Raw genomic sequence first — 103,268 nt, forward strand, 5'->3', positions numbered from 1 at the left:
AGAGAGAAAGAGAGAAAGAAAGAAAGAAAGAAAGAAAGAAAGAAAGAAAGAAAGAAAGAAAGAAAGAAAGAAAGAAAGAAGAGAGAAAGAAGAGGGAAGAGAGAAAGAAAAAGAAAGAAAGAGGGAAGGAAGAGAGAAAGAGAAAGAAAGAAAGGAAGAGAGAGAGAAAGAAAGAAGAAAGAAAAAGAAAAAGAAAGAAAGAAAGAAAGAAGGAAGGAAGAGAGAAAGAAAAAGAAAGGAAGGAAGAGAGAAAGGAAGAGAGTAAGAAAGAAAGTAAGAAAGAAGGAAAGAAAGAAAGAAAGAGAAAGAAAGAAAGGAAGGAAGGAAGGAAGGAAGGAAGGAAGGAAGGAAGGAAGGAAGAAAGAAAGAAAGAAAGAAAGAAAGAAAGAAAGAAAGAAAGAAAGAAAGAAAGAAAGAAAGAAAGAAAGAAAGAAAGAAAGAAAGAAAGAGACACAGAAAGAAAGAGAGGAAGAAAGAAAGAAAGAAAGAAAGAAAAAGAAAAAGAAAGAAAAACATACCAGGGAGGAGGAGGGAAATTACGGCTGCTGCAGGTAATGAGGCTCCTCTTTGAATCCTCAATCTTTTGAAAACATGGAAGATACAATCACCATCACAAACCATTCCTCTCTTGAGGGATTCTCAGTCAAATGGAAGACACAAGAACTTCCTTTCTGTTTTTGTTTTAATTTATTTTGTTTTGTTTCAAGATTTATTTTATTTATATCTGAGATAGTTACAAAGAGAGTAATGGATAAACTAAGGGAGACGAAGATCTTCCTTCTGCTGGATGGCCCACAGGATGACCACAATGGCCAACACTGAGCCAGTCCAAAGCCAGGAGTCAGGAGCTTCCTCTAGTTTTCCCACATAGGTGCACAGGCACAAGCACCTGGACCATCCTCCACCACCCTCCCAGGCACATCAGCAGGGTGCTGGTGTAGCACCCAGCACACAACTTGGCACCCACATGGGATGCTAGTGCTCTAGGCAGAAGCTTGTTACTCCACTGCACTGACCCCAGGAACTTCCTTTCTCAAGATCATTCTGATTTCCACAATATTCCTGAACCTGGTGGAGCTCTTCCTGATGCACACCAGCTACAGCTATATACTCTGTGGAACTTTCCCTGTAAGGCTAAAATTGCGTGTGTGTGTGTGTGTGTGTGTGTGTGTGTGTGTGTGTGTGTAATGATTCTTCTGTGTTTCTTCCCTTTTCTTATTGACTCTGATTCCTGACTTGCTTTTCCTGTAGTTTTTGTCCTAAATGTAAAACAAGAAGCACACTGATCATTTGTATCTGATGCTTATCTCAGGTCAACAGGGATGGTGAATGATTTTATGATCATACACAGGCCATACATTCCACCTGGTTTTCCCTTTGCCCTGGTGTAATGATTAACACTATCCCTCTTCCTTTCTCAAGTGTCCTCTTTAAATGATAAATTGCGTGACTTCGCAATCACAACAGCTGTTGGAAGTCAAAGGCTTTTGGAAATGTTCTACTTCAAGCCACTCTGATTGCTTTAAGGCTGAATTAAAGCAGTGCTTTGTAACCTGTACTCAACCAAACTGCTGCTCCCTAGAGACAGAATTTAACTTTTATTCAGGTCTCCTATGATCGACATGGCGATGTAAGAAATGGACATTTGAATGCCTTTAGGAGGGTGCTTGCCTCCCCACCACTCTATTACCCTGGGTCTCCCTGTCTGCAGGCATCTTCCTGTCTATGGCCCTGATTTACAGATTTCCTTTGAGTCTCTTCTGTGGGAAAATATCTCTACCCATCCTCAGGGAAACTAAGTACCATATGACCTGAAACCCTTGCTAAAGCTCAGATTGGTTGAGCCTCAGAGTCAGTGTGAAAATCTGATAATTACCTTCTAAATTCTTACTTATATTCTAGTTTTTCAGTAGAAAGGCAGGGAGAAAGCAAGAGTGAGAGCAAAAGAGAGAGAGACAGAGAGACAGAGACAGAGACAGAGAGAAACATACAGAGAGAAAATCTTCATCCTCTGGTTCACTCCCCAAGTGCCCACAATAGCCTCGCTGTTGAGCCAAGCTGGATCCAGGAACTAAGACCTCAGCACAGGACTCCCACATGGGTGACAGGACCCAAAATATTTGAGCATCACCAGCTCTCTTCCAGGTGTGCACATAAACAGGAAGCTGGATTGGAAATGGAAGGGCTGGGACTCCAAGTAGTGTGTCATACACAGATACAGGCATCTAGCAAGTGACTTCACCGCTGTCCCATAGACCCACTTCTCCAGGTGGCATACAAGCAGCTTGACTTGATTAGAAGAGAAGGGAGGACTGTGTCCTCAATCTTGAGCTCAAAGACTCCAGGCGCCAGAAAGCATAGACAGAACCTGCGGGCAATTATCTGCATTTGGACAACAGTCCAAGGCCACAGAACTGTGTGCATTAAGAGTAACTTAAGACAGCCGTGTGCTGGTATTTGTACTTGGTTCACTCTGTTTCCTGATGATAAATCATTAGCTGATGATAGTATGGGGTGTGACAGTCAAGGTCTGTGCCATGTCAATTTCTGTAATTTGACCCCCCCAAGTAATTCAATACAAAGCTGATACAGTGACCTAATAGGTTTCCATTCTCTTTTGAAGAAGGCATGCCTCTTCTAGCTTTACTGACAGTTTGTTTTTATTTGTTTATTTTCACTTTTTTTATTTTTTAAAGATTTATTTATTTTATCGGAAAGGCAGATGTAGATGTACGGACAGAAGGAAAGAAAGAGAGGAAGATCTTCCATCTGATGATTTACTCCCCAAGTGGCCGCAAAGGCCGGTGCTGCTCAACTCTGAAGCCAGGAGCCAGGAAAGTCTTTCTGGGTCTCTAACATGGGTGCAGGGTCCCAAGGCTTTGGGCCGTCCTTGACTGGTTTCCCAGGCCACAAGCAGGGAGCTAGATGGGAAGTGGATCTGCTGGGATTGGAACTGACACCCACATGGGATCCTGGCACGTTACTGGTTAAGGTGACCTTAATCATTACGCTATCATGCATGGCCCAATTTTTATTTATTTATTTTTAAAGATTTATTTTACAATTATTGGAATGTCAGATTTGCAGAGAGAACGAGAAACAGAGAAATGTTTAATTCGCTGGTTCAATCCTCAATGGTCACAATGGCCAGAACTGAGCCGTCCAAAATCAGGTACCAGGAGATTTTTCTAGATCCTCAAAGCCATGCAAGGTCCCAGTGCTTTGGGATGTCCTCTACTCCTTCTCAGACCACAAGCAATGAACAGGGTGGGAAGCAGGATTTCGGGATATGAACTGGCACACATATGGGATCCTGATGTATGCAAGACAGGGACTTTCACCACTAGGATATCGTTCCGGGTCCAACAGTTCATATATTTTTAAAAGATTTTTTTTTATTGCAAAGTCAGATATACAGAGAAGATAGGAGACAGAGAGGAAGATTTTCCATCCTAATGTTCACCCCGCAAGTGACCACAATGGCCACTGCTGAGCTGATCCAAAGCTTGGAGCCAATAGCCCTTAGGGTCTCCCATGCAGGAGCAGGATTCCAAGGCATCGGGCTGTCATTGACTACCTTCCCAGGCCACAAGCATGAAACTGGATTGGAAGCAGGACCAACAGGACAAGAACCAGCCCCCATATGGGATCCCGGCACATTCAAGTTGAGAACTTTAGCCACTAGGCCACCTTGCCAGAACAAATAATTCACATTTTAAACACTAGGAGATGGCAGTGCTGCCAATGGAAGCCTGCATGTTGAGAACCATTGGGTGTGTGATTGGTGGTGTTGTACAAGAGGTAAAGCAGTGATGCCAGGATCTCATGTGGGCACCAGTCCACTTCCCAGCTGCTCCACTTTCAATCCAGCTTCCTGCTAATGACCTGGAAAGAGTGGCAGAAGTCAGTTCAAATTTTGGGGCCCGCCGCCCTTGTGGGAGATCCAGAGGATGCTCTTGATTCTTGGCTTTAGCCTGGCCTAGCCCTGACCTTTGTGGCTATCCAAGGAATGAACCAGCAGATGAAGAGGGAAGATTGTGTGTGTGTGTGTGTGTGTGTGTGTGTGTCCTTTCTCTATTCCTTTCCCTATTCCTTTTCCTCCCACCTCTCTCTTCCTAAAACTCTGTTTTTTGAACAAATGAATCTTTTAACAGAGAGAGGAGAGAGAAAAAGAAAACATTTGTTTAGGAACACCCCTGATTGCTCCAGCCCATCCATCCAGTAAGTGACAGAGATAAGAGTCAGTCACAGGCTTCCCACCTTACTCTAGGCGCTCTTTTGGATCCCTGATACTCACATGGGGGACCAGAGGGGGAGACTCCTGTTTCCTGGGTTTGCACAGGCCTGACTGCAGCCATTGCAGCAGTTTGGGAGTGAACCAGAGGATGGTAGATCTCTCTCCTTTGCAAATAAATCTACAAATTTACGCTTTTATAAAAATATGTAAAAGGAATATGTATGTAAAATTGTCAAGAACAGTAGAGAGATGGGAGTCAAGATGACCTACCACAGCGGGGAAGATGGCCGACCTCGAGGAACTGGTATAGTGTGGAGAACAAAGAGTGGAGGACCGATCCAGCAGAGGAACAAACCAGGAGACACAGAATTGCAGGGAGAGGAGTGAGAAAGTCACTAGACTGCACTGAGGTAAGAAGATCAACATAGCCTGGAGGGACAGTCAGAAAAAGAAAGAAAGGAAAGACAGCATGCTGCGCAAGACTTGGTGAGTTGTGATCCCAGGCAGGGGGAAGGTCGGCGCAGTCTTGGCCAATCCAGGGAAGACAAGGGCTGCTATAAAAACAAGCTCCCACACCAGTGGGAGCCACAGACTACTGGAGTCCCTGAAACCCTAAGGGTGGCTACAAGTTTGAACATAGGGGCCATCAACCCCTGCAGAGGTTGAGGACAAGCATGGGAGGGGGTCCCAGCAGAATGCCTGCCAACAGCTAAGCACCAGTGAGAGAGTGCAGAAGGGGCTGGAGCCACTCTCCGGACTGGGTTACAGAAATTTGGCTCCAAACTCTGGATTAGCTGCGGGGTTTCCTGCTGTGTTCGGCCTGAGCCCCAGAAGGGGGGCACCGCACCTCAGAGTGGGCCAACCCAGACCGAGGTGCAGGCTAGCAGGGACACGGCTGAGCACCTTACAGCCGGGGAGCACAACTGAGGGAGTGCAGCACATCTGAAAGAGTGCAACAGGAAGCTTCACTAGGCCTGGACAACCCAAGCTTTTCTGACCCAGCTCTGTGCCGCGGATTCCAAGCTGCAGGCAACTGGAAACTCCAGCAGAGACCAGCTTTCCTAACCCAGCTTGGGGCTGCAAATTCCAAGCCGCAAGCAGGCAGCAGAAGGCTCGGGCAGAATCCCCTGCCATGCTCAGCCCCAACTCCAGAGGTGGGGTGGCACTGCTCCACACAGCTAGCTGACCCGGGCAAGGTCACAGGCTGGCAGGCTTGGAGGGAGATGACAGTGAGCCTCAAAGTGGGACAGCGCCTTTGAGAGAGTGCAACAGGTAGAGCAGCCTCGCACTAGGCGAGGCCCACAGAGCCTTCCAACACAACTCAGGGTCGGAAAGAGCAGCAGGTGGCTGGAGACTGGGGCAGAACACCCTGCTGTACTCAGCTCCAACCCCAGAGGCGGGGCACTGCTCAATAGAGTCTGCTGACCTGGGCGGAGGCACAGGCAAGGGGGCCACAGCAGCGTGTCTCCCAACAGGGGAGTACATTTGTGAGAGTGTAACAGGGTGTGGAACCACACACTCTATGTCAACCCAGAGCAAAGACAAGAAACCCAAGGCTACAAAGTCTCTCATCTACACTCTATCTCTGTTGGCACACACCAGACAATACCTAACCGAGGAAATAGAAGGAGGCTGACAGAGAAGGGCAGGCATAGAGGAGGACGTGTTAAAGAGGGATGAAAGATAGCTGAGGGAAGAACAGCAGACCAGAAACCTGCAGAGAAGAGTGCTTGTAGCATCCCTGAACATGGAGCAACCAAGAAGAATCACACAACTTGGAAAGAATCCAGAGAAAGTAAGCAGGGAACACAAAAACCTGCCCGCAACGTGGGAAAAATAACACAATGAGAAAAAGCATCAGAAAAAGCAACGACTCAGTTGAGAGAGCCAGCAAGCCACCAAAAGAGGGTCAAAAGCCATTACCAATATCAGAGATGCGAGATGAAGACATGGAAGATTTATCAGACAAGGAATTTTAAAAAATAATGCTAAAATTCGTCAGAGACCATGAGAAGAAGTGGGAAGACTTCAAGAACAACATAGTCACAGAAATACAACAAGTCAAAAACAAAACGGCTAACCTGGAATTCAAACTTGAAAGTCTGACCAACAGAATAATTACAGCAGAAGAAAGGATCTCAGAAACTGAAGACACACATAATGAAGATACCCAGCTCGTTAAACAGCTGGAGACAAGCCTCAACAAAGCTAATAAAATGATACAAGAAATAAAAGATCACCTCAGAAACTCGAATATTCGGATCATGGGCCTTCCCGAAGGAGTGGAAAGAGAATCAGGAATGCAGGTGGTGCTCAACAAAATTATACAGGAAAACTTCCCAAACACTTGCAACATGAATCCAGCCCACATACAGGATGGACAGAAAACTCCCAATAGACATGATCCAAAGAGATCTTCACCCAGACATACGGTGCTCAAGTTCTACTCCAAAAAAGACAAAGAAAGAATCCTGAGACAAGTACGAAGCAGAGAAAAAATTACACACAGGGGAAAACCAATCAGAATCACTGCTGACTTCTCTGAAGAGACCCTACAAGCAAGGAGAGAATGGACAAAGATCTTACAAGTCCTGAAACAAAACAACTGTCAACCAAGAATAATATACCCAGCAAAGATCTCATAGGTATATGAAAATGAAATCAGATACTTCCATAGCAAAGAAAAACTAGAAGAATATGCCAACACAAAACCAGCTCTGCAAAGTCTCCTTAGAAATGCGCTAATCCCAGAAAAAAAGGAGGCAAACCATAAACAAAGATGGCAAACAGGAAGGTCTCCAAACTAAAGCCCACACAAAGAAGGCAATTACACAGACAACAATACACACTCGCATGGCAGGGCAAAATTGCAACCTCTCAATTTTAACTCTTAACACAAATTGTCTAAATTCACCAATCAAAAGACAAAGATTAATGGAATGGATTATCAAACAAGACCCAACTAACTGTTGCCTTCAAGAAACACATTTGACCAAAAAAGATGCAAAGAAACTGAAAGTGAATGGATGAAAAAAGATATTTCATGCCAATGGAAGAGAAAAAAAGCTGGGACAGCTGTCCTAGTTTCAGACGAGACAGACCTCAATCTAACTAACATCAAAAGAGACAGGGAAGGCCATTTTATACTGGTGAAAGGAATGATCCATCAAGAGGCAATCACCATCATTAATGTTTATGCACCGAATCTTTAATGCACCTAGTTACGTAAAGCAATTACTTACAGACTTAAGGGGAGACATAGATACACACACAATATTTGTAGGTGACCTCAACACACCTTTAACATCAATGGACCAGTCTACGAAACAAAAACTCAACAAAGAGACAACAGAGCTCACACAAACAATAGAACAACTGGACTTAGTAGACATATATAGAACTTTTTATCCTAAGACCACAGACTATACATTTTTCTCAGCGGTGCATAGCACCTTCTCCAGAATCGACCATATGATAGGACACAAAGTAAATCTAAATAACTTCCAAAACATTAGAATCATACCATGTACCCTCTCAGACCACCATGGAATGAAACTGGAAATCAACAACTCAAAACTCCCCAGGAAATATAGACACTCTTGGAAACTGAACAATATACTATTAAATGAACAATGGGTCAGAGAAGAAATTAAAGATGAGATCAAAAAATTTATGGAAGCCAATGAAAACTCTAATACAACATTCCAAAACTTGTGGGACACCACCAAAGTAGTGCTACGAGGTAGATTCATCGCAATCGGAGCCCATGTCAAGGCCCAAGAAAGACGCCAAATACAGGAACTAACCACACACCTCCAGGATCTGGAAAAACAGCAGCAGAAGAGCCCCACTCACAATAGGAAACAAGAAATCATCAAAACAAGGGAGGAGATAAACCAAATAGAAATTAAAAAAAAAAAACTATACATAAAATCAACAAATCAAAAAGTTGGTTTTTTGAGAAAACAAACAAAATAGACACTCCACTGGCCCGACAGACCAAAAAAAAAAAAAAAAAAAACCAAGAGAAAGGGAGAATCAATAGCATTAAAGATGACAAAGGCATCATAACAACAGACACTGCAACCATTAAGAAAATAATTAGAAATTACTACAAAGAACAGTACTCCCACAAATTTGAGGATCACCAAGAAATAGAAAAGTACTTAGACTCCCACCACCTACCAAAACTTAGCCCAGAGGCAACTGAAGAATTAAATAAACCCATAACTGAGGCAGAGATTGAAGCAGTCATCAAGGATCTCCCAACAAAGAAAAGCCCAGGCCCAGACAGTTTCACTTCAGAATTCTACAAAACATTCTGAACAGAACTAACCCCAATCCTCTACAAACTCTTCAAAACAATAGAGAAGGAAGCAACCCTTCCAAACTCATTCTATGAAGCCAACATCACCTTAATCCCAAAACCAGATAGAGAACCATTAGAGAAGGAAAATTATAGACCTATCTCTCTGATGAACATTGATGCTAAAATTCTCAACAAAATCCTAGCCAATAGAATTCAAAAAATCATCAGACAGATCATTCATCTGGATCAAGTAGGATTCATCCCTGAAACGCAGGGATGGTTCAACATTCGGAAATCCATAAATGTAATACACCACATCCAAAAACTGCAAAACAAGAACCACATAATAGTATCAATAGACGCAGAAAAAGCTTTCGATAAAATCCAACACCTCTTCTTGCTAGAAACCCTAACCAAGGTAGGCATAGGAGGAAGAATCCACAACATAATCAAAGCAATTTATGGATCACCCAACGCCAGTATCATACATTCCCACTGAGATCTGGAACAAAACAAGGATGCCTGCTATCCCCACTGCTATTCAACATAGTCCTATAGGTACTTGCAGAGGTCATAAGACAAGAAAAAGAAATCAAAGGCATACGAAAAGGAAATGAAGAGGTCAAGCTTTCACTATATGCAGATGATATAATCTGTACATAGAAAAACCAGGAGACTCAATACAGAAACTGCTAGAACTTATACGAGAGTTTGGCAGAGTGGCAGGGTACAAAATTAATGAACAAAAATCAACAGCCATAGTGTACGCAAATAATACCAAGATGGAAGAAGATCTAACCAACAGGATACCATTCAAAACAACAGAGAAAAGTATGAAGTGTCTGGGATCCATCTAACCAAAAGCGTAGGAGACCTATTCGAAGAAAACTACAAACTATTCAAAAAAGAAATTGAACAAGACCTGAAAAGATGGAATAACATCCCATGCTCCTGGATAGGTAAAATCAATATCATTAAAATGTCTATACTACCACAAGCAATATATATTTTCAACGCAATTCCAATCAAATTGCCCAAAACATTCTTCACAGAACTGGATACAATGATTCAAAAGTTCATCTGGAAACACAAAAAGCCACGAATAGCTAGAACCATCCTAAAGAACAAGAAGTTAGCAGGGGGAATCACAGTTCCGGACCTCTGGACATACTATAGAGCAGTGGTTATCAAAACAGCCTGGTACTGGCACAAATATAGAGAGGAAGATCAGTGGAATAGAATAGAAACACCAAAAGGGAACCCACACAGATACAGCCAATTAATCTTTGACAAAAAGACCAAGGACAGTCCAAGCAAATGGGAAGGCCTCTTCAGTAAATGTTGTTGGGACAACTGGCTGATAGCCTGCAGAAACAAAAAGATAGACCCACATCTATCACCATACACTAAGATCCAATCTACATGGATAAAAGACCTAAACCTACATCCAGAAACCTTCAAACTCTTGCAAGAAAATGTAGGAAATACCCTGCAAGACCTAGGAGTAGGTCCTGACTTTCTAAGAAGGATGCCAAAAGCAATAGCAGTTAACAGAATAAACAAATGGGACCTCATCAAACTAAGAAGCTTCTTTCTGTACAGCAAGGGAAACAATCAGCAAAGTAAAAAAGCAACCCACAGAATGGGAGAAGATCTTTGCACACTACATAGGTGATGGGGGCTAATTTCCAGGATATACAAAGAACTCCAAAACAACCAAAAAACCAAAACAAACAAGCCACTCAAGAAATGGGCACGGGAAATGGGCAAACATTTCACAAAGGAACAAGTCCAAATGGCAAACAAACATATGAAAAAATGCTCCAGTTCCCTGGCAATAAGGGAAATCCAAATTAAGACATCGATGAGGTACCACCTAACACCAGTAAGATTGGCCCACATAAAAAACAACACCAACGACACTTGTTGGCGAGGATGCGGGGAAAAGGGAACCCTACTCCACTGCTGGTGGAGCTGCAAATTGGTACAGCCTTTATGGAAATCAGTCTGGAGAACACTCAAACAACTCAAAATCTGCATACCATATGACCCAGCAATAGCACTCCTAGGAATATATCCAAAGCACCTGTTTCACGACAAACCAACATGCATCCCTATGTTCATAGCAGCACAATCAGTAATTGCAAACACATGGAAGCAACCAAAATGCCCATCAGCAGAAGATTGGATAAGAAAGCTTTGGTTCATCTACTCCATGGAATACTACTCAGCTATGAAAAAAAAAAAAAAAACAAAATGCAGTTCTTTGTGGCTAAATGGGCCCAACTGGAAACTATAATGCTAAGGGAAATGAGCGAATCCCAAAAGGTTAGATACCACATGTTTGCTTTAATCTAACCTGTATAATTTTTCTTTTTTTTTTTTTTCTTCTTGTTTGTTTGTCTGTTAGTTTTTGAACCTGTCATTGATACTGTCTCAACCCAGGTGTTTTGAAAAATTGAACTTGCATTATTTCTAACATATTGTCTACTCAATACTATGTTAAATAATTCCATTGCACTGTATATTTTTGCTGATGTTTTGTTGGGGCTTTTAACTGACCGGAACTTTACTCTGTTAGCTCTACCCTCAGACCAGAGTGGGTCACCCCAAGAGGCTACTGAACTTATCTGGACAATAGGATGCTGGACTCTATGCTGGGTATATGCTTGCAACGAAGGAATCTCAACTTAACTTAAACTGTGGTTATGCAGCAAGATGGAGGAATCCACCATGGATGGAGGGTTGTGGGAGGGTTGGGGGGAATCCCAGTGCCTATAAAACTGTTTTACATAATACAATGTTACTAACAACAAATTAAAAAATAAATAAATAAACTTTTACTTATCGGCTAAGGTTTGCTCAGTCCTGTCCAGTATAACCTGTTCCATTACCAATTGGCACATTACCCAGCTGTTGGAACTACTTAGCCCAGTTTGTCTGACCTCCAGGACTGGACTACATTTTCACCAGCGGGAGCTGTGACTTGCCAGGGGAGTTTCCCAAGTTCGTCCACTTGATCCAATCCCAGACCCAGTTCTCATACATGCCATTGGGTTTAGGCCAGGTTCTGGCTAAGCCTGACCTTCCATTTGGCCTTGTATGAGCTGGTGAACATTGCAGCCCAGCCCTCCCCACACCCTATTCAGGATGGACATTTGGGTGCTGCTGCCTTGACCAGTCTAGATTGTTGCTATTGTTGCTATTTCCTTTACCTGTGACTCAGCTCTGAGTCACACCTAGCTTAGTCCATCACCACCCCAACTCTTGAGCTAACCAGTGGGGCTAAAATTTCCACAGGGTTTGGCCCACACATCCCCCACAGAATCTACCCCCGGATATGGTTCTTGATCGCTGGTTAATGTAATGGCCCTGCTTAATGTGACCCTTCTCCTGTTTCATCACCTTGTCAGCTAACAGGATGCGATCCTGCTAGACAAGCACTGAGCCTTAGCTTTTGCATGGACTGGTATTTGGCCATCAGCATTGTTCAGTGATTTTAAGTTTTTCAAAGGAAGAGTTACTGTCATTGGAAATCTTTATGATTACTTCATGTCCTAGAAGCACAGTGGGTTCAACCTGGAGTTACCTGAGTAGTGATTCAATGAACCAAAACCCTAGAGCTCCCTGGCCAGGCACACCAAATGGCACACTAGCTACCAGGGTACAGTTCACCACATGCACATGGTGGCTGTCATTTGAGATCCAGGCATGAGACACCCCGGCCTGAGACCCACCAGCAGCCAGCGGGCGGCAGGACGTTTACATTGTCAGGCCCAAGTGCACGCTCCTCCCTAATCCCATTCACTGCCCAATGAGAGCAACGGATGGGACCCGGACCTGCCCAGTCATGGAGACCTGCCCAATTAGTGCACTCACCCAGAAGGGAGCAGCCCCCAGAGCCCAGCCAGGCCCGGGGACAGCTCACCATGTGCACATGGTGGTTGTCATCTGGGATCCAGAAATGAGACGCCCCATACTGAGACTCACCTACTTTCTTCCTTTCTTTCAAATTTAGGGGCAGGACAGATGTCTGTATATCAGTAGACAGGGTCTTGACACCATGCATAAGCCTTCATGGACCCTGGGTAGGCAAGCAGGGCCTGAGGCTGGCACAGCATACCACCAGAGGGTGGGGTTTGGGATCTTTGTGCTAGTAGGCATCGGGAGCTCTTGATTCCTCAAGGAAATAGGTCTACAGATGTGTGGAAGGGAGGACTGCTGAGGGAGAACACAAAACATAATGAGTGACTTCTGGGGTCTTCCTCCAATATGGCTACTGAACTTCCAGGTAAACAAGGGGGCTGAGACCAGGTAGTTTCAGGGAAGGAACATGGGGAAATTTTTGAGGCTAAACCAAAGCACCTACTGACATTGGAGACCTTACCTGGGTATTGATATCAACCACTGCCTACTGGCACAAAACCAAGGTGGGGGCTTGCCTGGCAGGGCTCAACCACAGTATGTGCCAATGAGTGTCACTACAGAGTGTCGACAATGTTTGGCTAGGACATGTCACTAACCAGCTCACAAGAAAGCTGGGTCTGGAGCAGATTTTGTGTGAATAGCAGGATCACCACTGTGGGATTGCCATACCAGCTGGTTTGCTCAAGGGCTGGGATTCATGATGAGATAGACATGACCATGAAACTCAACAACATTCATGAGTATTGTGGTTCAGAACAGGATGGGCTGGTCCAGGCTGTAGCAACAGCTGGCACACCCAAGAACAGAATGTGGGGTATACCAGGCCACCACATCCACCAGCAAACACAAATGCTGGGGATGAACTGTCAGGAAAGGGCCTAGCACATGCTCAAGCAAGAGATCTGAGTCTGAGAGTGGACCTGGTGGGGGAACTTAAGGAACTACCCAGGTAGGCCATTGCTACTGCTGGTGAGCACAAGAGCCAGAACTGGATGTTGGTCAGGACAGGCATGGCTGCTTCACTTGTCAGCAGGTATGTGGGTTGGCTCTATAGAAGAAAGAATGGACAGGGCCAGGCCATACCATAGCACACTGACATGCACGGAAGCCAGGATGGCATGCAGGCCATGCTGAGCTAGGCTAGACTATCACATCTACTGGTTTGCATGATAGCCAGGGATGGGACAGAGTGGGTGTGCAGCACCCACCTGTGAGAATTGGGATGAGCGGGTCGGACAGGCCAGATCAATTTGCAGCATTTGATGGCAAAGGCCAAGTTAGGTTTTGGGTTATGCCAGGTTGGGTTGCAGAAACCACCATCATGCACAGGATCTGTGTCTGGGAACAAGCTTGGTTTGGTCAGGGTGCTAAGGGAATATCCCAGCTAGACTGTGGTTTCCGCTGGTGTATGTAATGGCTGAAAAGGGGAAGCTGAGCTGGACATGACTGCAGTATCCCTTGTCATGGATGTGGACTGGGCCTGGGTTGTGTCAGACTGGGCTAGACACCTGTTGGCCTGCATATACACTGCGTTAGGCTGTGAGCCAAGCTAGGCAAGGCAACCATATTCACTGATGCATGTTTGAAGCGCATGCTGGTTAAGCTTTGCCACAGCATCAGATGGCAAGTGCTGAGACAGGGGCAACTAATGTCAGACTGGACCATAGAACCACCTAGAAAGTGAAAGATTCACAACTGAGAGTAGGCCTAGCAGAGAAATTATGGACACCTCTCTTATGTACTGCAGCTCCCACTGGTGAGCATGAGAACCAGGAGTGGGGGCAGACCTGGCTAGACAGGTTAAGCAACCTGTGCATAACTTTGACAGACTGGGCAAGAAAATAAAAGTAAGGCACAAACATTGTTAGTATTTAAATATAAAATAAAACTTAGGAAATTAAAAATCACAGAACCCCTGCAATGTATAGCTTTATAGAAGTTAATTTGAAAATATATATGAAGAAAATATTTAACGGAACATATACAGGGCTTGGTATGTGATTAGTACCCTGCACCCCACTGACTGCTTTCAGATAGGGGGAGGGAATGCAGCTAAAAGGTAACAGGCAGCTAAAAGGTAACTTGGGAGGAGTTACCACCGGGGGACATTATGGATAAGGCCACCGTACATGTAGATGAGGAATGAATCTTGAGGGATCCCCAATGACAATTCCACTGTACTTGCAGGTAAGTGAGACTACTGAGACCAGGTGGTTTTTAGGGGAAAGAACGGAAGAACTTTATGGGTCAGAACAGTGCAACAGCCCACATGGAAGTTTTGACCTGGACTTGTTAGCATAAAACATTGCTATCACACACCAACCCTCATGAATCCTAAGGCTGGGGGCCACTATGGCAAGAATAGATCCCAGCACCTGATTGTGAGTGTCAGAACAGGGGATGGATCACATTAGGCAGGGCCATGGACTAAGCAGCATGCAACAGAACCAGGTCTGGGGGGTAGATTCTGTGGGAGGAAATGAAGGCACAACCTTGTGGAACAAGTCCCACTGGTTAGCCTGAGTTGGGATGGTGATGGACTGACTTAGGTGTGACCATTGAACCCACCAACTCTCACGGTTACTGAGAAAGAGAACAGGTTTTGTTGTTTTAGGCTGAAGCAATTACATGTGCATCCTAAAATAGGGCATTTGTCAGGGCCAGGTCACAACACCCACCAGTTCATACAAAGGCCAAGATGGAGAGGCAGGCTATACCAGGTAGGGACCTAGAACCTGCTGGTAAATGTGAGACCTGTGTCAGGGAGTGGGCTGAGTGAGAGAACTTGTCAACTCTCCTAATGGCTCATAGCTCCTGCTGGTGAGCACATGATTCAGGCCTGGGTGTTGGGCAGGCTGGACAAGGTAGCTCTATCCATTGGCAATTGTGAGGGTTGGTTTTGGAAGGCGTAGAATGGGGAGGGTTGAGCAAGCCTTACCTCACTGGCAAGAGCAGAAACCTGGTTGGAGTTTAGGTAATGTTGGGCTAGATGGTCACACCTACTGGCTTGCATGAGCCAGGAATGGGAGCACACTGAGCAGGACAAGATGGCAACACCCACTAGCAAGAGTTGGCACTACAGGCAGGCTGGGTCAGGCCAGGCTGCAGCATCCAAAGATAAAGGCCAAGACAGGAGAGGGGCTATGCCATGTTTTTTCAGAGCAACCACCGGCATGTGCAAGATTTGTGGCTGGGAACAGGCCTGGTGGGGAGGTAAGAGGACACCCTGCTTGGGTTGTGGTTCACACTAGTGAATATAAAGGCCAGAGTGGGGGCTGCTATCTGGCCTGGACATGGATACAGTGTCTGTAAGCACAGGTGTGGTCTGGATCTGGGGTGGGCCAGACTGGACTAGACTCCAGCACCCACTAGTGCACCTGAGGACCACAGTGACTAGGATCTGCTGGACTAGGCTTGTGCTCCTGCTGAGCCATGTGTGAGCTGTGTCTGGGTTGGGGCAGATTTGTCCAGACTGTAACACCCAACAGTAAGAACTGGAATGGGTGACAGCTGGTCAGGAAAGGCCACTGTACCTGCTAGTACAGGAGGTAGATTAAGTAGTGCTGGCCTATGGACCCACCACTATGCATGAGATCTTGCACTGGAGAAATTCTGATGGGAGAGATTGGGGAATTCCTCTATTGAGACAAAGTCCCTACAGGTGAGCTCAAAATCAAGACAGGGAGCAACCCAGATCAGGCCAGGTAATAGTACCCACTGGAATACATTTGGCTTATGTAGGGGGCAAAACAAGCTGGGCCAGTTCACATCACCTGCTGGCAAGTCTGAGTACCAGAATGGAATTTCTGTCATGCCAGTGTTGGCTGCAATACAACACTCTTCACCTTAGAGCCAGGACTGGTGGCTGATTGGGTTGGGTGGGGCTCTGCTGTAGCCCCCACCATCATGAGCTGGAACTGGGGGTGTGCCAGGCATGGCCAAACTCCAACACACACATAGGCAAATGCTGAGGTGAGGGAGGCCATGCCAGATTGGGCCACAGTGCCCAACCAGCACACGTGAGACCCAGGGGGAGTGGTGAACCCAGTAGGGGGCTACATAGGGCTCCCTTGCTGGACCATCACTCCCATTGGTGAGCGTGAGAGCTGGAAGGGGAGCAGTCCAGGTCAGGCAGAGCTAAGACACCTGTTGATCATAAGTGAGTTGGATCAAGGGAAAGCCAGGCTGGGATGACTGCTCTATTGGTGCATGCATTTGTCATAGTGGGTGTCACTTGATTGGGTTTTGCCACAGCATCAGCCGGCAAATACTGGCATGGGGGTGGGGAGGGCAAATTCTATCAAATTAAACTGCAGAACTACCTGGAGAGTGCAAGATCCAGGAGTGGGAGTAGGCTCATTAAGGAAACAGTGGGCACCTCCTTCCTAGGTTGCCACTATCACTGGTGATCATGAGAACCAGGACTAGGGACAGGCACTAGACAGAGTGTCATCTGGAAACAGCAGTGTGGACTGGATATTGGGGCTGGTTGGGTTGAATTCAGCTTCAATGCCCATTGAGAGGTGTGAGAGATGAATGGGATGTGGGACAGACTGGAGTAGTCTGCATATTGGCAAGCACCTGAACCAGGGCAGGGGGCAGGCCTGGGGTAGGGGGGAAGTTATTGCATATCACTCTGACTAGGCTGCAGTTCCCACTGATTTGCATGAGGTCTCAGTGTGTAGTGGGCAGGATCAGGATGGGCTTCAGTACCACTGGTTTGTGTAAATGACAAGGCTAGAGACAGAACTAACCCAGCAATTGCAACCACCAGCATGTGTATAAGCTGATCAAGGAAACAGACTGTGCTGGACCCTATATTGGCATGAGCACACAAGAATCAGGTCCAAGATCACCTCAGATGAAGTTTCTTTGGGGATCGCTCCAAATGAACTGTTGATCTCAGAGCCCTAACCATGAAGATAAGTGCAAGTTCCATGGTCTAAACATGAAGTGCATGTGTCAGAGCTGAGCCTCCTCAATGGCTTAGAGCAATGAACAGCATATCTAGGTGCACATGGAGGATATGGCAGTATATTGGAGCCTGCATAGGACACCTGGTACAACAACAGAGGACAGAGGACAGAAAAAATTTATCAACTACCTCATCCAAGTTTGGAAGTGAAAATCTTGGCAAACAGTGACTCTAATGTGAAATATGTCAACCAATTTATTCTGGAGAGATTTCATCATGCATGGAGTGGTGAGAGGGGCAGTAATTCAGAACTGTTGAACTATCAAAACTTCTTGAGTAGGTGCCTTGGAGTAGGCCCCATACTGAGAATTATGCATTGGCACTGAGTTGTTGTCCTCCATCCCAGGAAGTGGTATGGAAGTGGTTAGGAGGTTGGGTGTGGCTTCTCTCCTTATCTTCCCTCTTCCCCCAGATACAGAAAGGAAAAAAAGGAGAATGTGAAAATAATGGTCTCTTGGGCCCGGCGCGGTGGCGCAAGTGGTTAAGTCCTCGCCTTGCACGCCCAGGATCCCATATGGGCGCCGGTTCTAATCCCGGCAGCCCCGCTTCCCTTCCAGCTCCCTGCCTGTGGCCCAGGAAAGCAGTCGAGGACGGCCCAAGGCTTTGGGACCCTGCACCCGCGTGGGAGACCCGGAAGAGGCTCCTGGCTTCGGATCGGCATAGTATCGGCCGTTGCGGCTCACTTGGGGAGTGAATCATCGGACGAAAGATCTTCCTCTCTGTATCTCCTCTCTGTATATCTGCCTTTCCAATAAAAAAAAATAATAAAAAAAAAATAAATCTTTAGAAAATAATGGTCTCATCCACCTTCCCCTACACCCTAATCAACTATGTGAAAATCAACAAAAATAAAATGTGAAAAAGGAAAAAAGGAATATATACATGCTGAAAATTGGTTCAACAAAAGATAGTCTGAAGATGTTAATTCCATTTAAATAAATCTTTCTATAGTAAAAAAATTAAAATACCTGTGTCTCCTATTTAAAAAAAAAAAAGTTTCTGACAGTCACTAAACAAACAACATCTGGTCTATAGAACACATTTCTTACATAAACGAACTCAGAGACTTTAAAAAGGAACTGCTAGCCACTTCACTTCTTTCATCAAGAATAATGCAACAAACATTCCAAAACCAGTCTAGGGCAAGGCAAACAATAAAATCATGAACAAATTCAATTACCACTCCAGATGATGAAATCTTAAATTTCAGCCAATAGAATTGAAAGCACATGTTCCATTTTCTATAAGACTCTGAGTGTTTAATCCTACATTTTTGAAAACAAAAATATTATCTTACAATGTCTTAAAATCAATACTATTGACCATTGACCAACATACACATTCCTGAATAAATTTTCCTCCACTTCATGCAGCTTGTACCTTCAGTCCAGCTCCTCATTAATGAAGAATAAGTAGCTTTTATGAGTTTTTTCAGAAGAATCTTGGTAGGAAAACACCTTGGTCTTGTTATGTCTGAAGTGTGTGTGTGTGTCATAATCAAATAATGTTTATTTGTGGAAAATTAGGTTTGACAAAGCCTGAAAATTTGCTGACAAAAAAACAAATTAGGAATAAGAGCAGCTTCTAATTTAAATTATGACACACTTAATGATAAAAGCCTTAAGTAAAAATGAAGGAAACTGCCCCAACACTAAGGAATTTTCTACTGACAACATAAAAATTATACCTAGCCATTTAAGTTTAAATTCAGTAATGACTACTCTCATGATATTACTTAACTATTTGCTGTAGAGCTCAGCTTGGGTAAAGACAAAATGAAGTAAGAGTTTAAGGATTGTGATGTAAAAGATACATTTGTTACTGTTTACAAGCATTATAGGTTTTCCTTATAAGCAACTCAATTAAATTTTTAAAATATATATTTCATATAATCAAGAAGGTGGACTAGGGTAAGGACACATTTAAACAGATGGAGAAATATTAGCCAGTGTGAAACAGATAGGTCACATTCAAAGAAATAGGAGAGAACAACATAACAGCAGAGGGATATCCAGACACTGACAGACACAGGGAAGCAGCGGAAACTACTGTGTGGTGTTGCAGTGACTGATACCCCAGTGGCATTCAGCAAATGGCAGTCTGAACTCCACCAGCAGCCAGAACTACACAAGCAACAAAATGAGAAGGAACATTTACCAGGAGCTCCAGAGGTGAACCCAGACAAAGAAAGGTTCATTCAGCTGGTCTGTTTGATTTGACCAGAAGCAGGGACAGGCAGGTTGGCAGGTCCCAGATGGGCAGTGCGGGAACAGTTCAGTACACCTCCTAGAGCTGAATTAGTTGCCATTTTGTTTAATGAAGCAAGGGCTATGGGAATGTTTGTGCACCCACTGAGCTGTGAGTGAACTCTTTTATGGCCCAGTGAACTGCAACAACGTGGCATCCTACAGGTTCTACCCAAGACAGGTCCAGGCAGCCCTCAGATCTGATGGCCAGCAGATCAAGAACTCTAGTAGTGGCACATTAGGTGCCATTTCTTACAGTGTCACAAAGAGTTTAAGATTGCAGGGGAGAAAACAGTGAGCTGCACATGCGCTGTGCTTGGTGAGAACTTGCTGTGCTCATGACATTGCATGGAACCACAGGAAAATAATATCGACTATGGCATTATACGGGTCAAAACATGCCCATAAGCCCCTCAGACCAAATGTCCAACAGGTTCCTGTAAGATTACACCCAACAACAACCTAGCTATATAAGACACCTGGTGTCTCCTTAATCCTGAGAACAGCTCCAACTGGAAGTGAGAGAAAGGTTGTACAGAGAAAGGTTGTGCAGCCTCAGCTCAGTATCACAGAAGGTGCAGACTGGTGAGCCAGGAGCTGGGACTAGAGAGACCATGGTGGAAATCAAGCATAAGGACCTGGAAATGCTGGAGGGACTGCAAACAAAGAGCTGTTTACCAGCTGCAATAAGTAAAATTGAACTGTGGGTGACACAGCTTAGAAGCTTGCCCCAAGGAGAAGAATGTGATAACCAGAAGTACAATGACCAAGAGCAAGAGAAGAGACAGAGGCACAATGAATATTACTGAAGACTCCCCTGCAAAGGAGCAAAAATCCCTTTGTAACCTCAGAGCTAACTGAGGAAGACTTCAAGAAAATGGGGGATACAGAATTCAAAACACTTGTTACAAAACTTCTTATCAACAACGAGAAGAAGCACTTAAACCAGGCATTCAAGGCATTTAAGAAATATGTCACACTGGAAATTAATCAAATGAAAGATGACATATCACATGTGAAGAATACAGTGGAGCAAATTAAAAGTACATTGGAGAGGGCCCGGCGCGGTGGCACAATGGTTAAGGTCCTCGCCTTGCATGCCCAGGATCCCATATGGGCGCCGGTTCTAATCCCGGCAGCCCCACTTCCCTTCCAGCTCCCTGCCTGTGGCCCGGGAAAGCAGTCGAGGACGGCCCAAAGCTTTGGGACCCTGCACCCGCGTGGGAGACCAGGAAGAGGCTCCCGGCTTCGGATCGGCATAGCATCGGCCATTGTGCTCCTGTGGGGAGTGAATCATCGGATGGAAGATCTTCCTCTCTGTCTCTCCTCTCTCTGTATATCCGCCTTTCCAATCAAAATTTTTTAAAAAATAATAAATCTTGGGCCCGGCACGGTGGCGCAAGTGGTTAAGTCCTCGCCTTGCACGCCCGGGATCCCATATGGGCGCCGGTTCTAATCCCGGCAGCCCCGCTTCCCTTCCAGCTCCCTGCTTGTGGCCTGGGAAAGCAGTTGAGGACGGCCCAAAGCTTTGGGAACCTGCACCCGCGTGGGAGACCTGGAAGAGGCTCCTGGCTTCGGATCGGCATAGTATCGGCCCGTTGCGCTCACTTGGGGAGTGAATCATCGGATGGAAGATCTTCCTCTCTGTCTCTCCTCTCTGTATATCCGCCTTTCCAATGAAAAAATAATAAAAATAAATCTTTAAAAAAAAATAATAATAATAAATCTTAAAAAAAAAAAAGTACAGTGCAGAGTCTCCAAGATAGAATGAAGCAAGTAGAAGAAAGAATCTCAGATTTGGAAGATATTTTCTGTCACCAGGGGAAAGCAAACAAAAAGCTGGAAGCAGAGCTGGGTCAGGCCAAGACAAGTATTCAAGAATTGAAAGACACTATTAAGAGACCAAACTTAAGAGTTATGGGAGTCCCAGAAGGTGCAGAAGAGAAATTGGTTTTACAAATATATTTAGGGGCGCAGAGTGGTTTGGTCGTTGGTGCAGAGTGCGCCCGTGCTGTGGTCAGTGCTGTGCTCGGTGGTACTCGGCACTCAGTGCTCAGTGCTCAGCTCTGTGGCTCTCAGGGGACCAGTGGCTGCTGCGATCAGAGAAGTGGCCTGACGCTTTGCGGTTAGGTTCAAGACAATAGTCCTAACCAAAAAGACTGCAGGTAAGTCCACCAGAGGCAAAGCGTCCCCCCTCCCCCCCACTCTCACAAACAGCTGGCCACAAAGGCTGCCCGGAAAAGCGCCCCCTCTACCAGTGGGGTGAAGAAGCTGCATCGCTACCGGCCCAGCACCATGGCACTCCAGGAGATCCACCATTATCAGAAATTGAAGGAGCTGCTGATCCAGAAACTGCTGTTCCAGCGGCTGGTGCATGAGATCACGCAGGACTTCAAGATGGACTTGCGCTTCCAGAGCTTGGCCGTGATGGCGCTACAGGAGGCCAGCGAGGCCTACCTGGTTGGTCTGTTCCAGGACATGAACCTGTGCACCATCCACGCCAAGAGAGTAACCATCATGCCCAAAGACATCCTGCTGGCTGGCCAGATACAGGGACAGCAAGCTTGAGTGGAGGCGGTTTTTATGGCATTTTGTAGAAAATTCTGTAAATTCTTTGGTTTAATTTGTGACTTTTTTGTAAGAAATTATAATATGTTGCATTTGTACTTAAGTCATTCCATCTTTCATTCAGGATGAATGCAAGAAGTGACTGGGTCTCCGGCCTCAGTCACAGGCTGGAGTTGGGGGGACACGCTGCTTATGTGCAGAAGGGATGGGTGAACTTCCTGCTTTTCATGATGCATGTTTCTGTATGTTACTGACTTGTTAGGTAGCTATTAAGGTACTAGAAGTGATAAATATGTACAGTGTCATTTTGCAATAAACTGGTTATGACTTGATTCAAGTGTTTAACTGTTGGGGCTATTAAGTCTGACCATACATCACTGTGATAGAATGTGGGATTTTCCAAGGATGAAGATGTAAACCTTTTTTTTTTTCAAGATTTATTTTTTTATTTTGATTGGAAAGGCGGATATACAGAGAGAGGAGAGACAGAGAGGAAGATCTTCCATCCGATGATTCACTCCCCACAGGAGCACAATGGCTGATGCTATGCCGATCCGAAACCAGGAGCCTCTTCCGGGTCTCCCACGCGGGTGCAGGGTCCCAAAGCTTTGGGCCGTCCTCGACTGCTTTCCCGGGCCACAGGCAGGGAGCTGGATGAGAAGCGGGGCTGCCGGGATTAGAACCAGCGCCCATATGGGATCCCGGGCAAGGCGAGGACCTTAACCACTGCGCCACCCTGCCGGGCCCGAAGATGTAAGTTTTAACCACAGTGTAACTTAGTTTCCTCAAAGAAAAAAAAAAAAACCAAGAAGTAAACCTGGCAGCTATCAAATATACTATGTGCATTTATAATAGCTATTTTATATATTGGAGTGTCAACATTTTTAAATTAAATGTTGTGCATTCACAAGTGATGGGGAGTCTTGTCTTTAAGATGTGCTGTAATTAGAGTTTAGTCGGTCTTTCCCGACTAGACTGCACTTGTTTTCCCAGGAGTAAAATGTTTTGTGAATTATAACTTGCTTTAGTCCTCATTCTACTACGTGTTAACTAACCCTCTGATAATGCAAACACTAATGAGGAAGTTTTGTTTATCAGGACTCTAGAATAAAGTTACTCGCACCAACATCATCTGTTACTAATCTAAGTGCAGCTTTGTTTTGTGTTGTGGTCAGTCTCGTCATTAGGTTTCCTCTCCTTGGCCAAGAGGAAGTTATGTTGTGGAGTTTTCTATTCTAATCCCGTAGTGTATGCCTGTGTGGGGGCGGTGCCTCAGCGCCTGCTGATTGGACCTCTGCCAGTTAAGATGGTGTCTAATTAGGCTACATCTGGCTCCTGTCCTGCATGGGAAAATCACTTTCATAGAGATGGCCTTCCAAGTGGTTTTTAAATTTATCCTTCTATTGAAGTTTTTAGGTCAATTATGTATATTGACAAAATTTACAAATAAATTTGTTTATCACATATATATATATATATATATATATATATATCAGTGTCTCCCGTCCCGCAGAAGAAATCACCCAACACTTGAGAGAGTCTCTGAGGCACTTTATTCCAATCTTCCGTTAATACCATTACACTGAAGCCCCTCCCCCACCAAGCCCCCCACTTATATGTCAGTCCTGTCCAATCAGCTTAAAGATCACCAAGGCACACCAATCAGGGCAAAGGGCCAATCACAGGGCAGTATATATATATACTGAAATAATAAGGGAAAATTTACCTAATCTAAAGAAAGAATTGGAAACAACATCCAAGAAGGGCACAGAACTCCCAAAAGCCTTGATCAAACACAATCTTCACCAAGACACATGATCATCAAGCTCTCTTCAATTGAACATAAAGAAAAGATTCTTACATGTGCACGTGAAAAAAAATCAATTGACATATAAAGGAATGCCAATTAAACTTACAGCAGACCTCTCACAGGGAACTACAATCCAGAAGAGAATGGAGTGACATATTCCAGATTCTAAAAGAAAAACATTGTTGGCCCAAGATAACTTATCCAACAAAGCTTTCTTTTGTCTTTGAAAATGAAATAAAATTCTTCCACAGTAAAGAAAAGTTAAAAGAATATGCCTCATCCAAACCTGCTTTTCAAAGAATACTTCAAGATATTCTCTTGACAGAGAGAAGGAATAGCACCCACCAAAACCAAAGACAAATGTGAAGAACCTCCCAATAAAATGACTGAAGACTAAATCAAAGAACAACCTATTGCCAAAATGACACGACCAAATCACCACCCATTTGGATTAATCCAGAATGTAAATGGATTAACCTCATCAATCAAACATCTGATTAATTGACTGGATAAAAAACAAAACCCATCTATTTGCCTTCAAGAGACATATTTCACCAACAAAAATCAGTGGAAAATATATCTCTTGGATTTTGATCTTTTTTGTTAATTTCATCTCTTCAAAACATTTTCTTCTGATTAAATCATTCAATGACTATAGATCACAAAGAAGCATTATTTTCTTCAAGATGGTTCTTGATTTTCATTTCTTCAGCAACACATTGGTCCTCCGTAGCATGTTACTTAACTTCATGGTATTGTTCATTTCTTTTTTTTCTTCCTGTTGTTTATTTTTTTGGGTGGGTTTTCATTTAACTGGATGTATAGCAACTGTGTAATGGAAGCTATCATATTTAGCAGAATGTTATTTAACTTAATGGTGTTGTAAATTTGTATTTTTCTTCCTGTTGTTGATTTTGTGTTGTGGCTTTTCATATGAGGGGATGTACAGTAGCTGTGAAATGGAGACTAACTTTTCCAGATGTGAGGATACAAAGCAGTATGCATTTCTACTTCCAGCCAAAGATGGACTTACAATGAAATTGTTTACTATATCTTGTCAGTAGGATGCTGGACTCTGCTGTCCATGCCTGCAATGATGGACGTATGACTGTGTATGAAGAACTATACTTTAGTAATGATATAGAGGAACTAGGTGGGGGGGGGGGGAATTGGGGCTGGGGTATGGGAAATACCAGGAGCCTATGAAACTGTATCAAAAATAATAATATATAAATAATAATTTTTAAAAAGTAATGTATTTTAATGCAACAGAATTCGAAGGTCTTTTGAACTTTTTCCCCCATGTGTATTTTAAATGAACATTTAAACATGCCACATGTAATTTTACCTTTTGCATAGCTAGGACCAGTGTTGTAGCATTGTATATAAAGCTGACATCTTTAATGTCAACATACCATTTGCGTGCCTCCCTGTAGAAGGACAAAATTAGAGCTAGCTGCATTTCCTTCCTCCAGTAGGCACCAGGAGCAATTGATATTTAAATGAATGAATAGGAAATCTCATGCTTTACAGGTTTAGATATAAACAAACTTGTTTAGGAATCCTCTCTTGCTGTTAAAATATAATTGGCTTAAACACCTTTCCCTGGAAACTTACCCAACAACCTTCTTTTAAAATCCTGATGCTGTAAATAAACTTTGGCTATCTCACCAAGGTAGTCCATGTGTGTCATTAATCAGGCTCCAAGCACGAAGTCCATTGCTGCAGAACAGCCAGTAAGTGGTGCCTGTGAACATGAACTTGAAAGAAGAAAAAAAGTGCAACAGATGCCCCCACAGAAAGTGGTGACTGGGAATAATGTGCCAAAATCAGTGTAGAGTGCGGCCATTTATATCTCTTATGCATAACCTTTTAATGAAAAGTGGAGTAAGTGTTGATGGCTACTCAGGGCTCTGGAGGTGTGGTCTGCTCTGAACCTGGTATGTCTCCCAAGCTTCATCCTGGAACAGGAGAGGCCACAGGAGCCAGTTATGTCACCAACCTGGCAGAATTCCATTTGACCGAAGGCACACCTGAATGGACATTCCTTACATAGTTGGGGCACAGACAGCCCCTTTGCCTGCCCAGATGTCTAGAAGGGTATAAAACTCCTCCACACCTATCTCAGAGGCCCTTTTTGCCTCCATCTTCCTTCCACTCTGTGCGAAGAAGGCCCAGGAGCAGATTTGCCAATAAAGCTTCCATTACAACTTTGAACAACTTGCTGATATTATTCCATCAGTGTGTGTGTTGGGGAGGCAGTCAGTGGTCAACATCTGACAAGTGTAACTAGGCAGCAAGTGCATTCTTATTTAGAGTTTATTTGTAAATATAACCCTTGGTTCCCAGATGAAGGGACCCTAGAAACTGAAGTCTGGGATCTTGCCCAGAAATACGTAGAGCAGTCACGAATGACAGAAGATATTCCTGCTGACTTTTGGAATACATGGTCTTTAATTAAAGCAGTTATCACAATTATAGAAGAGGAAAATAGGGAAGAGAACCTCCAACAGGCTGTCATGGATTCCTTTTGTTGTAGGGTTTTTGACACTGAATTACAGCAACAACCTCAATTCTTGTCTCACAGGAAAGAAGAATTTTCATGTGGACACAGATTAGCTTTAAAGCAGTATTTTTTAGAAAACCTGAGAAAGGAGGCTCCCATCCATATTAATGATGGAGGAAGCATCTTTTAAAGCTTTACCATAAAGATGCTTCTCCATAAACAAAAGAGAATTCCTGGTTTCCATGGTACCTGGCCTTAAGACAAAAGGACAGAAAGGTGTCACTAGCCAACTTCCTTGGTCCATTTCTAATGATAAAGAGGCCAGTCTAAGACCATCTCCTTTGGCAATGGCCAAAGACAGAATTGGGCTGACACTTCGGGTGGGGAATTGATATGTTAATGTCATAAGAGTATCTTAAGGAAGGGTGTTCCTGATATGTTAAAATATAAACTTGTCTTGGGAGACACATGCTCTGGTGAATCCAAGACTTGGTGGGGGAAAACACCCCTTTATATTTGAGAAAAAATGATGATTTGGGGACCCAGAATGCCCTAACTGCCTGCTACCCAATCCCACTCCTCTCTCAGCTCAAGCTGCAATTTCTCATATGGAGGATGTAGCATTGTGGGCCTGGGAGAAAGTTGACACTGGGTCCAAATTTGCAGGCAGTTATACAAAATTGTCCAAGGAGCTAAAGAATCTTATGCTGACTTTATAGGATGGTTGACCGATTGCATACAAAAACAGGTCAGGGATGACAGTAGTGAAAAGCTACTACTCTGCCTGACCCGTGGGGTCTTCAACAGAGACCTGGGGAGAGAACCGACAATTGGGGGCAACAGGAGACACAAAGAATGGGAGCAAGACAATAGGTCTGATCAAGCTCCGAAAACTTTATTTTCTCAGGCAGTATTTAAGCAGCAGGTAAGGATTGGGGGGTTTTCTAGGGCAGGATGTGGGCCAGATAGGGTGGAGGTCACCATGACAACCATTATCTTGGGTGAACAATTACAGGTGAAAGGTTACCAGGAAACTAGGTGAAGGATAACTGGATCTTGCATTCCAAGACCATTACAAAGTGAGGAAATAACAAAATGGAGTCACTCCTGTTGTTCGGCAGTTCTCTGGTCCCTGACACTACTCCAACAACCAGCCTTTGATAATGTTAATGAGGACTGTCAGGCTGTTATTTGTCCTACAAAAGAGAGATCTTCTGGGTTATCTAAAAGCCTGCTGTAACATAGGGACTTTCAAACATTTTGTTCTTTGAGCAGTGATAGAAACCATGTGCTGTTCAGAAGCAAATGAAGGCTAAATAATTCAGTTGTGGCAACCAGGTCACTTTCATAAACAGTGGCAAGAACCTCCTTTAACTCAAAAAGTTGGTGCTGATACTAGTAACAGTAATTCCCCTGGCATATGCCCCAGGTGTTGTCAAGTAGGACACTGGGCAAGAGACTGTAAATCCAGAACAGATCACAATTTCCTGCAGTTGGGAAACTCCTAGAGGGGCCAACCCCTGGCCCTGAACAATCTGGGGTTTGCAGCACACCAATATCCTATTTGATTTGTGCCCACAGAACCATAATAGATTCAAAATCTGTGACTGCTATAAGTGCTGCATTATACATTGATATCTCCCAGAATTCGCTATTACACCCTCTCAGTTCCTTGTAAAGTGCCCACAGTAATTTTTGGATCTGTTCCTGAAGGGATGGTTGGCTTATTATTGACACATGGCAGTCTTACCTTGAAAAATGTTAAAGTACATTTAGTTATTGATTCTGATTATAAAAGAGAAATTTTTGTGATGATTACAACTCCATGCACCTGGACTTTTTTTTTAGTCAGTTTTTATTCAAAATATAAGTAAACATTCTTCAAGCATGCCTATATGTTAACAAAAGCTTTTCTACTTTAGATGCATTAATATTACATGAAATCTGTCACTTGAAGAAAGATTTTGCCCACAGCTTAATTGGCTCTCTTCCTGAGAACAACATTGTTATTAATAATGTATCTGATTTTTTTCTCTTTTTCTTATTTATTTTAATAATCTTAGTTGATTAGGGTACAAAGGGTCAAGGGCTACAGGGTGAAAGTGGGTAATACCATTGTTTCCACGCTAACATTATCATTTTTTCCTGTATCTAGGGTTAGGGGAGTAACAAAGGGAAAAGCCCCACCCAACATCCCACCCATCCCAGATCCCCGACAGGAGGTGCGCTCCAAGGGTCCTACTCAAACAGTTTTGATAGTTCATCAGTTCTGGATTGCTGCCAATCTCACAGTTTCAATCGCAATGAAACCTATTCAGAGTCCACTGGCTGACAGTCTCTGATGGTTGGGGTTCTAAGATCAGCAGTTCAGTTAGAGGGATCTCCAAAAAAACTTAATCTGAGATGAACCCAGATCTGATTCTTGAGTGAGTTTGCTAGTACAGACTCCAACACTGTCCATCACACCAATCAGCTTATACACATGCTGGTCGTTGCAATTGCTGGGTCTGTTCTGCATCCTGTCCTGTCTTCCTCATGAACCAAAGGGTGTTGTAGTCCAGCTCAATCCTACCCACTTGATACTTGGTCCTCATGCAAACCAGTTGGAGCTGCAGCCTAGTTGGGGCAACTCCCCAAAACCCCTACCAGTTCTGCCCCCTTCCCTGGTTCCCATGCTTGCCAGTATGTACCACAGGCTTGTTCAGTCTGTCCCACATCCCATTTGGCTTTCGCACATGTCAATGACATTGAAATGTAATTCAACCCAACCAACCTATTATCCAGCCCATATACCTACTGGCAGGTGCCTTTGTGTCTAGACACCCCTGCCCTTCTCCTGGTTTTTGTGCTGTCCAGTGAGAGTGGTAACCCAAGAGGGAGGAGCCCACTATTTCCCTCCCAGGCCTCTCCCACTCCCAGATTGTGCTCTCTCCAGGTTGTTCTGTGGTTTGACTTGACAGAATAGGCCCTAGTGCCAGCTTCTGCCAGCTGATGCTGTGGTTAAGCCCAAACAACCCTCACCCACTCTAATTTTGTTTGCACCAATAGAAATAATCACCCCAACCTTGCTTTCCCCTGATCTAGTCCACCTGAGGCACAGAGGTATTGTCGCCCTGCTTGGTCTGGTCTGTCCCCATACCAGCTCATGCTCTCCAGTGGGAGTAGCTGTCCAGCAAAGGAACCACTCCTTATTCCCCTGCCAGCTCCACACCCTCCTTTCCTGGTTCTCACGCTTGCTGGTTGGGTGCGGCAGTCACATCTGGTAGAGGCAACCTCACCTTTGCATTCCGTAATATGCACTGGTCTTGGTTGCAACCGAACCCAGCCCAACCCACACTGTTCTGGTTCTTGGATTTCCCAAAGGATGATGTGAACTGATTCAGCCTGGTCTGCCCCAAACCCATGCCATGTGTATGCCCATGGGTAACTTTGCATGGCCTGTTCTGGGTTGTTCCCTATTATGCTTCATGCACTTACCTCTAGGGACTGTGTCCTGCCAGAGGGAGTAGTCCAGGCTTTTCCATCAGAAACTTTCCCAGGCCAGATTTTGCGCTTACCAGTGTGTCCATGAGCCAGCCTACTCAGTTCACCTCCTGTCCTAGCAGGAACAGTGGCTTTTCCTGACTAGCCTTCAACCCAATCTTGTTCTTGCTATTGGATGTTTCAAACCAGCCATGGCTTGTCCATATCTGCATATGGCTCACACATGGTTCAGTAACAGCTGAGACATAGCCTAGTCCATCCCACATCTAACCTGGTCCTCCAGGACACCAGACAGTGTTGGGCTCTGGCCCAGCTCGGTGCATCCAATCCCAGTCCACACTTTTGCCAAGGGAGACTATAACTGTTTCCCATTCAGAATGCAGCTCCCATTCCAGATCACATACCGCTTGATGGTGAGAGAGGAGTTAGAGTGGGTGATCTCTTTATCATTGAAAGGAGAGCAGGAAGAAGTAATATACATCTGCCTAAGGCCTGGAATGTCCTGTGTCTGGTATCTCTGTGACCTTTTGTCCCAAGGCCAGGTACCATGGAAACTAGGAATTTTCTTTGTTTATGGAGAAACATCTTTGAGGGAAACCTTTAAAAGGTGCATTCCCCACCATTGATACAGGTTTAGCTTCTTGTCCTCCTGCCACTATGGCAGAGGACTAGGGTTCTTCTCTTTCTGCCACTATGGCAGAGCACTGGGGTTCTTTTCCTCCTGCCACTATGGCAGGGGGTAAGAGTCCTTTCTATCTCAAAACCCCCTCCTGTCACTAGGACAGGAGTCTTCTCTTCTCAGCTTTTCTAATAAATCTTGCGTTAAAACTAAACTGTGTCCGCACGAAAATTCTTCTTTCTTGCGAGACAAGAATTTGAGGTTGCTGCCGTACTCGGAGTCAAAAATCCTGCAACAATTTCAGGGGCTGGGGGGGCCAGCGGACAAAACCAGACCCTAATACAAAACAAAAGGAGTTCCAAACAAAAGTATAGAAACTGTTCATGGGTTTTAGTGATAAGCTCAATACTTCCTCCCTTATCCTATATGACCCTCAGTGTATAAAGTCTAATGCCACTAATAAACTTCAGCTTTTGACCATCAGTAAAAGTCCACACGTGTTATTATCAGCTCTGTGCACCAAGTCCATTGCTGCAGGACAGTGACAGATATGATTGCCTCTCTCATTATTCAGGGACTTCTGAGAGCCCTCTCCCTGACATGATATGATCCAGCTTCAATTGTATTGCCCTTTAGAACCAAGCAACTTCAACAGGTCATGACTCTTTCTACTTCATTACAAGTATCCGTGGCTGATTACTATGGACAAAGAGGAAACCACTATCCAGCCAGTAAGATTTAGAACTTTTTACAACAAACTCCTTTCATAATCTCCTCTATTATTCATTCTGAACCCATTCCTGGTGCTGATACATATTGTATTGATGGCTCTTCCTCCAGCTGGTGAGGAATTCATGGGCTTCATTTACATACTACAATACAAACTCCATTTTCCTCAGCGCAACAGGTAGAATTAGCAACCTTAGTACATCTCTTACAAATACATGACCAACCTCTTAATGTTGTTTCCAACTGGGTTTATGTAGTTGGTCTATTTCCAGCTATCATAACTGCTTTAATATCATATAATACAGCTATATCTGATTTACTTGTACATTTGCAACAAGTGCTACATCAGCACAACTTACTGCTCTTTATTACGCACATACTTTTGTGCCAAAAATGGCTCTAAGGCGTTAGGATGGGCCCTCAGTCCCACAGACTGTGGACACCACTGGCAGGCAAGCAGGTGAGCTGTGAGCAGGTGGAGCTCCTGGGACCGCAGCACAGCCAGGCACCACAGGCGGGCAACAAGCAGGCAAAGGCGGGGTCGGGGTCTCAGATTTTCAGGTCGCAATTGATCACAACCCTGGAAAGTGTTATAGTTCAGTGGGCACCAGCCGGTTGCCAGTCCAGTCCGCGTACAACTTTGCAGGCCTTTTGTCATCTCTGGGTCGGCGTTGCAGCTCTACAGCCAGAGATGACCAGTGCCCGTCGCAGCTTCGAGCAATAGCAAGCCTCCACTGCTGCGCTTACAAACACTGTCACTGCCGCTGCTGGCGGTTCTGCCGCTATTTCTGCTGCCACCATCTCCACCTCTGCTGCCCTCTTTGCCAGTGCTGCCACTGGGCTTTCCCCAAGAATCACCAGGAGTCAGATGTCGACACAAACGTCTTTTCAAGCATGCCCAGGTCTCTGAAGAAGAGGAAGACCCCGAGCCTCCAAATTTTAGGGGCTTTATACAAAAATCAGCCAATCAGAGGGTTAGTTTTCATTATTCTGCATCTACATGGAATCTTATCTTAAGGATACACTATTGGTTAATTGAAAAGGTAGGTGGAGGCTTTCTAGCAGGGTGATGGGGCAAGTGTCATGTAGGCAGGATGGTCCTGTCAGGGTGCCTGGGTAAATGTCCCCTAATTGTCAGGCCTGGGGTTCACACAATTTCTTAGCAGAGCAAGCAAAGTAGAAGTTACAGAAGCAGGAATATAGCAATTAGCACTGATAGGGGAAAATGGTTAAAATTTTGGACTGTAGGTTCCTCATTACAAGCTCATTCTTCTCTCCCTGAACCTATGACTCTTGACAATTCTTATACTGATAAACTGACTGCATCTATATTTCTTAGTGCCCAAGATGAACATCGTGTTTTACATACAAATGCTAATCATTTACACGTAAAATGTCATATTCCATTCTGAACTGTTTGTAACATCTTAGCCTACCATAACTGTGCCCTTTTTCAATGTACTTCTCACCCTGTAAATGCAAATCCTCGAGGGCTAAGTTCTAATCAATTATGACAAATGGAGGCTACTCATACACCATTTAAAAAATAAAACAACAACCATTCTTACAGATAGTTACAGACACTTTTTCTAAGTTCCTTTGGGCACACCCTTTGAGTTCTGAATCTACTTTAGCTGTTAAGTCCTTTTTGCTCACCTGTTTCTCAATTATAGGAATCCCCTCTTCTATCAAAACAGACAATGCACCTGCATATACAGCAAAAATTTCAAAACATTCTATTTAGAGTGGTCCATCCAATATGTTACAGGTATTCCCTATAATCTTCAAGATCAAGCTCTTATTGAACGTGCACACTACACCCTTAAAAGTCAATTATTAGAAAACAAAAAAGGGGGATGTCACACAGAAATATTCTGTCTCTAACACTTTTAATACTTAATATTTAAACTTACCTCAAAAAAAGAACATATCTTGTCCTGCAGCAGTCCCAGATAACAACAAGTCACAGGAAACATGAGCAATATTCCTCCTGGCACATGTTCTCTCTGACTTTATGTTTTCAGGAACACCAGAATATTCTAGGTCAGGTGGTGGTCCTAGAAGGAGGTGTGTCACAGGAAACAGAAGTGATTTTGCTCCTTGCACATGTTGTTTCTGACTTACATGGACCAGGTAGAGACCTAGGTCTAGCATGGCACAGGAGAATGGGAGCAAATTTTTCACTCCCGGCACATGGTATTCTAACCAAGATACCCTAAAAAGGCGTGGAAAGTTGAGCGGCTCTGAGTCGAGCATGCAGGCTTCACCCCGCTGTCCTCCCTTCTGCTGTGGTCTCTGGAGCACACCTGGACCCACAGGTGAGCAATGGGAGTTTAAGAGACATCTTAGGCTCAGGAGAGATAGAAACTAAAGGACACTTTTGTGTTTTATCCTCTCTTTTCAGATGGGAAACAAGCCATTCACCACCAAAAAAAAACAAAAACAAAAAACCACAAACCACCTTGGGGTTTAACCTCAAGTATTGGGATTCCTTTGATCACCAGAATCTAGACAAAATTGCCTGATCTTTTTCTGTACCACCACCTGGCGAGGCTACAAGCTAGAGGATGGAGAGGGCTGGCCTCCAGAGGGAAGTATAAACCTCAAAACCATCTTACAACTAGATAACTTCTGTCGGAAAACAGGGAAACAGGCAGAGATGCCTTATATTCAGATCTTTTATGAGTTGAGGGGTAGGAAACCATTTCAGGAGGTTTTCAAGGTTGACTCTGCTAGAGTGTCATCTTCACCTCTGTTAGGACCACAACAGTCCTTCCGGGATCTGCCTGTTCTTCAAGTCTGTCCTCCTTACTCAAAGGATATACCTCCCACAGGACCCCCTGTTAAGGTGCTGCTCCCTTCAGGAGATGCCTGGAGTACAAGGGCCAGTTCAGGTTCAAGTACCTTTTCCTTTGCAAGATCTTAGACAAATTAAGACAGAGCTAGAGAGATTTACAGATGATCCAGACAACTATATAGATGCTTTCCGGAGTTTAGCACAGATGTATGAATTAACCTGGAGAGATATAATGATGCTGTTTGACCAGACCTTGACGAGACAACAAGCGTTGCAGCTATTCAGGCAGCTGAAAAATATGAGAATAATGTATTTATGGCCCAAAGGAGGAATGCTAAAGTTCCGGTCCATGATAATGAAATACATTTCCCAAGAACAAACAGGCAGCTCCCCAAGATGAGCCTAATTGGGATCCTAAACCCTTTGGATGAATGGTGAAGGAAATACTTTGTCACCTGTGCTATCAGGGGCTTAAAGAATACAGGTTCCAAGCCTCTTAATTACTTTCAAGTTATTTCTAATTGATCAAGGACCACAGGAAAACATCTCAGCCTTTCTAGAAAGTTTAAAAGAGACTTTAAAGAAATACACTCCCCTTGATCCTGATTCTGTGGAAGGCAAAACGAATTAAGGGACAGATTTCTAGTCCAAACTGCTCCAGACATCAGGAGGAAACTTCGGAAGGTTGCAGTGGGGCCTGACAACTCACTGGATAACCTCTTAAAGGTAGCCACTAGGATCTTTTATAACAGAGAACCAGAAGGAACCCAAGGGCCCGAGAAAGAGACTCTCTCTTTTTTAAAGCTTTATTTATTTTTAAGAGGTTATCTTCTTTCAGAGATAATTTCAAGATTTGGACTCCCAAAGAGTATACAGAGAGATAATGGCCCTTCGTTCAAGGAGGCCGTTACACAGGGAGAGTCCAAGGCTTTGGGCATACAATACATCGCTCATCAAACCCAATGCACACTAGTGCTGATGGACACTGTAGCCATGTCCAGCCCAGCTTGCTCCCCTCAAACCTACTCTCATTCACACCAATGGGAACCCCAACCCAGCTGGCTCATCCCTACTTCCCCAACCAAGCCTTTTCCCATCAGTACTTCTTCAGCGAGGCAGCAGAGAGTGCAATTCCACAGGGGTGAGACCACATTTCCCCCACAGATCCTATCTGACCCACTTCTCTCACTCTTGTTCTCCCCTCCAAACCAATTTGGTGTCAGCTCTCTACTTATATACTATACTCATGTCATGGACTTATCTATGGAAGTCTCTCAGCTGTAATTTCTAACCTGAGATTAAAACCACAGGGCAGCACTCACTACCACCTGTGCAATCTCGTCATTCCCCTGTAAATCCAGATCCATTAAATTGTCAGGGCAGCTGCCAGGAAGCCCAATGGGCTTTGCCTATCACTTTTGGCACGTAGGACGCCTGGTCCCATAAGCAGAAACCATGCAGTCTGGCTACATGCACCCATGCAGATCAAAAACACTTCCAGGATGGGGTGGTCCCGGAAGCCTGCTGAGCATTCCTTCCCCCAGGACGGCAGTGTGCTCAGCTATGCATGTCTGTGCTGGTTAGAAAAGCCTCCAAGCTGGAGATCCTGAAGGCTTCCATAAACACCCCTCCTCTAAGGGAACAATGCAGCCCGGCTACATGCACTCTTGCAGGTTAAGAAAAAAGAAAGAAATTCATATTATTCTTGATCCTGGTGGAGCTCTTCCTGATGCACACCAGCTATAACTATGTGTACTCTGCAACCTCCTTTGTATGTCTTCCATTGTTTTTTCTTTGTGCTATGATTTCCTTTCTTCCTTCTCTATGATGATTCTAATTCCTGACTTGGTTTCCTCTATGGATTTTGTCATGAATAAAAACAACCAGCTTCATCATTTTTACTCTTTTCTGTAGCTCAATACATTTGTGTCTCAACATTTTGTTTTTCCACTTGTTTTAAGGGAGTTTTCCTCCCTATCTGTTGGAGTCCATGTCCACCTTCACCTCTCCTCTCTCCAGCATTTTCCAGTAGCCCAATCAAGAAGCACACTGATCCTTTCACTCTCTCTTTTTTAAAGCTTTATTTATTTTTATTGCAAAGTTAGATATACAGAGAGGAGGAGATACAGAGAGGAGGATCTTCCATCTGATGATTCATTCCCCAAGTGACTGCAATGGCCCTCGCTGCACCGACCTGAATGAAGCCAGGAACCAGGAACCTCCTCCAGGTCTCCCACACAGGTGCAGGATCCCAAGGCTTCGGGCCATCCTTGACTGCCTTCCCAGGCCACAAGCAGGGAGCTGGATGGGAAGCAGAGCTGCCAAAACCAGAACCAGGGCCCGTATGGGATCCCAGTGCATTCAAGGTGAGGGCTTTAGCTACCAGGCCACACCACTGAGCCTGGCCCTTCCTCTTTCGAAGAAGGCAAACCTCTGGCTGCCTGCTTTTATAATCTTTTACTTTTAGGCTCTGTTTTCTTATTTTGTATTCTCAATAGCTTGCCATCTCCCACCCCTACCTGCACTGCCACCCCAGCCCTATTCACATTGTGTGGGTCCACGTACCAACATAAAATATTCTCATTTTAACCATTAGGAGAAGGCAGTGCTGCTGAGGGAGTCTGCACATAGAGAACCATTGGTTGGGGATTGGTGCTGTGGTGCAGCAGGTGAAGCTGCCACTTGTGATGCCAGCCTCCCATGTGGCCACCACTTCATGTCCCATTGCTCTACTTCAAATTCAACGCCTTGATGATGACCTGGAAAAAGTGGCAGAAGAGAGCTCAAGTGTTTGGGTGCCTACTACATTTGTGAGAGACCCAGAAGAAGCTCTTGGCTCCTGGCTTTGGCTTGGCCTAGCCTGGCTCAGCCCTGTCCACTGTGGTGATCTGAGATGTGTACCAGCGCATGAAGATTCAAGATTCTTTCCTTCTTTCTCCCGACGCTGACTCTCCCATTCTTCCTCTTTTATCCCTCTGCTTCTTCCTTTCCCTCTCATCTCTTTTTGATACTCTGCTTTTCAAACCACTCAATAATACATACATTTTAAAAGTGGTTTAGGAGCACCCCTGATTACGCCAACCCATCCAACCAATAAGTGACAGAGCTGAGAGTCAGTCACAGGTTTCCCACCTCACATTAGCTGCTCTTCTGGATTGCTAATGCCAACATGGAAGACGAAGAGGAGGTTCTTGGCTCTGATTTTGACAGACCGAACTACACCTGCTGTAGCCTTTGGGGAGTGAACCAGAGGATAACAGATCTCTCTCTCTCTCTGCTCACACAATGTAGCCTCCAGCTCAGTCCAACTCCTCTTCAATGGAGAATAAATACCTTTTAGGAGATTTTTCAAAAGACTCTCTTGGTGGGAAATCACCTTGGTCTTTTTATGTCTTCAGGTGTGTGTGTCTGTGTGTGTAGGGGGGCAACTGAACAATGTTTATTTGGGGAATGTTAGGTTTAACAAAGACAGATAATTTGTCAGAAAATTATACCATAAGATTAGGTGCACCTTCTCCTTAAAGAGGTAGAATTTGACACACTTCATGATAAAAACTTCTAGAAAATAATTAAGAAGACTGCCTCAACACACTTTGGAAGCTTTCTACTGAATATATAATGCAAAAATTATACCTAACTGTAAAAGCTTAAAAATGAAACCCAGATGTAAGTCAGTAATGACCACTCTCATGATATTACTTAACTAGGTACCACAGATCTCACCTAGGATGATTAAAAAATGAAGTAAGAGTTTAAGACTAGAATGTAAAAGATGAATTTCTTTTTTTAAAATATATATTAAATTTTATTTGAAAGTCAGACATATATAGAGGAGGAGAGACAGAGAGGAAGAGTTTCCATCTGTTAATTCACTCCCCAAGCTGTTACAATGGCCAGAGTGAGCCAATACGGAGCCAGGAGCCCAAAAACTCTTCCAAGTCTCCCACAGGGATGCAGGGTCCCAAGGTTTTGGGCCATCCTTGACTGCTTTCCCAAGCCAAAGATAGAAAGCTGGATGGGAAGCAGAGCTGCTGGGATACAAACTGGTGCCATTTTGGGATCCCCGTGCGTTCGAGGTGAGGACTTTAGGTGCTAGGCTATTGCGCTGAGCCCTAAATTTCTTACTATTTGCAAGTATTACAGGTTTTCCTTATAATCAATTCAGCAAAAAGAATTAATACAAATTAACTATCCCTTCTTCTAACTCCTCTACTTGAACTGAGTTCTCCCATATCATTTCAACAGCATAGTTCCTCATAAACAGTCATAAGTCGATCATTGCAGGTATGACAATGGCAGAGTACAACATCCCATTGTCAATCCACATTTTACAGTTTCACTGGAAGTCCATCATCGATCAGGAAGTAGAGATGCACATTAGTCTGTATCCTAACATCTGGGTATGTCAGTCTCTACTACAACGTCACTATAACAACCCCCTTAGTTTAAAGCCACAAAAGAAAATCAACAACAGGAAAAAAACCAGAAATTTACAATGCATGAAGTTAGACAACAGGACACTGGATATCATGGTCTCCATTACACAGTTACTATACATCCTATTAAATGAAAAGCCACAAAACAAATTCAACAACAGGAAGAAAAAATAGTAACTTACAACTCCATGAAGTTAAATAACATGTTACTGAATGACTAATGTGTTGCTGAAGAAAGAAAAAGGAAATCAAGAACCTTCTTAAAGAAAATAACGCTACTGTATGATTTGAGTCATTAAATAATTTAATGAGAAAAAAGCATGTTTTGAAGAAGTGAAAATATCAAAATCCATTAGATATAGCCACTGGTCTTTGTTGAGATATGTCACCTGCAGGCAACAAATATATGTTTTTTTTTTAATCCAGACTACTAATCCATAACTTTTGATTAATGAGATTATGCCATTTACATTCAGGGTTAATATAAATAGGTGGTAATTTATCCCTGTCATTTAGCATTGGTTTATTTATTGATTTAGTCCTCTGATATTTTGATGGGATAGTCTTCACTTTTGCCTTTGGGCTTAATGGGTGCAATTCCTCTTCTCTGTCAAGAGAATGTCTTTTAAATAGCATTTGTAGGGAATGTTTGGAAGAGGCATATTCTTTGAACTTTTCTTTACTGTGGAAGAATTTCATTTCATTTTAAAAGACAAAATTAAGCTTTGCTGCATATGTTATCTGGGCTGACTACTTTTTCTTTTAGAATCTGGAATATGCTACTCCATTCTCTTCTGGCCTGTAGAGTTTCCTGTGAGAAATCAGCAGTGAATTTAGTTGCCATTCTTCAGTATGTAAATTGATTTTTTTTCGTGCACATTTAAGGATATGTTCCATATGTTCAATTGAAGAGAGTTTGATTATCATGTATTTGGTGAAGATCCCTTTTGATCAGGCCTGTTGGGAGTTCTGTGCCCCTCCTGGTTGTGGCTTCCCAATTCTTTCTTCAGATTAGGGAAATTTCCCCTTATTATTTCATTAAATACATCTTTAATCCCAGTATCTTTTTCTCCATGTTCTGAGACTCCCATAACACGTACATTGTTCCATTTAATAATGTCTTTCAATTCTTGAATACTTTTTTGGCCTAATCTAGATCTGCTTCCAGTTTTTTGTTTATTCCCCCTGGCGACAGGAAATATCTTCTAATCTTGAGATTGTTACATCTTTTTTGTTTTTTTAAGATTCAGTTATTTTTATTGGAAAGGAAGATATACAGAGAGGGAGAGAGACAGAGAGGAAGATCTTCAGTCCGATCATTAACTCCCCAAATGGTTGCAACATCTGGAGCTGACCCAGTCAGAAGCCAGGAGACAGGAGCTTCTTCCAGGTCTTCCACATGGGTACAGGGTCCCAAAGTTTTGGGCCATCCTCTACTGCTTTCCAGGCCACAGCAGGGAGCTGGATGGGAAGCAGTGCTACTGACACTGGTAGGCAGGTACTATGTCCTACCCCAGCCTGGCATTGCCCCTAGCTCCTGGTTTTATGATCACTGTGGGCTGTGGGTGCTACCATGTAGCCTAGCCCAGGTCTCCCACTTGGGTGGGTGCCTTGGCCTGACCCACACATGCCTTCCAATGTTCTCTGTTTAAATTAGTTTGTTCAACTCCTTTGCCTATCTGTGAGTGCAGTGGTTAAATCCATAGAAAACCCCAGAAATCATTCATTTAGTCAAACCTGTCCTCAGCTGCTCCTACTCCAATACATAGTCAGACACCTTCCTCGGGAAATCTACGACTCCCATGATACCACCACTTGGGGGCTAGGGTTGCATGTCCTGACAGAGTCCCAGAGTCCCATGTCTTCTCCTCTTCTCTTAAAAAATAGTAAATAGTAATAATAATAATAATAATAATAGTGCATAAGCAACTATGCTGGCATACTGGTATAGTTAACACAAGTTTGGCATTAACCAGGACCAGAATGTCTACTGGTTACTTGTTGCTTTTCTTACAGCTATGTAACACTTGCTTAAGTACAAGGAAACCTAGACAATTGCCTATAGCTGCATATTCTTTTTTTTTTTAAGACTTACTTTATGTATTTGAAAGGCAAAGCTACGGAGAAAGAGAAAAACACAGAGGGGTCTCCTGTCTGCTGGTTCACAGCCCTAAATGACTAAAACTTCAGAGCTGTGTTGGTCCAAAGCAGAAACCAGTAGCTTCCCATGGGTCTCCCACTGGGTGCAGGTGCCCAAGCACTAGAGCTATCATTTGCTGCTTCCCTAGGCTATAAGCCAGGAACTGGATTGCAAGTGGAGCAGCTGGAAATTGACCTAGTGCTTATTATGTGAATGTTTTACTGTGTTCCTGCACTGCAAGTGACAGCTTTGCCAGATGGACGACAGCACTGTTCCTTGATGTATCATTTCAGGATGATTTTGCATATGTTTTGGGTTAAAAGACTTTTATAAGAGCATCTATACCATAACCAGATGTGGAAATGCAAGGATGCCTATTAAAGAAGTTGTGATTAGTGAGCAAAATGATGTCTCTGAAATCATTCTACAAACTGTCAAACCTTTTTGTTTATTTGAAATGCAGCACTAGAGAAGAGAAGCAGAGAGGCAACCCTGCACCGGTCAGTTCACCTTCCCCATTGACTGCAACAGTCTAGGTTTTGCCAACAAGAAGCCAGGAACCTGGAACTCCATCTTGATTTCTGTGGTGATTGCCAGAGGCCCAGGTATGTGGGGCATCTTCTGCCTCTTTTCCATAGGGAATGCTAATGTTTAGCAGATCCTTAACTCAGTGCACCAAATACCATCACCAAGGGTAAGTTCTTACACAAATTGCTGTTAATATTTCCAGACCATGAGCACAAGAGAAAATATCTTGGACTAGGGAACGGAGAAGTAGGTCATCTAAGGGCTGAGTACCCCCTCAGTTTCCCTGCTGCATTCCTGAATAAATGGCTGAGACACATCTCCTGTGACTCATCTTTTGGAAGATTCTGACTGATGAGTCCCCTCTCTCCCCAGGATCCAGAATGTGTGGTTATAGTTCAAGGGTAATATCCATTTTTGTGGGCCACATCAAATATAAACCTTGCCACAAAGTCTGCTTTCATTCATCATAAACCAGGATCCTGACCACCCAAGGAACATGAGACAGTGAGGACAAGCTGAGAGGCCTCTGAGAGACAAGGACCATAGGTGGATATAGGTGATCTAGGGCCGATATATTGACCTGGAACAGGCACACTTCCCATAGGAGGACCTAGCATCCTCGCATGGGGACAACTTCTTGGGAGAGGTGAGCTGGAGCTGGTCTGTGAAAACCCAGTGGACCTTCCAAGACTGTCAAAAGGAATTAGAGGGTGGCTTCAAATAAGAGCAAAGTCATCAACTATGGTTCCGGGGTCTATACTGGAGAGCAAGAATCTGAGAGTTGGAGTAAGCAGGACCCCATCCTGGTAAGGAACATGCAACTTGAGGGACCAAGAAGGCTCAGTGTGAGAAGCCCATGGCCAGGGTGTTGCATAGGAAATTAGTAGAAGGAACTCTAAATGAGTGTCAGCAGGATGGTCCAAGGTCAGCCACCCTCAACAGACAGGTTGGGATTTCTGACCCACCCCTTTTCCACAAATTTTTAACATGTCATCTTATTGTCCAGACCAGTCACCCCCACTACCAACAAGTCTACCACAGTTCACTTTGCCCATATCACACTTTACGCTCTTTAAGTCTAACCTTAGTCCCCCTTCCCCCACCAACCTCCATATGGTAATGTGTCCTTTGATGGATGGCTCTAGCCATGTAATCTAGACTTATCCTCCCCTATCCTCCCACCCAAATTGCACAAATACCTTTTCCAAACCACCTTCAGTGGAATTACATCAAAATGGTGCTTGTACCCCTCCCCTGCCAATCAAAGCAAACCAACCCCTTCAACATGCTTTCTCATTCCCCCACCCACTCAATAACCCTGTATCCCCTACCCCACAACAACTCCACTCACCAACAAATAATTGTTTACCAGGTCACAATATACACCATACCCTCACACACCCCTTAACCCACCATTATTTGCTTCATCCGATCCTCCCCATCACTCCCACATATACCCCCCACCCCTATACAATTACTACGTTCAAAAGACCAACTGATATACCACCACATCTCAACCCCCCCCAACATACCCACCCCACAACCATCGAAGATCCATTCGTGATCCCTTTTGCCCCTCGGGTCTACATCCTCACTGAGGCTCTCACCATACCAATTACCGTTACACACACCCATCCTTACCCCTTATTTTCATCATCCATTTGCAAGACAAAGAGAGAGAAAAGACCAGACGAGTTCCCTTCCATCCCCTGCTTTACACCATTCTCAACCGCCTGTAACCCGGTAGGGCAGAGCCCAGGGCAAAATCAGGCGGCGCAAAGCCGGGTCTCATGGGACTTACAAGCCCCTGTGTCTCATAACATCTCTCGTCCTAGGAGCCACTAGGAGAGAGGCTGGAATCCGCCACTGATGTCAGGCCTCCCGCAATTGGATGCGGGATGCATGCATATAGGTGTCACACAGCTGCTGGCACTGAGCGCTCACCACAGATGTCTACTTTTAATCACCCCTGTCTGAGTGTAGCTGTCAACTCCACACACATACCATTTAGCCTGCATTGTGATGCATTTACTTGGTACTAAAGTAAAATGTACAAGCCAAAATATGTCCAGAAGGGCTGACTAGCATCCCTTCATCTGTCTTTTTCTTCCCTTCAGGGAACTGTTTACTAGTCTTTGCATTGTCCTTTCATCTAAAACAAATTTATAATAAATAAATACATATTTTCCTCCCTTCTTAGATAACATGTAATGTACTTTATGTATTATTCTCTACTTGACTTTTTTTCATTTAACAATTCATCTTAAAAATCATCCTATAGGGACAGTGTGGTAGCACAGAGAGCTAACCTTTCATCTGCTAGCATTGGCATTACTTAGGAGAGCCAGCTATGTGCCAGCTGCTCCATTTCCAATCCAGCTCCCTGCTTATGACCTGTGAAAGTAGCAGAGGATGAGCAAATGCTTAAGTTTCTGCACCCACATGGAAGATCCAGAAAAAACTCTGGGTTCCTTCTTTCACATTAGCTCGGCTCTGGCCATTGTGGTTTTTTTACTGGTACAACCAGGGGATGGAAGACCATTTTACATCTCTTCTTCTCTCTGTAAATCTATCTTTCATAGAAAAAATAATAAATTACTAAATTTCTTAGAAAGAAATCATCCTATAACAACAAGGAGATAACCTCATGTGCAAAATGCACAACAGGTATGACTATAGAGTGCTGAGACACAAGTCCAGGATTAGAGTTTTCAGATGTCAGGAAAGAATGATGTACAGAGCCAAGTTTAGGGTCATGTGGCCTTCAAGAGCTGGATAGTAGAGAGGAAAGGGCAGTGTGGGGTCAGTTGTCCAGTCTCCTGCAGCTGCACCTCAACCACAATGCAGCCAGAGGCTTCCTCGTCACAGTTTTCAACCATCACATACTGATGGTCATTTGAGTTGCTTCCTGTCTTGTCCTGTCACAGACAGTGCTGCCCCAGACAGCTGGGTATGCTTTATCTTCAGGCACACAGGGACAGATATGATAAAATGTTTCCCCACCCTGGTTGGAGGAATTATTCTAGAATCCCAGAAATTGGGTTCACCAAGTAGACATTCAGCAAGCCAGCTGCGCACATCATAGTGCTGCAAGACTGTGTGAATTTTGCCAGATGCAGAACAAAGAGGCAGGCAGCTACTGCTCACATTGTGATATTCCACAGAACTAAACAGGGCATGGTCATCTCCTGGGGCTGGTGCATGGGTGTCACTGGTTGGGCCCCAGTGACTCCTGGGTTTGGTGGACTACAGGAGGTCCGCATGCTCTGGAAATGTGAAAGCAAAGGCTTGGCTATAGAGGTCTACAGGTAGGCTGCTTGTTATTGAGGGCTTGTGCAAGGGCCTGTAAAAGATGTCAAAGTAGAACCTGGTGGGAGGAATTTAGCTCCAGCGCTGATGGCTGAATTCTTTTTTTGGCTTTTTAAAAATTTATTTATTTTATTGGAAAGGCAGATATACAGAGAGGAGGAGAGACAGAGAGGAAGATATTCCATCCAATGGGTCACTCCCCAATCAGCCACAATGACCAGAACTGAGCCAATCCGAAGCCAGGAGCCAGGAGCTCTTCCGAGTTTCCCATGCGGGTGCAGGGGCACAAGGCTTTGGGCTGTCATCTACTGCTTTCCCAGGCCACAAGCAGGGAGCTGGATAGGAAGCGGAGCCACTGGGATTAGAACCAGCATCCATATGGGATCCCGGCCTGTGCAAAGCGAGGACTTTAACCCCTAACTAAGATACCTGGCCATGATGGCTGAATTCTTATTCTTGCCATCCATTGTTCCATAGGCCTCCACTTAACGTGTCCATTTTTAATTCAGAGTGGGCTTGAGATAACTTTGGGGAAGACAGAGGAAGGTACTGATAGCTGAGACATAACGAGCCTAGAGCTGAGGAAAGTATATCGGATGGGGACCAGGATTCAGAGCTGCAACTGGGAGCACATCACTGGGGCTGAAGTAATGATTCAGTTGGATAATCCTCAGCATGCAACTGCCAGATTCACTTCAATCCACTGACTTGCTTATGGCCTATGAGAGCAGTGAATGGTGAACAAAGGCCTTTGAATTCTGTACACATATGGGAGACCTGGAACAAGCTTATGGCTCCTGGCTTTTCAGCTCAGCTCAATTGCCACCTGGGAATAAACCAGTGGATGGGAGAACTTTCTCTGGCTGTGCCTTCCTCTCTTTGTAAAATCTACCTTTCCAATAAATAATACCCTTTGAAATGATTCATTCATTTCTATTGGAAAAGCAAATTTTCAGAGAGAAGAAAAGACCAAGATCTTGCATCTGGTGGTTCACTCCCCATTTGGCTGCAATGGGTAGGAGCTGAGCCAATCTGAAGCCAGAAGCCAGCAGCTTCTTCCCGGTCTCCTATGTGTGTTCAGGGTACCAAGTGTTTGGGCCATTCTCTGCTGCTTTCCCAGGCCACCAAGCAGGCAGATGGATAAGAATACGTGCCCATATGGGATCTCAGGGGTTGCATCGCAAGGACTTAGCCACTAGGCTACCGGACCTGGTCCAAAAATAGCTAAATCTTAAAAACAAACAGACAAAAATAGAGTGGAGTCACTCACATCATACCTCAGTATTGTGGAAACCTGGTGTCAACCCTATCGCCCAGTGAGGTGGTGGCCCCAAGGAGTCGCAGAGGATGAATAAAGAGCACAGCTAGGGGTTCAGAGTGATCTGGGTGTCAGGGAACAACAGCCTGAAGAAAGGGAAGATCTTCCCCGGGAAGGAGGCCTGGAAAGTGTAGATGTGGTCTTTGGTGGCCGCGTCATAGAAGGTGACCTCCTTGCCCTCGAGATTCACGCTGACACCCACTCTTCTGGAGCAGATTGGGAGGTACTTCCATGAATCTCTCCCAGTGAGTGCCTGGCATTGGAATCTGGTGATGCGCAGCACCCAGAAGCCACTCGCGGGCTCCATGGTCAAGCTGCCCTGCCTTGGCACTTTTTCCCATGCCACGCCCACGAGACCGGCCCCATAACCCTCGGACCCACTGAGCTCCACCTCCCAGGTATGTCGACCAGTGGAGAAGCCTGGTGAGCCCAGAACGCAACGGAACGGGTAGAAGCGCTGCTGCTCTACTGGAAATATTGAGTGGGTCTGAGGGATCACATTCACCATTTTCAGATCCTGGGAAAAGCTGAGATCAGGGTGGGCCGAGTCAATGTCAAACATCACAGGAGCTGTAGGAATAGGAGGCAAAAGAGGGTCAGCCCCGGGTCAAGTCCCCATGGAGAAGATTTTATCATGCGCGTCAGGTCCATGGGGACGGGTTCTGTGATCTGTGACCAGGCAGGCCTTAACTCCTGTGTGGGCTTCCACTCTGGAGGAGGGAGGGGGAGTGGGCACAACCGCAGGGACCTCGTGTGTCCAATAAAGGGCATCACGGCTCATGTGAAGACCAGAAGGCCAGTGTGATTGTGGCGTCTCCTAAGAATGAGTCCTTCCCTCCTGGGAGTCATGGAAACCTCCACCACCACCCTAACACCCTATCCCAGGAGCCCAGACGTTTTGCACCTGACACTCACTCAACTCCCATTGGAGCTCAGCAGTGCTGTCGGGACGGCGGGGGCTCCTAGTGTCCCAGGTGTTAGGGACTCGGCTGTTCCCTGGAACACAGGCAGGAGAGGCTCTGCTTCCCGGCTTGTTCAGTTCTGGCCTATCGCTGTTCTTCTTGGGTTGGAATTGACCTGGGGTGTGGGGAGTTGAGGACCGCAGGTTGGATGTTGGGTCATCTTTGACAGAACCGGAAAAAATAGCCAGGTCAGTGGGAGCAAGAAGGCAGGAATCCCCCCACTTCCTGCACAACTTCAAGGAACTGATTCCCAGGCTACCAGCTCCCACAGTTAGTGCAAATGGACAGAAACAGAGGAGAGTTTGTCCTCCCCCAACACACACAGCACCTCACATCTGCACACACCACCCGTGACACCTGACACCTTTTCAAGGGCTGTGGAACCCACAGCATCCCCTCCTCCATGGGCCTCCTCTTTCTGCCTCTCTTCCCTGTTTTCTGCTCTTTCCCTTTGCTCTCCACCTCAAGTTGGCACTGAGAACAGTCTTTGGTCCCAACAGCTATGGTGAGGGAAGGCAAAATCACAGATCCGCAGCTTCCTCTGCTGGCTGTGTCCACCTCTGCCTACGCACTGGCTTTTAATCACCCTCCAGCGGCACAGGCAGTCTCCTGTTTTCAAAACCAGACTCCTATCTGGGGTCACCGCTGTCTCACACTATGAGCTTCTGCACAATCACTCACTCAACACCTGCTGGAGCTCAATATTGCTCACGTAACGTCGTAAGTTCCCGGTTTCCCAGGTGTCGATGACTTGTGCATTCCTGGGAACAATGGAAAGAGAGGCTCTTCTTCGAGGCAGGTTGAATTCAGGGTTGGTGCTGTTTATCTCGAATTTGGATGGAACTCGAGGTTGGCTTTGAGCTGGGGTGTGATGAGTTGAGGATGCTGGGTAGGCTGTTTTGTCACCTTTAACAGAAGCAAAGGAGAAGAGCCAGGTCTGTGGGAGCAAGAGAACAGGAATCCTCCACCACTCACAAAAGCTCAAGGAGCTCACTCTGGTGCTACCAGATCCTACAGTCAGTGGAAAATGGGCAGGAACAGAGAGGGGAATGCAGGCCCAAACCACCCACATTTCATACCACCTGTGGGACCTGACACTTCTTCAAGGCCTGTGGAGGATACAGCATCCTCTCGTCCGCCAGCCTCTTCCCTCCACCCCTCACCCCTGTTTTCTGTGTCCACCTGGAACACACACCAGCTTTGTATCCCTCTTCTAGCCCCACAGGCAGTCTCCTGTGTTCAAGACCAGACTCCTACCTGGAGAGGCTGGCTCAGGCTGTGAACGTCTATCTGCATTAGCATTATTTTTCTCAAGCAGGAACACTAGGAATAGGAAAAGGAAAGCTGACTTCCATGTCTAAACTCAGAGGCTGCAAGGTATGCTAACACAAAGCCCTGTCCCATCCCACCAATCAGGAATAACTGCTGCCAGGGATTTCCAGGGCGCACGCACAGAAGTGTGAAAACCTTTCAGTTAGCCTCAGGTTCTGTAGGAGAGGGTCACTGTTGGCCTGTGCCACTAGGACCTGGGAGTGGGAAATACTGAATAACCACTGGAGGTGGAGCACCTAGTCATTGTCCTTCCAAGGGAGATCTCTCCTGGGATCATGCAGCTAAGACAGCAGAGAAGACCCTGGGACCAGCACATCTAAACCCATTCTTGTCTTCCCTGACTCTGAGCAAGGAAGAAACTAGTTGATGATTTTTTATTACTTTGGAATATTTTTGAATGACTGTGTGTTTCCTGTGTTTAACAGTATAAAATATTCCTCTAGGCCTGTTCTTCTCCCTTTGTGGGAGAATTCTCCCCTCTTCCCCTTTATGAGTCTCACTCTCCCCCAGGGGCAGGAAGCAGCTCTGCACCCGCACTTACCACTCTGCCTCTGGGTTGCACTCTTGTCTTGGAGAGTTTTGCTTTGGTGTTTCTTCCTGTTAGCCTGGAGCAGCTCTGGGGGTGGAGAACAGAAGACATGAGAGGCTGTGGAAGCTGAGCAAAGAATCCAGGGTCGCATCACAAGGCCCTGATGTGAAACCCCTGGGAGCAGTGAGCTTGAGTTGTCTTTCACATTCTCAGTACATGTGAGTCTCCCAGCCTTGCCGCCTGGTTATCTTAAAGTATCCGCACAGCCCAGCACTGTCCAGTGGACATCTGATTTGACCTGGAAACAGGAGCCACCCATTTTGTGGAACTTAAAAATTCGTGGGGACCAACACCATGTTGTATCAGGCTAATCTGCCACATTGGGGTATCCCATATGGACACAGATTCAAATACCAGCTGCTCCACTTCTGATCCAGCTCCCTGTCTATGGCCTGGGAAAGCAGCAAAAGATGGCTGAATGCTTTGGAGCCCTGAACCCACACGGGAGACCCAACCCAAAAGAAGCTCCTGTCTCCTGGCTCCCACCAACCCAGCTCTAGCTTGTTGCCATTTGGGCAGTGAACCTGCAGATGGACGATCACTCTACTTGCCTCTCCTTCATTCTTTGTGATTCTACCTTTCAAAAAAGCAAAAACAAATCATTTTACAAAACCACAGAGAAATGATATTATAAGATAAATTTGAATGAGATTCAAGTGCAGTGTTAAACATGCTTCTAAGGACACTTGATGCCTAGCTCTGTTTCCAATTGCAGCTCCCACTAACGGACACCGTGGGAGGTGCAGGCGATTGCCCAAATGCTTAAGTCCTACCATCCACATGGGAGACACAGACTGAGTGCTTGACTTCTGGTTTTTCCCTGGGCCAGTCCTGAATGTTGTAGACATTTAGTGAAGTGAATGAGTGGATGGAAGATTGCTGCTGTTTTTTCTCCAATTCTCTGCCTTTTAAACAATTTTGTTAGGTTTATTTATTTTTGTTAGAAGAGCAGATTCAGAGAGAGGAGGAGACATGGAGAAAAAGATATTCCAACTGCTAGTACACATCCCAAATAACTAAAACAACCAGAGCTGAGCTGATCAGAAGCCCAGAGCCAGGAACCTCTTCTGGGTCTCCCACATCACTGCAGGGTTCCAAGGTTTTGTGTCTTCCTCTACTTCTTTCCCAGGCCACAGGTATTGAGCTGGATAGGAAGTGAAACAGCCAGGACACGAACTGGCACCCATATGGAATGCCAGTGCTTGCAGGCAAAGGACTAGTTAATGGAGCCATCACATTAGTTCCTTAGACAATTTTCAGGAAGTTCATTTTGGGTACCCCACACATTAGCCTAGTGGCTAAAATACTCTCTTTGCATGAGATCACATCCCATATGGGCGCCAGTTCGTCTTCTGTCTGCTCTACATCCCAACCCTGCTTGTGGTCTGGGAAACCAGAGGACAATGCGCAAGGCCTTGGGACCCTGCACCCATTTGGGAGACCCAGGGAAGCCCATGACTCCCGGCTTCGTATCAGCTCAACTCTGAACATTGTGGACACTTGGGGAATGAACCAACAGATGTAAGATCTTTCTCTTTGTCCCTCCTTCTCTCTGTAAGTCTTACTTTCCAATAAAAACAAATAAATCTTTAAATTTAAAACAATGTGACATTCCAATAAAAGTAAATCTTTTCTTTTAAAAAAATTCATTTTGGTTCAAACCATTTTGAAGTAGTTCTTCTCTCACACATTTTCCATGAACATTTAAACATGCCTCATATAATTTTATTAAGGAGTTTTGTTGTTGTTGTTGGAAAGGCAGATCAGATTTTACAGAGAAGAGAGACAGACAGAAAGGTCTTTCACCTACGGGTTCACTCCCCAAATAGCTGCAACAGCAGGAGCTGAGCCAAATTAAAGCTAAGAGCCAGGAGCCTCCTCTGGTTCTCCCACATTGGTTCAGGGTTGAAAGGCTTTGGCTCATCCTTTGCTGCCTTCCCAAGACATGAACCGCAAGCTGAATGGGAAGTGGAGCAGCCAGTACAGGAACCAGTGCCCATGTAGTATCCTAGCACCTGTAAAGTGAGGATTTAGCCTTTGAGTCATTGCACCACTGTAGGCCCCGGTCTCCCAAGGGTTAACTCCACAGTTTAGCTTGTTTCTCAAGGTGTAACAGGATGGGCAATCTTGGCCTGATACATTTAGCCCCTGGCTTGACAGCAAGTTCCCTCTTCCCTGCTTCCCCTTTTTAAGATGCCATCAGGGGAGCTTAGGTGTTGCTTGAGCATTGGGAAAGTACTGGGAGGAGCCAAGCAGACTATAAAAGATGCAGATTGACTTTGAATAAATTGCCATTCTCTTCACAAGAATGACCCACAGTGCGTTGTCTGTTTTGTAACCCTAGTCCCTGTGCTCAGCTCGGGGTATGCGGCAATGCGGGCATTGCCGACACACCAGTCCCATGCATCATGGACTTTTACATTTTGCAGTATTGGAACCAGCATTGTGACACAGTAAGTACAGCTGTCTCTTCTATCCTCTTCTATCCTCTTGATGCTCTGCTTTTCAAAACAATCAACCAATCATTGAAATCATCTGTAATAATTAAAAAAAAACAACAAAAAAAAAGAAAATGGAGATTCCTAGATAAGTGGGGAAGGGTTTTTATTTCTGGGAACATTACCCTCACCTTCCTTTTGCATTTAGTGCATGGGAGATTTGGAGAAGAGTGTGAGTATAGACAAGTACCATGGGGAACAGAGCATGGGAGAAATGCTTGAGGCAGGCATGGCCAGCTGCATAGGCCCTGATGGGGGAAGGATGCGGTGATAGCCACTGACAGGAGAGACACTTCCAGGTGGGGGAACAGAGGCCCTTTCAACCTCTTCCTTACCTCCACATTTCCTTAGGTTCTTAATCATGGAGTCATGTCTGGACTTTGCTTCATTAAATTGTTGATCCAGGTCCAGAGGAATTGGGGTTTTGCTGTGAAATTGAACCTGAAACTCTTCACTCCTAGGAGAACAAGGCAGAACTGGATGGGGAGTCTGGTCTTTTGGCCCAGCCTTGTGGGGATGGAATCACAGCAGTGGGAGGGGGAGTGGCAGTGGGCATCAAGGGCTAGGGAGCCTTGAGTCAAGAAGCCAGCACTGATGATAGGCTGATGTGAGAAGCTGCCCAAGGAGACTTGGAAGTGAAGAAGAGAGGGGAAAAGCAGTTGGGCAGGGAGAGGGAACCCAGAGGCATCCAGCTGAACTGGGGACCTGCTCACAGCAGGAGGCCCAGGGAGATGGGGAAAACAGCTCAGGCCTCTGGCAGCCAACTCATTTGCTCAGCTCAGATTCCCTCATGCAGCCTAAGCCTCTGAATGCAAAGTCCCAGGGTGTGGGTGTTGGTGAGCAGGGAACACTGAGTGTATCTGAAGTTATGTTGAGTATTGATCCTTGACTGATTCAGGGGGCAGCATGCATGTGGACTGGTTATCATACCTTTTCAAGGTGCCTTTGATATCCTGAAAGAGAAAGACAAATAGCATGGTCTCAGCACTTGGCTGACTCACAGGGCGAGGAAGCATCCAAGGACACAAGTGGATGTGGGCAGAGCCAGGGGAGTGAGAATATCTCTGAGACTTACTTTCTCTCTCTCTCTGTCTCTCACTCTCTACTGTTCTCATTCTCCAAGAAGTGTTAGTATGGCTCTAAGTGGAGACATGGTTAGGCATCAAGAAGAACCATTGATGATCAAAAAGAGAATAACATTTTGCAAATGAGTTTTGTGTGGTACTTAACTTAATAGGGAAGCCCTATACCCTGAGACAGGAAAAAGATAGGAGTAACTTTGCATGAAATTTCTTGAAAAAAAAAAAAGGAATGAACATTTCAACCAGCACAGTGGTTTACAAAACCCAGAAGAAGCTCCTGACTTTTGTCTGGCACAGTCCTGGCCATTGTGACCATTGGGAGAATGAATCAGTAATAGCAGGTCTCTCGTTTCCCTCTCTCTCTTGCCTTCTCTCTCTGTGTCTTTCCCTCTTTCTGTGTAACTCTGCCTTTCAAGGAAAAAAATAAGTACTTAAGAAAAGAATTTATTTTTTGCTAAATATTTTGAAGTCTCCTTATAATTTATTCATCGCATGGATTTTTCAAAATGGGTTATTTATTTATTTTTACTGGAAAGGCAGATTTACCAAGAGAAGAGCTATAAGGAAATACCATCCATCTGCTGGTTCATTCTCCAAGTGGTCACAACAGCCAGAGCTGAGCTAATCCAAAACCAAAATCCTTTTCTGCATCTCGCAGACCCAAGGCTTTGACGCATCCTCTGCTGCTTTCCCAAGCACATTAGCAGGGAACTGGACTAGATCTGAAGCAGCTGGGATATGAACCAGAGCTCATGTGGGATGCTAGAGGCAGTATCTTAACTCACTGAGTCACAAAATCAGTCACACAACATTTGAAAATAGTTTTCATCTATCTGAAAGGCAGAGATCCAGAGACAACTGAGAGATGTTCCATCTGCTGGTTTTCTCCCTGAATGCTCACACAGACAGTACTGAGCCAGGTAGCAGTCATGGGGGAACACAGTCCCGGTCTCCCTCACGGGTTGCTGGATCCTAGGACTAGCCACCTCACCTGCTTTTTTGCAGGGCCCACATTAGCAGGAAGCTGGGTGAGAAGTAGTGGTAGGGCTTTTACCAGGCACACCCACATAGAACGTGGATTCTTCAAGTGCATAATATCCACTGTACCAAACACCTACCCTTTAGCATGCTGAAGCTCTTCCTATGTGACTTGCAATATATTTCTAAATTATACATGTGGTTCATGTTACATTTCTAAATTATGCTGGGCAGTAACTGACAGTATATTTCTAAATTATTTATGTGGGTTGCCTATTCTAAATCACACATGTGGCTCATACTACTGTTCCAAATGACATATTACCATTTCAACTCTTTCTGCTGGATGGTGTGGCCCTAGAGGTAGTGTTGAGGATTCTGCCAGGCACAGGTGTGCTGGCCAGGCACAACCCTTGGGCTCTGTTTTGCAGTGATTCCACCCCTGAGAGACTCACCTGCAGCAACTGTCTGGGTGGCATCTGTTGCTTGGTCTTCAGGCAACCCATGAGATCTTTGAGAGAATTGAGCTGTGCCTGGATGGCAGTGTTGTAGCACTCACACTCTTTGACTCCATGCTGAGCCTGCTGCTCGATGTTGGACAGGAGGAAGTTCTTATTCTCCTCCAGCACCTGATGCAGGTGCTTGAATTCCGAGTGGATCTTTTGTTTCTCAACATCCACCTGGGCCTTGGTAGAATCACAGGGATACAGAGAAAAGAGATGCTCTCAACTGTCCTCCCACTGATGCTATTCCATTTTAATTTCTCTATTGATTATATTGAGTACCAATGTAGAACACAGTATAGACTTGAGAAGAGGTGAGAGCAAACTTTTTTATTAGTTTTGAATTTTATAGTACAATTCCATAGGGTCTGGGATTTCCCTGTCCCCTCCCCAAATTCTCACCCACAGACTGGTTTTCCTCATATTATTACAATAAGTCCTTCATAAGCAGTCATAATTCCATCAGTCTGTTATTTCAGTGTTCCATTACAGTGCTGGTAAAGATAATGTCAGAAAATCCAGCATCACATTATCTAGATATGTCTGAAAGTTTCATTGAGAGTCCATCATTGATTTGAAAGTAGAGATACATGCTGCACTGTATCTTTACATCTGGACATGATAGACCATTATGCCATCACTACACACTCCATTAAATGAGAAGCCACAAAACAAAGTCTACAACAATCACAAAGTTAAAACAAAAAATTTACAGCACCATGACGTTGAAAAATGCACCACTGAATAAGCAATGCATGGTGAAGATATGAAAAAGAAAATGCAAAGGCCTCTCGGGTAATATGACACCACTGTGTGATCCATGAGATAGCAATGAATTCAACAAGAGAAAAGAAACTGTTTGGAAGAAATGAAAATAAAACTAAAAACATCAAAATACATAGGGTGCAGCAAAAACAGTATGGAAAGGGTTACTGATCTTGCAGTTTACATAAAGGCTGCCTTATGTCAGAAAGAATATATGATATTTGTTCTTTCCGGATTGACATCTCACTGAGCATAATGGTCTCTAGTTGGGACCATCTAATTGCAAATGGTAAAATTTCTTTCTTTCTTTTTTTTTTTTAACTGATTGAGTAATACTCCCAGGAGTTGATATACTACAGTTTTATTAACCACTCCTCTTTGGACAGACATCTGGGTTGTTTCCATGTATTTGATATTGTAGATTTTACTGCTGTGAATATAGGATTAGAGATCCCCTTCTCATATGCGGATTTCATTTCCTGTGGGCATATTTTTAGGAGCAGGATAGCTGGGTCATATGGCAAGTTTATTTGTATTTCTCTAAGCATTCTCAATACTGATTTCCATAGTGGTTGTACTAGCCTACACTCCCACCATCAGTGAATGAGGGTACCTTTCTCCCACCATCAGTGCCAGCAGGTGTTGTTAGTAGAGTTCTGAATGTAGGCCAACTTCACTGGAGTTAGGTGGAACCTCAGTGTGGTTTTCATTTGTATATCCCAGACATCTAGGGAGCCTGAACATCTTTCATGTGTCTATTCATCATTTGAATTTGTTCTTTTGAAAAATGTCTGATCATTTCCTTCGCCCATTTCTCCACAGGGTTTTGCTTTTTGTTTTATATATTTTTTCTTTTTCTTTTTCTTGTTCTTCTTTTTTTTTTTTTAACTTTTCCTGGATTTCTGAAGCTCTTTGTAAATGCTGAATATTAGTCTCCTATCAGTTGTGTAGTGGGGAAAGATTTTTTTTTCCCATTCTGTTTGTTGCTTTTTGATGTTGTTAATTGCTTCATTTGTTGTACAGAATATTTTAATTTGATGCAGTTCTATTTGTTTATTTTGTCTTTGACTGCTTTTGGCATCTTTTCCAAGAAGTCTTTCCCCATTCCTATATCTTAGAGTGCTTCCTATGTTTCTCTTTAATAGGTTGATGATTTCTGGGTGTAGATTTGGGTTGTTGATTCATTTAGAGCTGATTTTCATATGATGTTACAGGTGCAGGTCTTGCTTCTTACTTCTGCAAGCTACTATCCATTTTTCCCCACAGCATTTGTTGAAGAGACCAGACTTTTTGTCTGGATTATTTTCAGTTTTCTTGCCAAAGATTAGTTGACTCTACATGTGTGGGCTGCCTTCTGGTGTTTCTATCCTGTTCCATTGATCTTCTTCTCTGTTTCTGCACCAGTACCAGACTGTTTTGATAACCACTGCTCTGTAGTATGTCTTGAGGTCAGGAATTGTGATTCCTCCAGCTTGATTATGGTTCTTCAGGATAGCTTTCGCTATCTGTGGTCTCTTGTGTTTCCAGATGAACTTTTGTGTCTTTTCTATATCTGAGAAGAACGTTGTTGGGGATTTTGATTGTGATTGCCTTGAATCTGTATATTACTTTTAGTAATATGGATATTTTGATGATATTGATCTAGCCAATCCTGGAGCATGTTAAGTTTTTCCATTTTTCAATGTCTTTTTCTTTTTTATTAATGTTTTATAGTTTTCATCATAGAGGTCTTCTACATAGTTAGTTAGTTTAATTCCTAGGTATTTAAGATTCCTCTCCAACATCTTGAACGGGACTGTGCTTACATATTTCTTCTCAGCCATGGAATTATTTGTGTACACTAGCACCACTGATTTATGTTTATTAATTTTGTATCCTGCTACCCTGCCAAAGTCTGTTATGATTTCCATTAGTCTTTTGACTGAGTCTTTTGGTTCTCCTAAGTAAAGAATCATGTCATCTGCAAATAGAGATAATTTCAATTCCTCATTTCTAATTGGGATTTCTTGAATTATTTTTCTTGCCTAATAGCTCAGTCAAAGACTTCCAATACTATACTGAAGAGTAGTGGTGACAGTGACATCCCTGTCTAGATCCAGATCTTAGTGGAAAAGCCTCCAATCTTTCCCCATTTAGTATGATGGAGTTTGGTTTTTTATACATTGCTTTGTGTTGTAGAGTGTTCCTTCTATGCTTATCTTATTTAGAGTTTTCAGCATGAAGTGGTGTTCAGTTTTTCAAATACCTTTGCTGCATCTATTGAGATGATCATATGGTTTTTATTTTTCAATTTGTTGATGTGATGTATCACATTTATTGATTTGTGGACGTTGAACCATCCCTACATGCCTGGGATGAATCCCATCTGGTTTGTGTGAATGATCTGCCTGATGTGCTGTTGCATCCTGTTGGCTAGTGTTTTGTTGAGGATCTTTGCATCTATGTTCATCGAGGGTATCAGTCTGTAATTCTCATTTTCTGTTGTTTCTCTGTCTGGCTTTGGCACTATGGTGATATTGTCATCACAGAAAGAGTTTGGAAGAATTGCCTCACTTTCTGTTTTTTGTTTTTGTTTTTTTTTTTTAAAGCTTGCTTCTTGATTCAATTTTGGTGGATTGAATGTGTCCAAAAAATCTATCCATCTCTTCTAGGTCTTCTGATTTGCTTACATGCTGTTACTTGTAATAGTTCCTAATAATTATCTCTATTTCTGAGATATCTGTATTATATTTCTTTTTTCATCTCTGATGTTATTGATGCACATCTTCTCCCTCCTTTTTTTGATAAGTTGGGATAGTGGGGATCTATTTTGATGATTTTTCTCAAAAACCCAGTGAACCAGCTCTTTGATTCATTGATTTTATTTACAGTTCTTTTGCTCTCTATTTGGTTTATTTCTTCCCTTACTTTTTTTCTTACTTGTCTTTGGATTGTTTTACTATTATGTTTCTAGTTCTTTCAACTGGAAGGTTAGCTTATTTACTTGGCCTTTTCTAGTTTCTTAAACGTAAGCATTGATTGAGATGGACTTTCCTCTTAATACTGCCTTGACTGTATCCCATAAGTTTTGATATATTGTGTTGATGCCTTCATTTATCTCAAGCAATTTTTAATTTCCCCTTTGATTTCTTCTCTAACTCATTGCTCATTTAGGTGCCTATTATTCAGTCTCCATGTATTTGCATGTCTTCCTTGGTCTTTTGACTTCATAGTCTCTGCTTTGACTCCATGGTGGTCTGAGAAGATGCATGATATGTTCTCAATATTTTAAAATCTGCTGAAGCTTTTTTTATGGCCTATAATATGGTCATTTCTGGAGAATGTTCCATGTACTGATGAAAAAAAGTGTATTCTCTGTAGGATGAAATGTTCAGTAGATATCAACTAAGTTCTTTTGTTTCATTTTTGAGTTTCTAAATCTCTATCTGTCTGATGTAAAGGGGGTTATTAAAGTCCCCTACTATGATAGTATTGGAGTCTATTTCTCCCTTTAAATTCATTAATATTTTTGTCACATAGCAAGATGCCTTGGCATTTGGCATATATACATTGATTATGGTGATATCTTATTGCTGAATGGATCCTTTGATCACTGTGTGGTGTTCTTCTTCATCTCTTTTAATCTTTTTCAGATCGAAGTCTACATCATCTGATATAAGAATGGCTATACCTATTCGTTTTTCCTTATCACTAGCTTGAAACATCTTTTCACATCCTTTCACTATAAGTTTCGACTTACCTTTGTTGGTGAGATGTGTCTCCTGTAGGCAACAAATAGAAGAGTTTTGGTTTTTGATACAGTCCTCTAATCTATGGCACTTGATTGATGAGTTTATGCCATTCACATTCAATGTTAATATGGACTGGTGGCCATTTGTTCCTGTCATTTTAGCAATGGGTTGTTCATTGATTTAGTTTTCTGTTGGCCTTTGACTGGGATGTTCTCCACATTTGCCTTTGGTTTGGGTAGGTGCTATTCCTTTTCTCTTTCAAGGGGACATCTCTGAACATCATTTGTAGGGCAGGTTTAGAAGAAGCAAATTCTGGGAGGTTTCCTTACTGTGGAAGAAATTTATTTCACTTACAATGACAAAGGAGAGCGTTTCAGGGTACGTTATTCTAGCGTGACAAATTTTTGCTTTTAGAATCTTGAACATGTCATTCCATTCTCTTCCAGACTGTAGCATTTACTCTGAGAGGTCAGGTGTGTGTTTGATTGGCATTCCTCTATAGGTCACTTGATTTTCTTCCGATGCAAATTTAAGGATATTTTCCTTATGTTTAACTGAAGGGAACTTAATTACCATGTGTCATAGTGAAGTCCACTTTTGATCAACTCTGTTGGGAGTTCTGTGTCCCTCATGGATGCTGTTTTTTAATTCTTTCTCCACATTAGGGACGTTTTTGTTTATTGTTTCATTGAATACATCTTTAGTCCTAGCTTCCCTTTCTGCACCTTCTGGAACTCCCATAACTCTTCTATTGGGCCTTCTAATCATGCCTTTTAATTCTTGGATAACTTTTAGCTCCACCAGCTCTGCTTGCAGCTTTTTGTTTGTTTACCCCTGGTGACAGGAAATATCTTCCAACTCTGAAATTCTTTTGCTTCATATTATTAAGAATTTCCACTCTATTTTTAATTTGCTTCATTGTGTTCTTAATTTCTAATATATTAGCTTTCATTTGATTCATTGCTGCTATTTCCTGTGTGACATATTCCTTAAATTCTTTGAATCCTGTATGTACTTCCCATTGTTGATAGAAGCTTTATAACAAGTATTCTGAATTCAAAATCCCCCATTTTCTCAATGTCTTCCCCAGTTAACTCTGAGAGTGGTAGAGGGTTGGTTCCTTTGCTGGAGAGTCTTCAGTAAGATTCATTGTGCCTTTATCTCTTCTTTTACATTTGATCATTGCTATTCTTGTTGGCAGGCTCTTCTCCATAGGGCTGGTTTCTAAGATGTGTTACCCACAGGTCTACAAGTTGGTTTGAAGCTCAAGTAATGTCCCAGAGTAGGAAAACATCAGCTGTCCTAAATAACTTGATTATTGGCAGCTCTGTTCTTGCTAACACCAGCTGGCCATTAAGTCTGAAGCTATTTTGGGTGCACCCTGTAGAGCGCCACAATGAAACTATTTTCTCTGAGGGACGTACACAATGCACTAAGCTGAAAGTGATTTTGCTCCCAGTTTAGTGCTTGTGCAGCTCAGCTGTTGTCTCAGCAGTCCCCCAGTGTCTGGTTCCAATGAAAATGGCACCTGTTTGCTACTGATTTAGCACATGTGAAGTTACGTCTGCTCCTCTCGGGCTCCCCCTCCCCCTCAGTCTTTGCCCCTCTGAGCAAAATGATGCCTGACAGGGCACTGGTGAAGATCTGGAGTTGCTGGCTCTCAGATCCAGGTACCACACAGACCCTGCATGATGCAAAGCTGGCACTGTTTTCCCTATGGGATAAGCTCAGTGAAGTTAGCTCGAAATGAGCCTGCTCCAGACAATCCCTTCAAATCCGCACTCTTTGCACTACTACACAAAATGGTGTCCTATCTAGTCTAGCACTACCGACAGTCTGTGATGTGAGTTCTACCCTGTTGCTTAACTTCATCTTGGAGTCGACTGCTCCTTCTCTGCTCATTGTTGGGTCAAACACATCAGCAGGATGGGTAGTTCCTTGCCTGTGTTCACTTCTGAAGTTCTCGATCAATTCCCACACCTGGCTGCTGCAGATGCTCTGGCCACTACTGAATCTCTGGCCCCTACTGGGAGCCCAGATGGCCTGAGCCCAGATCACTGTTCTCTGGTTGCTGGTGCCTTATCCTGTCACTGCAACTCTGCTCCACCATCCCTCCTGCTACCCCTATGTGCATGTGTCTCAAGGTACTGCCATGCCAACTGCTGACATATCTTTTCCTGGGATCTGCCCCCTGTGTTTCACCCTAATGATTCTCTGTCATCACAAACCTGTCTGCACCCTATATCACCACATTGCTGACCAAGAACAAACTTTTTTTTTTCTTAAAAGATTTATTTGAATGGCAGAGAAAGAGACAAAGAGGGAGAAAAGAGAAAGGAGAGAGAAAGATCTTTTCTTTGCTGGTTCACTCTGTGAATGCACATTACAGCTGAGGCAGGTCACGTTGAAAGCAGCAGCCAGGATCTGCATCCAAATCTCCCACATGCGTTCCAGGGCACAAGCACTTGTACCTTCTGCTGCTGCTATCCCAGGTGCATAGGTAGGTACCTGGATTAGAAATAAAGCAACTGGACCTCAAACAAGTACGCATATGGGCTGCTGGTGTCAAAGGAGGCAGGTTATCATACTGCACCATGATGTAGTCCCTGAGAATTTAAATTTAAAAGCATATTTAAATCACTTCTCATGGAAGTGTCATGGTCCAGCCCTTTAAGACATTGTTTGCAAGGAAAACATGTCATATTCGAGTGCTGGTTCAAGCACCAGCTGCTCTGCTTCTAATCCAGTTCCTGCAAATGCACCCTGGAAGACAAGAAAAAACAGCCCAAACACTGGACTCCTGCCACTGCATAGGAGACATGGATGAAGCTTAAAGTTCCTGGTTGCTGTCTGACCACCTCCTCACCATTGAGGCCATTGGAAAGTGAACCAATGAGTGGAAACTCTATCTGTCCTCTGCCACTCTCACTGTTACTCTTCCTTTCAAGTCTTTAATTTTTTTAAATAAAAGAACTTCCTTTGTGCTCGCTGCCACATTCTGCTATCATTTATGTCATCACTTTTGTTTCAAGAATTTGCCTAAAACTCATTTTCCTGAAGGTTGCTCAGTTTTAATATGCTTTCATGTAGTTTTTAATTTTTTCATTTGACACACCAAAATCAAAATAACACAGGGTGGGATTTTTCCTTACCATGAAGTGATTGGTCTTCTTGTCAACTTGAATCTTCATGTGTACCAGTTCCTGCTCCTTTTGTTCCAAGACCCCCACATGCAACTGGATCTGCTCCTGTGGGGAGAAGGTCCTTCAGTCAAGGCTCTGCCTGAATTCCTCTTGGGCTCCCGAGGGTCCCTGGTCTCTCCAGAGAGTGGATTTGAATTCCAGGGTGTCCTGGGAGTAAGTGTTAATTCATATCCCTTTCTCCAGCTTGGGGAAAGGGAGAAATAAGAACCTATGTGACCTAAAAAAGAAGAGCATTGCTATGCCTCTTTAGAGTAATGTTTGGATCATGCTTCAAGACTTTCAAAGAACTCCCCCAGAGCTTCCCTCTCACCTGTTGTACCAACAGTTTCAAGAGGTATGTTTGGAGTCTTCTGCTAATGGCCTGGGAAACCAGTGAAGGATGGCCCAACTTCTTGGGTTACTGCACTTATATGGCAGACCAGGAATAAGGTACAGTCTTCTACTTGTGACTGTCTCAGCTCGAGCTGGTTCCGCAGTTGGTGAAGATGGAAGATCTTTCTCTCTCTTTCTCTCTCTCTCTCTCTCTCTCTCTCTCTCTCTCTCCCTTTCAAATAAATAAACCTTTTAAAAAGATGTAATTTTGATTTGAAAGCTGAGGCATCTGAGGCTCAGAGAATCCAAAAGATCCCTTGAAGGTTGCACAGTCAACTTAAAATCTGGACTTGAGCCCAAATTTTTTAATTTTATTTTTATCTTATTTTTAATGTTGCTTATATAGTTGAGAGGGATGCATGCTTATGTGCATCTCTAAATAGGGTGGGAAGGGTCAAGATTATAGGAAGAGGGCAGTGGAAACTATATTTCAACTCTATTTTCTCCCTTGTCTGCTGGAGACAGTTAGTGGGGGTAAGGGAGAGAGCTGCTTTTTGATGTCAAAGTACATGAGACATGATGATGTCTTAGAGACCCCAATGTGGAGTCCATATCTTTTGGATGAAATTCTTCTGTCTTGGAGCCAATGCATGGCTTCAGAGACTAATCCTCCCCATTCAAGTGACAGCATTCCACATGGGAGCAGGTTCACATCCTGGTTGCTCAACTTCCAGTCCAGTTCTCTGCTTATGGTCTGGGAAAGCAGAGGAGGATGACCCAAGTCATTGGGACTCTGTACCCATGTGGGAGATCTAAAAGAGTCTCCTGGCTCCTGGCTTAGGATCAGCTCAGTTCTAGCAATTACAACCATTTTTGGGATGAACAGTTTATGGATCATCTTTTTCTCCTGCATATCTACCTTTAAAATAAAAATAAATAAATCGTCTTTTTTAAATTAGTGGGAGGTCTGAAATGATGGCCTAATTGGCTAATCCTTCCCTTTCAAGCACTAAGATCTTCTATGGCTTTCATTTTGTGTCCTGGCTAGTTTATCCAGCTCCCTACTTCTCACCTGAGAAACACCAGAGCACAGTCCAAAGCCTTTGGGACACTGCACCCAATTTAGAGACCCACAGGAAGTTCTTGGGTCCTGGCTTCAGACTGGCTCAGCTAGGACTGGAGCAGCATTTGGGGAGTGAACCAGTGGATGGAAGAGGCTTTCCCTCTCTGTCTCTCCTTCTCTCTGTAAACCTGCCTTTCCAATAAAAAATAAGCAAATAAATATTTTTTAATCTGTTCTTTCCATCCTCCACTATTCCCTTGTTGGCAAGGACAGTAGTTTCCTAGACTAGAACCAGGAGCTCAGTGGACCTGGTTAGGTAGAACCTGCAGGAGCCACAGGGAACAAACCCACAGGAAGGAGACAACAGTTTGCATATCTCCACCAATGTCTGATCAGCAAAGGGGAGTCCACATGCCTACCTGGTGATGCTCAACAGCTTCTTCTATCAGACTTGCTTTATGGGATTTGTGTTCCTTAGAGTCATGACACACCAAACAGAGAAGTTCCCCATCTGCTTCACAAAAGTAGTGTAGCGCCTCGCCATGCTTTGGACATCTCAGCCCTTCTTCTTTCAACTGCCTCTTGAATCCAATTTTCTGTACCAGCTTTGCCAACAGGCGGTTGGGTTTATATGAGAACTTCTTCATAGAACTTTTGCAGAGTGGACATTTAGAACCTTCCTTAAGCTGAGTGATGCAACCTTGGCAGAAGTTGTGCCCACACTCAATGGTGACAGGGTCTTGCAGAATGTTCCGACAGATGGGGCAGGTCATTTCCTGCTGCAGGTCTGTGGAAACCCATTGGTTGGCCATCGCAGAACATCCAGGCTGGTCCTTGTCTGTAGAAATCCTGTAAGTTGGCGGTGAGCACCAATACCGGAAGGATGAAGGAAAGAAAGCAGGCAGAAGTCAAAGAGTTTGTCAATCAACCATGAGAGCAGCATGGGAGGAAAAGAAGAGGGAGAAAAAGGTGATCCATAGGAGTAAGATTTTCAAACCAGTGAGCATTCTGTAGAGGGGAATCAGAAGGACAATCCTCTCGAGTCACGGCTTAGGAAAAAATGACTACTGAGAAAGCATATTTCCTGATTATGAATAGGTTAAGTGGTATTGAACCTTGGACTGGTTGAGTATAAGGCAGATAACTGGATCGGAAGGGCCAGGGCAATAAATTCCAGTCACAGAGGACTTTTAAACAGCATTAGGAAGAGGGTGAAGCAAATGGGTGGCAAGGCTTGGACACCTCCTACAGGTGGAGCCAAACCCAGAGAGAGAAAGAGAGAGGGAGGGAGAGAGAGGGAGAAAGAAAGAAAGAAAGAAAGAAAGAAAGAAAGAAAGAAAGAAAGAAAGAAAGAAAGAAAGAAAGAAAGAAAGAAAGAAAGAAAGAAAGAAAGAAAGAAAGAAAGAAAGAAAGAAAGAAAGGAAGAGAGAGAGAGAAAGAAACAGAGAGAGAGAGAAAGAAAGAAAAGAAGGAAGGAAGAAAGAAAGAGAAAGAAAGAAAGAAAGAAAGAGAAAAAGAAAGAAAGAAAGAAAGAAAGAAAGAAAGAAAGAAAGAAAGAAAGAAAGAAAGAAAGAAAGAAAGAAAGAAATGAAGGAAGGAAGAGACAGAGAGAGAAAGAAAGAGACACAGAAAAAAAGAAAGAAAAAGAAAGAAAGAAGGAAGGACGAGAGAAAGGAAGAAAAAAGAAAGAAAGAAAGAAGGAAGGAAGAGAGAAAGAAAGAAAAAAGAAAGAAAGAAAGAAAGAAAGAAAGAAAGAAAGAAAGAAAGAAAGAAAGAAAGAAAGAGAGAAAGAAAGAAAGAAAGGAAGGAAGAGAGAGGGAGAAAGAAAGAAAGAAAAAGAAAGAAAGGAAAGAAGGAAGGAAGAGAGAAACAAAAAGAAAGAAAGAAAGAGAGAGAGAGAGAAAGAAAGAAAGGAAGAGAGAGAGAAAGAAAGAAAGAAAGAAAGAAAGAGAGAGAGAGAAAGAAAGAAAGAAAGAAAGAGAGAGAGAGAAAGAAAGAAAGAAAGAAAGAAAGAAAGAAAGAAAGAAAGAAAGAAAGAAAGAAAGAAAGAAAGAAAGAAAGAAAGAAAGAAAGAAAGAAAGAAAGAAAGAAAGAAAGAAAAACATACCAGGGAGGAGGAGGGAAATTACGGCTGCTGCAGGTAATGAGGCTCCTCTTTGAATCCTCAATCTTTTGAAAACATGGAAGATACAATCACCATCACAAACCATTCCTCTCTTGAGGGATTCTCAGTCAAATGGAAGACACAAGAACTTCCTTTCTGTTTTTGTTTTAATTTATTTTGTTTTGTTTCAAGATTTATTTTATTTATATCTGAGATAGTTACAAAGAGAGTAATGGATAAACTAAGGGAGACGAAGATCTTCCTTCTGCTGGATGGCCCACAGGATGACCACAATGGCCAACACTGAGCCAGTCCAAAGCCAGGAGTCAGGAGCTTCCTCTAGTTTTCCCACATAGGTGCACAGGCACAAGCACCTGGACCATCCTCCACCACCCTCCCAGGCACATCAGCAGGGTGCTGGTGTAGCACCCAGCACACAACTTGGCACCCACATGGGATGCTAGTGCTCTAGGCAGAAGCTTGTTACTCCACTGCACTGACCCCAGGAACTTCCTTTCTCAAGATCATTCTGATTTCCACAATATTCCTGAACCTGGTGGAGCTCTTCCTGATGCACACCAGCTACAGCTATATACTCTGTGGAACTTTCCCTGTAAGGCTAAAATTGCGTGTGTGTGTGTGTGTGTGTGTGTGTGTGTGTGTAATGATTCTTCTGTGTTTCTTCCCTTTTCTTATTGACTCTGATTCCTGACTTGCTTTTCCTGTAGATTTTGTCCTAAATGTAAAACAAGAAGCACACTGATCATTTGTATCTGATGCTTATCTCAGGTCAACAGGGATGGTGAATGATTTTATGATCATACACAGGCCATACATTCCACCTGGTTTTCCCTTTGCCCTGGTGTAATGATTAACACTATCCCTCTTCCTTTCTCAAGTGTCCTCTTTAAATGATAAATTGCGTGACTTCGCAATCACAACAGCTGTTGGAAGTCAAAGGCTTTTGGAAATGTTCTACTTCAAGCCACTCTGATTGCTTTAAGGCTGAATTAAAGCAGTGCTTTGTAACCTGTACTCAACCAAACTGCTGCTCCCTAGAGACAGAATTTAACTTTTATTCAGGTCTCCTATGATCGACATGGCGATGTAAGAAATGGACATTTGAATGCCTTTAGGAGGGTGCTTGCCTCCCCACCACTCTATTACCCTGGGTCTCCCTGTCTGCAGGCATCTTCCTGTCTATGGCCCTGATTTACAGATTTCCTTTGAGTCTCTTCTGTGGGAAAATATCTCTACCCATCCTCAGGGAAACTAAGTACCATATGACCTGAAACCCTTGCTAAAGCTCAGATTGGTTGAGCCTCAGAGTCAGTGTGAAAATCTGATAATTACCTTCTAAATTCTTACTTATATTCTAGTTTTTCAGTAGAAAGGCAGGGAGAAAGCAAGAGTGAGAGCAAAAGAGAGAGAGACAGAGAGACAGAGACAGAGACAGAGACAGAGACAGAGAGAAACATACAGAGAGAAAATCTTCATGCTCTGGTTCACTCCCCAAGTGCCCACAATAGCCTGCTGTTGAGCCAAGCTTGACCCAGGAACTAAGACCTCAGCACAGGACTCCCACATGGGTGACAGGACCCAAAATATTTGAGCATCACCAGCTCTCTTCCAGGTGTGCACATAAACAGGAAGCTGGATTGGAAATGGAAGGGCTGGGACTCCAAGTAGTGTGTCATACACAGATACAGGCATCTAGCAAGTGACTTCACCGCTGTCCCATAGACCCACTTCTCCAGGTGGCATACAAGCAGCTTGACTTGATTAGAAGAGAAGGGAGGACTGTGTCCTCAATCTTGAGCTCAAAGACTCCAGGCGCCAGAAAGCATAGACAGAACCTGCGGGCAATTATCTGCATTTGGACAACAGTCCAAGGCCACAGAACTGTGTGCATTAAGAGTAACTTAAGACAGCCGTGTGCTGGTATTTGTACTTGGTTCACTCTGTTTCCTGATGATAAATCATTAGCTGATGATAGTATGGGGTGTGACAGTCAAGGTCTGTGCCATGTCAATTTCTGTAATTTGACCCCCCCAAGTAATTCAATACAAAGCTGATACAGTGACCTAATAGGTTTCCATTCTCTTTTGAAGAAGGCATGCCTCTTCTAGCTTTACTGACAGTTTGTTTTTATTTGTTTATTTTCACTTTTTTTATTTTTTAAAGATTTATTTATTTTATCGGAAAGGCAGATGTAGATGTACGGACAGAAGGAAAGAAAGAGAGGAAGATCTTCCATCTGATGATTTACTCCCCAAGTGGCCGCAAAGGCCGGTGCTGCTCAACTCTGAAGCCAGGAGCCAGGAAAGTCTTTCTGGGTCTCTAACATGGGTGCAGGGTCCCAAGGCTTTGGGCCGTCCTTGACTGGTTTCCCAGGCCACAAGCAGGGAGCTAGATGGGAAGTGGATCTGCTGGGATTGGAACTGACACCCACATGGGATCCTGGCACGTTACTGGTTAAGGTGACCTTAATCATTACGCTATCATGCATGGCCCAATTTTTATTTATTTATTTTTAAAGATTTATTTTACAATTATTGGAATGTCAGATTTGCAGAGAGAACGAGAAACAGAGAAATGTTTAATTCGCTGGTTCAATCCTCAATGGTCACAATGGCCAGAACTGAGCCGTCCAAAATCAGGTACCAGGAGATTTTTCTAGGTCCTCAAAGCCATGCAAGGTCCCAGTGCTTTGGGATGTCCTCTACTCCTTCTCAGACCACAAGCAATGAACAGGGTGGGAAGCAGGATTTCGGGATATGAACTGGCACACATATGGGATCCTGATGTATGCAAGACAGGGACTTTCACCACTAGGATATCGTTCCGGGTCCAACAGTTCATATATTTTTTAAAGATTTTTTTTTTATTGCAAAGTCAGATATACAGAGAAGATAGGAGACAGAGAGGAAGATTTTCCATCCTAATGTTCACCCCGCTAGTGACCGCAATGGCCACTGCTGAGCTGATCCAAAGCTTGGAGCCAATAGCCCTTAGGGTCTCCCATGCAGGAGCAGGATTCCAAGGCATTGGGCTGTCATTGACTACCTTCCCAGGCCACAAGCACGAAACTGGATTGGAAGCAGGACCAACAGGACAAGAACCAGCCCCCACATGGGATCCCGGCACATTCAAGTTGAGAACTTTAGCCACTAGGCCACCTTGCCAGAACAAATAATTCACATTTTAAACACTAGGAGATGGCAGTGCTGCCAATGGAAGCCTGCATGTTGAGAACCATTGGGTGTGTGATTGGTGGTGTTGTACAAGAGGTAAAGCAGTGATGCCAGGATCTCATGTGGGCACCAGTCCACTTCCCAGCTGCTCCACTTTCAATCCAGCTTCCTGCTAATGACCTGGAAAGAATGACAGAAGTCAGTTCAAGTGTTTGGGGCCCGCCACCCTTGTGGGAGATCCAGAGGATGCTCTTGATTCTTGGCTTTAGCCTGGCCTAGCCCTGACCTTTGTGGCTATCCAAGGAATGAACCAGCAGATGAAGAGGGAAGATTGTGTGTGTGTGTGTGTGTGTGTGTGTGTGTGTGTGTCCTTTCTCTATTCCTTTCCCTATTCCTTTTCCTCCCACCTCTCTCTTCCTAAAACTCTGTTTTTTGAACAAATGAATCTTTTAACAGAGAGAGGAGAGAGAAAAAGAAAACATTTGTTTAGGAACACCCCTGATTGCTCCAGCCCATCCATCCAGTAAGTGACAGAGATAAGAGTCAGTCACAGGCTTCCCACCTTACTCTAGGTGCTCTTTTGGATCCCTGATACTCACATGGGGGACCAGAGTGGGAGACTCCTGTTTCCTGGGTTTGGACAGGCCTGACTGCAGCCATTGCAGCAGTTTGGGAGTGAACCAGAGGATGGTAGACCTCTCTCCTTTGCAAATAAATCTACAAATTTACACTTTTATAAAAATATGTAAAAGGAATATGTATGTAAAATTGTCAAGAACAGTAGAGAGATGGGAGTCAAGATGACCTACCAGAGCGGGGAAGATGGCCGACCTCGAGGAACTGGTATAGTGTGGAGAACAAAGAGTGGAGGACCGATCCAGCAGAGGAACAAACCAGGAGACACAGAATTGCAGGGAGAGGAGTGAGAAAGTCACTAGACTGCACTGAGGTAAGAAGATCAACATAGCCTGGAGGGACAGTCAGAAAAAGAAAGAAAGGAAAGACAGCATGCTGCGCAAGACTTGGTGAGTTGTGGTCCCAGGCAGGGGGAAGGTTGGCGCAGTCTTGGCCAATCCAGGGAAGACAAGGGCTGCTATAAAAACAAGCTCCCACACCAGTGGGAGCCACAGACTACTGGAGTCCCTGAAACCCTAAGGGTGGCTACAAGTTTGAACATAGGGGCCATCAACCCCTGCAGAGGTTGAGGACAAGCATGGGAGGGGGTCCCAGCAGAATGCCCGCCAACAGCTAAGCACCAGTGAGAGAGTGCAGAAGGGGCTGGAGCCACTCGGGACTGGGTTACAGAAATTTGGCTCCAAACTCTGGATTAGCTGCGGGGTTTCCTGCTGTGTTCGGCCTGAGCCCCAGAAGGGGGGCACCGCACCTCAGAGTGGGCCAACCCAGACCGAGGTGCGGGCTAGCAGGGACACAGCTGAGCACCTTACAGCCGGGGAGCACAACTGAGGGAGTGCAGCACATCTGAAAGAGTGCAACAGGAAGCTTCACTAGGCCTGGACAACCCAAGCTTTTCTGACCCAGCTCCGTGCTGCGGATTCCAAGCTGCAGGCAACTGGAAACTCCAGCAGAGACCAGCTTTCCTAACCCAGCTTGGGGCTGCAAATTCCAAGCCTCAAGCAGGCACCTGGAGGCTCAGGCAGAATCCCCTGCCATGCTCAGCCCCAACTCCAGAGACAGGGCGGCACTGCTCCACACAGCTAGCTGACCCGGGCAAGGTCACAGGCTGGCAGGCTTGGAGGGAGATGACAGTGAGCCTCAAAGTGGGACAGCGCCTTTGAGAGTGTGCAACAGGTAGAGCAGCCTCGCACTAGGCCAGGCCCACAGAGCCTTCCAACACAACTCAGGGTTGGAAAGAGCAGCAGGTGGCTGGAGACTGGGGCAGAACCCCCTGCTGAACTCAGCTCCAACCCCAGAGGCGGGGCACTGCTCAATAGAGTCTGCTGACCTGGGCGGAGGCGCAGGCAAGCGGGCCAAAGCAGTGTGTCTCCCAACAGGGGAGTACATTTGTGAGAGTGTAACAGGGTGTGGAACCACACGCTCTATGTCAACCCAGAGCAAAGACAAGAAACCCAAGGCTACAAAGTCTCTCATCTACACTCTATCTCTGTTGGCACACACCAGACAATATCTAACCGAGGAAATAGAAGGAGGCTGACAGAGAAGGGCAGGCATAGAGGAGGACGTGTTAAAGAGGGATGAAAGATAGCTGAGGGAAGAACAGCAGACCAGAAACCTGCAGAGAAGAGTGCTTGTAGCATCCCTGAACATGGAGCAACCAAGAAGAATCACACAACTTGGAAAGAATCCAGAGAAAGTAAGCAGGGAACACAAAAACCTGCCCGCAACGTGGGAAAAATAACACAATGAGAAAAAGCATCAGAAAAAGCAACGACTCAGTTGAGAGAGCCAGCAAGCCACCAAAAGAGGGTCAAAAGCCATTACCAATATCAGAGATGCGAGATGAAGACATGGAAGATTTATCAGACAAGGAATTTTAAAAAATAATGCTAAAATTCGTCAGAGACCATGAGAAGAAGTGGGAAGACTTCAAGAACAACATAGTCACAGAAATACAACAAGTCAAAAACAAAACGGCTAACCTGGAATTCAAAATTGAAAGTCTGACCAACAGAATAATTCAGCAGAAAAAAGGATCTCAGAAACTGAAGACACACATAATGAAGGTACCCAGCTCGTTAAACAGCTGGAGACAAGCCTCAACAAAGCTAATAAAATGATACAAGAAATGAAAGATCACCTCAGAAACTCGAATATTCGGATCATGGGCCTTCCCGAAGGAGTGGAAAGAGAATCAGGAATGCAAGTGGTGCTCAACAAAATTATACAGGAAAACTTCCCAAACACTTGGAACACGAATCCACCCCACATACAGGATGGACAGAGAACTCCCAATAGACATGATCCAAAGAGATCTTCACCCAGACATACGGTGCTCAAGTTCTATTCCAACAAAGACAAAGAAAGAATCCTGAGACAAGTACGAAGCAGAGAAAAAATCACACACAGGGGAAAACCAATCAGAATCACTGCTGACTTCTCTGAAGAGACCCTACAAGCAAGGAGAGAATGGACAAAGATCTTACAAGTCCTGAAACAAAACAACTGTCAACCAAGAATAATATACCCAGCAAAGATCTCATAGGTATATGAAAATGAAATCAGATACTTCCATAGCAAAGAAAAACTAGAAGAATATGCCAACACAAAACCAGTTCTGCAAAGTCTCCTTAGAAATGCGCTAATCCCAGAAAAAAAGGAGGCAAACCATAAACAAAGATGGCAAACAGGAAGGTCTCCAAACTAAAGCCCACACAAAGAAGGGCAGTTACACAGATAACAATACACACTCGCATGGCAGGGCAAAATCGCAACCTCTCAGTTTTAACTCTTAACACAAATGGTCTAAACTCACCAATCCAAAGACAAAGATTAATGGAATGGATCATCAAACAAGACCCAACCATCTGTTGCCTACAAGAAACACATCTAACCAAAAAAGATGCAAAGAAACTGAAAGTGAATGGATGAAAAAAGATATTTCATGCCAATGGAAGAGAAAAAAAGCTGGGACAGCTGTCCTAATTTCAGACGAGACAAACCTCAATCTAACTAACATCAAAAGAGACAGGGAAGGCCATTTTATACTGGTGAAAGGAATGATCCATCAAGAAGCAATCACCATCGTTAATGTTTATGCACCAAATTCCAACGCACCTAGTTACGTAAAGCAATTACTTACAGACTTAAGGGGAGACATAGATACACACACAATATTTGTAGGTGACCTCAACACACCTTTAACATCAATGGACCAGTCTACGAAACAAAAACTCAACAAAGAGACAACAGAGCTCACACAAACAATAGAACAACTGGACTTAGTAGACATATATAGAACATTTTATCCTAAGGCCACAGACTATACATTCTTCTCAGCGGTGCATAGCACCTTCTCCAGAATCGACCATATGATAGGACATAAAGCGAATCTAAACAACTTCCAAAACATTAGTATCATACCATGTACCCTCTCAGACCACCATGGAATGAAACTGGAAATCAACAACTCAAAACTCCCCAGGAAATATAGACACTCTTGGAAACTGAACAATATACTATTAAATGAACAATGGGTCAGAGAAGAAATTAAAGATGAGATCAAAAAATTTATGGAAGCCAATGAAAACTCTAATACAACATTCCAAAACTTGTGGGACACCACCAAAGTAGTGCTACGAGGTAGATTCATCGCAATCGGAGCCCATGTCAAGGCCCAAGAAAGACGCCAAATACAGGAACTAACCACACACCTCCAGGATCTGGAAAAACAGCAGCAGAAGAGCCCCACTCACAATAGGAAACAAGAAATCATCAAACAAGGGAGGAGATAAACCAAACAGAAATAAAAAAAAAAAAACTATACATAAAATCAACAAATCAAAAAGTTGGTTTTTTGAGAAAACAAACAAAATAGACACTCCACTGGCCCGACAGACAAAAAAAAAAAAAAAAAAAAAAAAAAAACAAGAGAAAGGGAGAATTAACAGCATTAAAGATGACAAAGGCATCATAACAACAGACACTGCAACCATTAAGAAAATAATTAGAAATTACTACAAAGAACTGTACTCCCACAAATTTGAGGATCACCAAGAAATAGAAAAGTACTTAGACTCCCACCACCTACCAAAACTTAGCCCAGAGGCAACAAAAGAAGTAAATAAACCCATAACTGAGGCAGAGATTGAAGCAGTCATCAAGGATCTCCAAACAAAGAAAAGCCCAGGCCCAGACGGTTTCACTTCAGAATCCTACAAAACATTCTGAACAGAACTAACCCCAATCCTCTACAAACTCTTCAAAACAATAGAAAAGGAAGCAACCCTTCCAAACTCATTCTATGAAGCCAACATCACCTTAATCCCAAATCCGGACACCGTCAGAGAAGGAAAATTATAGACCTATCTCTCTGATGAACATAGATGCTAAAATTCTCAACAAAATCCTAGCCAATAGAATTCAAAAAATCATCAGACAGATCATTCATCTGGATCAAGTAGGATTCATCCCTGAAACGCAGGGATGGTTCAACATTCGGAAATCCATGAATGTAATACACCACATCCAAAAACTTCAAAACAAGAACCACATAATAGTATCAATAGATGCAGAAAAAGCTTTCGATAAAATCCAACACCTCTTCTTGCTAGAAACCCTAACCAAGGTAGGCATAGGAGGAAGAATCCACAACATAATCAAAGCAATTTATGGATCACCCAATGCCAGTATCATACTGAATGCAGAAAAGCTAGAACCCTTCCCACTGAGATCTGGAACAAGACAAGGATGCCTGCTATCCCCACTGCTATTCAACATAGTCCTAGAGGTACTTGCAGAGGTCATAAGACAAGAAAAAGAAATCAAAGGCATACGAATAGGAAATGAAGAGGTCAAGCTTTCACTATATGCAGATGACATAATCTGTACATAGAAAAACCAGGAGACTCAATATAGAAACTGCTAGAACTTATATGAGAGTTTGGCAGAGTGGCAGGGTACAAAATTAATGAACAAAAATCAACAGCCATAGTGTACACAAACAGCCCCAAGATGGAAAAAAGATCTAACCAGCAAGATACCATTCAAAATAACAGAGAAAAGTATGAAGTGTCTGGGAATCCATCTAACCAAAGTGTAGGAGACCTATTCGAAGAAAACTACAAACTATTCAAAAAAGAAATTGAACAAGACCTGAAAAGATGGAATAACATCCCATGCTCCTGGATAGGTAAAATCAATATCATTAAAATGTCTATACTACCACAAGCAATATATATTTTCAACGCAATTCCAATCAAATTGCCCAAAACATTCTTCACGGAACTGGATACAATGATTCAAAAGTTCATCTGGAAACACAAAAAACCACGAATAGCTAGAACCATCCTAAAGAACAAGAAGTTAGCAGGGGGAATCACAGTTCCGGACCTCTGGACATACTATAGAGCAGTGGTTATCAAAACAGCCTGGTACTGGCACAAAGATAGAGAGGAAGATCAGTGGAATAGAATAGAAGCACCAAAAGGGAACCCACACAGACATAGCCAATTAATCTTTGACAAAAAGACCAAGGACAGTCCAAGCAAATGGGAAGGCCTCTTCAGTAAATGTTGTTGGGACAGCTGGCTGATAGCCTGCAGAAACAAAAAGATAGACCCACATCTATCACCATTTACTAAGATCCAATCTACATGGATAAAAGACCTAAACCTACATCCAGAAACCTTCAAACTCTTGCAAGAAAATGTAGGAAATACCCTGAAAGACCTAGGAGTAGGTCCTGACTTTCTAAGAAGGACGCCAAAAGCAATAGCAGTTAACAGAATAAACAAATGGGACCTCATCAAACTAAGAAGCTTCTTTCTGTACAGCAAGGGAAACAATCAGCAAAGTAAAAAAGCAACCCACAGAATGGGAGAAAATCTTTGCACACTACATAGGTGATAGTGGGCTAATTTCCAGGATATAAAAAGAACTCCAAAACAACCAAAAAACCAAAACAAACAAGCCACTCAAGAAATGGGCACGGGAAATGGGCAAACATTTCACAAAGGAACAAGTCCAAATGGCAAACAAACATATGAAAAAATGCTCCAGTTCCCTGGCAATAAGGGAAATCCAAATTAAGACATCGATGAGGTACCACCTAACACCAGTAAGATTGGCCCACATAAAAAACAACACCAACGACACTTGTTGGCGAGGATGTGGGGAAAAAGGAACCCTACTCCACTGCTGGTGGAGCTGCAGGTTAGTACAGCCTTTATGGAAATCAGTCTGGAGAACACTCAAACAACTCAAAATCTGCATATCATATGACCCAGCAATAGCACTCCTAGGAATATATCCAAAGCACCTGTTTCATGACAAACCAACATGCATCCCTATGTTCATAGCAGCACAATCAGTAATTGCAAACACATGGAAGCAACCAAAATGCCCATCAGCAGAAGATTGGATAAGAAAGCTTTGGTTCATCTACTCCATGGAATACTACTCAGCTATGAAAAAAAAAACAAAATGCAGTTCTTTGTGGCTAAATGGGCCCAACTGGAAACTATAATGCTAAGGGAAATGAGCGAATCCCAAAAGGTTAGATACCGCATGTTTGCGTTAATCTAACCTGTATAATTTTTCTTTTTTTTTTTCTTCTTGTTTGTTTGTCTGTTAGTTTTTGAACCTGTCATTGATACTGTCTCAACCCAGGTGTTTTGAAAATTGAACTTGCATTATTTCTAACATATTGTCTACTCAATACTATGTTAAATAATTCCATTGCACTGTATATTTTTGCTGATGTTTTGTTGGGGCTTTTAACTGACCGGAACTTTACTCTGTTAGCTCTACCCTCAGACCAGAGTGGGTCACCCCAAGAGGCTACTGAACTTATCTGGACAATAGGATGCTGGACTCTATGCTGGGTATATGCTTGCAACGAAGGAATCTCAACTTAACTTAAACTGTGGTTATGCAGCAAGATGGAGGAATCCACCATGGATGGAGGGTTGTGGGAGGGTTGGGGGGAATCCCAGTGCCTATAAAACTGTTTTACATAATACAATGTTACTAACAACAAATTAAAAAATAAATAAATAAACTTTTACTTATGGGCTAAGGTTTGCTCAGTCCTGTCCAGTATAACCTGTTCCATTACCAATTGGCACATTACCCAGCTGTTGGAACTACTTAGCCCAGTTTGTCTGACCTCCAGGACTGGACTACATTTTCACCAGCGGGAGCTGTGACTTGCCAGGGGAGTTTCCCAAGTTCGTCCACTTGATCCACTCCCAGACCCAGTTCTCATACATGCCATTGGGTTTAGGCCAGGTTCTGGCTAAGCCTGGCCTTCCATTTGGCCTTGTATGAGCTGGTGAACATTGCAGCCCAGCCCTCCCCACACCCTATTCAGGATGGACATTTGGGTGCTGCTGCCTTGACCAGTCTAGATTGTTGCTATTGTTGCTATTTCCTTTACCTGTGACTCAGCTCCTGAGTCACACCTAGCTTAGTCCATCACCACCCCAACTCTTGAGCTAACCAGTGGGGCTAAAATTTCCACAGGGTTTGGCCCACACATCCCCCACAGAATCTACCCCCGGATATGGTTTTTGATCGCTGGTTAATGTAATGGCCCTGCTTAATGTGACCCTTCTCCTGTTTCATCACCTTGTCAGCTAACAGGATGCGATCCTGCTAGACAAGCACTGAGCCTTAGCTTTTGCATGGACTGGTATTTGGCCATCAGCATTGTTCAGTGATTTTAAGTTTTTCAAAGGAAGAGTTACTGTCATTGGAAATCTTTATGATTACTTCATGTCCTAGAAGCACAGTGGGTTCAACCTGGAGTTACCTGAGTAGTGATTCAATGAACCAAAACCCTAGAGCTCCCTGGCCAGGCACACCAAATGGCACACTAGCTACCAGGGTACAGTTCACCACATGCACATGGTGGCTGTCATTTGAGATCCAGGCATGAGACACCCCGGCCTGAGACCCACCAGCAGCCAGCGGGCGGCAGGACGTTTACATTGTCAGGCCCAAGTGCACGCTCCTCCCTAATCCCATTCACTGCCCCATGAGAGCAACGGATGGGACCCGGACCTGCCCAGTCATGGAGACCTGCCCAATTAGTGCACTCACCCAGAAGGGAGCAGCCCCCGGAGCCCAGCCAGGCCCGGGGACAGCTCACCACGTGCACATGGTGGTTGTCATCTGGGATCCAGAAATGAGACGCCCCATACTGAGACTCACCTACTTTCTTCCTTTCTTTCAAATTTAGGGGCAGGACAGATGTCTGTATATCAGTAGACAGGGTCTTGACACCATGCATAAGCCTTCATGGACCCTGGGTAGGCAAGCAGGGCCTGAGGCTGGCACAGCATACCACCAGAGGGTGGGGTTTGGGATCTTTGTGCTAGTAGGCATCGGGAGCTCTTGATTCCTCAAGGAAATAGGTCTACAGATGTGTGGAAGGGAGGACTGCTGAGGGAGAACACAAAACATGATGAGTGACTTCTGGGGTCTTCCTCCAATATGGCTACTGAACTTCCAGGTAAACAAGGGGGCTGAGACCAGGTAGTTTCAGGGAGGGAACATGGGGAAATTTTTGAGGCTAAACCAAAGCACCTACTGACATTGGAGACCTTACCTGGGTATTGATATCAACCACTGCCTACTGGCACAAAACCAAGGTGGGGGCTTGCCTGGCAGGGCTCAACCACAGTATGTGCCAATGAGTGTCACTACAGAGTGTCGACAATGTTTGGCTAGGATATGTCACTAACCAGCTCACAAGAAAGCTGGGTCTGGAGCAGATTTTGTGTGAATAGCAGGTTCACCACTGTGGGATTGCCATACCAGCTGGTTTGCTCAAGGGCTGGGATTCATGATGAGATAGACATGACCATGAAACTCAACAACATTCATGAGTATTGTGGTTCAGAACAGGATGGGCTGGTCCAGGCTGTAGCAACAGCTGGCACACCCAAGAACAGAGTGTGGGGTATACCAGGCCACCACATCCACCAGCAAACACAAATGCTGGGGATGAACTGTCAGGAAAGGGCCTAGCACATGCTCAAGCAAGAGATCTGAGTCTGAGAGTGGACCTGGTGGGGGAACTTAAGGAACTACCCAGGTAGGCCATTGCTACTACTGGTGAGCACAAGAGCCAGAACTGGATGTTGGTCAGGACAGGCATGGCTGCTTCACTTGTCAGCAGGTATGTGGGTTGGCTCTATAGAAGAAAGAATGGACAGGGCCAGGCCATACCAAAGCACACTGACATGCACGGAAGCCAGGATGGCATGCAGGCCATGCTGAGCTAGGCTAGACTATCACATCTACTGGTTTGCATGATAGCCAGGGATGGGACAGAGTGGGTGTGCAGCACCCACCTGTGAGAATTGGGATGAGCGGGTCGGACAGGCCAGATCAATTTGCAGCATTTGATGGCAAAGGCCAAGTTAGGTTTTGGGTTATGCCAGGCTGGGTTGCAGAAACCACCAGCATGCACAGGATCTGTGTCTGGGAACAAGCTTGGTTTGGTCAGGGTGCTAAGGGAATGTCCCAGCTAGACTGTGGTTTCCACTGGTGTATGTAATGGCTGAAAAGGGGAAGCTGAGCTGGACATGACTGCAGTATCCCTTGTCATGGATGTGGACTGGGCCTGGGTTTGTCAGACTGGGCTAGACACCTGTTGGCCTGCATATACACTGCATTAGGCCGTGAGCCAAGCTAAGCAAGGCAACCATATTCACTGATGCATGTTTGAAGCGCATGCTGGTTAAGCTTTGCCACAGCATCAGATGGCAAGTGCTGAGACAGGGGCAACTAATGTCAGACTGGACCATAGAACCACCTAGAAAGTGAAAGATTCACAACTGAGAGTAGGCCTAGCAGAGAAATTATGGACACCTCTCTTATGGACTGCAGCTCCCACTGGTGAGCATGAGAACCAGGAGTGGGGGCAGACCTGGCTAGACAGGTTAAGCAACCTGTGCATAACTTTGACAGACTGGGCAAGAAAATAAAAGTAAGGCACAAACATTGTTAGTATTTAAATATAAAATAAACTTAGGAAATTAAAAATCACAGAACCCCTGCAATGTATAGCTTTATAGAAGTTAATTTGAAAATATATATGAAGAAAATATTTAACGGAACATATACAGGGCTTGGTATGTGATTAGTACCCTGCACCCCACTGACTGCTTTCAGATAGGGGGAGGGAATGCAGCTAAAAGGTAACAACTGGCACCACCTTGGCTTGTACAACCAGTACACCAGTGGCATGTGGCAAAGCCTGCTGGGTTCCTAGAAAAGAGTTCTGGGGACTTGGGAGGAGTTACCACCGGGGGACATTATGGATAAGGCCACCGTACATGTAGATGAGGAATGAATCTTGAGGGATCCCCAATGACAATTCCACTGTACTTGCAGGTAAGTGAGACTACTGAGACCAGGTGGTTTTTAGGGGAAAGAACGGAAGAACTTTATGGGTCAGAACAGTGCAACAGCCCACATGGAAGTTTTGACCTGGACTTGTTAGCATAAAACATTGCTATCACACACCAACCCTCATGAATCCTAAGGCTGGGGGCCACTATGGCAAGAATAGATCCCAGCACCTGATTGTGAGTGTCAGAACAGGGGATGGATCACATTAGGCAGGGCCATGGACTAAGCAGCATGCAACAGAACCAGGTCTGGGGGGTAGATTCTGTGAGGGGAAATGAAGGCACAACCTTGTGGAACAAGTCCCACTGGTTAGCCTGAGTTGGGATGGTGATGGACTGACTTAGGTGTGACCATTGAACCCACCAACTCTCACGGTTACTGAGGAAGAGAACAGGTTTTGTTGTTTTAGGCTGAAGCAATTACATGTGCATCCTAAAATAGGGCATTTGTCAGGGCCAGGTCACAACACCCACCAGTTCATACAAAGGCCAAGATGGAGAGGCAGGCTATACCAGGTAGGGACCTAGAACCTGCTGGTAAATGTGAGACCTGTGTCAGGGAGTGGGCTGAGTGAGAGAACTTGTCAACTCTCCTAATGGCTCATAGCTCCTGCTGGTGAGCACATGATTCAGGCCTGGGTGTTGGGCAGGCTGGACAAGGTAGCTCTATCCATTGGCAATTGTGAGGGTTGGTTTTGGAAGGCGTAGAATGGGGAGGGTTGAGCAAGCCTTACCTCACTGGCAAGAGCAGAAACCTGGTTGGAGTTTAGGTAATGTTGGGCTAGATGGTCACACCTACTGGCTTGCATGAGCCAGGAATGGGAGCACACTGAGCAGGACAAGATGGCAACACCCACTAGCAAGAGTTGGCACTACAGGCAGGCTGGGTCAGGCCAGGCTGCAGCATCCAAAGATAAAGGCCAAGACAGGAGAGGGGCTATGCCATGTTTTTTCAGAGCAACCACCGGCATGTGCAAGATTTGTGGCTGGGAACAGGCCTGGTGGGGAGATAAGAGGACACCCTGCTTGGGTTGTGGTTCACACTAGTGAATATAAAGGCCAGAGTGGGGGCTGCTATCTGGCCTGGACATGGATACAGTGTCTGTAAGCACAGGTGTGGTCTGGATCTGGGGTGGGCCAGACTGGACTAGACTCCAGCACCCACTAGTGCACCTGAGGACCACAGTGACTAGGATCTGCTGGACTAGGCTTGTGCTCCTGCTGAGCCATGTATGAGCTGTGTCTGGGTTGGGGCAGATTTGTCCAGACTGTAACACCCAACAGTAAGAACTGGAATGGGTGACAGCTGGTCAGGAAAGGCCACTGTACCTGCTAGTACAGGAGGTAGATTAAGTAGTGCTGGCCTATGGACCCACCACTATGCATAAGATCTTGCACTGGAGAAATTCTGATGGGAGAGATTGGGGAATTCCTCTATTGAGACAAAGTCCCTACAGGTGAGCTCAAAATCAAGACAGGGAGCAACCCAGATCAGGCCAGGTAATAGTACCCACTGGAATACATTTGGCTTATGTAGGGGGCAAAACAAGCTGGGCCAGTTCACATCACCTGCTGGCAAGTCTGAGTACCAGAATGGAATTTCTGTCATGCCAGTGTTGGCTGCAATACAACACTCTTCACCTTAGAGCCAGGACTGGTGGCTGATTGGGTTGGGTGGGGCTCTGCTGTAGCCCCCACCATCATGAGCTGGAACTGGGGGTGTGCCAGGCATGGCCAAACTCCAACACACACATAGGCAAATGCTGAGGTGAGGGAGGCCATGCCAGATTGGGCCACAGTGCCCAACCAGCACACGTGAGACCCAGGGGGAGTGGTGAACCCAGTAGGGGGCTACATAGGGCTCCCTTGCTGGACCATCACTCCCATTGGTGAGCGTGAGAGCTGGAAGGGGAGCAGTCCAGGTCAGGCAGAGCTAAGACACCTGTTGATCATAAGTGAGTTGGATCAAGGGAAAGCCAGGCTGGGATGACTGCTCTATTGGTGCATGCATACGTCATAGTGGGTGTCACTTGATTGGGTTTTGCCACAGCATCAGCCGGCAAATACTGGCATGGGGGTGGGGAGGGCAAATTATATCAAGTTAAACTGCAGAACTACCTGGAGAGTGCAAGATCCAGGAGTGGGAGTAGGCCCATTAAGGAAACAGTGGGCACCTCCTTCCTAGGTTGCCACTATCACTGGTGATCATGAGAACCAGGACTAGGGACAGGCACTAGACAGAGTGTCATCTGGAAACAGCAGTGTGGACTGGATATTGGGGCTGGTTGGGTTGAATTCGGCTTCAATGCCCATTGAGAGGTATGAGAGATGAATGGGATGTGGGACAGACTGGAGTAGTCTGCATATTGGCAAGCACCTGAACCAGGGCAGGGGGCAGGCCTGGGGTAGGGGGGAAGTTATTGCATATCACTCTGACTAGGCTGCAGTTCCCACTGATTTGCATGAGGTCTCAGTATGTAGTGGGCAGGATTAGGATGGGCTTCAGTACCACTGGTTTGTGTAAATGACAAGGCTAGAGACAGAACTAACCCAGCAATTGCAACCACCAGCATGTGTATAAGCTGATCAAGGAAACAGACTGTGCTGGACCCTATATTGGCATGAGCACACAAGAATCAGGTCCAAGATCACCTCAGATGAAGTTTCTTTGGGGATCGCTCCAAATGAACTGTTGATCTCAGAGCCCTAACCATGAAGATAAGTGCAAGTTCCATGGTCTAAACATGAAGTGCATGTGTCAGAGCTGAGCCTCCTCAATGGCTTAGAGCAATGAACAGCATATCTAGGTGCACATGGAGGATATGGCAGTATATTGGAGCCTGCATAGGACACCTGGTACAACAACAGAGGACAGAGGACAGAAAAAATTTATCAACTACCTCATCCAAGTTTGGAAGTGAAAATCTTGGCAAACAGTGACTCTAATGTGAAATATGTCAACCAATTTATTCTGGAGAGATTTCATCATGCATGGAGTGGTGAGAGGGGCAGTAATTCAGAACTGTTGAACTATCAAAACTTCTTGAGTAGGTGCCTTGGAGTAGGCCCCATACTGAGAATTATGCATTGGCACTGAGTTGTTGTCCTCCATCCCAGGAAGTGGTATGGAAGTGGTTAGGAGGTTGGGTGTGGCTTCTCTCCTTATCTTCCCTCTTCCCCCGAATACAGAAAGGAAAAAAAGGAGAATGTGAAAATAATGGTCTCATCCACCTTCCCCTACACCCTAATCAACTATGTGAAAATCAACAAAAATAAAATGTGAAAAAGGAAAAAAGGAATATATACATGCTGAAAATTGGTTCAACAAAAGATAGTCTGAAGATGTTAATTCCATTTAAATAAATCTTTCTATAGTAAAAAAATTAAAATACCTGAGTCTCCTATTTAAAAAAAAAAAAAAGTTTCTGACAGTCACTAAACAAACAACATCTGGTCTATAGAACACATTTCTTACATAAACGAACTCAGAGACTTTAAAAAGGAACTGCTAGCCACTTCACTTCTTTCATCAAGAATAATGCAACAAACATTCCAAAACCAGTCTAGGGCAAGGCAAACAATAAAATCATGAACAAATTCAACTACCACTCCAGATGATGAAATCTTAAATTTCAGCCAATAGAATCGAAAGCACATGTTCCATTTTCTATAAGACTCTGAGTGTTTAATCCTACATTTTTGAAAACAAAAATATTATCTTATAATGTCTTAAAATCAATACTATTGACCATTGACCAACATACACATTCCTGAATAAATTTTCCTCCACTTCATGCAGCTTGTACCTTCAGTCCAGCTCCTCATTAATGAAGAATAAGTAGCTTTTATGAGTTTTTTCAGAAGAATCTTGGTAGGAAAACACCTTGGTCTTGTTATGTCTGAAGTGTGTGTGTGTGTGTCATAATCAAATAATGTTTATTTGTGGAAAATTAGGTTTGACAAAGCCTGAAAATTTGCTGACAAAAAAACAAATTAGGAATAAGAGCAGCTTCTAATTTAAATTATGACACACTTAATGATAAAAGCCTTAAGTAAAAATGAAGGAAACTGCCCCAACACTAAGGAATTTTCTACTGACAACATAAAAATTATACCTAGCCATTTAAGTTTAAATTCAGTAATGACTACTCTCATGATATTACTTAACTATTTGCTGTAGAGCTCAGCTTGGGTAAAGACAAAATGAAGTAAGAGTTTAAGGATTGTGATGTAAAAGATACATTTGTTACTGTTTACAAGCATTATAGGTTTTCCTTATAAGCAACTCAATTAAATTTTTAAAATATATATTTCATATAATCAAGAAGGTGGACTAGGGTAAGGACACATTTAAACAGATGGAGAAATATTAGCCAGTGTGAAACAGATAGGTCACATTCAAAGAAATAGGAGAGAACAACATAACAGCAGAGGGATATCCAGACACTGACAGACACAGGGAAGCAGCGGAAACTACTGTGTGGTGTTGCAGTGACTGATACCCCAGTGGCATTCAGCAAATGGCAGTCTGAACTCCACCAGCAGCCAGAACTACACAAGCAACAAAATGAGAAGGAACATTTACCAGGAGCTCCAGAGGTGAACCCAGACAAAGAAAGGTTCATTCAGCTGGTCTGTTTGATTTGACCAGAAGCAGGGACAGGCAGGTTGGCAGGTCCCAGATGGGCAGTGCGGGAACAGTTCAGTACACCTCCTAGAGCTGAATTAGTTGCCATTTTGTTTAATGAAGCAAGGGCTATGGGAATGTTTGTGCACCCACTGAGCTGTGAGTGAACTCTTTTATGGCCCAGTGAACTGCAACAACGTGGCATCCTACAGGTTCTACCCAGACAGGTCCAGGCAGCCCTCAGATCTGATGGCCAGCAGATCAAGAACTCTAGTAGTGACACATTAGGTGCCATTTCTTACAGTGTCACAAAGAGTTTAAGATTGCAGGGGAGAAAACAGTGAGCTGCACATGCGCTGTGCTTGGTGAGAACTTGCTGTGCTCTTGACATTGCACTGAACCACAGGAAAATAATATCGACTATGGCATTATACGGGTCAAAACATGCCCATAAGCCCCTCAGACCTAATGGCCAACAGGTTCCTGTAAGATTACACCCAACAACAACCTAGCTATATAAGACACATGGTGTCTCCTTAATCCTGGGAACAGCTCCAACCGGAAGTGAGAGAAAGGTTGTACAGAGAAAGGTTGTGCAGCCTCAGCTCAGTATCACAGAAGGTGCAGACTGGTGAGCCAGGAGCTGGGACTAGAGAGACCATGGTGGAAATCAAGCATAAGGACCTGGAAATGCTGGAGGGACTGCAAAGAGCTGTTTACCAGCTGCAATAAGTAAAATTGAACTGTGGGTGACACAGCTTAGAAGCTTGCCCCAAGGAGAAGAATGTGATAACCAGAAGTACAATGACCAAGAGCAAGAGAAGAGACAGAGGCACAATGAATATTACTGAAGACTCCCCTGCAAAGGAGCAAAAATCCCTTTGTAACCTCAGAGCTAACTGAGGAAGACTTCAAGAAAATGGGGGATACAGAATTCAAAACACTTGTTACAAAACTTCTTATCAACAACGAGAAGAAGCACTTAAACCAGGCATTCAAGGCATTTAAGAAATATGTCACACTGGAAATTAATCAAATGAAAGATGACATATCACATGTGAAGAATACAGTGGAGCAAATTAAAAGTACATTGGAGAGGGCCCGGCGCGGTGGCACAATGGTTAAGGTCCTCGCCTTGCACGCCCGGGATCCCATATGGGCGCCGGTTCTAATCCCGGCAGCCCCACTTCCCTTCCAGCTCCCTGCCTGTGGCCCGGGAAAGCAGTCGAGGATGGCCCAAAGCTTTGGGACCCTGTACCCGCGTGGGAGACCAGGAAGAGGCTCCTGGCTTCGGATCGGCATAGCATCGGCCATTGTGCTCCTGTGGGGAGTGAATCATCGGATGGAAGATCTTCCTCTCTGTCTCTCCTCTCTCTGTATATCCGCCTTTCCAATCAAAATTTTTAAAAAAATAATAAATCTTAAAAAAAAAAAAAGTACAGTGCAGAGTCTCCAAGATAGAATGAAGCAAGTAGAAGAAAGAATCTCAGATTTGGAAGATATTTTCTGTCACCAGGGGAAAGCAAACAAAAAGCTGGAAGCCTAGCTGGGTCAGGCCAAGACAAGTATTCAAGAATTGAAAGACACTATTAAGAGACCAAACTTAAGAGTTATGGGAGTCCCAGAAGGTGCAGAAGAGAAATTGGTTTTACAAATATATTTAGGGGCGCAGAGTGGTTTGGTCGTTGGTGCAGAGTGCGCCCGTGCTGTGGTCAGTGCTGTGCTCGGTGGTACTCGGCACTCAGTGCTCAGTGCTCAGCTCTGTGGCTCTCAGGGGACCAGTGGCTGCTGCGATCAGAGAAGTGGCCTGACGCTTTGCGGTTAGGTTCAAGACAATAGTCCTAACCAAAAAGACTGCAGGTAAGTCCACCAGAGGCAAAGCGTCCCCCCTCCCCCCCACTCTCACAAACAGCTGGCCACAAAGGCTGCCCGGAAAAGCGCCCCCTCTACCAGTGGGGTGAAGAAGCTGCATCGCTACCGGCCCAGCACCGTGGCACTCCAGGAGATCCACCATTATCAGAAATTGAAGGAGCTGCTGATCCAGAAACTGCTGTTCCAGCGGCTGGTGCATGAGATCACGCAGGACTTCAAGATGGACTTGCGCTTCCAGAGCTTGGCCGTGATGGCGCTACAGGAGGCCAGCGAGGCCTACCTGGTTGGTCTGTTCCAGGACATGAACCTGTGCACCATCCACGCCAAGAGAGTAACCATCATGCCCAAAGACATCCTGCTGGCTGGCCAGATACAGGGACAGCAAGCTTGAGTGGAGGCGGTTTTTATGGCATTTTGTAGAAAATTCTGTAAAATTCTTTGGTTTAATTTGTGACTTTTTTGTAAGAAATTATTTATAATATGTTGCATTTGTACTTAAGTCATTCCATCTTTCATTCAGGATGAATGCAAGAAGTGACTGGGTCTCCGGCCTCAGTCACAGGCTGGGGTTGGGGGGACATGCTGCTTATGTGCAGAAGGGATGGGTGAACTTCCTGCTTTTCATGATGCATGTTTCTGTATGTTACTGACTTGTTAGGTAGCTATTAAGGTACTAGAAGTGATAAACATGTACAGGGTCATTTTGCAATAAACTGGTTATGACTTGATTCAAGTGTTTAACTGTTGGGGCTGTTAAGTCTGACCATACATCACTGTGATAGAATGTGGGATTTTCCAAGGATGAAGATATAAATCTTTTTTTTTCCAAGATTTATTTTTTTATTTTGATTGGAAAGGCGGATATACAGAGAGAGGAGAGACAGAGAGGAAGATCTTCCATCCGATGATTCACTCCCCAAGTGAGCGCAATGGCCAATGCTATTCCGATCCGAAACCAGGAGTCTCTTCCAGGTCTCCCATGCGGGTGCAGGGTCCCAAAGCTTTGGGCCGTCCTCAACTGCTTTCCCGGGCCACAGGCAGGGAGCTGGAAGGGAAGTGGGGCTGCCGGGATTAGAACCGGCGCCCATATGGGATCCCGGGCATGCAAGGCGAGGACCTTAACCACTGCGCCACCCTGCCGGGCCCGAAGATGTAAGTTTTAACCACAGTGTAACTTAGTTTCCTCAAAGAAAAAAAAAAAACCAAGAAGTAAACCTGGCAGCTATCGAATATACTATGTGCATTTATAATAGCTATTTTATATATTGGAGTGTCAACATTTTTAAATTAAATGTTGTGCATTCACAAGTGATGGGGAGTCTTGTCTTTAAGATGTGCTGTAATTAGAGTTTAGTCGGTCTTTCCCGACTAGACTGCACTTGTTTTCCCAGTAGTAAAATGTTTTGTGAATTATACCTTGCATTAGTCCTCATTCTACTACGTGTTAACTAATCCTCTGATAATGCAAACACTAATGAGAAAGTTTTGTTTATAAGGACTCTAGAATAAAGTTACCCGCACCAACATCATCTGTTACTAATCTAAGTGCAGCTTTGTTTTGTGTTGTGGTCAGTCTCGTCATTAGATTTCCTCTCCTTGGCCAAGAGGAAGTTATGTTGTGGAGTTTTCTATTCTAATCCCGTAGTGTATGCCTGTGTGGGGGCGGTGCCTCAGCACCTGCTGATTGGACCTCTGCCAGTTAAGATGGTGTCTAATTAGGCTACATCTGGCTCCTGTCCTGCATGGGAAAATCACTTTCATAGAGATGGCCTTCCAAGTGGTTTTTAAATTTATCCTTCTATTGAAGTTTTTAGGTCAATTATGTATATTGACGAAATTTACAAATAAATTTGTTTATCATATACATATATATATATATATATATCTCAGTGTCTCCCGTCTCGCAGAAGAAATCACCCAGCACTTGAGAGAGTCTCTGAGGCGCTTTATTCCAATCTTCCGTTAATACCATTACACTGAAGCCCCTCCCCCACCAAGCCCCCCACTTATATGTCAGTCCTGTCCAATCAGCTTAAAGATCACCAAGGCACACCAATCAGGGCAAAGGGCCAATCACAGGGCAGGAAATTGTCAGTGCCCCCAACATATATATATATATATCATATATATATATGTATATATATATATATAACCACAGTGTAACTTAAGTATATATATATATATATATATATATACACATATATATATACTGAAATAATAAGGGAAAATTTACCTAATCTAAAGAAAGAATTGGAAACAACATCCAGGAAGGGCACAGAACTCCCAAAAGCCTTGATCAAACACAATCTTCACCAAGACACATGATCATCAAGCTCTCTTCAATTGAACATAAAGAAAAGATTCTTAAATGTGCACATGAAAAAAAATCAATTGACATATAAAGGAATGCCAATTAAACTTACAGCAGACCTCTCACAGGAAACTACAATCCAGAAGAGAATGGAGTGACATATTCCAGATTCTAAAAGAAAAACATTGTTGGCCCAAGATAACTTATCCAACAAAGCTTTCTTTCGTCTTTTAAAATGAAATAAAATTCTTCCACAGTAAAGAAAAGTTAAAAGAATATGCCTCATCCAAACCTGCCTTTCAAAGGATACTTCAAGATATTCTCTTGACAGAGAGAAGGAATAGCACCCACCAAAACCAAAGACAAATGTGAAGAACCTCCCAATAAAATGACTGAAGACTAAATCAAAGAACAACCTATTGCCAAAATGACACGACCAAATCACCACCCATTTGGATTAATCCAGAATGTAAATGGATTAACCTCATCAATCAAACATCTGATTAATTGACTGGATAAAAAACAAAACCCATCTATTTGCCTTCAAGAGACATATTTCACCAACAAAAATCAGCAGAGACTATATCTCTTGGATTTTGATCTTTTTTGTTAATTTCATCTCTTCAAAACACTTTCTTCTGATTAAATCATTCAATGACTAATAGATCATAAAGAAGCATTATTTTCTTCAAGATGGTTCTTGATTTTCATTTCTTCAGCAACACATTGGTCATTCCGTAGCATGTTACTTAACTTCATGGTATTGTTCATTTCTTTTTTTTTTCTTCCTGTTGTTTATTTTTTTGTGTGGTTTTCATTTAACTGGATGTATAGCAACTGTGTAATGGATGCTATCATATTTAGCAGAATGTTATTTAACTTAATGGTGTTGTAAATTTGTATTTTTCTTCCTGTTGTTGATTTTGTGTTGTGGCTTTTCATTAGAGGGGATGTATAGTAACTGTGTAATGGAGACTATCATATCCAGATGTGAGGATACAAAGCAGTATGCATCTCTACTTCCAGCCAAAGATGGACTTACAATGAAACTTTTACTATATATTGACAGCAGAATGCTGAACTCTCTGCCATTGTCCATGCCCACAATGATGGACATATGACTGTGTATGAAGAACTATACTATAGTAATGATATAGGGAAACTCAGTGACGGAGGAGTGAATTCAGGAGGAGAAAAGGGAAATCCCAGGGCCAATGGAAATGTATCATAAAATGATAATATGATATATATACAGACACATTATAATCACTTAAAGAGTTGCTAGATGAAGATCTATACTAAAACCAAACTTTGGGCCTGGATCATGGCTCAGTGCTTAAATTCTACATTGCAAGTGCCAAGATTCCATGTGTGCACCAATTCATGTCACAGCTACTCCACTTCCCATTCAGCTCCATGATTGCAGCCTGAGAAGTCAGTCAAAGATGCCCAAAGCCTTGGGTCTCTGATTCCATGTGCAAGACTGGGAAAAGTTTCTGGCTCTTGGCCTTGAATTAGCTAAACTTTGGGCCATCACAACCATATGGGTACTAAACTGGTGAGTGGAAGATCTTTCTCTCTGCCTCCTTCTTTCCATAAATCTGACCTGCGATTCCAATGAAAATAAATAAATCCTTTAAAAAAATCGAGGATGCGGGGAAAAGGGAACCCTACTCCACTGCTGGTGGAGCTGCAAATTGGTACAGCCTCTATGGAAATCAGTCTGGAGAACACTCAAACAACTCAAAATCTGCATACCATATGACCCAGCAATAGCACTCCTAGGAATATATCCAAAACACCTGTTTTACGACAAACCAACATGCATCCCTATGTTCATTGCAGCACAATCAGTAATTGCAAAAACATGGAAGCAACCGAAATGCCCATCAGCAGAAGATTGGATAAGAAAGCTTTGGTTCATCTACTCCATGGAATACTACTCAGCTATTAAAAAAAACAAAATGCAGTTCTTTGTGGCTAAATGGGCCCAACTGGAAACTATAATGCTAAGGGAAATGAGTGAATCCCAAAAGATTAGATACCACATGTTTGCCTTGATTTAACCTGTAATTTTTGTATGGTTGTTTGTTATTTTTTGAACCTGTCATTGATACTGTCTCAACCCAGATGTTTCGAAGAATGGAACTTGCATTATTTTTAACATATTGTTTACCCAATACTATGTCAATTAATTCCATAATGTTGTATATTGATATTGAGGCCTTGTTGGGGCTTTTAACTGACCGGATCTTTACTCTGTTAGACCTATCTTCAGACCATAGAAGGTCTCCCCAAGAGGCCACTGAACTTATCTGGACAATAAGACGCTGAAGTTCATGCTAGGCATGTGTTTGCAAGCAATGAATCTCAACTGAACTTGAACTATGGTTATGCAACAAGGTGGAGGAATCCACCATGGGGGGAGGGGTATGGGAGGGGTGGGGGGAATCCCCAGCGCCTATAAAACTGTACTACATAATACAATGTAAGCAACAATAAAAAAAAAAAAAGAGAAAAAAAAATCAAACTTTTACAGAAACCACAAATAACCAATTGAGCAATGTAATGGTAATTTTTTAAATATTATGTATTTATTTTTACAAAATTACAATTTTGAAATAATTAAGAGAGGTGGTGGGAAAGAGAATCTTCCATCCATTGGTTCACTCTAAGATAGTACAATGGCCAGAGCTAGGCTACTCCAAAGCCAGGAACCAAAGGTTTCTTCCAGGTTCCCACATGGGTTCAGGGACCCAACCTAGGCCGTCCTCCACTGCTTTCCCAGGTGCATTAGCAGGGAGCTAAGTGGGAAGTGAAGCAGCTGGGACTCAAGTCAGTGCCCATATGAAATAAGGGTGCTCGATACGTTGGCTTTACCCACAATTCCTACACCCTACACCCTAATATTTTTTTGCTTATGTGTGAAAGAGCTTCATAGACCCATGATACCTCTTAAATACACCTTCTAAAAAATTGGTGGCGGAGGGGGTGTGGGAATGAACAGAAGAGAAACCTTTTTTGAGGCGTATTTGAAAGGCAGAGCAATGACAAGCAGAGATGAGGGTCAAAGAAAATGTTTTCCATCAGCTGAGCACTCCTCCAGTGTCTATGACAGTGAGTATCAGGGCCAGGTTAAAGGCAGGAGCCAGGGACTCCATCCAGGTCTCCCCCTGGGAGGCAGGGGCTTCTAGTTTCTTCCACTGTCCTCATACATGCGTTAGTAGGAAGCTGGGTTGGAAGCAAAACAAGTAGGACTCAAACTGACACTGCAAAATGAATGCTGGTGTTGCCTGCAGTGGCTTAATCTACTATGCCACAACACCAGCCCCAACCAGCCCCTAAGTTTAAAGTCATGTTAATGAACATAAAAATTCAATGTAATAACAATAATGATTCATCATTCATCTATGAATCCCATGTAATACCAGTGATAATTCAATGACAATAATTTTTATAAATATATAAACTATAACAAATTCTAAAATTCATATGAAAAGGCTAATCATCTGCCACCATCCTCTTTTGACCAATCCTATGCAAAAGCTAAGGAAATTGTGTTAAAATGGTAGGGAGAATTGTCTACCTGCTAGCATAATGTACTCTAAGCTAAAGTAATGAGGTCAGTGTCCTCACGTTACAAAAATGTATACAAATATCAGTGGAATTGAATACAGAATTCAGAAGTAATGCATTCCTGTATATTTGAACTGAATAGAGATGAAAGCAAAAACGAAAGTTCTGCATTTATACATAGTAAATATTACAGTCTGCTGCTAGATGGGAGAAAAAAGGTAGTGATTCAGAGTAGTGCAACCAGTGTGCTACCATTTGAATAATAACAACAAAAACTTTCTTGTCCATGTGTATGAACCTTCTGTCTAGAAGGATAAGAATCTGGCAGCATCGGCTGTCTTCATAGAGACATGCTAACTAGCCAGGGAACAAGAAGTCAAACTTCTGATAGTTTGTATACTCTTAGATTTTTAAAAAGAGTTTTTACTTATTCATTGAAAATCAAAGTTACAGAGAGAGAGCATGGAAGAGGCCAGCCAGCACTCAGTCTCAGCAATAAATTGTACTGGTATGTGTGGTGAATGAGCTTGGCCCGACCCACACTCTATTTTGCTGCTCGGATTCGCCAGCAGGTGACGTGAACTGGTTCAACCTGGCTTGCTCCCAACCTGTGCCGAATGTATGCTAGTGGATACTGTTCCATGGCCTGGTCCGGGTTGTTCTCTATCATGGTTCTTGTGCTCACCTACAGGGATTGTGTCCTGACAGAGGAGTTTCCCCAAGCTCCTCCATCAGAACCTCTCCCAATGTCAGATCTCGCACATACCAGTGGGTCCATAGACCAGTCCTACTTAGTCCAAATCCTGTCCTGGTAAGAACAGTAGCTTTCCCTGACTGGCCTTCAACCCATTCTGGTTCTGACTGTTGGATGCTTCAGCCCAGCCAAGCCTGGTCTACACACAGACATAGCTCACACATGGCTCAGTTGAGACTGATATCTATTCATTAGGACCTATACCTGTCCTATACCTACCCTGGTTCTCCAGAGCACCAAATGGTGCTGGAATCTAGCCCGGCTATGTGCCCCCAGCCCTAGCTCACACTTGTGATAAGGAATACTGCAGCCATATCCATACCAGAATGCAGCCCCCACTCCAGCCCCCCCACTCACTAGCGGGAACCCCAACTCAGCAAGGGTGTATTCTCATAGCTCCCCAACCAGGCCTGTTCCCAGCCTTAGATTATGCACCTACCAGTAGTTGCTATGACCCAGTTTGGCATAGCCCACCACCTGTATTGGCCTTTGCCTTAGATGCTGCAGCCTGGTCTGACCCAGACTTTTCCCTGTTGAGATTCTCTCTGGTGGTGCTGGAACATGACCCTGCTCTTTCTATTTCCATCCCTGGCTCATGCAAACCAGTAGGTGTAAGAGCCTGACTCACCATAACCTGTGATCCAGCCTGATTTCTGTTCTTGCTAGTGAGCTATGATTTGCTTGGCCTTGCCCCATCTGCCCCCTTCCATTACCAAACCACACATTACGCAACACATTTTCCCAGCTTACATGACCCCCTGGCCTAGACCAGGTGGTCATCAGTGAGAGTTATGACCCACTAGGGGAGTTTTCCCAGTTTCCCCACTTAACCCACTTGCAGACACAGATCTCATAGATGAAAGCAGGTGTTAGGCCAGTGCCCAGCATAGTCTGCCCTCCTATTTTTGTATGAGCTGGTGAACATTGCAATCCGCACACCCTACACCATGTTTTAGGATGCACCTTTGGGTGCTACATCCTGGACCTGCCCAGACTATTGTCGGTCCCTTTACGTGTTAAGTTATGGCTGGTTCCATGTTCACACCTAGTTCAGCCAGTCACCACTCCAACTCTCAAGCTAACCAGCAGGACTTGTATTTCCATGGGTTAGGGCCCATTTATCCCCTGCAAAATCTACCCCCAGACCTGGTTTTCTCATGTGCTGGTTAGTGTCATGACCCTGCCTAATGTGACCCATCCCTTTTCTACACTCAGTCAGGTACTGGGATCTAACCCTGCCAGACAGACCCCCAGCCATAGTTTTCATGTGGCTAGTGTGTGGAGATCATTGATGTTCTGTGCTAACAAGCCCATTTCAGGACTCCCATGTGGACTGGTGAATCAGTCTGACCCATACAAATCTTTTAGATAGTTTGGGAGGATGCATGCATATGAGCCCTTGATTAGGATGAGGATGATCAGGTGTGGAGGAAGGTAGGAGGTACATACGTTTCAGTCTTTTTTTTTTCTCCTGCTATGTCCACTGGTGATGTGTGGAAAAGGCTGTTTGTAGCTGTCAAACTACATCAGCATCAGGCATGAGAGATGGTCCTCTGATGATGTTTTAGAGACCTTGATATGGGAAGAGTGTTCTAAAGGTGTTACTTGAGAAGTATTGATAGCCCTGAGAGGTTGTCAGTCTCATTGCTTCAAGGTTTGTAATCATTCTAAGGTCTGCTGGTTGACAAAGACCACCATAGTGTGTCCACAGTCTTAGGAACATGCTACAAAGTTTAGCCAAGAGAATTGTCCAACCTGTTTTGCTTTCCCATATTCTGATGAAGCAACCAATATCCCCTGCTCATCTAGATGAGCTAGATGTCATGTACCATATGTATCTTTGCATGGTGTCCACTGCATGTGCATCAGGATTGGAGAAGGTCCAGTCCTACTATGTGAACTCCAAGGTCAGACTATACACCCTGTGATTTTCCCTGTGACCAGTGTGTGAGTCCAGCAGTCCAGCCAAAGAATCCAGAAGAAATCTCACCTGGATTGACCTCAGACTTCACACCTATGTGTATCAGCCAGTGCAGGGCCAAGTTTAATCCGTCACCTGCACTAGTCAAAGCACACACTTGTGTATGCAGCTGCCTGATCAGTTCTGCCTCAGCCCCATATCTCACAAGAACTGACAGGTGTTACAAACCAGCACAGCCAGCCTGCCACAGACCCGGCCCTCATACATTACTAGCAGGTGCTGAGGCCTAGTTGCTATGACTCCCATTACTATCACCAGTCCTGGGTTTTGTGTATGCCAGCCTCTACTGCAGACTAGTTTGGCCCAGCCTATATCCCATCAGGCTCCTGTACACATCCATGGGTGCTGCAGCTTAGCTTAGCTTTCATATAGATGCTCTCTTGCCCAGCCTGACCCTCCACCAACCCTGGTTCTTGTATTCACCAGCGATAGGTATGATTTAGTAAGAGAGTACCAACAGTTCCCTGGCCAGGTGGTTCCAACTCTAGAATTTACACCTGCCAGGATATATTCTTGTTCAGCCTGACAGGACTCTCATCCAGTCCTGGCACCTGTCACCTGCTGCTGGGGCTTAGCTTTGTTAGCCTGCATCCATTCTGGCACTCATGCATGTCAGTGGGTGCAGCAGCCTAGCCTAACATGACCCATCCCCAGCCCTCATGGGAACTGACTGGTCCATTGATATCAATGTGAAGTGTTGAAATCCAACTCAGCCTGGCCTGCATCCTCTCCTGTCCTGATTCTACTCAGGCCAGTGTGTTCTATGGACTGACTCTGCCAGAATCACCCCCCAGACCCTGCTCACATGTATCAATGTCTGTTACAGCCCAACCTGGTCTAGCCTAGAACCCTAGGGCAGGTTCTCACACTCACTAGTAGTTGCTGTTTCTAGCAGGGGAGTTCCTCAAGTTCCCCAACTACCTGTCCCAGACCTGGATCTCATGCTTGCCAGCAGGTGCATTAATAAGTCTGCCCTCAGACCCAGCTTTTGCATACTCAGGTGAATGCTGTAGCCTAGCACCACCCAGCTCTCTTTCAACCCCAGATCCTGCAAGAATCAGGTGGGTTTCTTCATCAGATGAGGTTCATGGTTTAGCCTGGCTCTGCCCATCACTGCAACCAGCTTGGTGTAAACCAGTGGATGCTGCAGTCCCAGAGATGAGCCCACACTTCCCCTACAGAATGTGTCCTCAGATCCAGTTTTCTCACATCATCAGTGATGCTGCAGCCTGACCTGATATCCTACCCACTTGGACTCACAGTTAAAGATGGATACTGTGATCTAGCCCAGCCTGGCATGCCCTCCAACCCCAGCTTTTATATACATCAGTGGCTAGTGGGTATTGTTGTTAAGCCCATCACCATCTCCCACATGGGCAGGTGCCTTGGTCTGACCCAGACATGCCCTTCAACGTTCACTCTGTCTCAGCTCCTTTGTCTACCTGCAAGTTCAGTTGCCTGGTTCATGGAAAATCCCAGAAATCATTCCTTCACTGTGAAATTTGTCCTCAGCAGCTCCCACTCCAATGCATTCCCAGGCACTTTTCCCAGGCAATTCCCCATCACACACACACACACACACACACAAACACCCCACATCTGCCTGAGGGCTTGTTGGCCCAGAGTTCCCCCACCTTCTCTATTGATCTTTAAAAAAAATTACAAAAAATCTTTTTAAAAAAATGGGCCTGGCATGGTGGTCTAGTCCATGCCTTGAATGCGCCAGGATCCCATATGGGCACCGGTTCTAATCCCAGCAGCTCCACTTCCCATCCAGCTCCCTGCTTGTGGCCTGGGAAAGCAGTTAGGCTGGCCCAAAGCTTTGGGATCCTGCACCTGGTGGTAGACCTGGAGGAGGTTCCTAAGTCCTGGTTTTGGATCAGCACAGCACCAGCCATTGCGGTCACTTGGAGCGTCAATCAACAGACAGAAGATCTTTCTTTCTATCTCTCTGTATATCTGACTTTGCAATAAAAAATGAAAATAAATATGGGAGACCCAGAAGAAACTTTGGGCTCCCAGCTTCGAATCTGCCTGCTCTGACCATTTTGGGCATTTTGGGATTGAACCAGGGAATGGAAGACCACTTTTTGTTGTTGTTGTCTCTTCTTTCAGTAAATCTGTCTTTCACACAAAAGTGAATAAATCTTTACAAAATCTTTAAATGAAGTCATCCAGTAACAACATGCAAAAAAAACCTCCTCATTTACGAAATGCACAGAAGGCACAGGTACAGGCATGGCTGAACTGCTGAGACACAAGTCCAGGATCAGAGTTTTCAGATGTCAGGAAAGGATTTCAAGTTCAGGACCATGGGACATCCAGAGCTAGGTGGTAGAGGAGAAAGGGGCAGTCTGGGTCAGTTTTCCAGCCTCCTGCAGCTGCATCTCAACCACAATACAGCCAGAGGCTTCCTCATCACAGTTTTCAACCATCACATACTGATGGTCATTTGAGTTGCTTCCTGTCTTGTCCTGTCACAGACAGTGCTGCCACAGACAGCTGGGTATGCTTCAGGCACACAGGGACAGATATGATAAAATGTTTCCCCACCCTGGTTGGAGGAATTATTCTAGAATCCCCAAAATTGGGTCCACTCAGCAGACACATCCAGCAAGCCAGATGTTCACATCAGAATGGTGAAAGACAGTGTGAATTCTACCAGATGCAGAGCTAGGAGGCAGGCAGCCACTGTTCACATCAAAGATGTTCTACAGAACTAAATAGGGCATGGTCATCCCCTGGGGATGGTGCATGGGTATCACTAGTTGGGCCCCAGTGACTCCTGGGATTGGTGGACCACAGGAGGCCTGCATGCTCCGGAGATGTGAGAGCAAAGAGCTGCGTTGCAGGGGTCTAAGGGTAGGCTGGATGTATTGAGGGCTTCGTGGAAGGGACAGTGAAACATCTCCAAGTAGAGCCTGGTGGGAGGAATTTAGCTCCAGGCTGATGGCAGGATTCTGAGTCTTTCAGAGTTCTACAGCCCAGCCTGATGCCCTGATCACTGCCTTTGCTTCATGTGTCCATCTTCAATTCAGAATGGATTTGAGAGACATTGGTGAAGACAGAATTGCAAACCAAGTGAGAGAGAACCTAGAGCAAGGTGAAAGTGTACCACGGATGGGGACCAGGACTAGGGGAAACTGGGAGCATATCTTAAATGGATCCCTAGGGTTAAATCAATGGCTCAGTTGACTAATCCTCTGCATGCAAGTCCCAGCATCTCTATGGTCGCTGATTCATGTTCTAGTTGCTCAGCTCCAAACCACATATCTGCTTTGGTCTAGGAAAGCAGTGGATAATGACCCAAGTCCTGGATTCTGTATGCACATGGGAGATCTGGAAGAAGCTCCTGGCTCTTGGCTTTCTTCAGCTCAGTTCATTTGTCACTTGAGGTATGAACCAGTTAATGGGATGATTTCTCTTTTCATCTTTCCTCTCTATAAAATCTACCTTTTTATTAAAAATAATTAAATCCTCAAAAAAATGTGGAGTCACAGACATCAGACCCATGTCTCATGAAAACCCATGGTCAATCCTACCACCCAGTGAATGGCTGGCCCCAAAAAGTCCCATAGGATGTCAAGGGAGCATGGATAGGGGTTCAGAGTGATCTGGGTTGCAGAAAACAGCATCCTGAAGAAAGGGAAGATCTTTCCCGGAAAGGAGGCCTGGAAAGTGTAAATGTGGTCATTGGTGCCACATAGAAAATGTCCTCCTTGCCCTTTGGATCTACACAGATGCCCACTCTCTTAGGGCAGAAGGGGAGATCTCTCCCAGTGAGCACCTTTCACTCAATACTGATGATGAGCAGCATTTTTTTTTTCAGGAAAAGCTCATGGGTTCCAGGGTCAGGCTGGCCCTGCATGACATCTGCTCCAATGCTGTGCCCACAACACAGGTCCCATGCCTGGGTTCACTGAGTTCCACCTCCCAGCTGTGAAGCCTGGTAGACAAGCCTGGCGAGCCCAGCACTCAGTAGCAAATGTAGAAGCGCTGGAGCCCTCTTGGATCCTCTGAGTTCTGAGGAACCAGGTCGGCTGACAGTCTTTTCAAATCTAGGAAATGTTGCTGCAGGGATGGGCTGCATCTGTTAAGCCAAAAAATCTTTGGGAAGAAGTACTATATCCCAGGATCTAGTCCATACAGAGGAAGATTATATCTTGACAGTCAGTTTCATGGGAATGAATTTGGCAATCTGTGACCAGGCAGGCTTTAACTCCTGCGTGGGCTTCTACTCTGCAAGAGTGAGAGGACACAGCCGCAAGGACCTCGTGTGTCCACTAGAGGGCATCATATCCCAGGCGAAGGCTAGAAGGCTTCTGATAAAAACAAGTCCTTCCATCCTCCTCTGAGTCAACACCACCACAGTTACCCCAACATCCAATTTCAGGAGACCAGACAACCCCCTTAATTCTTCTGAATTCAGGGCAACCGACGGACTCCAGATACTCATTCAGCACAGGCTTTAGCTCAGCAGAGCGCCAAGAACTGCAGTGTCAACATCTGTGGTGTCTGCATCCAGAGAGATTTCAGAAGCCCCAGCATGAGATGCTCTGCCTCACAGTAGGCTCATTTCTGAACTGGAATCTGTTATCTTGAAGCAGGATCAGAATCGGGGTTGGACTAGAACCAAGAAGTGGAGAGTTGAAGATCAGGGATTGGCTGTTGGGTCACCTTTAACAGAGAGGAAAAAAGAGCAAGGTCAATGGGAGCAAGAGAGCAGGAATCCCCCACAGTCCACACAAGCTCAACAAGTTCACTAAGGGCTACCAGCTCCCACAGTTAGTGGAAAGTACTCAGGGAAGACATGTACACCCCAGCATAGACCATACCTCACATCTGCCCAGACCACCTGTGGCACCTGACACCTCTTCAAGGCCTGTGGAGGCCATGCCATCTCCTCCTCTACCATCCTCCTTTCCTAGCTTCTCATCCCCGTTTTCTGTTTTTTTCCTTTGTTCTCCACCTCAGGTTGGGACTGGGCAGCTGTAGTGAGGGCGAGGACACACATCTGCAGTTCCCTCCGCAGGTTGTGTCCACACTGCAACAGGCCCTGGCTCTGTATCCCCCTCCAGTCCCACAGGCAGTCTCCTCTGTTCAAGACCAGACTGCTACCTGGGGACATTGGCTCGAGCTGTGAGCTTCTGTGCTTTTGTTATTTTTCTCAAATGGTCACCTAAGAAGTTGGGAAAGGGAAAGGGAATTTTTGTCCTTAAAATCAGAGAATGAGTGGTCTCAGGCCAGGGCCTCTCATGCCTGAATCCCTGATACATGCTGCATGCATGTGGTAAGCTGTCCCTGGGGCCGGCCTGGGCTCTGGGGGCTGCTCCCTTCAGGGTGAGTACACTGAGGGGGCAAGCCTCCGGGACCGGGCTGGCCTGGGGCCCAGGGGCCAACGCAATGCCTCATTGGGCGGTGAATGGGATTGGGGAGGGGTGCGACCTTGGGCCTGGGAATTTAAACTTCCTGCAGCCTGCCAGCTGCTGGTGGGTCTCAGGACGGGGCGTCTCATGCCTGGATCTCTGACACCAGCCACCACGTACACGTGGTGAGCTGTCCCTGAGTGGCCAGTGCACCAATTGGTGTGAGGCTCTGCCTGCTGGCCGCCCCGCTGGGAGCTTTAGGGTTTTGGTTCTTTGATTTGCTGCTTAGGTAGCTCCAGGTTGAACCCACTGTGTTTCTAGGACCTGAAACATTCATAGATTCCCAATGACAGTTACTCTTCCTTTGAAGAACTTATAATTACTGAACAATGCTGACCACTGAACACCAGTCCATGCAAAAGCTAAGGCTCAGTGCTTGTCTAGCAGGATTATATCATGTTACCTGACAAGATGATGGATCAGCAGACAGTTCACATTAGGCAGGGCCATTACATTAACCAGCAATCAAGAACGATATCCAGGGGTAGATTCTGTGGGAGATGTATGGGCCAAACCCTGTGGAAATTCCAGCCCCACTGGTTAGCTCAAGAGTTGGGGTGGTGATGGACTAAGCTAGGTGTGACCCAGGAGCCTGCCATCAGTCACAGGTAAAGGAACTGGCAACAATCTAGACTGGTCAAGGCAGCAGCACCCAAATATGTATCCTGAATAGGGTGTGGGGTGGAATGGACTGTAATGTTCACCAGCTTATACAAGGCCAAATGGAAGGCCAGGCTTCGCTGGGCACTGGCCTAAAACCCAATGGCATGTATGAGAATTGGGTCTGGGAGTGGGTCAAGTGGAAAAACTTGGGAAATTCCCCTGGTGAGTCACAGCTCCCGCTGGTGAACATGTAGTCCAGACCTGGGGGTCAGACAAACTGGGCAAAGCAGCTCCAACAGCTGGGTAATGTGTCAATTGGTAATGGAACTGAGTATACTGGGCAGGACTGAGCAAACCTTAGCCCATAAGTAAAATTAGAAACCAGGATGGAGCACAGGTCATGCTGAGCTAGGCTCTTGCACCTACTGGTCCGCGAGAGCCAGGAACACTAAGCCACAGTGTCTAAGGCAGAGATCTGGAAAGGTGAGTGGTCACACACATGACCACTGGCATGCGTGTGATCTATAGTTGGGAACAGGCCCGGTTGGGGAGCAAAGGGGACAACCGCAGCTGAGTGGAGGTTCCCACCAAGGGCCTGTGGGCTGGAATGGGGGCTGCGTTCTGATCAGGAAACAGTTGTAGTCTCCCTTGGAACAAATGTGGACTGGGACTGGATGCGCCAGACTCCAACACCATCTGGTGCTCTGGAGGACCAGGGTAGATGTGGGACAGACTAGACTAGGTCTCAACCCCTACTGAGCCATGTGTGAGCCATATGTGGGTATGGATGAGCCATGGCTGGGCTGATGCATCCAACAGCAAGAACCAGAATGGGTTGAAGGCCAGTCAGGAAAAGCCACTATTCCTGCTATGACGTGAGGTGGACTGAGTAGTGCTGGCTCATGGACCCACTGGTACCTGCTAAATCTGGCATTGGGAGAGGTTGTGATGGAGAAGCCTGGGCAACTCCTCTGGCAGGACACATACCCTGCAGGTAAGCGCAAGAAGCATGATAGGAAACAGCCCAAAACAGGCCGTGGGAAGTTTCCCACTGGCATACATTTGGCATGGGTTGGGCACAGACCTGGCTGAATCAGTTCACATCATCCTTTAGTAAATCTGAGCACCAGAACAATGTGTAGGTCGAGCCAGGTTTGGTCACGACAAAAACCAGTGCACATTATAGAATGCAGAGGTGAGGTTGCCTGTACCGAATGTGACTGCAGCACCCAGCCAGGACATGTGAGAACCAGGAAGGGAAAGCAGAGCTGGCAGGGGGAATATGGGGGGCGTTCCCTTGCTGGACAGCTACTCCCACTGTAGAGCATGAGCTGGGATGGGGGCAGATCAGACCAAGCAGGGCTACAACACCTCTGTGCCTCATGTGGACTATTTCAGGCAAAGGCCAGGCTGGGCTGATTGTTCCTACTGGTACAAACAAAATTAGACTAGGTGAGGGTTGTTTGGGCTTAGCCACATCATCAGCTAGCAGAAGCAGGTACCAGGGGCTAATTCTGTCAAGTCAAACCACAGAACCATCTGGAGAGTGCATAATCCAGGAGAGGGAGAAGCCTGGGAGGAAAATAATGGGCTTCTCCTTCTTACCATGCGGGGGGGGGGGAGGGGCACAAAAAACTAGGACAGGGGCTGGGGTGGCTAGACAGAGAGGCACCCAGCAATATCCATGAGGGCTGGATAGTTGAGCTGGTTAGATGGAAATAAGCTGTAATGCTCATTGATATGTACGAGAACCGAATGGGATGTGTGACAGACTGGACTAGTCTGCTGCACACATTGGCAAACCATGGCAGTGGGTGGGCCTGGTAGGGGTTATTGTGGGTCGCTCTGACTGGGCTGTAGCCCACACTGGTTTATGTGAGTGCCAAGCATGTGCTGGGCAGAATCAGGCTGGACTGCAACATCCATTGGTTCCAGCTGAAGACAGGGCTGGAAACAGAACCAACCCAGCAATTACAACCACCAGCTGATCAGTGCAATGGACTGTGCCAGGCCCTGTACTTGCTAGTACATACAAGAATCTGGTCTGGGAACACCTCAAAGTTTCTTTGGAGATCTCCCCACTCAAAATGCTGGACTCAGAACAACCCCTGGGAACAGTGAGCTGGGTTTGTCTCTCACATTCCCAGTGCATGTGAGACTCCCAGCCTTGCTGCCCTGCTTCCTTAAGGTGGCCAACAGCCCAGCACTATCCAGTGGACATCTGATGAGACATCATTTTGGAGGACTTAAAAATTCCTGGGAACTGGAATGGTGGCATATAGGCTAATCCTCTACATGCAGTGCAGGGGCATCCATATGGGTGCCAGTTCATGCCCGGCTGCTCTGCAGCCTATTCATTTCTCCTCTTATGACCTAGGGAACTTGCACCCACTTGGCTGACCCAAAGAATCTCCTGACTCCTGGCTTTGGATCAGCTCAGCTCTATCTGTTGTTGCCCTTTAGGGACTTAACCAGTGGATGGAAGATTTCACTCCATCTCTACATCTCTTTCTTTCCTTGTAATTATGCCTTTCAAAATCATTAAAAAAAAATAAATCTTTTCACAAAGTCATGAAAAGATGGAATTGAAAAACACCTTTGGGTGAGCTCTGGATGCATTGTTTAACATGCTGCTTCGGACACTTGATGCCCAGCTCTGTTTCCAGTTCCAGCTTCCTGCTAAGGGACAGCCTGGGAGCCCAGGTGATATACTAAGGTTTAGGTTCCTGCCACATACAGGGCAGACTAAGATTGAGTTCTTGACTTCTGGCTTTCTCCTGGCCCAGCCCTGGATGTTCTAGACATCTG

The 103,268-nt window shown here is 44.6% G+C and overlaps 1 protein-coding gene and 2 pseudogenes across 1 annotated transcript; 2 read left to right on the forward strand and 1 right to left on the reverse strand.

The window, feature by feature from the left end:
• The first annotated feature begins 1,622 nt into the window (after positions 1-1,622).
• On the forward strand, positions 1,623-22,262 carry LOC121149338 (annotated as a pseudogene).
• A 23,721-nt stretch (positions 22,263-45,983) lies between these two features.
• Positions 45,984-63,767, reverse strand: LOC121149342 (E3 ubiquitin-protein ligase TRIM31-like). Its single transcript, XM_040969903.1, has 9 exons — positions 63,375-63,767; positions 61,530-61,625; positions 58,240-58,407; positions 53,834-54,064; positions 52,249-52,271; positions 51,654-51,775; positions 48,773-48,847; positions 47,581-47,805; positions 45,984-46,507 (listed from the first exon to the last, which is right to left on the reverse strand). Exons 1-9 carry the CDS (start codon positions 63,765-63,767, stop codon positions 45,984-45,986), a joined length of 1,857 nt encoding a protein of 618 aa, XP_040825837.1.
• Positions 63,768-66,158: 2,391 nt separating this feature from the next.
• LOC121149350 lies at positions 66,159-86,200 on the forward strand (annotated as a pseudogene).
• Positions 86,201-103,268: the final 17,068 nt, after the last annotated feature.

This window comes from Ochotona curzoniae, unplaced genomic scaffold (genome assembly GCF_017591425.1).
Source record: "Ochotona curzoniae isolate NIBS_2020 unplaced genomic scaffold, NIBS_Ocur_1.0 contig_1942, whole genome shotgun sequence".
Taxonomy (NCBI): domain Eukaryota; kingdom Metazoa; phylum Chordata; class Mammalia; order Lagomorpha; family Ochotonidae; genus Ochotona; species Ochotona curzoniae.

Coding starts and splice junctions, on each gene's coding strand:
- LOC121149342 (XM_040969903.1), bottom strand. CDS start 63,767: ATGGCCAACCAATGGGTTTCCACAGACCTGCAGCAGGAAATGACCTGC. Junction 58,408..61,529: donor AGAAGACCAATCACTTCATG/GTAAGGAAAAAT, acceptor TGTTGCCTACAG/GAGACACATCTCACCAACAA. Junction 52,272..53,833: donor CACCCAGACAGTTGCTGCAG/GTGAGTCTCTCA, acceptor TTTCTCTTTCAG/GATATCAAAGGCACCTTGAA.